We start from the raw sequence: 142,544 nt of genomic DNA, 5'->3' as shown, positions 1-142,544 counted from the left end.
GAGCATGTGTCTCCTCTGTGTTGCTTAAGTACCTGTTACACTGTGAAGTGATTTGAAGCAGGGAATTTCCACTGTCTAAATTTGGGAAGCAAGATTGAGTGTATTTTTCCATTTTCCTAATTTCTGATGTAATAATTAGATGTCCAAAAAAATTTCTCATCTATCTATGAGTTATGTGTGCATGGCATGAAATATTTTGATCATTATCACAGTATTTGCACAGTACTTCAATCAAAAGGTACTGCATTATTTTATGGATTACATTTTTATGCACAGCTGTCTGCTTTTAGAAGACCGACGTGGAGTTTAATGATCAGGTGAGTCGCTCCCTTGTCATTTCATGACAACTGAAACAGACAAAAGATGCTAAGAACCAAAAACAGGCAGCAAATGATGGTGACTTCAGTAAAGGCATGACAGAGCAACTCAAGGGACGAAACAGCATTTGATACAAGTAATGAAAATGGAATCCCTTGAAAAATGTATAACAATCTAAGTCCTAAATAGTCCAGTCCAATCTGAAGTATTTAAATTAATTTTCTACTTTGCTTTGGACAGGAAACACTGTCCAAAGCTGCATACTGACAAATGCATCTCCTTTGCATCTGCAGGTTAGTAACAGACAGATAAAAGTGTTACCGCCAAACCACAAATTTGTCCCTTTATAGTTTCCTGTTTCTGTAAATAGAGACCATTTTATGAGGTCTCAAATGCAACATACACACAGAGCAGTAAGCAGTGAGTCACGAGAAAATGCAGAACAACTACTGAAATTGTCTGTGACGTCTTTTCTTGTCTCTTTGAGTACAGAATTGCAACAAAGTTGTGGGGGGGGGAAGTTGTGGCAGTTAATAAAGAGGATGTTTTTAACATATATGACATGTATTATTAAGCAAATCCTGTTCTTAAGTAAGACTTTTCCACTGTGTGGCAGTAAAAGGACAAAAGGACAAAAAGCAGAGTTTCTGAATATTGTTTCCACTGTGCACCACAGAGGGTTCCCGAAAGCTTGTGTTTATTTCACATGAAACATGGTTTTGACTTGGCAGTATGAAAATTAAGTCTGACACCTTTCAATACGATGTCCTGGAGACAGTTTTTCTATTCACCTCCGATCTCTGACAGAAGCGGTGGAACAGCTGTAACTATGCTGTTTCTCTGACTTTTTTTAAAAACAGGATTTCTATTGAAAGATTTTTTCAGATTATTTATTGTCTCTAATTGTATCTTTTTAACTGGCTGTTATGCCAGGTAATGCTCTTGTTTATTTTATGCTTTTTGTGTGCAGCACTTTGTGACTGTTTGTCTGTGGAAAATGCTTAATAAATTAACTTTACTTACTTATTATAATACTAACAAACATTAATTGTCTAAAGTCCTTAACAGCAATGTTACAAAGTGCATAATGAAACACTGGGGGCTTTGTCTGTGAAGGTTCTCAGTCATCCAGGTCATCGTAGTCAAGGAGCTTGCAAAGAAAAGCGTCTGGACTTCTTCTTTTTTTTTTTTTTTTGCCTGTCCCGTTTGGCTCTTTTGCCATCAGAATTGTTGTCTAAAGGCAAAGAAAGATGCCCAACGGATTTACTTTACCAAATTGACCATCCCAGCCTTGCCGTAATGGTCCATTTGATTCACCTTTTATTGTTCATTTTATTTTCACTTACTGAATACGGGACAGACTTGACTGGGGGAAAGAAGGGGAGAGAGAAAGAGGGAAAGAGAAACAGCTGAGAAGAGGGACAGGGGAGAAGGGCAAAAAACAAAAACCAACAGAATGAGCAGGAAAAAAAAAAGAAAAAGAAAAAAAAATGCATATATCAATCACCTGGATCACCTGCTGAGAAAGAAAAAAGAAAACAAGCAGAAGAGAACAAGAGTAATAGAATAAACAACATCACAATGATATATGTATCTGAGGTTCGACTAACGGACGAACTCTCCTTTCCAGCACCCTGGCATAGACTTTCCCAGGGAGGCTGAGGAGTGTGATTCCCCTGTAGTTGGAACACACCCTCCGGTCCCCCTTCTTAAAGATGGGGACCACCACCCCGGTCTGCCAGTCCACAGGTACTGCCCCTGATCTCCACGCAACATTGCAGAGGCGTGTCAACCAGGACAGCCCTACAACGTCCAGAGCCTTCAGGAACTCGGGGCGGACCTCATCAACACCAGGGGCTCTGCCACCAAAGAGTGACCTCAGTGACCTCGCCCCCGGAAATTGGCGGGTCATTCCCCTCATCCCCAGACTCTGCTTCCTCCTCGGAAGACGTGTCAGTGGGATTAAGGAGGTCCTCGAAGTATTCCTTCCACCGCCTGACCATTTTCTCAGTCGACGTCAGCAGCGCTCCGCCAGCACTTCAGTATATGAATGCGGTTTTCGTCCTGGTCGCGGAACACTGGACCAGCTCTTTATCCTCTCCAGGATACTTGAGGATGCATGGGAGTTAGCCCAACCAGTCTACATGTGTTTTGTGGACTTGGAGAAGGCATTCGACCGTGTCCCTCGGGGTGTCCTGTGGGAGGTATTGCGGGAATATGGGGTGTCTGGCCCATTGCTACGGGCCATTCGATCCCTATACAACCGTTGCAGGAGCTTGGTTCGCATTGCCGGCAATAAGTCGGACTCGTTCCCGGTGGGTGATGGGCTCCGCCAGGGCTGCCCTTTGTCTCCGGTTCTGTTCATAATTTTTATGGACAGAATTTCTAGGCGCAGCCAAGTGGCGGAGGGCTTTCGCTTTGGTGGCCTCAGAATCTCATCTCTGATTTTTGCAGATGATGTGGTTCTGTTGGCTTCATCGGGTGAAGGCTTCCAGCTCGCACTGGAACGGTTCGCAGCCGAGTGTGAAGCAGCGGGAATGAGGATCAGCACCTCCAAATCTGAGGCCATGGTTCTCACCCGGAAAAGGGTGGAGTGCCCACTCCGGGTCGGGGATGAGTTCCTGCCCCAAGTGGAGGAGTTCAAGTATCTCGGGGTCTTGTTCGCGAGTGATGGGAGAAGGGAGCCGGAGATCGACAGACGGATTGGGGCTGCAGCTGCAGTAATGCGGACGCTGCACCGGTCCGTCGTGGTGAAGAGGGAGCTGAGTGTAAAAGCGAAGCTCTCAATTTACCGGTCGATCTACGTCCCTACCCTCACCTATGGCCACGAGCTGTGGGTAGTGACCGAAAGAACGAGATCGCGGATACAAGCGGCAGAAATGAGCTTCCTCCGAAGGGTGGCTGGCCTCTCCCTTAGAGATAGGGTGAGAAGTTCGGCCATCCGGGAGGGGCTCAGAGTAGAGCAGCTGCTGCTCCACATCGAAAGGAGCCAGCTGAGGTGGTTCGGGCATCTGACAAGGATGCCCCCTGGGCGCCTCCTGGGTGAGGTGTTCCAGGCATGTCCCACCGGGAGGAGGCCCCGGGGCAGACCCAGGATACGCTGGAGAGATTATATCTCTCGGCTGGCCTGGGAACGCCTTGGTATTCCCCCGGATAAGCTGGAGGAGGTGGCTGGGGAGAGGGAGGTCTGGGCCTCTTTGCTTAGGCTGCTGCCCCCGCGACCCAGCCCCGGATAAAGCGGATGAAGATGGATGGATGGATGGATGGATGGATGGATGGACAATGATATATGGGAATATGACAGTAAATACTAAATATTAAACATTATTGTGCAGCACATAAGATCAACAGAACACAGTGTGCTTTGAGGTAGGAGCCAAAAAGGGTGTAGTTTGTGGGTGTGGTCACCCGTGTGTACACCTGTGAGCATGGACGCGCTTGTTTTTTTTTTTTAAAGGTTCCTTCATGTAATGATCTGCTAGAGGGTGTGGGGGGGCCACAGCCCCGTCCTCCAGGGCATGAAGCAGGTATGGAGGAGCTCAAAACTCCAGACATCCAGAGGCCCCCAGAACACAAGAGACCAAGGAAGACCAACAGAGGGGCAGCCGCGCCACTGTCCCAGAAAGAGCTGAGGAGAGTCCCAGATGAGGGCTCACTCAGCAGCCGCGGAGCAGAAACCAGGGGGAGTTGCAGTGACGCGCCCGTGAGCTCCGCCGGCAGCCAGCCGTGCCTGAGTGACCGAGCCCCAGGCCGAGAGGCCGGGGACACCCCACCTCCGAAGTGGCCCGAGCGAGCCCCAGGCTCCAGGCCCCGATAAGCGGCCGCCAAGGAGTGAGCCGGTGTGTACCTGGACGCCCATCCCCGGACACAAAGAACCACCAACGCACCGATGTCTGAGGGAGTCCGCCACTGGCAGGGGAAGTGGTGGTGGGAAGATAGGCCTCCAAACCTTGGAGGGCCTGAGATGTCCCCAGAGAGGTGGCACCTGACACCCAACCTGACATATAGACACAGACATACAGGTACACACAGATACAAACATCCATTCCCACCCTCATGCTCTCATATGCACTCACTCCACACTCAACCAACGTGGAGACAGACATAAAGAGACGCTGTACACACGATCACACTCCTCAAGCGTACTCTACAAACCGGGTCTAGGTACCCTTGCCCCTGGAGGGGGGAACTGCACCCAGAGCCAGGTAGTGTTACCCTTTTCCCTGCGGTGGGGGGGGGGGGGGGGGGGGGGGGGGGGGAACATCTCCTGGGTCTAGGTGCAGTTTTCCCCACTGGGGGCAAGGGTACCTGAACCTGGGTATAGAGCATGTTTGGGGAGTGTGATTGTGTGTACAGGTCATAATGCTTGACATTTTATATTCATTTAAAAAGTGTTGGTATTAAAAGACAAAAGTCAAAATACAAAAGATTTCAGGGCTGCACAAAGACCCAAGTCAAAGGAGCTTGCAAAGAAAAGCGTCTGGACTTCTTTAAGTTGCTTGAAGACGTTTCACCTCTCATCTGAGAAGCTTCTTCAGTTCTAAGGTCAAATGGTGGGGAGTCCCAGATTTAAACTTAGTGGGAGTATCCACCCGCAGAGGGACAAAAGGACCCCCTGATGATCCTCTAATCGCCTGAGCCAAGGTGTGAAACCGGGTGTGGGTCCCAATCAGCCAGGGTGAGCTAATTTCAAGACTTTGAAAAGGATAAAATTATTGACCGCCTTACATATCACCGCCTTTACCCAGGGGATGCCATACCCTGCATTTACGGACTTCCTAAAATCCACAAAGAAGCTGTCCCACTCAGACCCATAGTCAGTAGCATAAACTCAGCCACTTATAACATTGCTAAACACCTTGCTACCATCCTTGCTCCTCTCATGGGGAACACCCCACACCACATCAAGAACTCCACCGACTTCACTGACAAGGTCCAGAAACTTACCCTGGATCCAGATGAAACCATGATGTCCTTCTATGTAGTCTCTCTTCACTTGCATACCCACCACGGAGACTGTGGAGACTGTCAGAAAACGACTACAAGAAGACAGCTCCTTGGAGGACAGGACCAACTTCACACCCGATCAGATTTGCACACTGTTAGACCTCTGCCTCACCACTACATATTTCAAGTACAACGAAGGCTTTTACAGACAAAAACATGGCTGTGCCATGGGCTCCCCCGTGTCACCTATTGTAGCCAACCTTTACATGGAGGAAGTGGAAAGGAAGGCTCTTGGCTCTTTCAAAGGAAGAGTACCCAGCCACTGGTACAGATATGTAGACGACACCTGGGTCAAAATCAAGACACAAGAAGTGGAATCCTTCACTGCGCACATTAACGCTGTGGATAAAAACATCAAGTTCACCAGGGAAGACACAAAGGACAACTGTTTGCCTTTCCTGGATTGCGCTGTGCACATTGAAGAGAACGGCAACCTCAACAACGAAGTTTACCGGAAGCCCACACACACGGACCAGTACCTCCTCTTTGACTCCCATCACCCTTTGGAACACAAACTTGGAGTAATTAGGACCCTACACCACCGGGCAGAACATGTTCCCTCTAAGCCTGAAGGAAAAAAGAAGGAACACACACATGTAAAGGAAGCACTCAAAACGTGCGGCTATCCTAAATGGGCGTTCTTAAAGTCAGCAAAGAGGCACAGAAAAGAAGACCAGACACCAGAGAGGGAGGATAAGAAGGACAGACGCAACAACATTGTCATCCCCTATGTAGCCGGTGTATCAGAAAAACTCAGGAGAGTTTTCTCCAAGCATGACATCCCAGTGTATTTCAGACCCAGCAACACGCTCAGACAGAAACTGGTTCACCCGAAAGACAAAACTCCAAAACACAGACTTAACAATGTGGTGTATGCTGTACAGTGCAGCGAGGAATGCTCAGACCTCTACATTGGAGAGACCAAACAGCCACTTCACAAGCGCATGGCACAACACAGAAGAGCCACCTCCACAGGACAAGACTCAGCAGTCCATCTGCATCTTAAGGATGAAGGACACTCTTTCGAGGATGCCAATGTTCACATTTTGGACAGAGAGGACAGGTGGTTTGAAAGAGGAGTGAAAGAAGCCATCTATGTCCACTGTGAGCGACCATCTTTGAACTAGGGCTGCCACAAACGATTATTTTGATAGTCGACTAGTCACCGATTATTTTTGCGATTAGTCGACTAATCAGATCATCATCCATTGAACGTAAAAGTACAGCTTATTGCACCAGCAGCATCTGCTCTTATATAACTATCATTAGCTTACAGCTTTAAGTGTTTAAGGTCTGTGCTAACTAAAAATAAAGACAAGATGATAGTTAATTGAATTCTAATTAAATGTGCAGATTGTTTCGGTGGAGTTTAATAAACTCAGCTGATTTACTCAGGAACAAATAAAATACTGAAAAAAGCCAAACAATAACATTTTTAAGTTATCTAAGTGACTTGTATATGTTTAACCTGAGTAGGGCGGTGGGTTTGAAAACGATCTGCCGGGAGTCCGGTGCTCTCATGGCCCCCGGCTAGCTATCGAGCTAGTGGGTAACAGACGTCTCCGAAAACGTCGGCGCGCTTTTGAAAATATGTGGTGTCTTGATAAACTGAGCAGATATTTGAGGTTTACACAGCTACATTCTCGCCTGAAAATATGTTAAACGTTTATTTTGTGACCCAGAAAGAATAATAAGAGTAATATTAAAACTAACTAGCTGCCGCCATTGTTGACAACTGCGCTGGGCCGCGCTATGAATTCTGGGACACAGTTTCTTCTTCTTCGGGGTTTAACGGCAGCTGGCATCCTTGTACATGCAGTGCTGCCATCTTCTGTTTCAGTCCGTTATTACACTCTTAAATCCTGCTACTTATTCCTGCTTTTGGGATCTTACAAAGCTTCAAATGACGCGTCGACTATTAAATCAGTCGTCGACGATTTTGATAGTCGACGTAATCGTGACTAGTCGACTAATCGTGGCAGCCCTACTTTGAACAGAGGCGGGGGTTTACGACACCAACTGTCTGCCATCTATAATCCAGTTTTGAGTTCCCTCCCCAGACGCCTTAACGCCCACTCACATCCTGGGCCATCTGACCTCGGGAATTCGCATGATAAGGTGGGGCCAGGTTTCACAATGAGCTCACCCGAAACCCTGGCTGATTGGGACCCACACCCAGTTTCACACCTTGGCTCAGGCGATTAGAGGATCATCAGGGGGTCCTTTTGTCCCTCTGTGGGGGGTTACTCCCACTAGGTTTATATCTGGGACTCTCCACCATTTGACCTTAGAACCGAAGAAGCTTCTCGGATGAGAGGTGAAACGTCTTCAAGCAACTTAAAGAAGTCCAGACGCTTTTCTTTGCAAGTTCCTTTGACTGGGGGCTTTGTGCAGCCCTGAAATCTTATGTATTTTGACTTTTGTCTTTTAATAACAACACTTTTTAAATGAATATAAAATGTCAAGCATTATGACCTGTACACACAATCACACTCCCCAAACATGCTCTATACCCAGGTTCAGGTACCCTTGCCCCCAGTGGGGAAAACTGCACCTAGACCCAGGAGATGTTACCCTTTTCCCTGGGGTGCAGACAAGCAGACCGCACCCGGCGCTGCAGCAGCAGGGAGGCCCAGACCCATCTGGATCGGTGCAGCAGCACCGCCCAGCCCCACAGATCCCGGGGTGGCCCACTCGACCCCACCTCAGAGAAAACTGCAACCATCCCATCATCCAATCATCTCCCAGACTACACAAGACAATAGACACCCAGGTTAAGTTCATTCTCCACCTCTCCTCGCAGTATTTTATTTTTTAATGATCACTCTCCCTTTACAGTGTTTTTGTCATTGCATTGTATTTATCTACAATGTAGATAAATACATTGTAAATACAATGTAGATTCTATGTAGATTCTACATTGTATTTATTTTACACTTCACAGAGTGGTTTTAGAATAGTAGTATCAAATGGAGCATAACAGAATACATTAACTTCTATTGTCTTCTTCATGGCATGCACCCAATGCCAGACATGCATATCTTTGAAAAGCACAACAAAACATGAACAGGGAAGTTACACCAAATGCAGTCAGGAGAAGGGTTCATTTTTCACTTCTGAAATAACATCAGTGACACAGTGCACATATTATTTCCTATGGAATGATGTCAGTGTTATTAAGTTTACAGCAGTAATATTTTTTTAACTAAGTTTCAGTATTTGAGCACAGCCTTGATTTTAGAGGGATATAATAACCTGAGATCTTTTACTGGGGATCATGAGTTTCAGACCGTCCCCTGTAACCATGGTTACTCACTGTCACACGTGCTCCTGTCACACAATTTGAGAGGAGAAAAGCAGCCTGATGTCACTCTGAGCAGCTGCACGATTTACACATTTGTGATCATTTCTTGTGTCTGTCTCATGCCCCGTGTCTGCTGCTACTGCAGCAGCATCCAAAAAAAGAACTAATAAAAAAGAATTCTTGAGTGAAAACAATGTGTAAAGCACACGTGAAATCACATGTTTGGTGTGTTGTGTTGATTGTTTGAAACCTGACCGAAAAAGCATGACTGATTAATAAAACCTTTAGTTTCAAAATGAAATTCTATTCATTATTTGATCAGAGTAACGGATGTGCATTTTGACAGTGAGCACTTAGTTCTGTCGCTGTTTTCTGACATTTTCTGCTCTGTGAAAATATTTTTAAGGGTTGCAGGTTCTGTTGACCTAAACCTACTTTGAGTCATACATTTGAACAAGATGGAAGAGACGGAAGCAACCAAATGTTGTTCATTTCAGTTTTGGAGAAGTGCAGAAAAAAACCTCCCTAAGTTTAAAACTAGAATCAAATGAAACCCAGTGTGCCCACCACCTCTCCCAGAAGACTAAGCAAGGTGAAAGTGGGTAAAATTAGGAGCAGAAACCACTACAACGGTCGTTCTCAGACTTAGGGGCAGGCCCCACTGGTGGGTAGGAAAGTACTACATGTGGGGTGTGGACAACAAAGGGAAATATATGAAGTGAAACTAAGTTGTATAAAGACTTTATGATTTTTTTCTTAGGGCAAATACATGTACATGAGCATTAGTGGGTGGGGAGTGGACTCTTTCGGTGTCACAAAAGTCCACTACTCTGCATTTTCTGCGTAGATGTGAAAAGCTTTTACAAACAGTCTGCTAAGTAACACGACTTGTCGCAAAGCTCATCAGCAGAGTTGACAGGTTAACTCTTCTTGAAGATGAACACCAGGGGGAGGTGGAGGCTTCACTAACAGGTGGGAACAGCAGAACTGCTCTCTGAGCATGTCCTAAACCTGTGACAAGAAGACAAGCTAATCCAAATGCCAACCCATGAAATGGGAGACATTGTTTACTGGCTTTGAATGTTCAAATTTTACAACTGCAAGAAATGTTACGTCTCTCATTACTTCAGTGTGAATAAAAGTAAGCTAATACCAAAGTTGTTAAAATGAATTAGGGGACACTAAAACAAAATATAACTGTTTTTTCCACCTTGGAAATATTCCCATCTTTTATTTATTGGAGATTATGTATCGGAATTTCAGGAGCAGGACCACGCCTCCAAACACGCTCCTTCCGGCTGCCATCTAGAGTCACAGCTACGACAGTGCGACTCTAGGAGCCTGTGGAAAGGACTGCGGACTATAACGGACTATAAACGACCAGCTTCTTCAATGATGAATGCCGATGCTTCACTGGCTGATGAGCTGAACACGTTTTATGCTCGCTTCGACGCCGCAGCAATTAAAACAACAAACGGCTGGCGCGCTCGGAGTGCACCAGTGAAGAAAATGCATTCGTCATCACAGAGCATGCCGTGAGGAACACCTTCAGGAGGGTGAACACCAGGAAGGCAGCAGGACCAGATGCAATCCCTGGCCGGGTCCTTAGAGCCTGCGCTGATCAACTAGCACCGGTGTTCACGGAGATCTTCAACCTCTCCCTGGCCCAAGCTGTGGTTCCCACGTGCTTCAAACGGTCCATTATTGTCCCTGTTCCAAAGAAACAACAGCCCGCTTGCCACAATGACTACCGTCCAGTAGCACTGACTTCAATTGTGATGAAGTGTTTTGAAAGACTGATGAGAGATCACATCACTTCTTCACTTCCTCCCACCATCGACTCACTTCAGTTTGCTTACCGGACTAATCGTTCCACAGACGATGCCATATCTCACCTGCTCCACACATCCCTGAGTCACCTGGACACTGGCAGAGGGAATTATGTTAGGATGCTGTTCGTGGACTACAGTTCAGCATTCAACACAATAATTCCCTCTAAGCTTTTCACCAAGTTGACGGATCTAGGACTCAGCTCATCACTGTGTCAGTGGATCCTCAACTTCCTCACAGACAGACCCCAATCAGTGAGGGTAGGAAAACAAGTCTCCCCCTCCATCTCACTCAGCACTGGAGTGCCTCAGGGCTGTGTTTTAAGCCCCCTGCTGTACTCACTGTACACTTATGACTGTGTAGCCACATCCGACACCACCTCCATTGTCAAGTTTGCTGACGACACTGCTGTTGTGGGCCTGATCTCCGACAACATCGAGACGGCCTACCTGGAGGAGATTAGGAACCTGGAGACCTGGTGCCAGGAGAACAACCTCCTCCTAAACGTCAGCAAGACTAAGGAGCTGATCGTGGACTTCACTACAAAGCAGGCGAGGAATTACAAACCCCTCATCATCAGTGGCACGCCAGTGGAGAGAGTGGACAGTTTCCGATACCTGGGTGTCCACATCACTCAGGACCTGTCATGGTCCTGTCACATCAACACCCTGGTTAAGAAAGCCCGTCAGCGTCTCTTCTTCCTTAGAAGACTTAGAGACTTCCATCTGCCACTGAAGGTGCTCAAGAACTTCTACTCCTGCACCATCGAGAGCGTCCTGACGTCAAACATCTGCACCTGGTTTGGGAACAGCACCAAGCAGGACAGACGAGATCTGCAAAGGGTGGTGCGCTCGGCAGAACGCATCATTCAATCAGAGCTCCCTGACCTGCTGTCCATCTACACCAAGCGGTGCAAGTCCAAAGCTAGGAAGATTATGATGGACCTCTCCCATCCCAACAATGGACTCTTCTCACTGTTGAGGTCTGGGAAGCGCTTCCGCTCCCTTAAGGCCAAAACAGAGAGAATGAGGAGGAGCTTCTTCCCCCAGGCTATTCGGGCCCTGAACCAGGTGTAGGACTGGACTCTCCCAAACACGTCACTATAAGACTGGACTCTCACACACGTCACCACACACACCACCACACATTTCCTATAATCCTATAATTCCTATAATTTATAATCCTTATCTTTATAATCTCTTCTGCTATTTGCACATTCTTTACTGTAAATTCCTAAGTTAATTTGTAAATTTTTGTAGTAAATTGTAAATATTGTAAAACTTTTCTTCTGTCATTTAATGGTCGGGCATTGTACAGCTACAAGCATTTCACCCCCATGTCATACTGTGTATGGTTGTGTGTGTGTGACAAATAAAATTTGAATTTGAATTTGAATTTGAATTTGATCTATATAGGTTCCCCTAGTTCTGCAAGCTGATCATTCTCGTTTACACGCCCCACCCTGCCTCCCTCCTTCTTCTCCATTCTTCAGCTTCTTCACTTCTATTCAGTACATGGGGATCTGCCAGGCCCGGGAGCCATCGCCAGTCCCCTTCGAGGCCTTCCCCAAACTGCAGCTCAATTCATGTCAGAGCATTCACTTTTTCCTACTAAAACGCTGTCAAACATAAATGAGGACGTGGGCCCAGCTAGTGAAATGAAATAAAGGATGAGACAGAGATGATATTCTGATTGATGAACGTTTAATAACATTTATCTAATTTTGTAACCTACAAGATGATTTTGAAATTCTGTCCCAAATCATTAAAACGAAAGTTAGAATTCAGTAAAAGGACTAGATGTTTCATTCCCTGACAATGCATAGCTTTAAATGGAGAAAATCTTGGGGGATGGCTGTTATGAGGAAAAGCAGCCCAGAAACTTTACTAGCGGCACACATCGTTGTGTGCCTCAACTTTTGTTCTTTTACCCAAGCTAATCTGCCCTTTTTCCTTGGTTAGGTTTAGAGATTAGAGATCTGATCTAAATTATCATGTTAAAATTTGGGACACATCGTCAGTAGTGAACCTTGGATTCATAGGGTGTTTCGGCCATTATCACTAGACACCCTCATCCAAGGAGGCCCTGCCAGGGTTGATCAGGCCCCAGAGTGTGTCAATGGTTTATGTTAAAATTGTTATTTTTCTTCTTCTTTTTGCTGTTTAGTTTTCTATAGTTTATCCTATCTATTCACTGCACCTGAGAAATACTTGCCTCTTTAACATTTATGGAGCCTCATTTCTTCAAAGGGACAGAAAAGGTGATAGTAAGACAAGTAAGTAAGATAAGATAGGAGAAAGCAGAGAGGAGATCTGGAAGGGGGGCGCCTGATCTGGCTTCCCACACCTCCTCGCTGGATCGGGCTGTACGCTCTACCTCCCCACTGCCTCCCAGAAAAGGGAAGAAGAGCAGAGGGGAGAAGAGCGGAACATTTTTCTTTCTTATTCTTTCATTGAGGTTTCATGAGGTTAGTTGCACAGTCCCCAGGAGGCCCCGAGACAGCTGTTTCAGTCAATCGGTAAAATTTCTAATGTTATGTTTTACCCTTTTGACGCCCCCTGTTGAGGCAGGCCCACCACGGGTCGATCAATCCTGGGCGTGTGTCTCGCGGTCAGCTGACTGCCTTAGCTGCCCAAGTGATGTCAGCCCTTTTTAGCCATAGCCAGTGACTGGTCCTCTCAGCAGTGTTAGCCAATTCTCTTATAGCTTGCCGTTGTGCCTGTTCTCTGATCCCAATCTCTCTAAGCAGTTTTGCTGTTGTACTGGCAACAAAGCCCCTGCACCCCACTTTCCGCACCTTGATCTTCCAGCCTCTGTCCTCTGCCCTCTGCCTCAGCTGCCAAGTTGGCAAAATACTGATATATGTGCGTTTATAAAGCTTGGCATCAAAGTGAGGAAACTTTACAGCTAAAAACCAATATTTCAGATTTAACTCCAGGCATTGATGGAGCGGAGCGTATGTACATCTATAATGTAGCTTCTCCTTAACAGGTGAGATAATGATAGAAAAAAAAGTGCTTGGGTTTTTTTTTTTTGGGGGGGGGGGGGGGGAGGGGGGGGAGGGGGGGGGGTCACACCAGAAAGTCACACCAGAGGACATTATGTCACACTAAGGGACAGAAATGGTGCTGATGGCCCAAATATGTGACATATTTATTTATTTAAACGTTGATAGAGAAAGTCATTCTTTGCATCAACAATACATCAATCAAATGTACTGATTGCAACAAATAAACTTTTACTTATTAAATGAGGCCTAATTTTCGGAAAGAACGTTGACTCTTCGTAGCTCATGCACTCAGTCTCTTGATTACATTCACGTCTTTGCAAAATGCATTTTAATTTTACTTTAAGAAATATGCAAAACATTAATGAATATAACTTTAGTTAAAAATGCACTTTTAGAGCTGTTATTAATTAAACAGTTAACACACTTTCCAGTTTCCTTCAGCCTTCTTTTCATGATATTTCTTTGGAAAATAGTAGACAATAGGTTAATGTCAATGTAATAAATTACCAAAGTGGATCCTAATTTGCTCTCTATCACTTCTTTATAGTCTCTTCTACTCATTTCTCCTTCAGTTCTTTCTTCTCCAAATAAGTTACGCACTCATCACACTTGTGCACTGTTTATAACCGTGGCACTAATAACTTAAGTGTCATTTACACAACGCTTTGTAATTATGTTGAGAAATATACATTTTAAACATAAGGTCAACAAAACTTAATCTGTGTGAGTGTCATGGGATTCACGTGGCCCCTCAGCTACATGACCTTGAATGGGGCCCTTTAGCTAAATATAGCTGTCCAATTGGAATTACCCAACTTAAAATTGTCACACCATTGACAGACATTTCTTAATTTGTTATTTTATTTTTACAAATAATATTACATTTCCAAATTTTTAGAATTATATGTATAGAAAGAAACTATTATCTTTTACTGGAATAATTCTCTGCCTGTTATTATAACAGACAGAGCTATTGAACTATGGCTGAGACAATCACACAACGGGGCGATTGTGAGATTTGGTACAAAGTTTTTAACAATTCAAAATGAAGTCAAGTCCATTTAGAGCAAATTGTTCATTTAAATTTTCAACATTTTATGGCATTTACAATGAGGAAAATTTGAACTACACATATTTTTGTCCTGCAAGACAGTGAAAATGCCCCATCAAAAACCTTATGTCCGGAATAGAAACAAGATTTCAAAAAAATGCTGTCACCTCCCTAAAATAAAGTTTTAAAAAGTTTTTCCCACCCTGAAGAGAAATTGATGTTGATATTTTTGCTGTTTTGAAATTCTTCCATTGATTTCAGCTCAACATTATTAGCACGTCTCCCATCTTATAATGTCTGCTTTAAGTTTTATCAACGCTGATCTGTGTGACGGATACACAGGTGGGTGAAAGGTTCAGCAGCCTTGGTGAGCAGCATGTGATAGGCCTGTCGAAACCTGCGATTCATGACAGCATAGAGCACGGGGTTGATGCAGCTGTTGAGCCAGGTGAGGTTGGAAAAGAACATGTATAGTACCTGAGGGGCATGGTTCTGTTTGTCGGCTGTGTTCAGCAGCACAAAGGGGACATAGCAGAACACAAAGCACAGAAAAACAGTTAAGCACATCCGTGTTATGTGCTTAATTTCCTTTTCATCCACTGCAATTGTCGAGTGTGATGCCAGCATTGCATTTGTGGGAGTAGGTGGTGCAAGGTCAGCTTCAGATGTGGGCTCAGTTTTTAAGGTCTTAAGTGAACTTTGAGCAGACTGGCAGGACTTTTCACCAGCTGCCTCTATACCCTGAGCAAGTTCTGCCTGGCCGTACGTGTTTGTTATGACAGAATTTACACTACTATCGTCAGTCTCTTGAGCTGGTGTTGGTTTCCTCCTGGATGACTGTTGGCTGAACCTGTAACGGAGCAGCGCTTGTGATGCAACCAGAACATGTTTGTAAATGAGCAGGTAGAATGCACCAACACAGCTCAGGCCAACAAGAAAGCTGAAAACTAGCAAGATGGTGGTGTAAGGACGACCCCGGGTACGATGGAAGCTGCATGTGCACACCTGTGGCACAAACACATAGACAGACCAGAGTGGACCAAAGCTGACCAGGCCGAGTGCCCACGCAAAGATGATGAGTAAAGTAAGACCGTGGTTAGAAAAAACACGGTCAAACACAGCTCTCTTTGCGACCAGGAGATATCTGCCCACTGCTACCAGGCAGAGGGTAATGATGGAGACAGAGTTGGAGAGGAAGAGGAGCAGGCCAAAGACTCTGCACCACAGCTCACTGCTGCGCCACCTGAGGTGTAGATAGGAGTCGACGGAGATGGGCTGCAGGATGGTGCAGTACAAGAGATCAGATGCAGCCAAGTTGACAATGAGCACGTTGAAGCGAGTCCTCAGACGTGGGTCAAAGGCAAAAGCCAGAACAGTCATCAGGTTCCCGACCGTACCTGTGATGGTTACAGCACATCCCAACAGCACAGCAAAGTACCGGTAGATTTCAACAGAAGGACTGTGGCAGGAGAGAAAGTCCTCGGTGTGGTTTGTTTGATTCCTCAGCATTTTGTCAACTAATATAAACAGAAGATAGGAATCAGAATATAAGTAAACAAAATCCTGTTGCCTGCCCTCACCTCAAAGATTTTCAATGTCAGCTAATCCTTGAGGTTTCAGGCAGTGCAGTGAAGTGAACAAATGTAATCATTTGGTTTTTGATGGTTAGTAAAGAAAAATAATTATGAACAATTGTAAACAAAACAGTTCAACTATCTGCAGTGAAACTGTTCTCAACTAAAACAAAACTTCTGTTTTTGCCAGAGGAAATGACTAGTTACCAGCTTATTCAGGAACAGATGGTTAAATATTGTAATAATACTTTATTTATTATTATTATTAATAATAGGCTATTAAAAGAATATCTCCCTCAACAAAATGCGGTAACAAAATAGACAAAACCAACAATCAGCGTTTACTTTTATTTTAACTTAACAGAAAGTTGATAAACTAATTGAGGTTTAGTTTCATAAGAACTCTAACCTAGGTGATATTTTCAAAATTCAGACTTTCAAACATTTCTAATGAAAAGCGTTTAAATTTTCTCACCGTGAAGTTGATGATGTCCACCTTTCTTTTCATATGATGATTGGGGTTGGGGGTGGGGGGTGTTATTCTCTTTAGTTTTCTTGCCTTCTCATAGTGAGATTTCCTGTTTATGTGCTGCAGGACACTTAAAATAACTGGAAAACAAAACACCAGTCACCACTCGTTACAACCATGAATTCAGTTTAATGATTTTTTTTAATATATATAATTTTACTTAGACTCAACATTTAGGAATCCCAGACTTGAACCATTTATTATTATTATTATTTTTTATTAATCTACGTTTACAGCAACGTTTCAGTATCCTAATCCTAAATAACATTTATCACATTTGAAGACATTTTTTATTGCAGTTGACAAGAAAAGTTAGCAGGAGTGCTTAAAGTATTGCTACAGTTTCCATTTCCTAAAGCTTCCCTCTAAAGTTTCGCAAGCCAACAGTTTTCACTGGGATACTTTGGGTGATGCAGATTGGAGCACACGAGGCAGAGCAGACAAACAAAACATTTTTATCCCAACACAAACCTGCAACACTGTCAAAAAGGTTTTTTTTGCATACAACTTCTCATCTGTGCATGTGGTCCTTTTTGCTTCAATGCTGGTGTCTTTCATCACACTGTTTCCACTTCATTCAGATAGTGGTGAAATGCAGTCTTTTTAATGTGCACAAACTGCAATAGAAGCCATGAGTCAACGACTGTCCTGCTGTGCTCGGCATGTGAAAGTCAGTCCATTAAGACACTGAAAAGTTTCTGTTTTGCACAGTGTTGTGTAGATGATAAAATAATGAAGACATTTTCACTTATATTTCTCACCGCTTGTGTGCTTTGTGAGACTTTTATATACACGATCTGTGATGACTTGGGGATAATCAGAGGATCATCAGAAAAACAGTTTAGGGGATTTAAGAGACTTAGCACGGGTATTTCCTCTTGTTCTCTGTTTCTTATAAAGTCTAAGCTTGTGTTTCCTCTTAAAACGCTAAGAATAAACACCAAGAGCTGCATAGTGCATCTGTAGCCAATGATCTATGATTACCATTACTTCATAATCACTTCTGCTTTAAGACTTCCTGTAAGAACTATGTATTTCCTGTTCTTCTTATCACTCCTTATTTCTGTAAACCTGACACAATACAGACAAAAGCCAGCTGTGAAAATGTTTGCCAGAAACTGCAGACATTGTATCAACACTGTGGGCACCTTTTTCTTTTCATAGGCTACAAAAGCAAAAAATTAAAATAGAAAAAATTACAGTGGTACAATCCACTATACCTTTACAGCTACAGTATGGATACCAACTAACATCAGAGGCAACTACTACACCTAACTGCAGCAGGCATGTTTGTTAACGTTTGGATATGTAATGAATCCTTGCAGATGAACCATAAACTTAAGAGAGGTAGGGTTTTCAGTCCAATGTAGTAGATCTTATGACAGATGCAGGTATTTAGTCAGCTGCAGACTGGAGGATGCTGAAAGAAGTCCATGCTTGATGGAAACTGGAGAGGATGGAAACATATATTTTGCTACACGATGCGCCATTAAGAGCCATGTTCATGTTTTTATCATCCTGAAAAACCAGCTGGAGAAACACCAGCTGGTTTGGCTCTTGATGGCACGTGGTTGCCGGCCTCCGATTCACAGTGTGCTTCTTCCTGATTTGTCCTCGCTCTTTCAGCATTAATAAGGAGTGAAGAGGATTGGCCCGTGTGTGGTGCGGATGGGTCCTGGGGCTGGCCTCAGCAGGCTGAGGGGTGTTCCCTGTAGGAGGTGGTGATGAGGGTGAGGATGGGAGGCTGGGCCGGGAGGACGTAGTGCCAGCTGATTTGAGGACGCTGCTGCTGCCATTGCTGCAGCAACAGCCAGAGGATTTGGTAAAAGTCCAGCCCCTAGGGTTTTTGGAAGTTCCTTTAAAAAACAAACAAATAGAAAAACGACTTGTTGATCCTTTTAAGATTAAACCTAAATGAGGATGAATTTATGAGGGAGAAGTGCTGCATGTAAATAAAAATGAGCATGTACCATAAAGTCTGTGCGCTTCTTGTGCCGACTGAGAAGAGGATTAGGTTTCCCTGCGACTCCATCGCGGTGCCTCCGGCTAGATATATGCTGGAACATTAAATAAAAAAAAAAAATCAGATATGGGATTTCTCGTCATATAATCCACTCAGGATCTATTTTGAGCTTTTCTTCCTCACCTGTTTAAGCTGCAGCTCAGAGTTGACTCTGACGTTGCAGATCTCACAGTGGAAAGTGCGTTCCTGAGTGTTAGGGTCTGAGGAGAGCTCCCCTCCCTGCTCAGGGCTGGGTTTAGGACCCAAGCGTGGGTAAGCTTTAATCGGTCCCAGTCCACTTCGAGCCTCCAGAATAGTTTTGTGTTTGGTACCTGGGAACAACAAAAAGAATACTAGAGTGAGCATCTTCCAGGATTTTTTCCCCTTCAATGTTTTTCTCTGTTGCCTCTTTGTTGTTGTTGTTTGTCTGATGTTTCCACAAGCAAGAGTCTCCCATATGGATAAGAAGTTGTTCAAGTGGTTGAAATAAATAATAAGCTTTTTAAACTTCCAGAGGATTATGTAACAAGACTAAAAGCTCCAGAACAGCCAGTAAATGGACTTTATGATAGAGAATTGAGTGAGAAAATATTAAGTGTAGGTGCTGTGTGTTAAGGTTTTTATCAATTGCCATTTACCATGTTTTAATATGACATTCTCACCACTAAGTGGCAGTAACGCAGCTGCTTCACGTCTTCAAACATAACACTCAGAACAAGTGAAGAATAACTTCTAAAGAGGCACGCTTCAGTGTTTCTGAAGACGCTTTGAAAGCTGCACAATTTGTCCACTTCCCCTGGGACTAACCTTTGTTGTGTGCCTCCAGTTGTGAGAGGGAATTAACAGCCACTTTGCAAAGGGAGCAGTAGAGAAGCTTTTTGGCTTTCTCTTCCTCCGACTCTCCTGAAGATGGGCTGGGTGCTGGGGACGGGGTGTCAAGAAGACCAGCTGCTGCTGGTGCTGCTGAATCTGCAGAGGGTGTACTGAGGGCTGCAGAAGGGGAAGGAGACAGTGGCAAAGGCGTGTTGACAGAAGGCAAGAGGGGGCACTCTGTATCTGCTGAGCTTGGTGTGGAAGTAGGAAGGCAGCTGGGGGTTGATGGTGACTCTTTAGAGTTGGGACAGGACTGATTGTCATCTGAAAACAGCACAAAGATCTCTTGTTAGTGAATAATTTAGGAAAAAACAAAATCAGCAATAAAATGAACCTTCTGACTCTCCTGATGCGAAAATATATTATTTTAGATAAACCAGTTTGCCAATACTTTCACTTTACATTTCATGACAGGTTCCTGTATTTGAGAGGCGATGCTCACCCTGTTTATTGTTGTTAGGATCAGGCTCAGGGCTGGATGGTAAAGGGCCTGGAGGTGAGGGTGAAGCAGGAGGGGGATGGTGTTGCTTGTCACCATCTTGGAGACGGGTTGTTTTGGAAGTCTCGATACCCTTCACCCTTCGAGCATGACGGTTCCCTTTATAGTGGGCTTCTGCCTGGCTCTGAAAAACAAGAATAAAGCACATGGCACTTTAACATGGCATGTTCATGTCCTTATTTCCAAATGCCCACCACCTTGGTTGTCTTTTCTCCATATTGAACCAAGCAGACTCTAATAGATCATCAAGTGAAGTGTCTACAAATAGTAACACACACATAATAAACCCTAATCAAACTGTCTGTTGAGCTGTTTTTTGTGACGGGTGATGGTGCACCACTGATGAGGCAGTCAGCAAAGATTAGTCTCCAGAATATTCTTGTCTTCCTTCAGCACTGCTGTAATCACAGCACTGGCCTGCTGAGCTGATGATGATTATTGAGCGGTGGGATAATCTGAAATGGGCTGGGGGGATGTGGGTGAGGTGTGACAGTTGACAGTCAGTTGCTGGGCAAAAAGTTTGCATCCACGAGTGTGCACTTAAGAGGATCAGTTCCAAGCTGATCCTCCAAGGGAGCCATTTAAAGATCTACTGTGGGGATGTCGGATTTTACATTTCAGTTTTCAAGATGCAACAGGAAACAAGTTATCTATTATAAGTCTGCCATTTCCTCACTTCCTCCCACCTACGAAGTGAAGGATTCCCTGGAAAACACACGGATTTAACGTGTAATGTGTGCACTTTCACAGCCATATCAGAGCTGCATTAAGGTTCCTTTTGCAGACATTTTATATGTCAGTTATATGGCTTCATCACTGAGGCTTTTATTGCTAGAAGGTCCCAGAAAAGACAATATTTCATGAGCTTTCCACTTTCTACATTAGCCGTACTTATTTTAGTTGTAACTGTTTATTTTTTAGAGCATTGAAGTCACAGCTTATTCTTTTGAGCTTTCAGTGTAACCGGCAGCTATTCAGACCATAGCTTCCTGTTCTGTCTTCCAACTGTACAAGTTCCTGTACTAGAAACCTCTCTACAGATTTTGCATATTCATAAACATTATCTTTTTTTTGTGGTAGAGGTTAAGGTTTGCGGTTACAATTATTACAAATATGTCCGCTGGGCACTAACCTCAATGCCCTTACTTTCTGCCTCATTACACAAAAGGTTTGTTGTGCTGGTATTTAACTTTGGCATTTGATGTAAATCATGTGGTGCAAGATTTACATCCGAAAATATTCCCCGCTGATACGGAAATCAGTGTAAGCCTCCAAGTTCAGATATTACTGTCCATGTCACCATCAAGTGAAATCAAAGGAAAGGGTGAGGTGTTAGGGTACAAATATAGTTCCTGTAAGCTCCTTATTAATATATGACACTGTGTGTGTGACTCTATGTGCATGTGTATGCTCATGCAAACACGTTCTGGAATTAGATCTGTTTCATTATGTCAATAGAAAGGCTGAGAAACCCACATGAGGCGTGTGCCAGGTACATGTTGGGGCTCTGAGGCAAAGGGTCGACTGGGACGTGTCCAGCGTGCCTCTGTAAGCCTGTGGTATTAACTGCCAATGATAGTTACCCATATAGCCCTCATCCTGATTGGTGATGACAGAAAGGCAGATATAGCTCTGCTTGTGTAACTCTACTCCCCCAGCTGGTGCTTCCCTGCAATTAGGCAGGAGATGAGGGGCCTACAACTCGACAAACAAAGGACAGTAGAGAGCTGAAATAGCCAGTGGCCTCTCTTGTTGTAACCCAGGCTCTGTGCTGCCGGCCTTCATGTTTTGTTTTGTTTTGTTTTGTTTTTTATCTTTTTATGCAACCCAATAGTTTTCTTGCTGCTTGTGCTTGGATACTTTCACTGTCCTAATGACCTTCAATTTCAAGAAATCAATGAAGGGCTGCCATCCATTCATGCATAAAAAAATCCTGACAGCATCAGAAGTGGGGGCACAGTACATTACAGGATCCAAAGCAATTGATGTCAATGAGGGGTTTTTATGTAAGAAGAAAGGTAAATAATATAGCATATGATAAAACAGAAACTATGTTTTAGCAGGTGAAATGGATGGAGAGAAGCTGAGTGAGAGCCAACGGAAAGGAGAATTTAGATGAATGAAGAAGTGGGAATGGGATTTAAGGAGAAAATGAGAGCAAGTGAATGTCCCTAAAATCCTTTTTCTCTCTAAGCAGGATGTGCTTTGATGTTTTATCTATAAACCGACAAAAGGCACTGAAAGCAGATAGAGCTGGTCTAGCAGCCAAATCTACTGAGGACAGACAGCAGTGACAGGAAGAGGGGGTGGAAAGAGGCTTGAGAGGTGGAGAGAAAGACACGGTATAGAGTATACCCCCACAGAGGGAGAAGTGGAAACATGAAAACCGATGAGGAAAAAGAAAAGACAAAAGTTGCCAGACGGATGGGGGACGGTAATGAAACATGATTTTGCATTTGCCCGAGGAGGACAAGGAGAGATGGGGAAAGGGAGAGAGGTGTCCAGCATGTTACAGCAGTGGTGACGATGGCTAATGCAGCATGGTGTGACGTCAACCTTGCAGCAGAGCAGAGCAGAACACACTGGCAGGCTAATTTGTCCTCTGTGGCCTTAAATGAATTGCGGCGTTATAATTACAGCATGTGGGACTACAGTGGAGCAGCAGTGATAGGCACCTGACTCCCAGTGACCACCATCAACAATTTGCTTTCGCTTCGTATTCCCTTAAGAGCCATGGCACAGACCAGACAGCATGAGTAAGCCAAGTACGGCACTGTAAGTAGAGTATTCCTTCATTATTAAAGAATGTCCACTATGCTTTAAGCTCCCAGACTCTCAGGTTACTCTGGAAAGTGTTGTAGAGCTGCAGCAGAGCAGATGCACGCTGCCAGCTCATGAGTAAAGCAGCAGGCTGGACAAACAGGTGGCTCAGAATTGGAAGTCCCGGGCACACGATAAGCCACGCACACACACCTGCACAAGCATTTTCATACATGCACATTTCAGTGGACGCACAGGTATGCAAATGAGAACATGGTGAAGAGAATCAAAACACTTCCCTATTACACGTACCCCACCCCCATAATACTAATGATAATGTTGACCATGTGAGAACACGCAAGGTTTGAGCAGGGGAGATATAATTAAGCCCCTCGCAGAGAGAACGGGGCAGTGTTACACAAGTTTCACATGACTCCCTCCTTGCCTGTGTCCTTTACACACCACTGCATTTAGAGTGAAAGTATTTAGCACTTGGTCCCTGCAATCCAATCATATTTTTAGCCAGGCTTGTATATCAGGCTTTTGTTTGATTTCTGCTCATGTTTTAGGTTAGAGGTTACAGCAGTAAGTCATAAAGACCAGGATTTTTCCATCCTTGAAAGCTCTGTCAGCGTCGAATGCATCGATCATTCAAATGCAGCCCCAGCGTTTTGTTGACAAGACAAGATATTTGCGTCTTCAACTGACGTGTTTTTTATTTCTGGGATTATTTCACTTTTTGCACATATATTGGTGTTAAATAAATACAGAAATGTAGAGATACAGCTTGAGAAGAAGTGTGCTCACCAAGAAATGGGCTGTCCAAATACATATTTTTTCATGCAAAGAAAGTCCTATATCATTAAAATGTATTCCCTGTGCTCACTCACTGTAACAGACCCAGCAGTAGACAGGCGCAGACTCGTCGGGCATGTCATCCAGTAGCTGCCCACATTATGAATGATTTGCTTTTCAACTTCAGTTAACACGACTGCCTCCTTAATGGGGGACACTCCAATATTTCCTCTAAAGTTTCATCACTTCAGGCCTCTTTTATTTCAGCCCCCCTTTCCTTGCGTTGGCATAGGCGCCAACTGTTAGTCATAATGTGCCACAAATGTGCCCCATCAGCAATACAGAAACTTCTAGGACTCCATCCTCCTGCTTTACTGTAACCAGCAAACACGTCGTACAAATGTCAGTTACAGCCTCGTCAGAGTGGGATAAAGAACAGTTATAGTCACAAGGTGGCCGTCAACAGCTAAGAAATGTTTTTCAGACTTCTGTTTGCACAAGTTAAAAAGACAAGTTTTTGGATAATCAGGAACTTATCTGAGACAACATTCCTTTGAAACTTTAATACTACCATGTGTGTGAGAATTCCAGCAGAAGTGAAGCAAGCAGGTATATCTCTCCCTTCCTCCCCCCCACACTTTTTGGTGGACAAGCTAAAAATGGAGCTGCTAAAGTGTGAACTAAGTTTTCACCTTCTCCAGCTGTGCAGTCAATCACCAACCAACTTCAAGTCCAGACTGCAGACTTTTTAGGTCATGTGCAGTGAATACAAGTTCAATTCTGGATTGAAGTAATTCAGATATTCATTATTTTAACATGATGTCTTTAACCAACTAAGTTTCTATTAACCCCATCCTTTTATTAACTGCTACACCCGCCAAACTTTAAAATCCTGCAGCAACACTACTCAAAATTCTTAAAGCAAACCTTCTGAAATACTGGGCTAACAAGCCTGGCACTCAAAACTTTCCCAAATCCAATAAAAACTAGAAGCAGAGGTGTTAACATAAGACTAAATTTTATTATAGAAGCATTCAGCACTGGTTTCCACAGTGTGGTAAAGCACTCTACAGTGGATGTGCCACCGCAGACTTAAGCTTTTAGCTATTTAATCTGAAGGTCTCTGCATAAAAGGACACACAGGTGCTGATGTAGCAGGTTGAGGAACTTGATTAATAATCCAGGTAAAACTAGGATGCTTTTGCGTTTGAGTGTCACTTTTTCCCCAGCATCCTACTCACCTAAGCTAAGCCGATAGAAAAAAAAAGCTGCTGTTTGTGTTGTGAATTTTGCAAGTGGTCAGTTAGTAGGATTTTTATGGCCATGAAAGCAACCCTGTTCTGGAACCGCTTAAGCTGCCATACCTCTGAGTTGAAGCGTATTTGACAGACGTTGCAGGAGATGATTGGCCGCTTTGTCTTCATCATAGGTGGCCCAAAGGTGTGCGTCATCACAGCCTTTTGGACAGGGTCCATCTGAGGAGAGACAGCCCAGAGGTCACATCAAAAATTCAGCACCACAGGAGAAATTCAGAGGCCAGTGCTTCTCCTAACTGCAGTGCACTCAAAGGTTCAGCCAAGTGAATGTGGATGAGAGAGAGAGAGAGAGGCGCTGAAGAAAAAGTGCAGGTGAATGACAGCCTCTGAAGGGGAAGAAAGGCTGGGAGATAAAATAGAGTTGGGGAAGAGGGAAGTGAAGAGGGAGCAGTGATTGATGCGGACAGGAAGGTGTGTGTTTTCTCTGCAGCAGCTGGTGCTGCTGTCTGTGCCTGAGTTCTTGGGTGCCGTTCAAACGCTTTAATTCATGTTAGGGTTAGAGGGGCCTAATTACAGACTCGCAATCTCCAAGAATTTTACACTGCTATGTGTGCAGAAAAAAAGCTCCTTTTTTTAAACCTACATACCAGTGTATTACAAGAAGCAGTAATTTCTCCATGCAGTACTCTGAAAAGATAGAAGCTTTTCTTTGGATTTTGCTGCATTTTAGATGATTGTTTTTTAAGCAAATAACAGCGGAGTAAAAGGGTTAAGAGGTTACCACAAGATGAGACATTAATATCATAGCTACAGGCAGACATGTGATGAGTTCCAAAATAATAAAAATATGACTCTTAACTTAAAAAAATATGAATATATATATATATATATACACAAAAGTTTATTCTGTTCATCTGGACGTAGCGTTTTCAGTGGGAGAAACGTTTTGTTACTCGTCCAAGTGACTTCTTCAGTCTCTATCTTTCGACCATTTCTCCAACTTTTGGAGATTTACTTACCTGGATGATTGAGCATGCATCAAGACGTGCATATATATATAATACCCATGTTTGTCATTTCCAGAACAAGGAAAAATATGCCATGTCATACTCTTTACTGCCTCATTTTTAGACAACTGCATTGGAGTCGTGTGAGCTCTCTGACCCTTTGGCAGGGTTTGGAAACCGCAGTGCTGGGTGTTGCCCTCATTAAGCAGCCAAAACTCCACTGTGGTTTTACTCCACCTCTCATCTCCTTCTCAGACTGGATGCATGCTGCCAAATGAGAGACTGTTTACACTGTGAAGCTGCAGGCACCAGGGGAAATGGTGTAATTGGTCTGAGGACTTAAACTGGGTGTAAATCTATTGTTAGAAATATTTACAGACTTAAACGTCTTTCCCCCTCTTGCCTGTGACGTCAGCTCTTCGGTTTATCTTTCGACTGTTTTGTGCTTTTCATGTGGAGACCTGCAGCACCTCCAAATTTGTTTTGTTTTCATCTGCTCAGTTGTCCGTGTGCCAGCGCTGCGTCTGGGTGAGCTCAGCGCTCAACCTGTCTGTTGTGCATATGGGTATGTATCTGGGGCCTTTTAATGTGTGCGTGTGTGTTGTGTCTTTCTCTGTAGTCTCCCATCACTGCGTGTCATTCGCTGCCTTTCTTTGACCACCTGTTCTCATCAGGATCTCTTTCTCTGTCCCAACTCTTATGACCTCATTAACCTATTACTCCACTTTTCATCTTCTCTTTCACTCTAACTCTCCTCATGTAGTCGAGCTTTTTCTGCACCAGTAATTCACACTTTATAGATGCTTCCCACATATCTGGCTGCATATAAACCTTTTCTTTGGATACACCACATAACCATATAGCTTAGCTGACAGAGAGCTTAAAGAATCTTTAATTGCAATCAACAGCAAATCGATTGGTAGAAGCATGCCCATTAAAGTTGATTTAGATAATATTTCATAATAAAAGGCTGGAAGCGTTTCATGATAGGATTGCAAAGCATCTTTGTTGAAAGAGGTGATGTTTTACATTATAGGACACAGAGTTCTATTCAAAAATTTATCTTCAGCATCTAATGGGAGCATCAAAAACACTTTAGGAAGCAACTTCACCAAAACTGGTTAAGTAGCCGTGCAAAGGTTTTTAGATTTTGTCTGTGGATCCCTGGTGTTTTGTTGCTTTAATCAAGAAATCTAAAGAAGACAGGTAGGTACATTCTTGTCCTCCAGATTGTGTCCTGCATTTCTGCTTTGCTCATCAGTGCAGCAAAAAATGTAATTTCTGCTACAGGGGCTTTTGCAAGTCATCATTGAGAGAAGATAACACTGAAATCATCAGCTGCCACAGCTTAATGTTGATGGAAATTGAGGAACAGATATGTCACCTGCTGTTGACTTCTTAGTGCAAACGAACGTCCCTTTCCAAACCGAACGCAGTTAAACAAGAACACGATGTCAGACTGAATTATGAAGTGAAACCAAATTTGCACTTGAAGTCTAATTATCGAGCTCCCGGCAGTCAACAAGGCTGTCTGACATGGGAATACTGAACTCCTGGCTGAAGGTTGTTTTCTACAGTATTAAACAAGCTTTTATAAAATATAAATACATTGCCTGGATGTGGCTCTTGTCCTCTACGTTGCATAACACAAAACTGGGTTTTCTGTTAACAAGTTATAAAATGTTTCTGAATGCAGCACTCTTCCTCCTATAACAACAGGAGGACTAAGGAGTTGGATCTAACTAAAGCCACTTTCACACGTGAACATTACAAAGACTCTGTTAGACATTTGTGTTCTCACATGCACCTGTGCAGGCTAATGTCTAGAGAAGTGTGAGGGTGCAGCGCATGTGTAAAAACAGCTTGATAGCTAGTGTATGTCAGCATCTGTTTTTATTTCTTGTGCAGAGCAGTGTAGCTCTTGACTCTCTTATGTACTGTAGTACAAATTTACTGAGAATTCATTTTCCCCAAAAAACTAAAAAAAAGCCAGCTGTGCCACCTCTTCAGAGCCTCAGCAACTCTGCTCTATTCACCCAGGCACCCAGATGAACAGTAGCATTTTTATGCCTAAATTAACTCTTTTTTTGTCATTGTTTGGACCCTATTATTACCATAATTATGTGAATTGAATGGGAACGGCAGATTGTTACCATGGAAATGTGTATTTTTTCCCCGCTGAAGTGTATAAAATAAGGCAGTCTTCATTTTTGTAAAACAGCCTGAATTGTTTTGGACTAATGACCTAGGACTGCGTGGCTCTAAAGAGCAGTTTAAAGAGCTCTTACCACACAGCGCAGTACTGTGCAGTCTCAGTGCAAGAAGGCTGGATCTACTGTAGGCTCTGCAGAATGTTAAGTATTTGGAAATTGCCTGTAAACCTGGTGAGGTTGACCTGACTCCAAACAGGACCATAACTCAGTTTGAAGCAATAATCACTGTAATCAACTGTTTTTGTCAGTTTGCCTTTCACTGTGTCCTTTAAGCTCCCGCAGCCTCTTATCTTATATGATGACAGTAGATGTTGAAGTGACTCACACAGAGTGTTTTAGTATTGTGGACTTGTATAAATTTTTACTGTGCAGACAGAGAATGATTTGCATGAAAGTGCTGTGGGATTAGTGGCCACACTCAATGCCCTTGATGATGAAGGATGAATCATAAACCTGCACAAGGGTCATTCTGCCCGAGTTGACTGATTGTGTGTGTGTGTGTGTGTGTCTGTGGGTGGCGCTTGCCCGTCCCCTTTTGTCACCACGATGACCTTCACATGAAACCCAATCTAGAAATGTGAGGGAGGTGGAGAAAATGCTGACTGTGGAGAACAGCCCGTGCCTCTTATACGATTGATTAGCTGTAACTCATTTTATTGCTGTAAACCACTCGCTTGGGCATTTTCTCAATTATACTGAAACTCACTGTGCTGAATAAAAAGCAAACAGCTGTCACCTTATTATTTTGTATTAGACACCATAAATCCCTTATCAGTTTATCACTTGTCTTCACTCGAGAGGCTCCGGAGCCACAACTGAATACCAACTCTGTCTCCTGTTAAGTGAAACAAACTGATAACAAATCCCAGGCGCTGCCTGTGCGCATATGCACAGGAATGTCTGTGAGCACTCACTGTGTTAAAGTTGTGGAAGAGGCCGATGCTGGCTGGGTGAGGCGATTCCAGGGGGAACTGGAGGAACGGCTTCATATCCAGTGGAGGTGGGATGACAGGTGGGCTCCTGAGGAAGGCAGGGACAGGCCCTGGGCGGTTTACACCTCCTGCGGTAGATATGCAAACAATGATATTAAAAAACCTATAAATAATTACATATTCTAGTAAAAGACGGCAACCATAAAGCGTTCTTCTTAAAGGAGCAGTTTGACCTTTTGGAAAACGAGCTTACACCAGGGATGTCAAACTAATTTCACATGATGGGCCAATAGTATGTCTCATTTTTTAATAAATGCTCTTGTGTAAAATAAAACTGTAAGTAGTACTCTTAAAGTGTAAGAAATAAATGTGCAGCTGATTGCCCACACTGTCCTTTTATTATAAAAGAAAGTTTTTGTTAATTCACAGAAAAAGCTCTTTGAAATTTCTTGATGCTTGCTCAAACGTCAAGGCATGAAAAAACAAAACAAAACAGGGACTCTTCAGTGGTCTGACGTCATCATCAATACCAGATCTGGGCCAAGAATGAATATTATGACACTTCATTAATGAGTTTTTGAAATGATATCATGTTGGACGGGTGCCGCCATTAAAATCAAAGCAAGGAATGAACTCTGTATATAACTCTGAACACTGAGCTGTTTTTTTCCAGAAGTGTCAAAACATATCCAACAATCTTACAACAAGTTCTAACACATCTTTTCTTTCACTGTATCAAAACAAAATCTGCTGCTTCCCTCATCCTCTGTGCCTTTTTTCACATTTGAACCCCACTCATCACCCAAACCTCTCCTCTCTTTGCTTTTGCTGCTCACTTTTCTCTCAGTAGTTGCTCAGCAGCACTGAATGCCTGCACTTGAAGACTTTTCTGTGATGGGCAGGAGAGCTAAGCTCCTTAAGCCTCGCAGCTCGGGTGCTGCAGATATCTGTCTTTTCTCCATTTCTCCCAGTGTCTCTGTCTCTCGCACCGAGCACAGTTTTCTATCCTTATTTCATGGTCTCTTATTCTGTTTGCCTGGCTCTCTATCCCTCATCTGTACTTCTTCTCACTCCAGCACCAGTTCTTCCATTCCTTCTTCTCATCATCATCCACTTTCTGTTTTCCACCTATGCTTCCACTACTTATTCTTCTCCAGTGTAAAACCAGCAGGACACTTCAGGCCCAATCTAGCTACCCAGAGAGAATTTGTATAATCTTTTCTCTTGAGATTATATGCAGTCATCTCCCTTTATTGCTGCCTCTTTGTGATGACTATAGGCTCCTTAACAGTTTTGTTAGTTTTGAAAAGAAAATTGGTCACTTGTCAAAACGAGGGGAAGAAAAGACTATTTTGGTATCAGAGGAGGCTCCCGTCTCTTACAACAGGGGAGACATAAATAATTTACTGTCAGGATCAGAAATAGATGGAGGGGAAAGTCTGTACTTTTGGCATTCCTCTTCAGGGTGTTTCAGTGTCCTTGGGAGGCTGTGACAGGTAAAGCTGAGCTGTAGCTGTTGTTAATCATGTGTGAATACTTTTACATGTGCTGCATGAGAAGGAGAGTGTTTGATATTATGGGAAAAAAATAGGTGTAAGGCTACAGGTTGTAGTTTAAATGTCCTTCAGACATAAAGCCCACAGTTCAAATGGTGGCCATTATCACCTCTTTAAAACAAACGCAGCAAGATTTGTGAAGGATAAAAAAAAAACTGGAGTGACACATCTAATTTCAGACGACATACCATCAGGAAGGCATGAGTGACTGCCCAACAACAGATACTGAGAGAAGGAATATAAACATCTATCTCTATATATATCTAGCTTGCTAGCTATATTCCTTCCTTTCCTCCTTCTTTCTTAACAACAATTCTCAGTAGGCTGTTTAAATGATGCTCAACTGGTACTGTGAGGCCCAAATATGCAAAAAGTTGCACAATTAGACGTTAACCAGGGCAGCGATGGATCCATGGTTTGAAGCCGATTATGTTAAATTGTGACGCTGCCATTTGAATATTGCAGCAGAGCTTTCAGACCAAACAATGATTCTCCAGTCTTCAATTTTACAATTTTGGTGAGCCTCAGTTTCCTGATAGGTGACAGGAAGCAGGACTCGGTGTGGTCTTCTGCTGCTATATCCCATCTTCTTCAAGATTTAACATGTGGTGCTCTTCTGCATAGCATATGTGCAAAGAGCGGTTATATCCGTTACTGTTTCCTTCCTAGGCTGCTCACTGGATCTGACACCAACAACCACGCCATGTTTAGAATTACTTATATCACCTTTCTTCCACATTGTCATTCGATTCACACTTCAGCAGGTCGTCTCGACCATGTCTCGACCCTGCGAATAGCTGATTAGATATGCTTTCATGAAGGTTACGTGTACCTAATGAAGTGGCTGGTGAGTGTAGATGGGACAGACCTGTCACTGTATTACGAGGTCATTACTGGTTGTGTGGCTGCACAGTAAAGAGACTGTCTGTGGCCATGAGTTCTCTCGGTTCTCATTCACTAGTTTGCAGCATGATTTTCCGTTTGTGAAATATTCCAATTTATTAGTCACATGGAAAATTAATCAGGGAATGCCTTGAGCCAAGGCTACTTGGTGATTGACCAGCTGCTGCTGTATGACCATGTGGTGTCTTTGGTTTCTCAGTGAGAATCCCCTTCCACTTGTAGTATCTGGTTTAATAAAAAGAGAAAAAAAAACAAAATGATGAACAAAAAAATCATCGAGTTGAAGCAAGAGCTCATAAACCAGTGGGAGGTGTCCAAGCGGCTGCACCCGAAGCAGTAGCATTAGTAGCGTTTTGAGAACTATTTTCAGACATGGATTAACATGAGGCAGCAGGATGTATTCACAGCCACAGGACTGTGTTTGTGTAAATGAGAAAAATGTTCATGAACATACCACCAAGCTATTTTAGTGGGCGGGTGCTAGGGTTAGGGTTACATGCAGCATACTGTAAATAATACTTATTTCAAGCATCAGTTCACCACTCTCCTTCTGCCTATTACACTTAAAATTCTGTTTGTTCTTTATTCGATCAAAAGGGTACATTTAAAAAAGTAGAAACTAAATTGAATGCAATTAAGCACAGTTTAATTCCCTGCCAAGCAAATAATAGGACAATAGTGTCTCAGCTGAGTGGAGCGATGGAGAGACATCATCACTGTGTTTCCTCTTGGGCTGGTGAAATGTATTCCCGGCACGTTTCTGGTAAATCCACAGCTCATTTTACGCTATATTACAATTTAAAGGTCAAAGAACGTCTTCTATAGTAAATCTGTATTTACAGTGCAGACACAGTAGAGTGCTACATTAAAACAATGCTGCTCATTGCTTTTAGTGCCACGTTCTGCACCAACCAATTCGGCGTGAGCGTAGCAGCATCGTCCCCTGACCTACCCAGCTCCTGAGTGATATACAGTGACATCAGATAAGAGAATGCCACGACCATGCAGGGAGAGAGAGCATTGATTGGACACATTCTGAGGAGCATTAAAGTGTTAAGATGCTGCCAAACTCCATAAATCCAGTTCTCACCATCTACAGCTCCTTTTCTCCACTGAAATGAACTGACAGCACCGTCATCTCACTGATTTACTTCGCCCCCCCCCCCCCCCCCCCATGCAAATGTGTGAGAAAGAGATCAATGTCTGTGTAATAGCTTATTGAATTTTTGTGTAGATTGTGCGAGAGAGGTAGTTGGACAGAAATGAAGAGAAGCAGAGGAGGGACAAAAAAAGAAAAGAAAAAGGAAAACAGACAACCAGAGATGGAATCTTATCTCCCCCGTTAGGTGCACACACAGGCGTGCGGTGCACACACCAGTATGCTGTGACTAAGGCTTCTCAAATTGGCAATTCATTTAGCCAATTTAGGTTTAATGATCATAGAGGTAATGTCAATGTCAGTGGCGTCGCAGGAGTCTCTCTGTATTCCCTGCTTGCTTCCATCTTCGTGCTCCATGATGGGACCGGGAGGGAAGGGGATGGGAGATTGTGTGACATGCTGTCTGCCAGAATGAAGTCTGATGAGAGGCAAAGACACTGCAGGCTCCCACCAAAGAAAGAAACCTTTATCCAGGCCCGTTAGCTCCACGCTCAAGAGGACCGGCACACGATGCCAGCCGCGTCACATCTGCATCTAAATGGCCTGCTGTGCACAGATAATTCTGAAATGAGCGTCTGTGGTGGATTAACCAGCCTGCCTCCTGACAAAAACCCCCTTGCTGTCACTGCAGCAGAGACAGAGGCAACCGTGTGGTGGAAGGGTGTCTAATAACCAGAAAACCACTGGGCTCACTGCATTTGGGTTTGGCTTTCACCCTCAGGTTGAAGTACAAAGGAATGCGAGACAGAGCTGATCCAACATTTGGTCGCAGATGACACCATTGGTGTGTCTGTGATTCACGACTAACATTTTCAGTTTTGTAGCTGAAATGCTGAGTTGGTAATTGCCACACTTTGGCAGAGCTGACATTAAAACCAATCCTAGAAAAAAAAGAAAGTCATGCAACTGTGTTTAAAGCTCCAACCTTTAAAGAACCACAGTGCTAACTTTGTCGTGAATGCAGAGGGAAGATGGGTCTGTCTTAGTGTCGCATACTGCTGCTGTGAAGGACTGAGCATGAAATCCAATTTACTGCGGCTCAGCTTACCCTCAAGTCAAAGGCAGCTATTTCAACCTAAGCGGGGGGACAGACGACGGTGCACACATTCACATTCGCACACAAACCTTTGTAGTCTGAATAGATGATGCTCTAAAAAAAAGGGTAATTTATGGGCTGGGTTCTGATTAATGTTGTGTTGGTCTGTGTGAGATCTGGAAAGGACACAGCGAAGAGGAGAGTCAAGTGGTTGAGAAGGAGAACACATTTGATTTCACTCTGCACTTTGTTTTAATGATAGATGCTTTGCGCCCCAGTGGCCAAGCTTAAATGCCGCCTCCTAGAGAACTCTCTGAAGTCCTCTTTCAGTGGAAACGTGTGTGTGTGTGTGTGCCTGTTATGCAGTGCTCTTGAGATTCCTTAGTCCTTCTGCAGCTCCAGTCTCTGATTTGATGCAGTGTTTGTAATTACCGAAGACTTTTTTTTCTTCCTCTGCAGATTTTTCACTGCTCTCATTAAAATTAAAAATTATTATGTAATGATGCAGGACATTGCTTTGTCTGGATATTTTCCTGTAAATAATTTCTCAAGTCTTTTCACAGTCTTTCCCCATGAAGAGGTTAAGAAAAAAAAGTGACTATCAAGGAACTGGAGATGATAAGCTGAGAACTAATGGCCTGAACTGAGTGGTTCAAGTCGAGTGAGCGAGAAAAGGAGGTCTGGACAAGGAGGCGAAAGGAAGGCATCAGAGGAGGGGGTGGGGGTTGTGGGGGGAAAGAGCCGCATGTTTTGAGGTGAGTCCAAGGTGACCAGAGGAGGTAAAGAGCCATGTCGACCTGCAGGTTAATGTACAGAACAAAGGCCATCTGCTACCTAAAGGAAGCAGTCGTACTCCATGCAGCTGAACCACAGCGTGGAACATGCTGGTTAAAAACATTGCTTTAAAAATACTGAAAGGAGTCAAGTCAAGTAGGCTACAGCTGTTGCAAAGGGTTAACCTCTGCAAGTCACATGCAAAGCGTACATGGATGAGCAATTTCATGCTATGCCTCTTCTAGTGGGTCAGCTACATGCCATGACTTGCTTTTGGTAGAAGTCAGTTTAACTGTGTATCAGAGTACAAAGTGTCTCCTGTGAGGTGTCTGCGCAATCTGCTTAAAGCTTACCCCAAAGAGTATACAGTAAATATGATGTAGGTCTGTGACATCACTCAATTCTTTGTTGACAACAGTTTTTGAAGCCTCAACAAGGACTGCATCCATATTGCATCCATATTGTTTTTCGGAATTTTATCTAAGAGCCAGAAGTGACACTATATGGAGAAAAAGGTGAGATGCTAATTTATCAGCTAATGCTGCAAGATCAGCTAATAGCAAAGATATCTGCTTAATACTATAATTTCATTCACTTAAACTGGAGCTCAGAACTCTTTGATGGTGAAATTAACCACACAGCGAGCCAATTATTTGCCATGTGACTATTAAAATTAGGGGCGATCGTGGCTCAAGAGTTAGGCGTTCACCTTGTAATCGAAAGGTTGCTGGTTCGAGCTGTCCCCAGCTTGGACAGTCTCAGGTTGTTGTTGTGTCCTTGGGCAAGACACTTCACCTGTTGCCTACTGGTGGTGGTCAGAGGGCCCGGTGGCGCCAGTGTACGGCAGCCTCGCCTCTTTCAGTGCGCCCCAGGGTGGCTGTGGCTACAATGTAGCTTTCCATCACCAGTGTGTGAATGGATGACTGGTTGTGTGAAGTGCTTTGGGGTCCTTTGGGACTAGTAAAACGCTATACAAATACAGGCCATTTACCATTAGAGGAGGGTGGATCAGTCCAAATATTGATCATTGATAGAAACGAATGCTGGCATGGGCATCTGATAGAAACTAGTGCGACAGGATCAATACAATTTTTGTGGTGGTGGAAACAAACTTCCACAGAAACCAACTCACCAAATACTAATAAATGAACCTTAAGAATATTAGTAATATATGTTCATTGTCTCACTTGCTACTGATTATGACAGGCTTTTCTTTTGCAGTCTTTTCACCAGAAGTGTTCGAGTTTGCTAGATGTCAGCCAAGAAACTCCTTGATGAACTCCTAGCCAAGGAGTGTCCAACACATTTGTGTCCATGTGTTTAGGAAATTCTCCCATTAAGCCTATTGTGGCCAGAATTGCAGCATTTCAAGGTTCTGTCTTTAAGAAAAACAACAGCATTATTAGTTTTATCTACTATACTTCCATTAAAGACACACAAAGAGTTATAATATTAATAAAGTAAAACCAAAGTCTACTTAACAAACTGGAAACAGAAGATGCATTACTATTTCTGTGTTGACATAAAAAACCATCCGTATGTCAGTTAGAAGGTCCACTTCTCCAATTAACAGCACCTTGACCTTTTCACAAGTTTCCCTTTTACCACCTACAAAGTTGACTGATACAGATATTTCCTTTTAAACTATAAGCTTTTAATGTTAAAACTGCATCTGTCTATTCAGTCTTTTGCATGGTTGTGTGGATGTCAACATGCTGCATCCTGAAGAGATTTGTTTCCTAAAAAGACTGTTGAACATCTGCCTGTTCTTCAGCTCGTGTCAGGCTTCAGCTCTTTGGGGAGTTGCTGGAAACAGCCCGAATCCAACTGCCAACTTTGTCTTTCATTGTGTCGCAGGCACCATTGAGGCTCTACCAGAGCTCTTTAGCACAAAGCTACACAGAGCAAAGTGAAGGCCATTAAGAGAACCACCAGGACAACATGAACAGCAGCCCTGCCCCACATTATTATCCCTTTTTTCCCTCAAATCATTTAAACACCTGCTGGGTGGTGGAATAATATACTACTGTAGATACAGACATACAGAAACCCGAGAACCAAAAGTACACAGAACACACAAGAGCATCCAAAGCAAACACGTTCAGTAAAAATGCACATACAAAACAATGGCATCAGACAAACAGCAGCCAGATGCATCATCGTTTTATAAAAAAGAAAACAGACAAAAGAAAGGAATACTTGATCTTCAATGCATAGAAAAGTCACAGAGAACAAAGAAGGATTGTGTGGTATACAGCTGAAATACATACAGCACAGGTTTTATTCCACAGAAGCAGAAATGACCAGTTGTATTTTGGGATTTGATTGCAGTCTAAAAGGGAGAGTGTGGTTTTATGCTATAGCATGGCCATAAAGCAACACGCAAGGGTAAGATTGAGGCGGGTGGCGCACATAGTGTGAATAACATCAGAACAATAAACAATAAACAACTGTATGATCAGCCTATGTTCTCATGCTACTTTTGGAGTCCTTAAATCAGTAAATGATAGACATTACTGTTTTGTGCTGTAGATTTCAGAGCATTTAACTGTATAATTATGGTCAACAAGGGCTCCAAACTTAATGACAAATGTGTTATTGCCTTCCAAAATGACATATGAGATTTCCTGATCTAACAGCAACATCACCTATCATTACTTTTGCTGCAGGTTTACAGACTTTAGGCATGAGAAGCGTCTTTGCAAAAATGAAAATTGGTCAATTTGGGGATTTTCAGTAACATTAATTACAGTTTATATACCAAACTGTGATCACGGTTTCTACCTCGTTTCCTGGGTCCACACTTCTGGTCCCCTCTCACAGTTCCACCATCACTCCTCTTTCATTTTGCAGTACTTACAGGTGGGTAAACAAGGCTATTGTGGCCCAGCATCACATGACACTATGTCAGACTCAGCGTGCAAAAAGCAGTGGTGATGAGCATTTTTGCTGTGACATCATACGATACCGCAGATGCTGGTGTCCCCCGAAATGACACACTCTGATTTCACTGTCCAGTGACCCATTTATGCCAGTTTGGACTAGCGTAAGGTTAGGAAGAGTTATGGGTCATTTGTGCGCAATCCTCCTCGAGCAGTTTATATAAACAAATAACAACGATACATTCAGAAACAATATGCCACTTACTGCAGCGGTTTTACTGTTATCTCACTGTAATTTAGATAAACAAAATGTAATTTCTGGACTGCATGAGCTCCTTGTGTGATAAAAGGTAGTTGTTGATGTCCTGTCTGAGCTCTGCTGCATTTACTGTCAGCATATAGCCCCGTATAGTCCTGCAGTTCTCAATCCGCTCTCTGCAAAAGTTTCAGGCTTCTTAAGCATATGAAATGTGTGTCAGGTTGTTGAACACAGAGTGGCAGCCCTCTGTCTCCATTTAAAATGCCAATACTTTTCACCCTTCATTGCATTGCCTGGATTTAAAGGTCATGTTGTTTATCGGGGTCAACGTGCACCTCTGATTCCTTTGGAGGCCACGGATGAGCGGGGAAAATTCGTCTATGTGTGTCTAGATGTGATGCAAGACGTGAACTTTTATATAGTGCTGACTGAGGTCTTTGCATCAGACTAGAGGAAGCCTTGGCTCACTTTTAAATAAATAAAAACCTCTGGGTCTGAAATATTCATCACAAAAATTACACAAGAGTTACTAAACTGTGTTCTCCACTGCTCTGCATCGAGGGAGATGAGCCAGGTTCGGCACAGTTCTTCTAGTCTGCGAGGCTCACTGTGTCAACATGTTTGATTTTCCTCCTTTCATCAAAAGACATTAAAACTAGGTGTAAATGTAGGGACAGAGCGAAGGGAGACACAGGACTGTAGATCGGTGGAGGCTTTCCCTGTTCATCCCCTCCATCTTTGCTGTTCCTGCCTTTGCCTTTCATGGTTGCTATTTCAGTATCTGGAGCTACTTCTGTCTCTCGAAAAGGAAACTAATACAGTTTATAAAATCCTATCAGCCCATGTTGTTGTGATCATGTGTCAGCGCGTTTAGTGTCTAATGCATGCAGAGTTAAAGCTTCTGCACTGGGAAAAGGATTACCACAAGCTCAAGCTCACACTCAGATCACAGGAAGACTCGAGCAGGGGTAAGAGCAAGCAAACAAAAATAAAGTAGTCAAATATTTAGTCAGCGCACACGTACATGGGACAAGGTCACAGTGGTTAATCAAATCTACTGTGAGGAAAGATGGATTAGTGTTGATAAACGGAACAAGATAAAAGGCTGGAACTGGAAAACATCATCTAAATTATATGTTTCTAAATTATACGCCTCTGCCTCACATGATCGTGTCTAAAGGATGGTTGTTTTAGCCTTTAAATAAAAGTGCGGTGCATGACATTATTGGACGGGGCATTGAAGAGCTACTGTAATATTCTGCAGATTGCAAAACATCAGCATAACTCAGCTGACTGCAGTAAATGCGTTTCACAAACGTAATCCAAACTCAATTTGTGTACAAGCATACAAAACAGCCTTTATATAGACTGAAGTTGGAGTTCATTATTCTGTTGCACAAAAAAAACCACTCTGTGGCTTTATGGCACTGCTTTCTTGACCTTTTTATACTTCTTCTTAATGCTGATTTGTCCCCTGACACCTTTGAGCATTATGTTGGAGTAATGTATGTACCGACCACAGGGAAGTGAGCCAGCATTGTTGTTGATCTTAAAAATTCTCCTTTAAAAACGGAATCTAAAAGCCAGATCTCCAGTTTCCAGAATCTGTTCCGTAATGAAGCTTGCTGGCGAGGCGGAGGATTAGACTGATTAATGACATGCAGTCTTGCACCCTGTCAGTGGTGAGTGCTTTTATGCCTTAGGCCAAGAGAAACTGAGATAATTGATCACATAATGCACTAAGTTCTTTTTTAATGAAGGACTACCTCAGCTTAGGGTCATGTTAGACTACTTAAAATGAACACATTTTCATAGGAATTTGGAATATTTCCTTAATCGCCTTAATGTGGTTAAAGGTCTCTTCTCTCATTCATTTTGCAATATTCATGTTTTTTGTGGGATACATATATTTTTTTAAGACAGCATGTCCTTATTTCCTCTGGAACTGACTAAAATCATCTAATGTACACGAGCTTGGTGAGCGTGAGAGTCAAGTTCTCACACAAAGTCAAATGAACTGGAGCAAAGCGAGCCTGCTCACAAGACCCTACAGATTTCTTTCACACAGGGTGACACATTGATCACGCATGTCAAAGAAAACATCGCATAAATGCATATCAAAAGTTTGCACCATACACAAGAGATCATCTCATCAGAACAGAAATCTAACTGTGTGGAAGAAAAACAAAATCAATCAGATCAATGAGAGCACGGAGGAGGAAAAAGCCCTCCAATGCTGTCTTACCCAAGATCATGCTGTATTCTCCCACTTCTCTTTCCCACGTTATCTTCCTGCTTGACTCCTCTCCTCTTTGATCAGCTACAAGGACGACTCAAATCTTAAGCGCCCCCCTCTCTGGTTCTCAAAACTCAATGTGGAAAAGACATCCAACATCACAACCTTCACTTTGGTTCTCTACACTGTGTCTTCCCTCCCGCTCAGTGTCCCTCATCCACATTAGATAGTTCTCCTTCTTCTTCTCCTTCAAGTCTCGGTACACGTCTCAGGCAGCTGTTGCCAGAGGAGAAACACAGCAGCCTTGACTGCAACACAGCATGCACTCAATCTACTGCAATGAAGCCTGTAATTTATTCACTGTTATATATTCACTCCAGCAGGAGGAACACCAGAGAGATGGAGGCTTGCCTCACAGGAGGAACCTCTGCACTACAGCATGCCTCTCTCTCTCTCGCTCTCTCTCTCTCTCGCTCTCTCTCTCTCTCTCTCGACCATATTTTTGGGGTTGGGTATAACCTAAAGGCACCTTGCATTTCTAAGCTGTGATTGGTTGGAGGTTTAGCCAATGAGAGCAGCTGGAACTGAACATTTTCTTGGGGTGTTTGAATCAGGACGCAGACTGATAATGCTGCTGTCGATTCTGCTCTCTCCTTCTCTCCGTCTCCCTTTGTCTCCTGTTTACTATTGACGACCCCCCCCCAGCCCAGCACACACACACACACACACACACACACACACACACACACACACACACACACACACACACACACACACACACCCCTCTCCTCGTCTCACTTTCACTCTCATCGACAACATCTGAGATCTGTAATATGTCTTTGTGCTCTGACAATTTCCTCCTGAGATTTTCCTCTGCTCTCTCCCTCTACCTGTCTGTTGTCTGTTAGCTGTATACACAAAAATCAGCAGTACATTTTGGAAAATGCTGACCGAGTTCACGGTGTTGTTGCAGACAAGTGTGCGAAGAGACAAAAAGAAGAGCAGGCGCAGAGGCGCAGTAGAGACTGACAGCTTGAGAGACTCGATGAAGCATTGTGGGGAGGGGAGGAGAAATTGAGGTTAATGCAGACTGACTCGGGGATGAAAGTGTAAGGTGAGGAAATGTGGAAGATATGGTGAAACAGCAGGATGAAGGAGGGAGCTGACAGCTGTTTGACAGGCAGTGGCAGAGAGTGCTGAATGAGCTTAAATACTAAGCTCACTGCACGCACTCCTATACCAACATTTACCAGAACAATGAGTTTAAGGTGTATGCTGTGCTAATGGATGTGCGAGCCTTCGTCAAACACTTTCTCACAAGATCGGGCTGTCACATGAACTCTTTTGTTCGGGCTTTAGGCAACACGATCTGGTCCATTTTTACATAATTAAACAGTCATCCTAAAGTAAGTCAAATAATGCTGCGTGTCAGTCTGTTTGTGTTTAAGTTTGCTTGAACCCAGGGTAGAGTTTGTGTGTGTGTGTGTGTGTGTGTGTGTGTGTGTGTGTGTGTGTGTGTGTGTGTGTGTGTGTGTGTGATAAGGTTTCCTCATTAGTAGAGTCAGCCTGAATAATGCAGGCAGGTGTAATGTTGTGGCCAATGGGCCAGGTGCTAATATGGCTGTCTGAGGGTGGAGGGTCAGACACAGCATGACTTTAATGGATGTCACCATGGGAAAATGAAATCGGACCTCAGAGCTCATGTGACGAACCATCCCATCTGTGTATGTGTGTGTCTGTGCGTGTGTGTGTCCTTGGGGATTTATGCTAAGTCTTTGCCTTGTCTACTTAATGAAGAGCCTTTCTGGTTTTCGGAGAACAAAAAGTTCTGTCAGTGTGAAAGAATATCTTTGCTGAATTGATCAATTATACAGTGGATTTAATGACAACTCAAATGGATTATTTAAAGTAATTTTTAATCATTATTCAAATATTTCTTGAACATTTATGAAGAAAGTTTTCACAGGAGTCACTCCATGATTCAGTAGCTTGTAGAACCACTTTTAGCAGCAATAACTTTGTTTTCTGTATAATTTTATCAGTCTGTCACGTCGTTGTGGAGGAATTCTGGCCCACTTTTCTTTACAGTGCTGCGTCATTTCAATGAAGTTTCCAGGCATTCATTTATGCACCTGTTGGACTCTAAGTCTGGCATATGACTGGACTGTTGCAGCTCCTTGATTTTTCTCTTTTTCAGCCTTTGTGTTGTAACATTTGTTGCTGTGCTTGGCATCATTCTTCTGTTGCATGAACCAGTTTCAGTGAAGGTTTAGCTTTAACCTGTAGAGTCTGAGGTGTGGCTCTTGGGTTTTGTGCTGTTTCTCTGAGCATAGCACAGTCTGACCATGGGGTGAGTTTCCTGGGATGTCCAATCCTGGGAAGATTGTGGGATTGTAGCATTGTGGCAAACCAGCAAACTGCCTTAGTACCAACTTGTATGGAGGTGCTCACACTTGCTGATGATCAGTTAATGAAGTTTGATCAGCTTCTACTTACCCTGTGAATTTCTATAGTAGCAGGAAGGGTGTACTTAGTCTTTTACACGACTCGTACGGCTCCCATTATGTTTAGAATAAAGTATTAAAGTTTTGATCAGTGTTTAGTTGCATACTGTTCATTCAGTAGTCCTGTGTACTGCATACTGTCCCGGGTGGCCATGACTGTATCGACTGATTTGTCAAAAAGTCCAATTTAGGTTTAATCTTTAGCGGTGAGGCCTGAAGTGTTGTGCTAGTCCACCTCAGATAACATTAGAATAGCCATAAGCATATACTTAACGTATACGTAACCCAATACAGGCTATTGTGCCAAACAGACGATGCAGATGAAGTAAATGCAAATTATGTCACACTCAGCATAAGTGTCTTTTTGTTTGTTTGTTTTTTTTGTTCTACATATGAACTACATACTAACTTGAGCTACGCTTAGTTATAAAGCTGTATAATGTAAAGTGTATTTCTGCACTGACGTGATGAGAGAAGATCTACTGAATTTACTGCACCGTGGAGGTTAAAATGGGCTTGAATTAACTAAATGACTAACATGCACTGTATATAAATACACACAAACAGGCACACACAAGGACACACACTGGACTAAACACAGGTCTGTGTAGAGTAAAGGGGTACAGGGCACTTCATCAGCACGTGTGTTGTACATTACAGTGCCCTCTGATGGGGAAGGGGCAAATTATATATGTTAATATTTTAGTGTTATTAAAGCATTTTTTATGTGATCATAAACAAATAATTTCATTTGCACTTACTACATTTTTAACCAGATTAAGACAAATACTTGGAATAACTATGATGGAAGGTAATGGGGATTCAACTAAGGATAATGTGAGCAGAGGCCAGATGTGCAATCAGTTCCCTCTATGTAAGCACCCAAAAACTGGTGTCTTATACTTCACATGCTATTAACCGAGACGCCAGAGTGCTTTAGATTCTGTTTATTACTACTGCTGTATATATGAGGAATCAGAATATGCTGACATTGGGCACACAAGAATTACCCCCACACAGCTCTAGCTGTGACTAGCCTTCACTTTAATAACAAACATTACTGATATCTTTTGTGTGTCCACAAGCTTTTCCGTTCTGCTTATCAATTTGTTTAAGGATGTCAGGGAAAACAAAAGTTCTGTTCTATCTATTCACGCCAAAGGTTGCTCTCTTTCTTTCTCCTCCTTCTATGCACCTTCCTTCTTCCATCATCCATTTCCTGCATCATATCAGTGAAGTGTGTAAAGGGTCACACCAAGTGTGAGTGCAAAGTCTTATCTGACCCTACGTGCTGATGTTTGCAGGAGACTGGCCTAACTTTCATCAAAGAGAGAAACCTTCAAAGCCTCGTGTAGCCACTGTCACTCGCTCTTTATTTCTGCTCAGAATATTGCAGTAATGAGGGGATCCCGGCTTACCCAGCCTCTCAGTTCTTCTTAAGCTGATCAAAGGAAGCAAACTCAGGCTGGTGGGTGTTTTTGCATTGCTCAGTAGTCTGTTATGATCTTACCTGAGCCCCACATTGGTTGCTTCTGCACTTCGCGATGCTCAATGCGATCCAGCTCCTTTGACCAGTAGAGAGTCCGGAGGTCAGTGTGTCAGCCAGCGTAAAGTACCACAGAGATGCCGTCCTCTTTGAGTGGAATAAAAAAAAGTATGCTCACATTATTGTAGAAATATAAATAAATAAACACTCAGCGTCGTGAGCGCAGAACTGGCAACAGTCAGCTGGGGAGTGAAGAGGGAAATGCTCGGTGCAGACAGCCACATGCCCACAGTGTGGCTGCATCAAACTACAAGCATCTTGATGTTCAGCTTCTTCATCTTCGGTTCTCTCGCTCTCTTTATCCTCTTCGTTTCAAAAAGCTTCTAATACTCTGTGTCTGTCTGTATTTTCTCTGTGTTTTCCTTTTATGCTGTCACCTCTTTGCCGGGAGTGAAGGAAACAAGTGCACAAGATTCCAGTGGCTAATTCTGCTTCTTAGGACTGGGGAACCTAATATGTGAGGACAACTGTGGAAGGAGGGAGATACAGGCAGAGAGGGAGTGTGTGTACGGAAAAGGAGGGGCAGGAGAGAGGAGGGGAGACCCAGCAACGGATGGCAGATCAGAGGGAATAAGGACTGTGTGTGTGTGTTTTGAAGATGGTGGAAAGTCACTGAAACTTGAAAGAAGTTGTTGACATGGTGAAGCAAAGGGAAGTGTAATTGGTGGATGAAACAGATGGCTTATGGACAGATAAACTGTGTATTCTTTTTGCTTGTTTGATCTTGAAACAGGTTCCCACACAAATGGCTCTGCCCCACAGGGTTCGTTCGCTCATTTGTTGAATGACCGGGTTGTTATAATGAGTTATGAGCAAAGCCTGAGTTATTTACACAATCGTCAAAACCCTTTGCTCAAATCCTGCTCTGTCCACATGTGCTTGATGATTCTGCTTATCGGTTCAGTCCCTGTTATCCACAAGCTGAAGAATTTCAGTTTGGCAAATGTGTCAGAAAGGCTTATTTATATATATTACAGATGGACAATATGTAAGAATTTAAGTTGCTAGAAACTTTATGAAGATTTACAACATTTTAGCTTCACATCATTATCTTTGAACAGCCCTCAATTTGGGCACTTTTGCAAAAGTGAGACCCCTATTAAATGCTTTAGATCAGTATATCGAATAATCTCGTTTTATATTTATTTCAGTCAGTAAGCAGGCATTTAAGTTGCCATTTTATAAAAGTTATATATATATATATAAAATATATATATAAATATATATAATATATATATATATATATATATAAACACCCAGCACGCCCCTGCGGGCGGTTTATCCTTCAAGCTTCAAGCTATAAAAAGTTTTATAAAAAAAGTTAACAATCAAGTTAAGTTTTCAAAAACATAATAAAAAACTATAGCAACTTCCATCTTTTATATATAGTGTATGACTGTGCGATACCACCATAAGCATTCATACATTCATTCATTTGGTTTCTCTTTTAATTCAGTTTAATTCAATTCAGCTCAGTTCAAGAGCCTACTATAGCAGAGAGAAAAACCCAAACAACCAGCCAACTCACTATGAGCAAGCACTTGGCGGCAGTGGGAAGGAAAAACGCCCTTTTAACAGGAAGAAATCAGGCTCAGGGAGGGGCAGCCATCTGCCGTTGGGGGTGAGGGGAGGGAGACAGCACAGAAGACACACTGTGGAAAAGCTCTGTTTTAGCTCTGCTTGTGTCCTTTGATTGTGCAGGAATTAATTGTAGCTGCCAGAGTATCAACTCTGAATTCATCAGAGCTGAAAACACCCATCAGTATCTGCTGGAAATAATCCAGTCAGAGCGGCAAGAAGTGAACAGAAACAGCTGCAAAATCAGGTTAAATCAACATTTTTATCAAAACATTAACTGGTGCAGCTTTAAATACTGCATAATGACCAGTTTAACTGGTGCACTTCAGTTTTAATGTTTCTTTTTTTCTCCCGTCTCCATCATTCCAAACTTTTAATCAGGATATTAAAAGTTCGGATTTGTCAGTAATCACTGAGGTATAGTGGGGATGACAAAGCACTGATTGTCTCCACTTGTGCAACTTCCTGAGGACATCAGCCTCCTGGTGCCACACTCTGTTTTTTCACTCACATCACGCACCGAACATCAGGAGGTAAATTTTACACTAGGTGGCCTTCTTTAAAATGCTGATCCACTGCAAATCCAAAACACTCTCAGCCTCTCTGCCACCCAGTTCCATTTCTCACCTACTGAAACATCTAAAGCGAAGCACTGGTATAGCTGAGATGGTGAAATTAAATGTGGATGGCTGCGAGATGAAGATAGTCACACAAAATTTACAAACATGATACTGTGGGACTCCTGTGCGCTACCATGTTGCTTCCTGCTTTCTGCCAGTTAAGGTGTAGATTCAGATCAGATGTCCTAAATGTGCTTGCGAGTGTCATTTTGGAGAGGTAGGGGAGTATTAGGTGGAGCAGAAGGAGGCAAGGGCTGAGGTGAGATTGACGCATGGCCCAATATCGAGTAAATGTCAGTCTAATTCTGATACACTAAACGGTCTGAGCTCTAGTCTGCCTTGTGCGCTCCAAGTAGTCACCTGAGGAATATGGGGAATAAATGCGTGGCTAACTACAGTCTATTAAAATGATGTGAACAGTTTAAAGACACTGAGTGTGTGAAGTGCTCTTGTGTAAATGAGACAGGCCATTTAAAAACACCAAGTGTTTAATGCAAGCTGTAAAAGCCTTAATGGTAGCGTCCAGTCAGTCTTGGCAGGGTCACTTTATAACTCTTCTAAGGATGTGCTCATGTAAACTTATATCCCAGTTTAATTTAAGGCAGACATATTCACTTTTATTTCATTTGCATGTTTATTACGGACAAAGCAACACACCAACAGCTTCTGGCACCATGCCAGATAAGGGGTTAGGTTGAGGGACAGTGAGGAAGGACGACAAACTGGAGCAGTAAGCACATTTCATCAGCGGATACAGTTACACACACACACACAACACACACACACATTTTCTGACTGCCCTGTCCTTTGCTCTTTAACTAATCTCTCTCTGTCATAAAACCTTTATAAGATGGCTCACCGTAACATCCTGCAGAGTAATGCAGTGCATTGCATTCCTCCCTCAGTGATCTATATATGGATTTTCAGTGTTTGCTCACGTCTCTGTTCTCCTTTCATGTGTGCAGCAGGTTAGTTTGACGCAACTTCTTCTTCAATCCACAAACTTTTACTTGAGCAGAAAGATGTGGTTTGGCTAACCTCTCTCCCACACCACTGACCACTGGAACTATACTGACACAAATTCATTTTAATTCGGCTTAAAAAATATTTATAAACTTAAATAAATACAGGAGACAGTAAAAATACTCAATTACAAGTAGAACTTATCCATTTAAGATTAATTAAAAAAAGATTCTTTCTTAGGTAAAAGTGCAAAATTATAATTAGTAAACTATACTTATACCTCAATTATAGTTTTATATGTAAACACAAATTAATGCCACAGATGCCCTAAATGAACAGATTTGGTAAATACCAAAATCAGCTTTTATGTTTCTGTAATGATAATTGCAGTAATGCAATTAAGTGTTTTAATTAAAATTATATTTTTGAATAACATAAAAACATAACCATAAAACTAACAACACAATGTTTAGTTTTAAATGAGTTTCAGATTTAAAAAATGTTTGTTTTCTTGTTTTTATGGCAGATGGTCTGACAAATTTGTACTGTATTTGTATCTGTACATATTTATTGTTAAACAAATATGAAGTATTTCTTGAAATTTTTATATATGACATGCAAAGGTAAATCTTTAAAAACTGGTTGAAAACACTTTATAATGTGTCCACCAGTCAGCTGTACAAGCTAACATTATCTTCTTAAACCTGCTCTGACCTGTGAGCCCTCATGGCGTCGTCCTATCAGGTCTGACACCAGGATGCTGGTAGTACGTTATACAGGTCCAGTGGGCTGTGGGTTGTAGGGCTCCAGTCTTATTCCACTGAGTCCTAAATATGCTTAATCATATCACATTCTCAGGAATTTGGAGACCAGCTCAGTGCTATAAGGCTCCCAGTGATGTTCCTTCTGGTGTTCCTGAGATTTTTCTTTGACGTGTGCATTGTCCTGCTAGGAGAGACTACTGCCATCTGGGAGTGCTTTAATTATCTAACTAATCAAATAGTGTGTTGTTTCTATATTTAGCTTCCACTTTCATCAGAAACAAAACACATTGTTTGCCTCATTAACTCTGAAAATCTTATCACATAAAATCAAAGGTAAGTTTACCAAAAAGCATTTTAAAAAGCATCAAAAAACACTTTTTCTTCAAATCGTGCCAGCTGTGTTGTTTTTCTAGCCATTTTTTTGTGTTTCTTTCCTCTCCTTTACTCAGTGTGCCAACAGTCCTGGAGAGCACTGTCTTTCTCTTTTTTTCTTTTTTTGATCATTCATTTCCCCCCCTCAAGGATAAAAGCCCCAACCACAACCTTCTTCCCTAATAGCCGATGCACTTCAGTGCTGGCTTTGAAGATTTAATCAGTCAGATTTCCTTGATTAATCCTTTTTCATGTCCTTTCACGGTAAATAATTAGACTCTGATATGATCACTTGCTGGATGGAGAGGACAGCATGCAGTTCTCTGATAGAGCAGAGTCCCCAGGTATCTTCATTAGCCTGATTATTCTCATCCAAACACACTCCATCAACCAGTTTACTTGTAAATAGGTTAATTCTATTCCCGCTCCCTGCTCACTCTGCTGGCTCACTGTGTTTAGCAGAGGAGTTCTCACCAAATGTCTCTTTTGTTATGTGTCTACCTTCACAGTCATCGCAAAGGAAGTATTTGAGAAATTATCTCATCTCCATCGTATTTAGTCTGAGGGGTTTTCATTGTAAACGAATGCCAGTCACTCGATGCCAAATGTGTCTTTGTCAAACAGTTGTTGTATTTTTATTAATACAGTATGCTTTACAGACTTCAGTCAAGACCAAGACTGTAGAAGTTGTGTAATGTTGACACCTAGTGGCCAAATGCTTATATCTCATGCAGCTGATACATATATTGCAGGAATGAACTTCTACCACTAGGTGGCAGTGAGATTCCTCCCTCCTTCATTATAGATTTTGTCCTGACCTCTTGTCATCTAACATAATAATAATTAATAAAACACAAATAACAATGAGCATATTCACAACAGAAGACTCATTTTTCTTCAAATTCTTCCAAAACAGGATCTGTTTAACCGTGCATTAGATGCTGAGCTGAGTAAGCGCTGCAGCTGCATACTGTTGCGCATCAAATGGAGAAGAGGAGCTGCTGCACTGACTGCCCCTCTCTCCTCTGGATTAACGAGTAAATGACACCATTCAGACACTGAGCTCTGATCAGCTGCTTAATACTGTTTCATCCCAAATAACACAGTTTGTGCGTCTCTCTCACAGACGCACAAATTGTGGATTCACATAAGTGAGCACGTATTCTTTAGATAATTTGGTACTTATATTCAGGCAGCAGGAAGCTACTGTTCCATATGATGTTAGAGTGACACAAATATATACACTTATTGTTCTTAAAACTTTATTGGTTTCATAAATATGACTGAAACCCTTTTCTAACTACTAAGACTTGATGGCGCTTGATTTAAACTGTGCTTGAATTGTTGCATTTGTCTAATTTTTTCATATAAATGTTGCCAAGCTGCAAGTTTCCTTTGGGAAAATTGACATAATTGGGAAATTATTCAAAACATCACATGTAAATGAGGCACTGTGAACAGTTTCTGCATTTATTCAATAAAAGGCATCGTTGATATTAAATGTCAGAGGGGTCAACGGTCAAAAGGTTAAGGGTGAATGCAGTCCTTTCTTTCTCCTGTGTGCAGAAGTGTCCTTTTTAAATCACAAAACTTTTTTTTTCTTTTTCTTTTTCAAGACGCTGGTCGATCAGCCGTCCATCATTTATCATGTAGGAACACTCCGCATGTTAATTGTCTGGGGATCGTCTGTGTCTCCAACAAGCAGAGAGATGTCCTGCTATTTGTTATTCATCCTGCCCCCTCAAAGTTAGTCCCTGGTTTTCCTGGTTAGTAGTGCAAATGCATTACAAATACACGCACAGGCTTATACTAATCCTTGTGAAAACAAAGCGATATATTTTTTCCCAGTGCAGGTCATGCGTGGGATGTTCATCAGCGTGTTTATCGGGATTAGGAGCATTTCAGCCAAAATATAACCTCTAACGTCATACTTAACGCTCGCTGCTCTGAATGAAAAGATGAAGGCAGGGCAGAAACACGCAGAAAGATGACCGGCAACGTGATGAAGAAACTGGTCACCAGTGTTCCTTCAGTGACCATTCCCACCACTGACCCATGACCTCTTGACCCCTCTCCCTGACCTCTCAGTGGGTGGCCCTTAAAGTGACCAGCAAGGACTATAAAGCAAGACTGGCTGCTGTCAAATCAGGTCTCTCTTGTTTTTGCTTTTATCTTCATCATTTTCTCACTCTGGCTGTTTATTTCCAGGCTTTTAAAATTTGATTCCAGCATTTCAAATGTTTTTTGAAATGTATTTATTAAATGTGTATAATACAAGTGTTAAGTTGCAGCCTGGGTGGATGTCAGGGCAGGATTATGCCAACGCAATGTCAGAGAAGTAGAAAGCCTAAGAAGGCGGGCAGCCATGTTAATCATAAATCTTTATCTTGCAATCCTGCCTCGCACATTCGTCCTTCATTAAAAGACGGCACCGGGGATTAGTGCCGCTAAACCACAGAGATCTGGAGAGAAAAATGAGAAACAAAGTAGCAAGTAAACAAGGCGTGTTAATGTTGGTAGTGTTTAAGCGATGGATTCTGATGAATATATATGCTTAAAAATAAAACATTTCATCAAGTAGTAAACAAAAGAAAAAACAGACTTAATTGAACTTTCAGTATTTTAATAACATCAATTGTCCCAAAGGAAACAAGACTGAAAAGAAAAACAGTCATATGTTGCAGTTTCTTTACAATTTTAACCTGAGAATTACAATTTTTGCTTCTCCGCGATCCCCTTTGCAAACCTCCACATTACAGAAAATTTAAAATAAAGACAAACAAACAAATATCTCTCTCTTCGGTCATTACTCACAGAAGATCAGCTTGATCCCCACAAATGAATGGTTTCAAGTGTGAAACTTGAATATAATGGAACAAAAAACTGGACACAAAACAAGGATAAGATATTAGATGGATGAGTCTAAGTGACAAAGAAAAGCTTGGACTACAAATATGTACAAATAAAAACAAAAAAAACAAAAACACACACATCAGAAAAAAATTAATTTACACCATCTTAAATTAACGAATAAATTAAAAATACTTTATGTGGAATAATATCTGGTGTTACCAAAGCTTAATTAGAAGTGCTTATTTTACAGTACCCGGGCAGCTGGACAGCAGCAGCCTGCTATGTCCTTATATCATTTGGTAAATGAGTTTTGGAAAACAATTTATTGGTTTAAGTCAAATATTTTCTAATACTAGCAATGCTGAGTAGTGCTACTCTACTGTGCAAATGTTCCACAAGTGTTAAAAAACAAACTATTCTACAGTGCTTGACTACCAGTCTGTCTACTGAGAGAGAGCCAGCTTCTTTAAATCAGCCTGAGTGTTTGTGAAGGACGGGACTCCATCCTTCAAGTCGTACTGAAGGCTGATGTGGAACCGATCCTCCTCAGTCTCTGTAGACAGATGTAATCTGTCGGGGAGGCATGTGCGGTGGATGATAGGAGTCATATGGCCCCTCTAAGTGTACATCATATCCGGTATGTGTATGATACAGCACCTGCTCCACAGGGGTGGGAGAGTAGCGGTGGGAAGGTGGGTAGTGAGGTGAAGGCTCCTGTTTGGCCACCAGGTTGCTACTGATGCTGAGAGGTGGTGTAGGCGGGCCGTCATATGGAGGGGTTCCCACGCCACCAGCATTGTACTCGTTTGGTGAGTGATTCTCATAGGGTCTTCCCTTCATCGCCCTCAAGTGAAGCAGGTGAGCTGAGTCAAATGTGCCATATGGGGGACTTGGCAGTCCTGGAGAGGAGTAGCTCACCATGCCACCAAGTGTAGGTGGTGGCCGACCTCCATGTCTGTCTTCAGGCCTCATCCCAGGACCCGGAGCTGGTCCCATCTGTAAGCAGCCGGCAACCAGGTTGGTCGTGGGCTGTGACAGTCCCTTACACAGCGTTTCCATGAAAGCCCTGCTTTCTGTGGACAGGCCCCCCTCCAGAGCCTCAGACAGAGCACAGATGTAGTTGCGGGCCAGCCGTAACGTCTCGATCTTGGACAGCTTCTGTGTTTTGGAGTGACAGGGCATGATGCTGCGCAGGTTTTCAAGTGCATCATTTAGGCCGTGCATACGCGAGCGCTCCCTGGCATTCGCTTTTATTCGCCTCGCACGGAAACGCTCCTGCCGGGCCTTGGTCATCCTCTTTCTCTTAGGCCCTCGTCGTTTTGATTCATCCTCTGGTCCTTCCTCTCTGTCCTCCTCATCTTCCTCTGCGTCCTCACTCCCCATCTCTCTGGCCTGTTGGATCATGTCACCTGTTCTGTAGTTGTGCGATGGGGCCGATGGATCCCCATCAGGTGAGCTCATGTCTCCGTCCATCCACTGCAGAGGGCTGACGACCTCCTCACCCTCCCCTTGTCTAACATATGGCTTTATCATCATAGCAATCTGCCAAAAAATAGAGAATAAAGAAGATCTTTGTGACACACATGCTGTAATAATAGCAGACAGTATTGTTTATTAGACCTCAGATTCATCATTGTCAAGTTCGTTGTTGTTGGTTTCCAGCTTCTTCTTTTATATAAAGCAATGCATTCAACATGAGTACTGTAATACATACAGTGACTGTACTTACACTAGGATTTGTTTTGAAATTCTATGAATGTTATCTGTTTTTCCTAAACATATGATAATACAAAATATTGGGGTTTTTTCCTAAAGTCATGTGCTGTTGAAAGTATTGCATTAAACTGGAATGTATATTTTAGGTTATTGGTCACTGAGGTCATCCTACATAAGTATTACCTAAATTCTGAATAATTTATAATGCACTGAAATATATTTATTTCTGTAATATTTTGATCAGAGCCTTTTCACATGTGAATTTGCTCCTTTTAACTTTTATTTTATTTATTTAATTTTTTTTTAGCACCACTAAAGAGGAATACTTAGCAGCTTTTGTTTGGACTGAACTTGGTGATTCTGGACCTGTCTCAGATTATAAGTGTTCCAGTGGATTAAACAGCTCTTCATAAATCAGCAGGTGATCAGCAGTTTATCTTTCCTGGCTTCATAATAAAGGTGTGTTAGCCATAATTAACAGCCCCACCTCCTACAAATGCTCATCAGTATTATCGTTTGTTTTTCAAGGAACATGTAATCTCTTCTGGATCATGTTTTTAATGCATCATAAAATAATTTTGTAATGACATTGCCACTAATGTTACTAATTTCTGACTGTTGTTTTAATCATGTATGACTACAAAATGTAGCAGGTGGTTAATATTGTTCAAGGATATTTTAGCATAATCTCCTAAACCTAACCAACACTATTTGGTTCCTAAACCTCACCAACGGAAGTGGAAATAAAAAATCAAAAGTTTGCAAATTAAATGAAAGAAATTAAGTATAAGACCAAGTATAAAAAATCTAGTGTATTTCTGTCACTGTTTGCTTCTCTTTGCTGTAAGATCTTTCGATTAGCGAAAAAATACTTTTCCTGTTCTTTTCATCTAGAAACATAACTTAACTTACTTCCCAGAAAGATTGTCTGTGAAGGTTCTCAGTCATCCAGGTCATCGTAGTCAAAGGAGCTTGCAAAGAAAAGCGTCTGGACTTCTTTAAGTTACTTGAAGACGTTTCACCTCTCATCCGAGAAGCTTCTTCAGTTCTAAGGTCAAATGGTGGCGATATCTGGGACTCTCCACCATTTGACCTTAGAACTGAAGAAGCTTCTCGGATGAGAGGTGAAACGTCTTCAAGTAACTTAAAGAAGTCCAGACGCTTTTCTTAGCAAGCTCCTTTGACTCCCAGAAAGATTATACGATGTTAAGGTTGGGGAAGGTTAAGGGGTGAATTAAGGGGTCTGATGGCCGTGGTAACCTGGGGTTAGTGAATACAAGTCTTAAGTCACAAGGAATAAACATCAATAACCTTTAAAACCATTATTTTTGCACAAATAAGTCCTCAAACGGGCCGACGGTTTCAGCACCGGACAGTTCCTGATGCGCGCTTCTCAGCCTCATGTACTTCTGATTGGCCAAACATTACAGCTGCAGAGAGAGGTGATGGCTTTTAATGCTTTTATAGCTACATGAATTTTCCCCTATATGTATTATCTGCTTTACCCGTCTTCTCCCCTTCCCTTGTTCTTTGGGTAATCCCGGTCAACTTGTGAACTGGTAATGCCCCAGCAAGTCACCGACAGGACTTTAATCTGGGCCATCACAGGATTTACTCCGTGGATGAAGCAACGACCATGGGATTAAATGAAAGATCGACATCCCGCAGATCAGTAGCCTGACAGAGGGCTCAGTCTGAATTCAAATAGACATTTTCAAAGGCAGAAATATTAATGTCTCCCCACAAATTGCGTGCCTAAGCAGTTATTGCTGAAGTATATTAAGATAAGCCTTTTGTACTTTTTTCATTAGATATATTAATTTCTTGTTGACTTTACGTGCACTTGCTTTAGTTCAAAATAAAATCCCTATGCCAAAAAAATCTGGTACTCTAAACTGAAAGCAAGTTGCCTGTAAGATACATTAAAATGTAAATTACGTGTAAACAGTGTGTCCACACTGACTCACTCACATGTGAGACCCGCAGAGCCTCTCTCGGCTGCGCTATGAAACATACCGGTGCTGATGTGTCCCGGGACCGCCTCAGGAAGTCTGTCAGATGATATTTGTCCTTTCTCCACGGATCACAGCTCGGTCACACCGTCCATCAAGCAGCGCTGAAGTTCAGTGGCGTCTCCTTGTGCGGAGCTGCTCAGCCTCTCAGTGCGGGTCACTCTGAGGGGGCTCCGGGTTTTAACCTTCACGTTAAAGCTCCTCCTCTTCCCACTCCCATCCAATTCCTGTTGACGCGCTTCGGCTCGCGCGTGGCCGGCCCGTGGCTGTAGCCCCTGGAGCTCAAAGACTTGCGCGCACGCGAGCGCGTGTGTGAGAGATGTGCATAAGCTCACTGAAATTGTCGAGACAAACAGGGGAGGCCGGGGCCTTTGTTGAGGCGCGAGGGCGGCCGCCAAATCCGCAGCACGGTGTCAGTGAACGGAGGGGAGACGCGCTCGGTCGCGTGAGCCTAACTGTATGTGACAGCTCGGAGTTGCGTGTGAGCAGGTGTTTGAGCCATTCCCCTCGTCCAGCATAGGCCCTTTGCGCTGTGGAGATGAGGCTGTTAAACAAGTTCACCTCAACTGAGAGGCCGCTCTGACCAGAAGGGGTAAGTTTGGTCTCCTGAGGTGTGCGCTTAAATGAGCAATGTGACTTCGAGACTCGCTCCAGCCCCCCTCGTCCTCTCTGCGGGACATGGGTGTCTGAATATTGAGGCTTAGCACCATAACCCACATTCACTGACAATGAATGAATGTCTTCGCTTATCAGAATTATTCAATAGCTGTAAGTTAACCTTGAATTTGAAAAGTCCAGTAATTTCTTTTATTGCATTGAACTTTTATGTCAGTAGTTTGAGCAAATTGCAACACAGTTTTCACTCTGATTTGCTCAAAAAACAAAAAATTATATGGATGCTACCTCTATTCAGTGTTGACCGCAGAACCTGCTGTATCGCTTCAGCCACGTCACTCTATTCAGTGATGGGGACCATGAAACGTGGCTGAAAGTCTTAAAGACAAGGGAATATGATGAGGTATACTAATGATTAGATTAATAATGATTAATAATTAATAATGATTATACAGATTACATTAACTTTTCAGCTGACTAAGAATTACAACTAAAACACTTGTGACTGTATATTTGACATTTTATTCGACTAATATACAGGTAACGTCAAGTAGGTGGCAAATTTCACACAATGATTTAAAGTCATATTATTTCAAGGAAAGAAAATGTTAGCAATCCAGATGTAAATAGACGCATGCTCATAACCATCCAAAGTTCTCCAAAAAGTGAGGATGACAAATTGTCTTGCTGATTGTTGTCATTTTTCTAAACTGGAGAAAAGAGAGAGCGTGAGATTGGGAATGCTGTACAGGGAGTGCAGAATTATTAGGCTAATGAGTATTTTGTCCACATCATCCTCTTCATGCATGTTGTCTTACTCCAAGCTGTATAGGCTGGAAAGCCTATTACCAATTAAGCATATTAGGTGATGTGCATCTCTGTAATGAGAAGGGGTGTGGTCTAATGACATCAACACCCTATATCGGGTGTGCATAACTATTAGGCAACGTCCTTTCCTTTGGCAAAATGGGTCAAAAGAAGGACTTGACAGGCACAGAAAAGTCAAAAATAGTGAGATAAAGTATTCTGATTCTGATATCTTGCAGAGGGATGCAGCAGTCTCAAAATTGCAAAGCTTCTGAAGCGTGATCATCGAACAATCAGGCGTTTCATTCAAAATAGTCAACAGGGTCACAAGAAGCGTGTGGAAAAACCAAGGAGCAAAATAACTGCCCATGAACTCAGAAAAGTCAAGAGTGCAGCTACCAAGATGCCACTTGCCACCAGTTTGGCCATATTTCAGAGCTGCAACATCACTGGAGTGCCCAAAAGCACAAGGTGTGCAATACTCAGAGACATGGCCAAGGTAAGAAAGGCTGAAAGACGACCACCACTGAACAAGACACACAAGCTGAAACGTCAAGACTGGGCCAAGAAATATCTCAAGACTGATTTTTCTAAGGTTTTATGGACTGATGCAATGAGAGTGAGTCTTGATGGGCCAGATGGATGGGCCCGTGGCTGGATTGGTAAAGGGCAGAGAGCTCCAGTCCGACTCAGACGCCAGCAAGGTGGAGGTGGAGTACTGGTTTGGGCTGGTATCATCAAAGATGAGCTTGTGGGGCCTTTTCGGGTTGAGGATGGAGTCAAGCTCAACTCCCAGTCCTACTGCCAGTTTCTGGAAGACACCTTCTTCAAGCAGTGGTACAGGAAGAAGTCTGCATCCTTCAAGAAAAACATGATTTTCATGCAGGACAATGCTCCATCACACGCGTCCAAGTACTCCACAGCGTGGCTGGCAAGAAAGGGTATAAAAGAAGAAAAACTAATGACATGGCCTCGTTGTTCACCTGATCTGAACCCCATTGAGAACCTGTGGTCCATCATCAAATGTGAGATTTACAAGGAGGGAAAACAGTACACCTCTCTGAACAGTGTCTGGGAGGCTGTGGTTGCTGCTGCACGCAATGTTGATGGTGAACAGATCAAAACACTGACAGAATCCATGGATGGCAGGCTTTTGAGTGTCCTTGCAAAGAAAGGTGGCTATATTGGTCGCTGATTTGTTTTTGTTTTGTTTTTGAATGTCAGAAATGTATATTTGTGAATGTGGAGATGTTATATTGGTGTCACTGGTAAAAATAAATGATTGAAATGGGTATATATTTGTTTTTTGTTAAGTTGCCTAATAATTATGCACAGTAATAGTCACCTGCACACACAGATATCCCCCTAAAATAGCTAAAACTAAAAACAAACTAAAAACTACTTCCAAAAACATTCAGCTTTGATATTAATGAGTTTTTTGGGTTCATTGAGAACATGGTTGTTGTTCAATAATAAAATTATTCCTCAAAAATACAACTTGCCTAATAATTCTGCACTCCCTGTATATGCAATTTAGGAAAAGAGCACCACATGCTCTAACAGAGGGGCTTAACATAGTTTACAGGGTAATCTGCAATTCCAAACTATGTGCTTTCACTTTATATTCATTCCCAAGTCGACCACCTTGCCCCATGCTCCTCCCCCCGCATCTTTTCCTGTCCTATTCCACACCTGCAGCCTGAGATGGGAATAGCAGAGCTGGGTCTCTTACATCCCCAGAGTGGAACCGGCAGGGGAATATGATAGCTGAGGCCTCGTGTCCCCGTTGCATATGCTTGTAAAACATTTTGTAACAACCTAGCAGAATAAATTTTATTCATTATTCTTCTAAGAGCTTTGATCCAAACTTGAAAAACTTCTCTCTCTTCTAGCCTGTTAATAATTCTATTTAAATGCAACCTACTTGCAGTTTTTATCCGATCTTTATGTTCGACAAGTGGTGCTCGTATGTATGCCATGATGTCCCCTGATCCCTGTGTGCTGGCCACACATGATGAAGTCCTGCTGCAGATGGTCTTTGCTTGAACATATATCATATTTTAACAGTCTGTGGCTCAGATGCTCATCTATTCTCCACTGGCTGCTCAGCCCACTCAGCATGTTCGCATGCTCAGAGGACTCCTCACCTTCTCTAGGTATGAGACGGGAATTTGTTTTAATAAAAAAAAGAAGGACAGATAAAACTTCACTTCAGTACACACACAGACATGACCTTCCTCTGAATCCCCAGTGTTTCTGTGTGTGACAGTGGGGAAAGTGGGTTTTGTCCATCTGTCATACTGGAATTCCATAGAGAGATGCCAGCGCCGCAGCATGAAGACAGTGTGTCTGTTTGTGTTTGTGCGCGTTCTCATGTTTGGGGATGAGGATAGAGCCCATGTGTAGCCTTTAAAAAGTTTTTTTTTTCTCCATATGAGAAATGTAATGTGAACATGTAATTTGATATGGCCGTAGGTTGTATCGGTGCACTGAGATTGTATCTCTCACTTTGCACATGTCAGTATCCATTTCAACATCTATACCAGCGGTAACAGCAATAACAATACGGTCTTCAAATTGTTTGGAAAACGTACAAAACAACACCAGAGAATGAATGTTGTTCTGTATTTCATGGTCCCCCATCAACTTTAGAAATGGCCAGTCTTCTAAGCCAAACTTGAACCTCCCTCCAGCCCAGGATCGACCCTGGGGAGACTGGGGTGATGGTGACCATGTGTCTTTCTACTAACCATCTCACTGATGGACCCCACCACTGGGTAAAATACACGCCCCTCCCCTCCTCCTCCTCTCCCTGTGGCTGAACCCTAAACCCCCTTAACCCTTTCCTAAACCCCCTGCTGGCCCCCTGTTGAGCGTGCTCATTGGCTGACCGCCTTCAGGCGTCCCTTTTCCACAGGCCCATTGTCTGGCCCCCATAAGCAGCTTTGTTTCTGCGTGTGCAGCTGGGCTAGCCCGCTCAGCCATTAGCCGCAACACGCGAAAGAGAGAGCGGGATAATATAATTACAAAACAAAAGTCAGGTGGCTCACGAGATGTGCCAGGAGAAGCCCATTTGAGGGAGATGCGAGGACACGCTGGCGGGTGGCCAGCTATAATTTGATTATGAAGTTGTGTGAGTGACAAAAGAAACAATTGAATCTTTTTTTTTCTCCCCCTTTTATTTGCCCCACTGTGATTTAATTTGATTCCACTGGGGCTTAAAAAAGAGGGCAGAGTGAAAAGAGAGGAGATTTACTCTTCTAATTTCCAGAGCCACCAGCAAAGAAAATGTAATATGGTCTGACAAAATAGCAAGAGAAATTCTTCCCTGGGCGAACTTTATTGTCATGTTGCTGCAGCACTTTGACTACATGTGAGGCCTAAATCAGATGAATTGCTGAAGGCTGAGTTTTCCTGCGGACTGACTGGTCTTGTGCTCTTGTTTTGCATGAATGCACACAGACTGGTGGACAATGGGATCAGTGGCAGATCCACCTCCTGTAATACTTTCTTTAAACAGGGCAGCAAGTGTGTCCCCCCTGTTCTGTCGGCAGACCAGAATTTATCCTGTTAGTCACCCTAGATGAGTGAAAGAGTAAAATCAACCCCCATACCAGCTGGACACACACATACACATCCATTTATAAAGGCAGAAACGCACAAGCACACACACACACACACACACACACACACACATTCTTAACCCCACACACTGGGGAGTTATACACACTGGCAGCTTTATGGACAGCTGATAAGAACAGGTTTAGCTGGTGGTTGCTGTTCAGAGCAGGTCAAGCAGAACAAGATCTGTTAATGTCTCTTTGTTTCTATAGTTCATACTGCAAAAGACTGCATTTTGTTTTCTGTTTTTTTGTTTTGCTCTTACATAAGACAATAAGCAATTGTGTCAAGTGTGCACACGCTCTTATGACTGAACGGTTAGTGTCAGCGTTGTGCCCGCTCACGGTGTGTAAACGCCCATTTTTTGCCCCATTAGGCACAGCTTGATCGTGCCCCTGGGAGATCGCCACATTCTCATGCTCCGAGAGACTTCTCTGAAAGGTTTCACTGCAGATTAATTGCTGGTTTACAGTTTTGTTTATGCAACTAGATAATCAGAAAGAAACCATCATTAGGAGATAAAGTATTTTTTAATTTATTGCTCTGTATTGTTTTAATACAGGAGGGAAGGTTGTGACAAATTTACATCACATTACATCTTTCAATTCGGGAACTTGAACTTAAATGCTACTATTGGGAAAATGATTTCAAAACAATTATATAATGAGTGCAATGAAACACTTGCAGGCAGCTCTGCAATTTGTTTATTGTTTAGGGGGAAATGTCAGTCCTTAAGGGGATGCGGGATAGGCCGAGCCAATGAACTTCTTCCCATCTCCATAGGAGGAATTATCCCAGGTGTAAGTCTGAATAATGAGCGTTTTCCCTCCCACACTTAGATGACACCTAAGGATGATGATAGACAGCAGAAATGAGAACAGATCCACGTTCAATAAGGCGTCACAGGATGTGAACATTTACTCACTGTTTTCCAGGACGAGTGATGTAGCAGAGGCTGTAAATGGCAAAGTCAAATTCCGGGCTGCAGCCAATGACCGCAGAGCCAACCTGCTTGTAGTAGCCGTCCCACATGAACTGCATCCCCAAGACATCAGGAAATGTAGTCCACTGAAGCAAGAAAGAAAAAAATGAATGCAGCGCCCTTTGTAAATTAAAAGAGTATTTTAGGATTTTTATCATCAGTGCTTACAGGCCCATTGAAGCTGTGGCTGTAGTAGTTTAGCTTTCCACTTTTTTCAAGAAGATAAAACCGGATCCAGTTGTGGAAACCGGAAACCTTTCCTCCCTTGATCTCTCCTGTTAGAGAATGTGGTTTTAAAATAGTACAAAAAAGAGAATATGTTTTCAAATAAATAAGATGTTCAAAAGAAATCTGCTCTGTCCAAACCTGCAAAGATGTGCTCAAAGCCGCTGGAGTCCAGCTGGTTGTTGTTGCGAGAGTACAGACCAAACCACATCATCTTTAGGTCCTGAATGAAGTCTTCCTCTGATTTGTAAATGCCTTAAGATATAAACACAGACATTGAAAACACACGAGGATAACCGTACCCGACCTTCAAGTATTGCTGAGGATGCGTGAAGGTGAAATATCATGCATAGAAATGTTTTACCCTTGTTGTAGAGAAAAGCAAACAGCTCCCGTCCCAGCTGAGTGTTGGACATAGTTTCCCTGACAAACTTGTCCTGCTCAGCCACCTGCTGAGAGCTGAAGTTCTCTGCCTGTCCAGTCATCCTGTTGTAGTTGTCCAGCACAGACAGCAGAGCAGCGTAGGTGGGCTTGGAGAAGAGCGCATTCTCATTCAGGTAGCTGAAGAAGCTGAAAGCAGAAAAAAAAAGATTTAGGACATAGAAAAACTGCTATGTAGCGAGAGATTGCTGTGCTGATAAAACGGCTTTTCTCACGGCTTTGAGGAGCGATCTGTCTCAGAGCTGGTCTGAGAGTCGGCCACCAGAGCCTGAGGGTCAATGACCAAGTCTGAGGCTGAAGCCTTGTTTGAGTCCAGAGAATAAAGTCTCTCAGAGATAGACTTGATCTCTGCATCAGTTACGGTACCACCCGCATCTACAAAATACATGCACATATGTGTGTTACTGGAGATGTCAGAGTACAGATAACAGGAATGTAAATAAGTCACGTTAAAAACAGTATGTGAAATAGTCCAACTTAACTCTGCTTGAGTCAGAGATCACATTTAAACCGCTGTTTAGATCACCACACAAACCATAAAACATCAACTTTCCACAATGAAAGCTGGAGTATCTTTATACTCTAGTATTGCTGCTTTCATGTATCAAAATACATCTTCCACCACTGGGTTATACTCAACATAGAGGCAACAGATGCAGTTAGGGAATGAACAAACTGAACCCTTTTAATCTCCGTTCATTATATGGACTAGCCCAACAATGACACCTGCTGGACATATACTAAAAAAAAAAAAGCTTTGCCCATGAGTTGCTGACACACAAGCCAATAAAAAGTGTTTAGATTATTGTAGGTAAGAAAAAGTAGCAAAAGCACAATATGGATCTGTGGCACAATATAAAAATACTACATTACAACTATAATACGTCAAAAGAAAGAAATTAAGAAAATTAGTTCTCATTATGCATCTAGATGATAAAAATCTTCATGACTCTGAATGTATTAATTTATAAAAGAAAATTTACTCTAAAATATAAGTGGTCAAAGCACAGTTACATTTAAGTAATTTACATGAAGTTTGTTGCTTAGTCCAGAGGTCCCCAACCTAAAGGCTGGACACTCCAAGATAAATAAAAGGGCGCTGAGATGAATTATGAGAGAGGTTCAGATATAAAATTAGCTATTTATTTATTTATCTATGACAGATAATGAATTAAATTAATTAATAAAAGTAGCAGAGTACCCACTTTTGGTTGAACTCATCAATTCAAAGAGCCCCACAAATTAAAATCATTTTGAAACACAGCTTTGATCTCAGTTCGTCGCATTAATTTGTTGTGTGTGTGTGTGTGTGTGTGTGTGTGTGTATATATATATATATATATATATATATAGTCATTTTAAACTAAAATCTAACTAGAAACTAAAACTCCCAAATTAATGAACCAAATTATCCCCTTAAATGCAATATACAAAATAAGGTTAATTGCCTAAAGCTGGAATTAGTGATTCAGCTATGATGTTACTGACATAGAGGACAGATTGAGAAATTCAGATTTTGGGACACAGGACCCCACAGCCCGCTGTCTTGCTGCTTGTTGGAACTCGTTAGCCGTGTGAAAGCAACCAGGGGGGGTGGTAGTGGAAGATTTTGTAGAACACAAACTAAACAGCTAGTAGTGTAGAGACACCATCTGGCACGTGAGGTGGGGTCAGCTACTCACGACACATATTTTGGTCTTACTGTAACAGAGTTCGGTGTAGTCATTGCAGCAGTTGTTGTACTGGGGGCACAGGGAGTTACAGTGACACTCGTTCTGAGAGTTGTAACTCTCACCACACCTGCCCTTACAAGAAAATAAATACTGATACTAATAGCTTACCACAAACTCTAATAATGGCAAATGCACATGTTTTTGGTATCAAATATCATCAAGATTGTACTTCTGTCACGTACCTTTACATAATGCAGCGTAGTCTGAGCAGCAGTCATTGTAGCGTTCACACGCTGGGTTGCACTGGCACGAGTAATTGCTATCTGTTCCATAACCACATCGTCCCTGACATGAGTCCAGCGTATCTGGAAACAAACCGGACAGACTGGTGTTATAAACACACTGACATCCTTGTTCTGCCTGTAATATGATCATAATAAAAATGCAAAGATGGGTTAAAAAATAAATGACTTACTGCTGAAACCCAGGGTCAAACAGAGTACAAGGACAGCAAGGAGCTTCATCTTTGCTTAGCAGCAGCCTGATATCTGGGTGTACTAACTGTTATGGCCTTTCCTTTATGTCAAAGTGGGGTGTGGTTTTTGCCCAACTACCATCAGAGAGGTAGGGCATACTGGTTCAGGGACCATTGGAGGTGGAGTTAAGTGACAGAGCACCTATGCACAGGTTACTCAGCTTTAATTCTCTCAAGTAGTCACTTGTTGGAACATGATGGCCACACATACATTTTGACCACACCAGCAGGCATCAACATGGCAGCAATTGCATCACGTTTTTAAAGAAGAGTCTGTGGTTATTGTTGTTTGGGTAATCCCAAGTGCTAAATACACCCAACCACAGTGAAGGGCACAGCTTTTAAAATGAGAAAACAATAGCATTGTTAACCTGATGATGGGAACCCACTAGTAGCAGCACACATATGTATGTCAGCAGCTGATGACACAGTCGGTAATGAACTGACAGCACCTTTAGAGGTGGTTGAGCTCCAAGGGGATATGGCAGGGGGGACTGTGGCACCCCCTAAACTAAAGTGCCCTCACCTCCCCACAGCTGGAGCTCCAGGCCTCCACTGGATTTTTGTTCTTATAGAGAAGTTCTCAAGGTGCTTGAAGGAAACTTCAGCATCATGTCCTGAACTTGAGAGGAAAACTGCATTCAATTCACATGAATGCTAACTACGCCATTAAAAAAGTGGGACTTATAGAAATTTAAACTAGGAGATTAAATGCTTCACGTTCACAATGGTGCAGAGTAGAGCCATTGCTTCTCCACATTGAAATTAGGCAGTTAAGATAACTCTTTATTGCCATTGCCCATTCATACCTAGTACAATAGTACAACAAAATTGGAAACTGTCCAACGTCAGCACCAAGCGCAACTAAAAGCAAGAAAACACAAAAAAACACAGTAACTTTTCATTTTTTTTAAAAGTGCAAGAAAAGTATGAGCAAAAAATAGGAATGGCTTAATAAATAAAAGAATGAGTGAATGTTTATTGCACATTAATATTATTATATTAAAAAATTAAAAAAAAAAAAACTGATTAGGGCTATTGCCCTGTTGTAAAAGCTGTCCTTGAGTCTCCTGCCAGATGGCAGCAGCTTAAACACCCAGTGTCCTGGCTGTGTACAGTCCCGTAGGATGCTGTGTGCCTTCCTGAGACAGCGAGTGCTGTACAGCTGCTTCAGGGAGGTAAGAGGATGGCCAATGATTTTTTGGCCCATATTAATGACCCGCTGAAGTGCCTTTTTGTGTGCCGTGGTGCAGCTGGAGAACCACACACAGATGCCGTATACCAGCACACTTTCAATCGAGACGATCAGCAGCTCCCTCTTCAGGTCCATTTTTCTGAAGATTTTCAGAAAATGGAGACGCTGTCGGAGCTTCTTCACTACTGCAGAGGTGTTTGAGCTTCATTGGAGGTCTGTGTCTATATGCACACCCAGGAACTTGAAGCTGGACACGTTTTCCACACACTTCGTGTTGATTCTGATGGGCTGCAGCATGGTGGTGGTTGAGGTGGTTTGAGCACCTGATTAGGATGGCTTTCTGTGGCACACCCATAAGTCGCTGGAGCAATTCTATCTTGGCTGGCTTGTGAACAACTTGGTGTGCCCCCATGTTAATTACTCTCTGTGCAACCTGCTCTCAGTTGTGAGCCCTGTGTACCAAACACCCAGGCAGTAGGAGAGCACACTCTCCACTGAGGAGGTGTAGAAGGCCAGCAGCAGCTTCTGGTCCAGATTGTTCTTTCTCAGGGCACGAAGGAAGTGCAGCCACTGCTGTGGCTTGGTGTTGTGGGTTTAGGTGAGATCGGTGGACATGTGGGTGCCCAGAAATCTGAAGTTGGAGACAGATTCCACCCGTTTTCAATTTATAATAATTGGGGAGTGGATCTTCCTGTGCCTCCTGAGCTCTTTTGTTTTAAGGATGTTCAGTTTCAGGTTATTTTCTGAGCACCAGTGGGACATGTTCTACCTCCGCCCTGTCACTGCCCCATCTCCATCAGAGATGAGCCAAACCACGGTGATGTAAAGAGCATTTGTTGGGTGGGTTGGTGTGCACTCATAAGTGTGCAGTAGATCTGGTACTGAGTATCAGGGGAGGGGAAAGGTGGGGACTGAGTAGGCCTGATTGAGGCTGGTTGGTGAAGAAGTCTTTGATCCAGGAGCAGGTGACAGGGGGAATATGAAGATGGTCCAGTTTTTTGGTGAGGATGTCTGGGATTATGGTGTTGAACACTGAGCTATAGTCCACAAAGACTGTCTCCACATAGCTCTCCCTGTTCTCGAGAAGGCTCAGCACTGTGTGAAGGGTGATGGTGATGGCATCCTCCGTGGACTGATTTGTTCTGTAAGCAAACTGGTAGGGGTCGAGGGGGTAGGGTAGATCGTCTCTGATGTGCTGACACTGACACTATCCGCTCAAAGCACTACATGACTGTAGACGTGAGGTTTATAGGTCTGTAGTCATCGAGGCTGTCTATACCAGTTTTTGGGGGGACGGGAATGATAGTGGAGGCCTTCAGGCTCTCCTGGGGTTAACCACTCGCAGTCTCCTCCTGACCTATTGTTCCTGATGGATGGATGGATGGATGGATAACATAAATGTATGCCTGCCAATCTGGTTGATGACCAATGTTCTGCAGTACTAGTATGCAGGATGAAAACTAGTACCACCCTCTGTTGAGACCATGTCAAACTGCAGTGACTTCACTGCATGAAGGAGTCCAGCCACTGGCTTCATGCTGGATCTAGCTTCACGGCTCTGTAGATTCATGTCAGTCCAAAAAAACGTGTCCTTTGGATTGAAACACCAACTGTTGCAACATTGGAACAAATTACCCTGTTAGCAAATGACGCTCAATAAAAATAAGAGTGAGAGATGGTGTTTTAAATGACAAATTAAGAGCTGATGCTTTCCACTTTATTGTCACTCAGTGATTACTTTTGTATCTGAAGAAAGCAAGAAAACTGCTTGGTTAATTTTTTTTAAAAATTGCCTTGGCTTGCCAACATTTCTTTGAAACATTTGTCCCGCATGTTGAAAAATGATGTGTAAAGAAGCGTCAGCATGTGATGAGTTGGAGCTCACTATCTCAAGTCACACTGTCACTACGACTGGTGCATTACACATTACACACCTTGTGAGTTTTGCTGTTATTTGAAGCTTGCAACTGCAACAACAAAACAGGCTGGTTCCCCAACCTAAGTCAGCCAGTGAGCCTGTGTGGTAGTGAGCTGTAGTTTTCCCTAGCTGCATAAAGAGAGGTGGCTGAGGGAGTTCAGAGAGCAGTGCCAGGTGGAGCTGGTTAGTACAGCTGCTGTGCATTGATTATTAAAGTTTTCTTCCCTTATGGAGTGTGGTGCTGGGACCAGTCCATGCCGGCATACACCGACACACCAGCCGTGAGACCTTGTTTGAAAGCAGTCTTTTGTGTTATTGTTGTGAGTTGTGTGCTATCAGGAATGCCAGGCATACCACAAAGGAGCACACAGCCTTTATGTTGTTCAAGTGTGTGTGCAGTTAAAAGAAAATAATAAATTACAAATTCACTCGAACAATCCGAAAGCAGCACTCACATTGCCCAGACCCATAAGTCATGTCACTTCATCACAATTGCACCTTTTATGCAAAACACACCAGTGTGCTTTTTGAGGTGTTATCTTAATTAATTATGTATTTATATGATTGAAGTTATATTTGAATCACATTTAAAAAAAAATATGTATCAATCTTTTTAAGGATAAACATCTCCAGTTTTTTTTCTCTTCAATGGAAACTACATTTGGTTATCACACAGAGCTTTAACACATAAAAAACATCAAAGCTCATAACATATATGTCATAAGCTGTTTTTGTATATGGAATTTGCCTTGAAAAATAATGTCATTTCCATCAAAGTAATCTGAAGTACATTTATGCATTATTATGGGACCCTCTCTGATTTTTCCACCTGAATGACCAGATGCTGTATTTCACAGGGTTTATGTGAGATAACCCAGAATAGCTCACACATTTCGGTATATCTCATCATGTGGAGATCACATGCTCAAATGCAACACTAACTGAGAGTGCAACCTTGATTTAAAGCCTGGAAAAATTGATGCCTTGAAATGAAGTTCACTTACAAATAAAACTACTTCTGCAACAAACACTGGTTTGGATTTTTCTTGGGATGCCTGATGACATATAAATGTTTGATTTTCCTACCCCAAAAGTACACATGAGGGTTCATGCCCCCCCCCCCAAAAAATAGAACTTATATTGCATAAGTGCATATTTTGTGCCCATATTATGTGCATATTTTCTCAACCAGATTTATTTTAATTTAAAATCTGGAAAGAACTACAAAATTGCTGTTTAGCCTTTGGGCTTTTAACCTTTGAGAAACACATAAAATATTGTAGTGTTATTGTTGTAGCCTGTGTTATAGCCTGCCCTGCAGTGTTATATTTGATCGACAAATTTTCAACACGATTTTGAACATTTATATTGAAAATGTTCAAAATGATGAAACAAGGAACAAAAAATTAGGCAGTTTTGAATTGCTTTAATACAATAATATTTTATAGTGGACAATTGGATTTAAATTCCTTTTGAAGCTAGCATATTTTGATTTGGCAAGCTAAAGGTCACCGAGTACACAATGCATACTCAAAATCAATAAGTTGCCCTAAATTAGCCGTCTTAAGTAAGCTTTACTCAATTTTTTCAAGGCAACGAGTTTGCATAGTTTTTTTTTAGTTCTGCAAACTAATTAGATTTTACAGTGACTACTGACCTGTCTGCTGTCTAGTGTCTAATGTGAACACCAGCATTATACTTGGCAGGAAGACAAATTCTGACCCTACTACCCAAATTTTACAGCAGGAAGACATGTCAGACAACGCAACACTTTTCAGTCTTCTACTGTCTAATTTTGCTGATCCCTTGGGAATTGTAGACTCAGCTGTCTGTTTTTAGCAGACACGAGTGGCACCCTCTGTGGTCTTGGTTATACCTTGTATACCTTGGTTGTAACAAGTGTATATAAGGTACTATTATGGTCCACTTGATAGTCATATTTCATTAGAGAATATGACTGAAAGGCTGAAAGAGGAGAAATGCTTCTGCACCTATTGAGAAAAAAAGAAAAAGAAAACAGCAGAGAAACCACAGCAAAAACCAACATATGCATAAATAACAGTGGCAATGTTACTGAACAGCTCACAGTACTGATAATACAAGATATTTTTAGAGGCAGCCCAAGATAGTGTGTGTACCTGTGTGCATGAGTTGTTAGGGTCCCTGGGTCGTTGACCCAGTGTTTTGTGTTTTTGGTTCTTTGATTTTGTTATTTCATTATATTCTAGCTTTGCTTTATGGGTTTTAGGATCATTCTTAGTTTAGGTTCTCTGGGTGGGGTTGGTTAGAGTTTTAGTGTTCTGGTTTTCTGTCTGTGTTCCTTAGTTGCTGTCTCCCCTGTCTGCTGTATCCCCACATCCAGTCAGTGTCTGTGTCTGTCCTGGTCCCACGTCTCTGTTCCCTCTGTTGTAGTGCTTGCATGTGAGTCTGTGTCTTTTGTTCAGTCTGTGTTTTGGGTTTCCTGTTTTACTTTGAAAGTCCATGTCTCATGTTAATGTGTTTGGTTTTGCTTCTCCTTTGTCTCGTTAGGCCTGATTTGCCCCAGCTGTGTTTCCCTCCTGTTGCCCATTCCCTGATTGCTCCCTCTATGTATTTAAGCCCTGTGTTTCAGTTTGTCAGTGTTGCGATCTACCGTTTATTTTGCTGTGTGTTTTGTCAGTCCACCAGTGTTAGTTTATTTGATTTTTTTCCAGTTATGTTATGTTTGAATTCAGCATTAAAGCTGTTTTGGTTTAAGTTTGTCTCTGGAGTCTGCACCTTGGGTCCTATTCCTGTCCGCACACAGCCGTCACACAACATGAGTGCACTTCACCTTGTATGTGAGGAGCAGGATTTTGAATCCAATTCTGGATTTAACAGAGAGCCAATGAAGGGAAGCCAACACAGGAGAAATATGCTCTCTCTTTCTAGTCCCTGTCAGTACGCTTGCTGCAGCATTTTGGATTAATTAAAGGCTTTTCAGGGAGTTTTAGGACTTCCCGATAATAATCATCTACAGTAGTCCAGCCTGGAAGTAATCAATGCAAAGCTAGTTTTTCAGCGTCACTCTGAGACAGGATATTTCTAATTTTAGAGATGGTTAGATACCATATTTCTAAGATTTTCAGGGCCAAGTACAATAACCTCAGTTTTATCTGAATTAAGAAGCAGAAAGTTTGCGGCCATCCAGGACAACACAGACAGCATCGTCAGAAAGAAAGTTGATAAAATAAATTTAAAAATGTTGTATTATTCGATACATATGCATAGCTGGACTGGCCATCGGGCATACCAGGCATTTGCCCGGTGGGCCGCTGGCGATTTTTTGTTTTTATGGGCCGATGGATTTTTTTTTTTTTTTTTTTTAGGGTGTATATATAATGAAAGGTGTTGGATTGGCCAATTGGTCATGATCGACTCTGGGCTGGACCAATTACAGCCGAGGAGGCCGAATGCACCCGCCCCCTTGTTTAGCAATCACGTGATTTTCGCGCATTGCATGCCGGGAACTCGTGGCAAAACAATTCAAGTACCGTATCAAATGCAAGCATTTGCGGCATCGCAAAACGTTCATTCCCCGGTTAGTGATGTGCGATACCACTGATTTTCTTTCCGATCCGATACCAAGTAATATTCAGGGTGGTATCGACGATACTGATCCGATACCGATACTCTGTACAAAAACTTATTTTATTTATTGTATCTCAAATTATAGCGTCATAATGATTACAGGACATCAGATTACTTGTTCTTATCACTTAATAGTGCAGAGTTCATCATATAGAAATGAAAAAAACTGAAGTGCCTATTTGAACACCTTGCCTGCCTGCATCACTAAAGGATTCCGTGAGAGACGTCTGTCTCGCCCTAGCAGCACCTGTCCCGGTCCTCCTCTTCAGTTCGCCTCAACATACGCTCGTCATATTCTGTGATATGATTTACTCTGAGGTGTTTGACAAGGTTAGTGATGTTGCCACAACCATACATGCCAACCCTCCTGATTTTTCCGGGAGAATCCCAAATTTCAGTGCCCCCCCCCCCCGAAAATCTCCCGGAGCCACCATTCTCCCGAATTTCTCCCGATTTTCCACCTCGACAACAAAATTGAAAAACCATATCGCAGAATTCAAAGCGCGGCCCAGCCAATTCCAGTTTCCAACAATGGCGGCAGCGACTTCGTTTTAATATTACTCTTACTTCTCTTTCTGGGTTGCAAAAAAACTTTTAAGATATTTTCAGGTGAGAATGTAGCTGTGTAAACTTCAAATATCTGAGCCAACCGACACATCGTTTTCAAACACCCGCGGTCTTTCACTACTCAGGTTAAACATGATATATAAGTCACTTTGATAACTTAAAAATGTTATTGTTTGGCTTTTTCAGTGTTTTATTTGTTGGTGAGTAAATTGGTTTGGCTGAGATTAAAGTTATTAGATTAGATTAGATTAAAGTAAATTAAATTTAACTTTATTAATCCCTCAGGAGGGTTCCTCCGGGGTTTTCACACAGCTGAATAAACATCAAACAGAAGACTAATTAAACAAAGTGTGAGACGGTCCAGAGTTTACGCCAGCGCCCGGTTATATTTTAGATAGCAAGGAGCAGACGGGAGAGTTTCACTCCACCGAGGGAGCTCGTGACATACTACCCGGCTTTCTTTAGACCGCGAAGGCTGGGTCCTCAGGTGGAAACAGCCTCTGAATTTGGACACCCCCGCTGTTTCCGGGCCCGCCAATAATAACGGTGACATTTAACGTATTTTATCCGATAAATAAACACTGCAAAATGTATTTATCACCCCCCAACAGCCCCTTTGAATGTCTCCCTAATTCTGAGGTCTCAAGGTTGGCAAGTATCCGGTTGTTCAGTGATGACGCGATGAATCCTACTTCCGGGTCTAAAGTAGTCTGCGTTTAATATGGCTTTTGTGTTGTTAACATGTTTAATGTTATGTATTTTCTTATATTTGATCTCAAAAAGCTCCTAAAACAGTCAGTGATCACTGCTGACCTCCCTCTGCTTTTATTACCGCTAATCATTTATTTAAGATGAGTTTTTAAAACCTTAGGATGTAACTACAGCCCAGCCCATGCAGCAGTATATGAATGACTAACCTCGTATTGTGGATGGATTATCTCAGTTGTTCTCCTGGCTGAAGTTTGGTCCTTTTACAGCACCCTGCCATGCGATTACATTTGTTCCTGACCACCGAGAACACTCACGTTAACTTTTATTGAGTGGAAAAAAAGTTAGCTTGTTCATATTATGCTAACATAGCTGTGTCGCTAGCGGTCACGTAGCACATCATTATATACCAGCTAGCCCAACTTCAGTGACCCTACAAAAGTCACTGCTGTTTCGTTTTCTGTCTTCATTTATGTTGGAAGTGATAACAGAGCTGTACGTTTTAATTTGTTTCCAAAACCCTGCAGTCAGGACATGCTATATTGTATTTAGATAGAAGCTACCGAGCTAACTTCCTGCTAACTTCCAACTCCGTTAAATGTCATAAATGTCCGTTTTCATGGATGCCTGGATGTTAAACTCAATTGTTACACCTGGTAGAGCAGAACGCTGATCATTTTATTAAAGATGAAAGACTTTAGACAGTTTTTCAACTCTCAGTAATGCCATAGTGATCGTTTGATATATGGACCTGCAGCGGAGTTTAGACCCAGACACTGCTAGTGACGTCAGACTGAACAACCGGATAGCCAAAACACCTCACTTTTTTGCCACATGTATCGCAAACCACATCTCAGCTGTTTGGAGGTAAAATACGTCCGCACAATTACGCATAGCCATTGTTGTGAGTGCGCGCGCCAAGGGGCTGCGAGGCATTTATACAGCCGTATTTCGCACATGACAATGAAAGGCGGAAGAGGAAGTAGTTCCTTTGAATGTAGACAATCCGAATGTTATAGTTTCTTTCCACTGTGTTCCTGTTAATGATAAACTACAAATTCACCCTATATTACTAAAACATCGATATTTTAACGTGAGAATCGATTCTAGAACATAAATGATTGGTATCGGAGGAATCGATATTTCAGGATCGATCCGCACATCACTATCCCCGGTTCCAATACCTTCTTGTTTTTTCTTTGCCGCACAAAAAAGGAATGTACAAAACAAAAGGAGAACAATGCCAGTCCGTACAAAGACAGACTTGACGAAAAGACAAAGAAAAGATACGAGGAAAAAATCAAAGGAGTGAATGGGTCAGACCCTTACGAGCACACAGAGTGGACAAAAGACCTTAGCGTGCTGCCCAACTTTCACCACGCGCAGATTTATAATTATACGGTTCTTGGAGTGAGTGCATACACTCATGAAGTTTAGTAACTTCAGGTCACAGCAACAAGACCAGGTACAGTTTACCAACGGATGGGTACAGGACCTTGAAATGCACCGTGTAGAACGAAAGACCATCGTACGAACAAAGGTAAGTTTACCAGTCTCACAAATCGTCGTCATAAATACACATTCGTTAACCGTTTATTAATATAACTTTTGAGCTCAACCGTAATTAATTAGTAGTGGAAATAATTTCTGGTAGCATTACAGAAATGTAGCAGTGACAATAATATTGTATGTTTTAATCGCACTGGACAATTAGTGATACAAAACAACTGTTTTATCCTGTGAATAAAAGTATATGTTTTTGTCAATGTACCATGGTAATAACAGAAGCGAAACACAATATTGTGTCAGGACAATTCACTATTTATGCACAATAAATAAAGGAGCATAGCGCGACAATTTCTGTTCAGCGCCAGACTTGCTTGTAACCTATATCACCAATTATGTTAAGAAAAATGACATATTAACTACTACAAAACTCTGACCTTTGTGGGAATGCTTGGAGCAGACTAACATGTGAGCTGGAGTGTTCTGAGACGTTATATTTGGTATATCCAGACCATCCGTTGGCTCTTACTTCGGAAACATGGCTTAAAAAATTTCTCTTCAATGACATAATCCGATAAAAAAAAAAAAGATCTCTTTACCCGTCGGCTTCCCATGGCTGTCATGCGACCGGCTATTGCAGTTAATAATACAACAGCTTCTTGCCATTTTTTGGGTTTCTTTTTATCGCTGTGTAACTGAGTTCAATTGAAAGCCTGCGTGTGCTAGTACCTCTTGCCACAAGTTCCCAGAATCCTTTGCGGTTTTACCCCTGAATGACGTCACATTTTCAATCTTTATCCTGGTGGGCCGGTCTCTAGTCAAAATGCCCGGGCCGATTTTTTGTCCCAGTCCAGCCTTGTACATATGCGTACCGAACCGAAAGCACTGTATCGAACGGTTCAATATCGATACGAGTATAGTTGCACCCCTAATATATAGATATATTCTCTATAGAGAATATAGAGAATTATATATTTTTCTTTAAAGACAGCGTTGTCAAGAGGAAGAGAATGACCTGCCCAGTAGTGATGGGTCGTTCGCGAACGAAATGGCTCTTAGAGCCGGCTCTTTGACGTGAACGACGCGAGCCGGCTCCTTATCGCGAGCCGTCACGTGGTTTGTTTGTTTTTTTCTTTCTCTCAGCCTCTCTCTCGCACTTTTTTTCCGCTTCACTCTGCACGCGAGCCTTGTGCTTTACGCTGGGCAGAGGGGGGAGGGGCGGTAGTTACACTCAGTAGCACAGGAACAGAGCCAGAGAGAGAGAAAGAGAGGCAGGGACAACATTAGAAAGGTATAGTAATCATCCACAACTATTTTCGGTTGCAGATGATAAAGGATTGAGAAAGTTTATTCATGCAGGTCCATATGACAGAGAATATGCATGTTCTTTTAGTTTTCATATTATAATTTATATTTAATTGTGTTGTGGTTTGCAGTGTTTTGTGTTCTTTTCACTTTAAATTTGTGAAAGGAAAAAGCTGAAAATTTAAATAGTTAAAACTTGAAATGTGAATAGTTGATTTTTGTATTATATGATTTATTTATTACATTTTATGTGGAGTGAATAAATAAAAGTATATTTACGGTGGCCCCTAGAGACAAAGCACATACAAACTTCAAATCACGTACGAACTCTGAAGCATGTACAAACTCCAAAACACGTAAAAACTCCAAAAACACGTAAAAACACGTACAAACTCCGAAGCACGTAAAAACTCAGAAGCATATAAAAACTCAGAAGCACATAAAAACTCAAAACACGTACAAAAGACAACAGAAGTGCTCCAGGATGCTGGGCGCAGTGTTGAGCCTTTGTTATCTTGTGGCTACACAAGCCAGCAAGTACCAACGACCGGATTTGGTGTGTGGTAATAACAGGTAAATGAACTTTTTTTTAAATTATTTGAATATATATATGAGTGCCTGTGTATAAATATACAAACAATACACACATGCTTTCAATTGTGTAATTTAAGTGATCTAGTAGCTCTGCTTTGGAAGTTCAGTTCATGCTAGAAATGTGTTTTGGAGTTTGTACGTGTTTTGTCTCTAGGGGCCACCGCATATATTTATATATAAACATATATAAATAAAACCACTTGTTTTTACGTTAGTAATTCCTTTTGTGCATAATTTTATATTATTGTTAATAATAAATTAATTAAAGCAACAAGACAACCTGAAGAGCCGGTTCGGAGCCGAAAGAGCCGGCTCTTTTTAGTGAGCCGAACCGAAAGAGCCGGATCTCTAAAAAGAGCCGGAAATCCCATCACTACTGCCCAGTTAATAGGAAATATACTTTACTATGATATATAATAAGCTCAAGTTATTCATGTACTTTATTATTAAATATTTAAACAATGAAATGAATGTTACACATGTAGTATATCTGCATATCTGTGTAAATAAAAAAGAATTATGTCAAGTATAGTAAAGTGGTTTTCATCAGGACAAAATAAAAGCCCTTGCTCTTTTTTTTATTTCAATACAAATTTCTTAAAGAAGGACAAAGAAAAGGAAATAAATAAATAAATACAAAAGATCACACTATTGCCCTTTAATTCGTTTTAAAAACCTGACATCTGTGCAGACCACAACTAGGAAGATAAGCACATCGGATTCAGATTTGATTTAAACTCACATCAGTCAGTCTCTAGAAGTCTAAAAAGTCTGTTTCTACCATTAAACATCCAATATACTCAACTTCCCAGTAGAGCAGGGCGATATGGCCAAAAATATTTATCACGATATATATTTGAAAATTTGCGATAACGATATAACTGACGATATAATTGATGCGAGACAAAATACAACTCCACAACATTACTAGCGCAAAAAGACAACCTTCCATTTATTTTCACTTAAGAAGCTGGTTTTTATGTACATTAAAGCTTTATAAAAATGTAACAGTGCAAATGCAAATTCCTTGCTGAAAGTTTAACCAAAAGGCATTTCCAGTAGAAATGGGCTGACATATACTGAGCATAACCATGTATAATATCCACTGAAGTTAAAAAGAGGTGCTTTGCAACATTAAACGGCAGTGTGCAGTACGTATTTTTCGGACCATAAGGTGCACGGGATTATAAGGCACATTAAGCGAAACAAAGCAGTCAGATAAATCAAACTTTATTAAACTCATTCTTCTTGCTTCCTCCACTTCTGTACCATTGATTCATTAATGTTGAATTCTCTGGCAGCTGCTCTATTCCCATGTTGTTGCAGTATATTAATGACTGACCTCATATTGTGGATTGATTATCTCAGTTGTTCTCCTGACTGAAGTTTGGTCCGTTTACAGCATCCTGCCATGCGACTGAATTTGTCTCCAACTATCAGGAACCTTAACGTTAACTTTTATAAGTGGGAAAGTGTTAGTGTTCGTCCTCCAGCTTCACTGTTTATGTTATGCTAACATAGCTGTGTCGCTAGCGATCACGTAGCACATCATTATATACCAGCTAGCCCAACTTCAGTAGCCCTACAAACGTCACTGCTGTTTAGTTTCCTGTCTTCATTTATGCTGTAAGTGATAGCAGAGCTGTACGTTTTAATTTTTTCAGAAATCTCTCAGTCAGAACATGCAATATCATGCTTAGGTAACTAGCGAAACTAGCGAGCTAACTTCCGCTAGCTTCCTGCTAACTTCTAACTCCGTTAAATGTAATAAATTTTGTTTTCATGGATGCCTGGAAGTTAAACTTCATAGTTACACCTGGTAAAGCAGCAATGCTGATCGTTTTATTAAAGATGAAAGAATTTAGACAGTTTTTAACTCTCAGTGATGCTGCAGTGTTGTTTGACCTGAAGCATACGGAGTTTAGGACCCAGATTACTCCCAGATTTAAGAGCATCTTAGTCCGACAAATACGACAATAACGACAGCCGCTTGCATGTTCTGCAAAAAATGTGCTTTGTTGTGTATCTGACGGACAAACACCAAACCAGTTCCACATCACGGAAGTTAAACCATTTTTACAAACCAATTCTGGTTCATCTGTTTCACTCAACAATCGGCCGTGTGCGTATGAAAACAAAGGCACTGCGCATGCGCGTTTTACTCATATTCTATCGCGATATTTCATTTTCCTATCGTTGCCTAACATTATACCGGTATTACCGTGAACGGTATAATATGGCCCAGCCCTACTTGCAAGCCTTCGTTGTGTTTCTCAATGTTCCTCAGCTTGCAATCCATTTCTTCCTGTTGTATTTTCTGTTGGTCTTTCTCGTGAAGCAACTCTTTATTTTTGAGCAGTGTTTCCTCAAGAGTTATTTGGAGCATTTTGCATTTTTCCTCCACGCCTTGGAGTTTTCTCTGCATGTCTCTCTGCTCTGTGGACTGTTGTTTCTTGTCTTGGAGGATCTCTTTATTTCTTTTCAGAGCTTCATCAAGAATTACTTGCAAGCCTTCGTTGTGTTTCTCAATGTTCCTCAGCTTGCAATCAATTTCTTCCTTTTGTATTTTCTGTTGGGCTTTCTAGTGAAGCAACTCTTTATTTTTCTGCTGTGTTTCCTCAGAGTTATTTGGAGCATTTTGTATTTTTCTTCCAAGACTTCAAGTTTGCAGTCCATTTCTTTCTTGAGCATTTCCTGTTGCTCTCTCTCTTGGATAAACAATTTCTTTCTGTGCACTGTTTTATCTAACCTTACTTGGAGCCCTCTGTGTTTTTCCTCCATCTCTTCAAGCTTGGAGTCCGTTGCTTTCTGTTTCATTTCCATTTGCTTCTTGTCTTGAAGCAACTGTTGATTTTTGTGCAGAGTTTTATCATGCTTCACCTGCAGCGCTTTGTATTTTTCCTCCATGCCTTGGAGTTTGCTCTGCAGGTCTCTCTGCTCTATGGGCTGTTGTTTCTTGTCTTGGTGAATTTCCTTAAGTTTCTCTAGAGCTTCGTCAAGCTTTTCTTGGAGCTCCTGATTCTTCTTGACCATATTTTCCTCTTTTATGCTCTCTTTTCTCTCCTTTTGGAGCAGATCTTTAATTTTTTCCAAAGCTTCATCAATCTTTTCTAGGAGCTCTTGATTCTTATCCTGGAGAGCCCATTGTTTGTCCTTAATAATACCCTCTTTTTCTTGAAGCTGGTAGGATAATTTTTCTACGTAATTCACCGCTCTTTCTCTCATTTTCTTCCGTCAGGATCTTAATCTTCTCTCTGTTCATGAGATTTTCATTTTGCATTTCTTCCAGTCGCTTTTCCTCTAATTCTACCTGTTAAACTGTTCTATGTGAAAATGTTGGGAAATGAAATATCACAGCTGGAAATCAATGAAAGTCTAAATTCAGAAGAAGTTTTGTCCTTTTCCTCATTAATGCACATCATAGATAACTATGTAATGTGTCTGTTGCACACTTTGTATGTCAGGAATAACCATAAATGTGTTGTCTTACAAACGGCTGCATCAGGTCTTTGCATCCAAAATAAGCGAGGATAACAGAACTCCTGGGAAGCAAAAAGAAAAATCTGGTTCTTGTTTTTAAGACAGTCACCTTTAGTTTCACACTGAGTAATGCTGGATTGTTGCAAACAAACCTTTCCCACTGGGTTTTATACTTCGGAGGCAACACAGAGTAAAGAGAAGCATTGTTATTCCAGTTTAACTTTAGTCTCAGTTTAGTTTTATCCCCTTGTAAATTTGATAAGAGCCAAATTCAGGAAACAAACTCAGTGTGTGGCCAGAAAATGCCATGGTGGCTTACAAACACATGTCACAACAAAATATGAAGCATAAGACATCACACGTTTAACGGAAACAGACGCAGAAGAATTCATCTCTTAAATTACTCACTTTGTTGAACTGGCGTTTGCCCGTGACCACCGGAATTGGTAGAATGGACACAAAGAAAATCAAAGGTAGACAAAAATCCGTCAGGAGGGATCAGAAGAGAGCAACGGTCTGCCAAGCCATTCCCTGTTTCAGAGTTTTGTAGTTTTGTACCTGCTGTCGCTTTAATATTAAACTAACGAGGTTGAAATAGACTCACAGTGGTTTCTGCTTCTTAATTGGACAGATGTATATCCATTAAGTATCCCAGTTCTCCATCACCGTGTCCGATGGGACAAATGAGGTGAATGGCAGAAGATTTTAACAATACCTGGTAGCTTAACACATTTTAAAATTTATTCATGAAGGAGGTCTTGATGCAGATATCTGCTGATTACAACAGAAGCTCTGAAATATTATTTGTCCTTCCTAAAGACTAATTGGGTTTTTAAAATAACTTTGTTCCCATTTTGGCCAAGAAATAAGTCAACAGTCCTTGTGGGTCCAAAGAGGGACCTTTAATCTCAAGTGCAGGGAACAACCTTAAATGGTGCAGAAAACAAGCTGTTGACAGGAATTAAGAAAGAAAAGTTTTCTGATCACTTAAATACTTAGCTTAATTTAAAAAAATTCTTAATGATGTCACTAAATTGAAAGATATGAAAGAAATGTGAAATCTAACAAACTCTACAGCTTTTATAACAGCAAAAAAGTGGCAGGTTCTCGTCCCGGTCACCTCATGCATAAATCTGCCTTGCTAATTCAAACTAATGAGGAGGGTGTGAGAAAGACCATCACTGAGTTTGAGCTGAAAGCCACTGATGCAGACACAGAGGTAACACACAGGCTACATACGTTTTCTGCAAATCTTTCACAGCTTTAATTACAGTATGTGCGTGACATCATGACAAGAATCAGGTGTCACCTTCTGTGGCGGGAACTACAACAGAGATGCTTTGAGCACTTCAGAAGGTCTTAAAGTAAAACAAAACAAAAAACTTTTCAAATGTGTAACTGAGGTCAAAATACAGCATTCGAGAACTGATTTCTTCAGCAAGCACACTCATACTTCTTTAATTAATGCGAAACTAAATGAAATGTTGCTCTCCATCCTCTGCTGCATATATTGTAGTGTTAATAATATGTATGAAGTAATTTAAATTAGCTTATTTGCCTTTTTCCTTCTTTAAGCATCTGATTCTCGTTATGAGCTGCACAATAGAAACAGATCATATCTTTGAAGCTTGGTATTTTTGTGAAGTAATTGGCATCATGTTTGGAAACATTCCAAAGTTACCAGTTTAGAAAAGAGCTGGACCTCTGAATGTTTATTTTGAGATCATTACCTAAGTTGGCTAAACTAAGCAGCCAGCTTAAAGGATAATCCAACACTGTTAATCCAATAAATCTGTAATTCTCAGTAAAAACTTGAAAATTAATTTTCTACAGCCTATTGTACAATTTTAGAGAATAAAACTCAAAAGTAATGTTAAGGTTCGCCACTATAGATATTTTGAAGCTGATTCCTGAATTTGAGTTCTCACTATTTTACTGGTTTGTTGGTTGTGCAGAACCAACACTGCTTCTTTATGTAGCTTCATCCTAGGGAGACATTGCAGGCGATATCATTGAGTCGTCCTTCCTTTCCCTGCATTTTCCCTCCTATTACACGACCTTCCTCCAGGCGGAATCCATCGTCTTCAGCGTCATCCAGGCTCCTCGACACGACACCATCGACCGCACCATCAACAGCCAACGCTACCGACAGATCAGCAGCTTCACCATGGATGACATCTACCAGAACCGCATCAGTTACAACCACGACGGCTCCAACTTGCTAAAAGACCGCTTCACCTTCCGTGACCGATAGCACCAACCTGCTCTTCATGGTGGAGGACAACGGAAAAGAGGGGTGTGTGTGTGTGTGTGTGTGTGGACAGTTTTATTACATTGGGATGATTGAAATGGCAGAGTGAGGGCATCTCTGCAAGAGTGTGCGTGCTCTGACCTTTTGTGAATTTGTGTATTCATGTGCTTCTGTCTTTGTGAGGATAGAAGCTGGGCACTTTTGCAAAGGGCGGGCACCTCCGGAAACAGAGATTGAAAATATTTTTGCAAAGGACATGTTTGGAAGGACAGGCTATTTCTGTAGCATGGAAGGAGCAGCTTTATGTTTGCCGCTCACCACAGGTTGAGCAAAAGAGTGGGTGAAGTTTTGCCTTTTCCCATCCTCCTGTAAGCTTTGATGTTTTTTGCTTTTCTTGCTTCAAATATTCATAAAAAATTAGGATAATTTTCCTTTTGTGTGTCATAGTGAATACTAATAAACCATGTACTACATGTGCATTTTAAAAACTCACATCAATTGGCTGATGGTGTATAATATTAAAAGGAAGTAAAGGCTACTTTTTTATAAGGTATGCAGAAAATGCTTATCTTATCAGGTTAGTGTGGGATCACCGCAGTCATGGTTGGGATATATGGTGTACAGCCGCAGTTAGTGCCAATTTATGTTTCCAAATCAAACCCTTATGACTCCTTAAAATGAAGCCATGGCTTTCTGACTCCCTTCAAGTTCAATCTTTTTTCACTTCTGAGATAGGACTTTTTAATGCCTGAGGATTAGCTATTCCTCAGAGCTGTTGGGACTCACAAATTGGAAACCGCTGCTCCTGAGCTTTCCTTCTAAACTCCCTCACTGGATGACATAAACCACAAAGACTTCTGTATCAGTGTATAAAGAGCCTGCTGTTTCCTTCACTGCATCCAGTTCAGTGTTGCATCGGTGCCCTCTTCTGTTCATCCTGCATCCTTCGTGCTGCTGCAGATAAAACTCTCTTACTGTTGGAAGGTAAAGGAGGGGGAAAAAAAGACTCCTTTACATTTTGCCTTCACAGTGAGAAGGAAAGCTTGACCCCACATTCTTCACTCTGATCATTTCTCCTGAATGACAATGCGTATCTGCTGTATTTTCTGTTGCACGTGTTTACTCAGCTAATTTGCAGTTTAAATCAGCAGTTCTCTCATTATGAGCCTGCTTATGTGCACCTCAACGTTGCAGATGAGGATCAGTGTCAGCCTGATGTTGTAAAATGTTGATCCTCCAGGCTGGAGGATCAACAAACAGCCACTTATTATTGTGGCAACAAGCACAGTAACTAGTTATGCCAAAATCAGGAACACGTTTATCATTACTGGGATTTAGATAGGGTCGTTATTGGTTACTTCTTGTGTTGCGTTCGACTTACCTCGGAAATCAGAACACGGACCTGGGAATGATGTCACACCCGAGTAAACGGCGTTCTGGTTAGGGGATTCCAATATGGCAACGCCCTTGAAAACGGTTATTTTGCTAGCCCTCTACAAAAACAAATTACCAATAAACACATATGCAGCTCATCTGCAGTCTGGGGTTACCTACATCTTCCTACTCGCAAGGCAGAATTTCCGAGTTCCGAGTACAAACGAAAGCACCACGACTGCAGTTTCTGTGTTGGACGTAAAAAGCGCACGTGACGCTGTGACGTAGGCTTAGACCACTGAAGCACTTAATCTACCATCATATTTTATTTATCTACATGGCCTGACTGGAGGAAATATTATTTTGGTTAAATATTGACTATTTATGAGGCTGAAAATACTTATTATTTATTTTATGTTTCTTTGTGAGGCTCAAAATACTTTAAAGTTTGCCCATCATTACTGAACATGATGTCTCCAGTTGGTGCAGTTCAGCTGTTTTCAGTTAAGTTTACGAAGAATGGACAAACCTCACTGTGTTTATGTTGGACCATTTTTGCACTGCATTTTTGCTCTATTTTGATACCTACAGCTCCTAAATGGTCTGAGGCACATTTAATGTTGGCACTGCTAGAAGTATACTTTCTACCCATTTCAATGGCAAAAATAAATATACTTTTCAAAAGTTTCAACACACTGTATGTCGTGTTTTGTCATCCACTGATTCTTCCTAGTGATACTACGTACAATGATTAGATTTATAACACTGCTGCATCAACTCCAAAATGATGTGTTTGCATTTATAGAGCTTTGAAAATACAGGGTGTGAGCTGTGATTGAAATTCAAATTTCCAAAAACTTTATTTATTTAATACAATTTCGTGCCATGCTATTTGAGATAACAGTGTTGTTATTATATTTGAGGCTTTTGCTTTGGACTGAAGTAACAGTACCTTTTATGGACATCTAAGTTCAGAGACGATTCACATTAGCAGTCACTGCATTGTTGCTCTTGCCCTTCATGCATTCATTAGATTGCAGGCTGTTGTGTGTTTTCAGGTGGTTTAATACGTTTACTGTGTCCGAACAAACTCGATCATGATCTGCTTCTAGAGACAAATTGTTTACCGTCTGCTGTGCCAGACATTTGAATTTTGCTTCGATGGTCTGTTATCTGTAGTTTATCACTGCAGTCAAGCACATTTGGGAAATTTCAAGTTGTGCAGTGCAGGAAGCAGCTGTGACTGACACAGGCAAGCACGTCATCAGGTAGTGACATAGGGAGCACTTCATGTTTGCTTTGTGTTCTGTTGACAGACCAGTATCGATCAATCGATAGTTTTCACGTGATGTGACAGCTACTGGGACATGCCTGCCCGTCCTTTCACTGTGCAGCCATTCTTTTAATCTCTTTCAGTTTAACTTGGCCTAAATGCTATCAAATGCATTAATCAATGTTAGAGCTGCTAGAACAGCGTAGATTATGACACCAACACGTAAGCACATCTCTCCTAACCCCACCTTACAGGTTCAAATCCCACCAATCCCTGCTTCTCAACAGCAACCACGCCTGTCAGTGGCGGCTCATTTAAACTGTAGGAATGATTTAGCTGACATTGGAAAAATACTCGGTTAACTTAATTGATATGGCACGTGTTGCGAAATCAGTTTCACCCCGGTTCTTTTATTCGTCGAGGCATCCAGAGACGGCACCGGAACTCAGTAGTTATTTCACAAAACCTTTGTTCATCTTTATTCATCTTCATTTAAGCATGCACTTCTAGAAGGGAAGACGAGGCTGGTGTGTCCCTCTGCAAAATCTTCACCCCTTTGTTAGTTACAGCCAACTTTATAGAGGCGTCCCCATCATAAAACCCCCCCACAGTGTGCTGCAAACTCTGTGTCTGTGTCTATGTGAGTGCTCGTGTGTGACTGTGTACGCATGTGTGAGTCCACATGAGTGAGTGTGCGTGTGGATGTGTGTACGTGACAGTTAAAACACTGTGGGTGTAGGTGACTCCCTAGAGGTCATAAAACCCATCTCCCTTCCAGACCACAGTTATCCAGTTACAAATGTTGAAACCTTTCACAGTTCAACTGGGGGAGGGGTCTCCTACAATTTACTCCTAAATTCAGTCAGGCCTTTATTACATTGAGGGCAGTGTCAGTGTCTCTAAAATAATTCTACATTCTATGTTAACACATTTCTAAACTCTAAAATAAGCTAAACATTCCTACACACGGCATTAATGTGACAAACTAAAATACCAGAACGTTTCTGATCCTACACTTTAAATGTCTCAGTCAACAAAACGTAACCTGTAGCACTTAATTTTGTTTTAACCATGAAAAATTTCTTGTTTCTTACATCCCACAGGGCAGCATTATTTACCCATTATTTACCCATCAGGATCAAAAACATACGTAGCTGTTCGCACTTTGAAAACTTTTATCCTGGCAGCAGTGTAAGGTGAGCGATTCTCTACAAAATACCACTAGATGTCACCAAATTGAAACTCTAGGAGACACATCGCCGCTTTCAGGAGTTTTAAATAAAGCTGCCAGGTCAGAAAAGAGATCACAAGTCCCCAAAATTTATAATTTCTCTTCATATCTTTGTTTTTCCTATGATGTTGTACCTGCCAGTGTAGCGAGTCAGTCACATGACTGAAAACTATTAAGAGAACTAGCTCTCTTATTGTGTGTATACAAAATGAAGTGAAATAGTTTGATAAAGATGTTAACAGACTTAAACCTTAATCTTTAAAGTTTTATCATTTTCACAGTCAGAGCTGGGGGGTCACGTTCATGCAAACTGTAAGTGTTAGATCACATCAAGCTCAAAAAAGAATTCATCCCTCTCAAAATAAAACAAACTGAGGTGTCACAGCAGCATACATGCAACATACAACAAAGCAATATATGAGTTATTAATCTTTAACATTAACTAATAATGTTGTTGGTTAAACAGAAGCATCAACTGAGTCTTGATTTCAGTATAGGTGTGGAAAGTTTAGGTGATGCTGACTGGAAACCACAGATATCATGGTTGATAACCGACTATTAGCTCTCTAATCAGTTAGTTTCTAATTCATTTAGTAAAAGTTGTCTGTCTTTACATTTACATTACTATGTGAAAAAGAACATTTAGGCCTGTGTTACATTCTATGGGACTCTTTTGCTCTGTTTGCACATTTCAGAAACAATAAAAATATTGAACCCGCTGGTTTATTTTAACTCTTTTCACCATACTAATATATAATACATATACATGCTAATATGTATAATGCATAAACAATTAAGCATGGACAATATGTAGTTAATAGTAGGACTAGCTGGGGACGGTGGCCCCAAAATCTGCCCAAGGCTCCGCAAAACCTTGGGCTGGCTGCCCTCCAGTACTCTAGGTGGCGCAGAAGTGCAAGCAAATCACTTAAACACTTTTGTCCCTGGACGGCTTCCTTCCACAGCGTGGACGTCAATGACATTCTGAGCTTTCATAAGATTGCTCACTTCTGCTGGATGCGAAGATGTCCTTAACCTTTTTGTTCAGAACATTAACAAGAGATGTCGCAAAGGTAAGGGCATGATTGACGTTTAACTTTAAACTCGTGTTGTTTGTCTCGCTGAGTTAGCCTCCTGCGTTTGTGGGACATCTTCAGTGACTTAACTTTGCTAATTCATTCGCATTTCGTGCATTTCATAGCCACTTGATATCACAGCAGAAGCAAAATTTACTATAAATTTGTATTTACTGTGACCAATGGCATAGAATGGGTCCTCAAATACATAAATGTGGCTGCTTTGTTGAAGTTGTGGTGTGTGCTCCTCTGTGTCTCTAAGGTCAGTGTTGGCCAGCATGTGCAGTCTTTACACACGGGATGTCAGCTGCTGGCAGCAGAGAAAGCCCTCCTCATGAAACTGCGGAAAAGCACCGGCTACACTTTTATTAACTGTAAGAAAGCCCTGGAGAAGTTTGATAATGACGTAGCACAGGTGAGGGCCTCTCGTAATCTGTCAGGTGCTGTTCGGCGTTATGTCTTTGACACTAATGAGCTGTGGGACTGTTTTCAATGTAATTTGGCAAATGTTCAGGCAGAGACATGGCTGCATGAGCAGGCCCAGAAGGAGGGCTGGAGCAAAGCAAACAAGCTCGAAGGTCGCAAAGCCAAAGAGGGCCTGATCGGCGTGTTTGTGGGGGACAAAGCTGCGGTAATGGTTGAGGTAAGCCCACTGGTGCGGGGATTCATTAGCCATCTCCTCCTAGTTCTTCTCCTTTTTTCTTTTTCTCAACAACTTGGTCTTTTGTCTCTCTGTTTGTTTGTTTGTTTGTTTGTTTGTTTTTGATGCAGGTGAACTGTGAGACAGACTTTGTGGCACGCAATGAGAAGTTCCAGCAGCTGGTTAAGGATGTGACATTTGCCACCTTGGCCCACTTCAGAAATAAAACTCAAAGTCAGTCGGGATATGTAAAGGTAAGGATGCATGCTGAGGCCTGGGAGTAGAAATAAATGTTTATTTTATTTTAATTTCATAAATGTTAATGGAAACAGATCATTATTGTGTCACAACTTCACCTACCTCTAAGGTGCATGGAAGTCTAAACTAAAACATGATTTAGCATGTGGCCTTCAGACAAAACATAATAGAGTAGGTATGAACCAGAAAGAATGCACAGCAGTACATCAGCAACAAGGTACATCAACATGCACACCAACCAATGGGGCACCTACAGGGACGAGCATCGCAATTGGTCCTGCAGCTTCAGGCAAACATGAGCTGTGTACAGCCATGACCAAACACTGCTAGTTGTTCATTTAAATTGAATCTGGTGTTTTGAACATCCTGTTATGCCACACCAGTACTTGAACTCTTAAAACTGATTTGTGCAGCAACTTTTTGATACACCAGAGTTTTTAATGTGTCAGTGCTGACAGAGTAACACTTATGACGCGTGCCAGATGAGAATATATTGCAGCTTCCTTCAAGAATGCTTCTGGGAACCTGGGAAACGATGATGATGTTACCCATCTCCTTTATTAGATAGTTCTGTTTCCTCTTGACCAGGTCAACCTGAAGCTGCATAACCATATGTCCCACCAAAGGTGAAATGAAACGCACAGATTACAGAAATTATGGCAGTGCATGCTTTAACAGTGTTATCAGTCGTTCATTGGGTTTGGTAGGTTAAAAGTGCATTACTACTTCAGTGTTTTGGTTTTTTGTTGTTCTTTTTGTTTTTTACTACTTCAGTGTTGCATACTTTTTCTGTGGTCCAACCTTAAATCTTCAATCTAATCAAAATATGAGCTAAAATGTTGTATTTTCTTTAAGAACAATTGTATTTAACAAAAAAAAAAAAAAGAAAATCAACCTCACAGGCCTTTGGCTATACATTTTTTATGCTACCCAGTTATATGCAAAGTATTAGGCTAATGGATGACCCACCTGCCACTGGGACACCAACTTCAATACAAGAGCAGTACATTTAAGTCAGAGTAATGAGTAGTATTGTAAAGTAACCACATCCCATTACCAGTTTAAATTCCCTTTTTGTATAAATACATTTTATATAAATAGGTAACTGTACATACTTGTGAGTAATTTCAAACTGAATTTGTGTCTGAATTTGTGTGGCCCACCTGCAGAACCTTCATAGCCCACCAGGGGGCTCCCGCCAACACTTTGGGAATCACTGCTCTAGTCACTTAGACACTCCTGAAGAAACGCAAAACTACACATTAGCCTTGTGTAGCAGTCCTTACACTAACAAACTGGCTTTTCTTTCCAGAGTGTCCTGTCAAGCGATGACTTAAGCAAACTCAGCGTGGGTGAAGGAACTTCACTAGCTGATCAGGTGGCTCTCACTATAGGTCAGTACTTTGCCTAAGGGACACTGCTCATTGTAAAGCACTTTTCACACATGGGACATATAACACTGCAGTCTGTTAAAATTATGGTTTTCTGTTATTCAGGCATTTCACTTTTATGCTCACAGCTTAATAGAAATATAAGATGGAGAGAAATGTGGTGCACACTTAAAGTAAACTGCTCAGAAAAATATGTTAAACACATCAGATCTCAATGGGGGGGGGAGAGGGGGGAGAGAGATCATGTTGGATATCTATGTATCTATAAGGATGCCAAATTCTTTGATGGAAAGGAAAATTAGCAGCCTGCAGAGGGCTGAATTTAAAGATGCCCTTGAAATCAAAGTGAAAACATTATGTGGCAGGCTAGTCTGTCTTACAAAGATTTTATTGCAGCAACTCAAAATGGTACTCACTAGTTTGAATGGCTCCCATGTGCTTGTATTGCATGCCTGATAACGTGGGGACATGCTCCTAATTAGGAGTCCTGGGGGATCTCCTCCCAGATCTGGACCACAGCATCACTGAGCACCTGGACAGTCTGAGGTGCAGACTGGTGAGGTTGGATGGACCGAAACATAATGTCCCAGATGTGTTCTATCGAATTTAGATCAGGCGAGTGTGGGGGACGGTCAACTGTATCAAATCTTTCATCCTTCAGGAACTGTCTGCTAACTCTCGCAACATGGCACCGGCCATTTACATACGCTAGGATGAACCCAGGATCCACTGCTCCAGTGTGGGGTCTGACAATGGGTCCAAGGATTTCAAGGATAGCTAATGGGAGTCGGGGTGGCATTCCTTAGCCATCACTGACCCACCACCAAACCAATCATGCTGAACAATGTTGCAGCCAGCATAACGTTCTCCATGGCTTCAACAGACCCTTTTGCATCCATCACACAAGTCTGTGCTCAGGGGGAACCGTTTCTAATCTTTGAAAAGTACAAGGTGCCAGTGGTGGACCTGCCAATTCTGGTATTGTTTGGCTAATGACAGTTGAGCTCCACAGTACTGGGCAGTGAGCATAGAGCCAGCTAGGGAACGTTGGGTTCTCAGGCCACCCTCATGAAGTCTGTCTCTGATTGCTCAGACACATTAACATTTACACCAGTGGCCCGCTGGAGGTCGTTTTGTAGCTCTGGCAGTGCTCAAGTTCCTTCTTGCACAAAGGAGTGGAGACCGGTCCTGCTGATGGGTTAAAGAACCTTCTGCGGCCCTAGCCAACTCTCCTAGAGTAACTGCTTGTCTCCTGGAATCTCCTCCATGCTCTTGAGGCTGTGCTGCCACGCGGCGGTCCTTCTGGCAATGACACATACGAGTGTACCATCATAGAGGAGCTAAACTACCTGTGTAACCTCTTAGGGTCCAGATATTGCCTCATATGACCATGTTAATTTAATGAACACCAATCAGCTGAAACCGATTAACAACCCCCTCTGCTACTTGACTGACCAGATCAATAATATACTCTGATTAAAAAGTGTAACTTTTTTTGAGCAGTGTATGAAATATTGTAACAATACATTCAGACTTTGGCTGTTAAACTGATGCAGTAGGCTGGATGTTATTAGGCAGTTAAAGTTTTACAGAAAAGTTGCTAGGCTAGGTTGTTCATTCAAGTGTAAAGCTGACATGTTTAGATGCTGTCAGATTGTCAGGAAGGAGTGCATGCTGTTTGGTTTGAAACAAAATGTAAATAAATAGAAATATAATCGGAACAAAATTTGAAATTGTCAAGTTTTTGAATTGTTGCTTAATAGCATGAAAATGAACAGTCTGTTGCAGCAGGCTTTGGTTTTATATCGGTGCCTCTTGCTCCTCAGGTCGCCTTGGTGAGAACATGTCTTTGAAGCGGGCAGTGACGGTGGGCATCCCTGCTGAGTGGAAAATTGGTTCATATGTACACGGCGGCATCAGCACCCAGACAGAGGTAGCCATGGGCCGTTATGGAGCCCTGGTCGTATTTCAGGGTGGAAAGGAAGGAGAGCAGGAAATGCTAGGTCGTAAACTGGGACAGCATATAGTGGGAGAGTCGCCTTTGTCTCTGGGTAACATGGATGACCTGCCCTGTGGCGAAAGTGAGACACGCCTGCTGCCTCAGACCTTCCTGGCAGACCCCAGCAGGACTGTGGCACAGTTCCTCAGAGGTCAGCAGGCTCGAGTGTTAGACTTTGTCCGATTTCAATGCGGCGAGACGACTGAAGACGCAGAATGAAGAGAGGGAAATTGTACATCCAGCTGAATTTGACATGTCTTCATTTCATGTGTGAATATAATTCAGGTTTTTGTGTACTCTGTAAGACTGAGGCATCACAGTCACACAGCATCATGAATTTGAAAGAGTGTGTGCCCGCAAACACTGGTACCTGATGAAATGACCAATCCAACATTAAAATCTTTTTCCTGAAAAACCTGTCTTAGTATTTCATTTTATACACTATTCTGCATTTTAACACATAAATATACTTTTTTTTTTTTTTTTTTAAATGAAAAGGTTTAGTGGTAATTATTTTCTTTCTTTATATATGACGAACCTCTTGCTTTGTAACCTAACTGAACTTACCATCCATCCATCTTCCGCTTATCTGGGGCCAGGTCGCGGGGGCAGCAGCCTAAGCAGAGAAGCCCAGACCTCTCTCTCTCCCCAGCCACCTCCTCCAGCTTGTCCTGGGGAACACCATGGCATTCCTAGACCAGCCAAGAGAGATTATCTCCAGCATGTCCTGGGTCTGCCCCAGGGCCTCCTCCTGATGGGACATGCCTGGAACACCTTACCCAGCAGCCATCCTTGTGAGATGCTCGAACCACCTCAAATGGCTCCTTTCAATGTGCAGGAGCAGTAGCTCTACTCTGAGCCCCTCCCGGATGGCTGAACTTGCTCTAAGGGAGAGGCCAGCCACCCTTCAGAGAAAGCTCATTTTCACCGCTTGTATCTGTGATCCCGTTCCTGACAAATTGCCCAACCTGTTATGCATCCTCATTGCAAAGAACAACATTTTTAGCAAAACCACTTTAAACCTTATCACTAAATTAGGTTAATTTATATAGTACCAAATCAAAACAACATTCATCTCAAGGTGCTTTATACTGCAAGTTAAAGCCAGTACAGTATTGTGGAGAAAACCCTAACAAACAACCCCCTTACGAGCAAGCACGTGAAGACGGTGGGAAGGAAGAACTCACTTTTGACAGGAATAAACACCTCAAGCAGAACCAGGCTGAGGGAGGGCAGCCAACTGCGACTGGTTGGGGATTGAGAGAAGAGAGAGTATCAGATGATGGGGCCAAACAGACTGAAGAAAATAAAAAAAAAAAAAATTTATGATATGCTTCAGTGAAGAAGTGCTCTGTGCACACAGTATATCAAATGCCTCATCAAAAACAAGCCTAGATCACCCTATAAATCATGTCAAAGTCATTTTATTGTGGTCCACATGCATCCCACAATGATCTTAAGTGGGTTGCACCAGTAAAACTACATGATGAATTTGCAAAACTGGGGGGAAAAGCTCTGGCAGTTCAAAATATAAAGTTTTTATTAATTTACAGAAACGTTTACAGAGGTTCCTGTTAATAGAAAAAGCTATACATTCGTTTAGTGCTGTTGCTTCAATAAAAATAGAACTGAGGAATTTCACCCATTTGATAACCTATTGTCAGGGTAAGCAGATGCAATGTAGGCACAAAGCTGTCAAGCTGCCTGATTATTGGCTCTTCACTGAGCCCGGGATTAAAAAGTAGGCGGTGTTAGGTTAAGTCTAAAGGACAGCGTCATCTGTCACAGGTTTATACCATTAATGTGTGGCGATAGCAGGACTCAACGATGGGAATTCCCCGTTAAAAATATTCGATATTACAGCGTTCATGCAGTAGCTGTGCTTTACATTTGTGTGTTAATGTGTCGCATCTTATTTTTTCAGAAAACCGGAAGGGGGTGTGTAGCACGCGTGCAGGTTATGGCTCTGCAGCACCGTGCTGCACCACAAACGAGCTGCAACCCTGCAACTATGCGAGAAATGCAGCTGTTAAATGGAGGCATGTGATTGGCTGTTGCTGCCAAAGCAACGGTGACATCACCGGGGATGTACCACGCAGGAGCCGTTTGAGTCCTCGGAGCTCAGAGGAGGTCCAGCAGCTTGAGCCATCTGTCATCTAAACCCTCTAAAAAAAAACATGGTAAGTCAAAGATTCCCGCAGAAAATTTTATGGAAATATCGGCATTTTGCTGTATTTATGGAAAATGATTTTACCATCTCATAATCCAGCCCAGGTAACGCTAAATGCGAATCTGCTAGCCTGCTTCACTCACTCGAGCCTTTAGCTCCGAGCCGTTTCTTGCCTGTAATTGATGGCATTGCGGGATTAAGTCATCTGTAAATCTCACTGAAGTCTCCGTCGTTTTGTCTCATCTAACTGTTTCTCCTCTCTCTCTCTGAACTGTGCCTCAACCAGTCCGACCTAACGGAGGACCAGATCATGGGTGAGTCTCATTATGAAAAGGTGTTAAAGGGGTTTATTATCCATAACATTCATCGGGTTAATGTAACCAGTACATATTTAGAAAAAAAAGAAGAAAGCTCTGACTTCTGGCCCTGTACTTGAGTAGGATCGCTGCAGGTAAATGAGAACTGCAATGTGAAAGTGAGCTAAATTTAACTCACCTCACTGAATGGCATTCACTGTGGGAAACCTGAAGGCGCCTCACGACTCAAACTGGACAAGCGTTTAACTCTGAGTTCATCACTAGTGCTAACCTGCAAAACAGGACTTGGGTGAAACATGTTGATTTGTTTGCATGCTTGAGCTTTTTAAATGTGTGATATGCTAGCAGACACAATAACGACTCACATTTTTGTGGTGTAGGTGTGTCAAACGGCACTGAAACACAGTTTACATTGTTTGCTATGGTACGTTTGCTTTGTAGTGGTTTTTTTTTTTTGGTTTTTTTTTGTTTGTTTTTTTAACAGAACAGAAATGCTTTTCATGCTTTTGTAATTTTGTGCTGCACACTGACCACTGACAGTGAGGAGAGGACTTGGTTTATGTGAAGCGTGTCAGTTTTTGATTCCAGTGGAAAAAACTACATTGTGTATTTTATAGTAATGAAATGCTGTGTATTATTTTTAAGAGCACCATTGATTGCGAACAAGTATTTACAGCCGTGAGAATTTTATTGGCCCACTTGCTAACCTCTTGCTTTTTTGAAATGAAATGCACAGAAGCTGCTAGCGTTTACTGTCAAAACAACGTATGAAAAATCACGTTTTCCTTCCTACATACAGGGTATCAATAAAGCTTTAGTGCACACGTCATTACCTGTGTCATGAAGGCCTGTCTGTAATTTTTGGGAACCTAACATGCTCTGCCGCTGAACTGGAGTTCTGCATTTGCTTTCCTTCTCACTAGAGTTTAAAGAGGCCTTCCTTTTGTTTGACCGGACGGGCGAGGGGAAGATCACCTACAGCCAGTGTGGCGATGTTATCAGAGCTCTGGGACAGAACCCAGTCAATGCTGAAGTACTCAAAGTCCTGGGAAACCCCAAGCTGGAAGGCTAGTGTCTGATTCACTACTCACAACAAAAGCAGATGACTATCACCGCAGCATTAGTTTGTTTTGGTTAAGAGTGTGGTCAGGTGTACAATTACAAGGTCTCGTTATAACCGCCGCAAAGTAGTACAGGTGATAAGTCACTGCTTAGTGGCTTACTTTGTCAGTGTAACTTGTAAGAGTCACACCTGAACTAAAACACATGTCTGACTAAATTTACTGCTGTGTGCAAACTGAGTTTTGATCATAATAACAATGTGCACAAAACATTATTTATCTGATGCTACTGTTGGCTGTTCCCTTGCCCAAAGGGTCACCACAGCAGGTCCAAAGAAAGTGGCAGCAGAAAAAACATAGCTCTGAATGCAGATGAACAGGTTATTTGTGTCAGCCTTAAATATCATCTCCCACATCCATGTGACTGAACTCTGAATCATCACCATGAATGGGCAAGAAACAAAAGCCTCACAGAAAAACATCACAAAATTCTACTAAATTCAACCCAAAAACTCACATTATCTCAAACGTATTCACTTATTCACCTTCACCATTGAAGGCTCACTGTTGTTTGTCCCCCTGCAGAGATGAACACCAAGATGCTGGATTTTGAGCAGTTCCTGCCCATGTATCAGGCCATTGCTAAGAACAAGGACCAGTGCTCCTTTGATGACATTGTTGAAGGCCTGCGCGTCTTTGACAAGGAGGGAAATGGCACAGTGATGGGAGCTGAGCTGCGTCATGTCCTCACCACATTAGGTAAGACCTGCAGAATACATGAAGTATTAGTCACGATCTATAAATCACAGTTGGCCTGCGTTCAAGTAGTTATCTGTGTAAAGGCTGTGCTTTCTGCTTCTTTCAAATGTCTATTTCTTAATTCTGTGCTTCAGTGCTAATATGTTCTTCTTTATCTTCTAGGTGAAAAGATGACAGAAGAAGAGGTGGAGACTCTTTTAGCGGGACATGAAGACGCCAATGGCTGCATTAACTACGAAGGTAGATCATTGTGCATAAAAACCTTCTTAACAACAAATAAGAATCTCCAAAAGTTTATTCTGTTCATCTGGCCGTAGCGTTTTCAGTGGGAGAAACGTTTCGTCACTCATCCAAGTGACTTAATCAGTGACAAATAACAAATAAGAACCAGTTTATATGAGGAAAAATAACACTACTGCCATTGATTTTTACCCCTGAGCTGTAAAAGGCTGATGGGGTATTGTCATTACCCCGCTGGGCAGGCAGGCGGCATGGACCAGTGGCGGAACTAGGGTGACACATCCCTCTTCAGTGAAGTATGTGAAAATCCCCTATGCATAAATGGAGTCAACAAAATGTCCACAAAAACACAATTATGGGGGGGCAGCTTTTAAGGACATAAAAGTTTCCCCCCTTGCGTGGACACCCAAGTTTGTGAATTCGGTAACGTAATAATAAGGCGACATAGAATTTTGAAATTATACCATAGGTTCATCAATTAAAAATCTTAGATGAAATCAAATCTCAAAGTCAAGTTCAAGTTTCAGTAGCTTTTGTAAATTTCTCACACGTAGCACAGGAGATCGTTTTACAGAGTGTTTGGTTTAGATGTGCTGTGGTGCCAGCTACACATATTTACCTGCTTTATTGTCACATAATCTTAGTGGGACTTTGCGCAGCCTTGTGTCGGGCTAAAAACTGTGTGATATTCATTTCATCAGAGTTGGACATTTGAGTTCTCAGTTGCAGCTTTGTTGGGTATTGCCTAAAATAGATTTCAGGCTGCATTGGATGAATGTAGGGCCGCTGTACACAGTGTTTTTCTGTCTACGGAGGCCCTGAGTCAAACACACTGCAACACTGAAATGCCAGCAGGCAGAATTGGGAAGAGGGGATGCACAAGTGAGAAGCTAGAAGTAAACGGCTAATGGTGTTATATGAATCATAAAAGACATTGCATATTCTGCATATTGTTAATGTCTCCCCAGACACAGTTCTGTCTTGTTTTGTGCACTTTTGCAGTGTTTTTCTGTTTGCTGGTGTTTTCTTAAGTTGCAGTGTTTGACCTCTGAGCCACCGTAGCTGTGCGACTGCCTCATGCTCACTGACTCCTGTCTCATCGCTTTTGTCCATCATATAATATCTGGTTGAACAGAGGGTAGTGAATTAACTTTTTTTTTTGTTTTTAATTTTTGTTTTAATGAATTGTGATGTTAGTCTGTAGATATTGAGCACTGATGGTGTTCTCTGACCTTTAACCTTTCTCTCCTGCGGTGCTCCTCAGCCCCACCTAAATGTGGCCTGCATGTAGCATCCTTGCACACCTTAAGGCTGCTCCCATGTTTAACGCTAACGATTTTGAGAGGGGGGAAAAGGATTTCAGGGTGAACCAAGTGTAAACATGAGCTAAAATGCGGCAAGCAGACACGAATTGTTTATTTAAATTTGTCTGCAGAACTCAAACATTTCTACCACACTTTTTTTTCCTTCCCTAGCTGTTTGCCTTTTTTCATAAATCTAATTATTCTAAATAAATTCAGGCTTTTGATCCTATTTGCTGATATGGCTGTTTAGGAAATGGCTTATACCCGACTTTATGTCTGTACTCTGAAATGCTGATTTTTCTCCATCACTCTCCACACAGAGCTCGTCCGGATGGTGCTGAGCGGTTGAGAACTTCCGAGGACCACTTCCAGATTATTTTCTCTGTTGTCTTGCCCTTCTATCCATGTCATCCCTTCCCCAATAAGTCTGTTTTGTTTCTGTGACATTTTTGTGCCTTTTCTGTCAAATGTGAAGAGACACTTTCACCTCAATTTCCAAACATTCACCTGCAGGCACAATCAGTAGTATTATCCCCCCCGGATTGTTTAACTTTTGTCATCTTTATCTGTCTTGTCAGTTTTCTTGTGAATGGAAATAATAATGGGATTTCTGAAAGTTTGAAATAAAAATGCTGTTTTACAAAGTGTCATCAGGCCTGTGAGTCTGGTTAAAGTCGCATTACAAGCATGATGAAAAATATTTCACAATCATTTAAGTGGATATCAGATGATTTGTGTGTCGTGTCCTGAACTATATGAATTAGTGATGTTAGGTTTACACATTGAGCAAAAATAAAAATCAGTTGGAGATAATTGTCTGATTAGCTAATTAGATACATCCAAATAAAGAGCATCAGCCAGGCGATGCCTCCTCGAGGTCCACCAGGATATACTGTGCAGTCGTTCATCATCAGATACTTTAAGTTAGTAAGTCAACAAACCACTCTGAACAATGTCTCCTCTTCACATCTTTATTTTTTCCCAAACATTTTGTAATTAAAACCAGTTTTGACATTTTTTTTAATACAAACTGCCAGAATAACTGTCAGCACTAATGTGATGATTTACAGAGGAAACTTTTCTACTGTATAATAATCAATGGAACTGCTGCTACCTTCGGCATAGTGAAAAACATATAGAAACTGAACGGACACTTATTTCATATCACAAAATCCACACAATGTAATAATAACACAGATAAAAGAAGTCCATTTATGCTCACAACTGTGGTGAGGACTGCAATACTGGCTTGACGGACATCGACTGTAAAGTTTCACCATCTGACTGGATTATATTTCATGATACTGACATGATGTGCAGAACAACACGTGTTTCTTCTCGTAAGTTCTTCAAACAACAGATGGCACTGGAAAAAATTGTAAAAAAACAAAAAATAAAACTGAACGGTAACATGGTTTACAGATCCTAATGGCATGCGTTCACATACACACATGCTCACAGTCACATCTCAGACAGATCTGGCAGTCCTGTCCAAATCACACACAACTATGGAGAGGGTAAATATCAGTTACAAAGGTAATATACAGTTACAATGTTGACATATCAAAGAAAGAAGATGGCAAAAAAGAGTAAAAAATATATAAATGTATAGGATACAAAGTGAGGATATTGTTGCAGATATTAAGGACACGATTCTCCATTGTCAGCTGTTTAAGGTGCTCCCTTGTGTTTTTACAGCGTCAGCATTTCTTACATCTTTAAAGCGAAATGCACCAAGCTGCTTAAAAACATCCTCCTCACTCACCAAGAAACCACAATGAAACTCACTGAATAAATGTATGATAAACATGATTAGAAAAAACATTTTGGCTTAGCAGTTTACACAAAGTCCAAATCCAAATAAACGCGTGTGTGGTCGCTAACGGTATTAATCCCAGACTTTCTTTTCAAACAGAATTACATTCCTCACAAAAACCACAGCCTGGATGCTTCAAGTTCATTTGCACTTGCAAAACACAAAGCGCCACGGTCACGTTTTTCTCTAAGTGCTGTTGAAATGTGGGAGGGAGTAACCTCCTATAACAAAAAGAGGCCTTTTCAAGACCTCAGGTTGTCATTACTTTCAAATAGTTCCCATATTATTATTAGAGTAACAAGAGAGGTGTTTGTAACAGAAAATCCAGTTTACAGTACACTTTTCCCAAACTGCATCCACTCTGCGTTAAATTTCAGTGTGGCATCTTTTGATTAGAATCGTCTTCATTCCTTTCAGACTTTATACGGGTTTTAGAAACATGACACAATTGAAAACAGAGAAAAAAAATCATTTTCCCAATTAGCTTTCCAAAACTGTATTTAAGACAAGAAAGAGATCATATAAGTGCTCAAGTTCAATTTCATGGTTGCTTCAAGTCTTTCAATGCGACCTACAGAAACATATTAAAAGTGCTTTTGTCTTACATATATTTTAATTAGTACCTACAGTACGAGAGGGGAGGGGGACGCTAGAGAGCGTAGGAAGTACGAGACTTCACTAGCTGTGACAAACTGTTGCAGGAAAATAAATGCAACAATTTCCAAAACACTGAAAACATGAGATGAGTCTTTTCTCTTCTTCTCACTGAGTGCCAGCATGTTGATAAGACCATCTAAGCTTACCAGATCTCCTGGTGTCAAGCTTAAAATTCCAAAGTGAGACGCAGTCGAACACGCAGGATGAAAATCTATTTTCTTCATTAGTCGGTTCAATTTGAAAAAGGACTTCTTTTCTAACAGAGAGTCAAAGGCGGATTGATATTGGCGTTTCTTTTTCTTTCTCAAATCAATTGTCCTCTTGAAAACACACAAGCAAACAAAAAAAGAAATAGAAAATGTAAAATGAGTTCTCTTCCTTCGGTTGATGACTTCTTCATTTTAGATAATACAGGCAGGATTCAAAGTGGTCAGAGTCATTCAGATTCTCAGGAAATTTGCTTTTTCTCACTGTGGAGGAGGGACCGGAGCTGAGGGGTGGAGTGTCTCTCCGGGGAGAGGGGCGGTGGGCTCTGTGAGGGGGCAAACAGGAGAAAAATGTTACGTACAATTTGTAACATAGTATCATTAATTTATTAAATTTAGTCATTTATATTCACAAAATGTGAATTATGCATAATATATTATAATCTATGATATAATCATGATATATTATAATAGTAGACTAGAGTCGTAGTCCAAACAATACTATAACACTGATGTGTACTTGTGAAATAAAAGAATGATTGATCTTCTCCGTGTCAACCTTAGATTCTTCAATTCAGAAATAACTCAAGACTGTGTTGTTTGAAAGCTAGGTTTCAGAACATTATAAGCCGTCCCAAGTCATGGTGGCATGAAATGTTTGGTATTGTTTGATCATTTGCATCATGCCAACAGTATCTCACAATCAAGACAGTGAGAAGTCCTGTTTTAATGAGTGAACTCCGTTTCAGCTTTTTGGTCTTAGTTAATAACTTGTTGACAAAGATAAGATAAACTGTGCAGCTTTTAACTGTCGTTACTGCACCACTGCACAATTTCATGTATTTCACACACATTCATATTATTGAGTTTGCTTCAAGAATAAACATGTCTGTGAACATGTCCACAACTAATGAATGTAATAATTATAAATAAATATTACAACTACGGTGTACGAGGAACTGACAGCAAACGTAAATGTATTAACTACTATTAAAGCTGCTACCTCACCATGGAGTACAGATGTAGTGTTGGAGCTGGAGTGAGCAGCTGGGGTCTGACCCGGGGGACAAGGTGGCGAGGTGTGAGCGCTTGGTGGTGGCTGGGACTCGGGAGCTGGGGCTGAAGCGGCTGGTGGTGCTGGGCTGGGGGCTGGCTGTGGCGCTGGTGTGCTGGGAGCTTGCTGATTTGCGGTCAGGGCTTGAGGTGCCGGGGCCGCGGTGGCCTGAGTGGAGTGAGGGCCCCCTGCCTGGCTATGTTGCTGGTGCTGAATCTGCTGGAAGTGCTGCTGGCGAGCCCTCATCTCAGCGTATTTCAGCTGCTCCATGTGGAAGGACTGACGGTCAGCCAGCAGTTGCTGCCGCTGGTACTCCAACTGCTCACAGAGACAGACAGACATGTCTATGATTTAGGAAAACAGCATACTATACGCACTGCATTGAATGTAACTTAAGAATTTTCTTATTTTAATGCTACATATCCTTAAATTCCCCACTCACAGCCTCCCGCTCTCTGTCCATGATGGTTTCCAGCTCCTCAAAGTGTCGCAGTTTAATCTCAAGCTTCTTCATTTGAGTTTCCACCAGCAGAGCCACCAGAGATTTGATCTTCCTCTCTTCCACTGCAGCCAAATGCTGTGAGGAGAAAGAAGAAGATTAGAGAAAATAAAAACAAAAAAAGCTGAAGATTGAAGATACGACAAGTATCACCTTGACTCAATGAATTTTACCTTGGCCTTGACAGCAGCAGCTGCTAGAGCGGAGGCAGCAGCAGTGGCCAGGTTCCCCTCTCCCACATCACGCTCCACCTTAGCTTTCCTTTCTCCTTCACTCTCCCCTTCCCTCTGTCCCTCCTCTGTTCCCTCTTTTCCATCCTTCTCCTTCTCCCCATCACCTATGAGAAACAAAAGTTTAATGTTTTTCACTGTTGACCAAAACCTTTATGTCTGCAACGTCTTATGAAGACAAAACCCTTTTGTACCCATCTCAGACTCTGTTTTGTCTGCCTCCCTCTCTCCTTCAGGTTCTCTTCCTCTTTCTTCTTCCTTCTTCCCATTCTCTGCCTGCTTTTCCTCTTCCTCATTCGCTCCATCTTTAGTCTCCTGTGTGGCAAAGTAAACAGCACAATATGATCCACAGAACTTTTACAGCAGATATATATATATATATATATGTTTATAAAATGACATTCTATTATGTTACAGTGAATTCTCATCATACCTTGGCCTCTCGTTTCTCCTCATTAGACTGGTTGTCACTCTTGCTTTCATCACTGCTTTCATCTGTAGAGAAGGCAAGCCACAACCTTTCAATTCACTTTTTCTGACTACTCAACTTATACAATCATTATTTTTAATTTTCTTTGTAGTGCAGCGTTCCAAAATTTATGCTGTGTGCATTTATCCTACCAGGCCTCTCTCCCTCCTCCAGACCGGTCCCTGCGATGCCACTGCCTTCCAGGCCATACAGAGGGTCCTGTCTGCCACTGACCCTCGCTGCTTCCTCCACCCGCCGCACATGAGCCTCCACAAGCGCAGCTGGAACCTCCTCCTTCATACGCGAAAACTCCTCTGAGCAGGGAGCGATAAATCACAATTAATGATGTGAAGCAAAAACAAGGACACTGATGGATTAGTCACCTCTAGTAGATTGAAAATGAACAAAATCGTTGCCTGAACAAAAGCGGTCTTATGAATGGCATGTACAGACATTTGGAGCTTCAATGATACAGGATTTGGTCAAGTGTTGGAAAGGTGTTGTTTAACATTTAATGGTCTCACTGTAGAAAATTAAAATGTATTTTGCTGTCTTCATTTTTATCCTATTGGATTATTTACTGGTTGATGTTTTCAGTGCCCTGTTGCTTCCTCTTTTTCCTCTTTAGCTCAAACTGTAACAACACAAAGAGACCATTTTTGTTTTCTACAGAGTTGGGTAATTTCAAATGGAGTTACTTCTCACCCAGAGCAGACTTGGCTGCGGCCGAGGCCACACGTGGGTCGACTACAGAGGCGAGGAAGGCCACGGTGCTCATGACAGGGTTTCCTGCTTGGCTGAAAGGTACCGGCTGGTAGGCAAGTGGGCCCAGGGAAGAAGAGCTGTCCTCCAAGTACGGGTCTTCAATGGGCAACCGCAGGAAGTGCAGGATACACTCATCCTGCGTACGGCTGCCCACGTGTTCGGACACTTTGTTCCAGTCGTCCTTATACATTTCCAAACCCTGAGGGAAGTAAAACCTACATTTAGCTCCATCTTTCCATGATGACATTTCCCAGTGTGGTATTACAGTGGCTGCTTTTACACTCTCTGATCATGTTTAAAACACTGAGTGTACCTCAAGTAGTAGTAGTGTTTCTTGCTCTGTCCACTCCCTCATGGAGCTGGCTGCACTCTTGCTCTGCACACAAAACATCACCATCACCTTGTTAACACAATTAAACCACCGATATTATGGTGAGTAAACAGAAACTATTCATTCTGTTATCCACCCTCCTGGACTTGTACCTTTGCAGAGCTTGTCTTCTTGCTGTACATGTCGGTCCGCAGCCCAAAGTTTTGCAGATCTGCTGGCTTGTCCTTCACTTTGTCAGGGAATGACATCATCTGCTGGGTGGCAGGGGTCTACAGGGTCAAAAAGGAACATATGTAAAACAACGTTGAAGATGTGTGCGCACGTGTCCATGCGTGTGTGTATACAAACCTGAGATGTCTTGGGCTGCAGGGGCACCAGGCTGGATGGAGTGTCTGCCAGGACGTGGAAGTGCGAGGTGGGAGGAGGACCCATGGGTGTGGGCCGGCTCTCAGAGTCCACCTGGTAGTTGATCAACCCCCACTGCTCCAGAAAGGCGTGGACTCTGTGGGGGGAGAAAATGTCTGGCGTATTTGTCGCAGGCAGTAAGTGATTTTGCAAACACTGGTTAGAAACACCTATCCTCCCCTTACCTCATGATTGCACACACATCTCCTGCCAGATTCCTACGGCAGGCAGTGGAGGTCAGGTACTCCTGAGGATTCAGTCTGTAGGTGTCAATCATGAAGTTCCTGTATGCTAGATAACTGAAACAAAGAGGCTTTTAAATATCTGACAGATAAACAAATTTAAATGATTGAGCACTGTGTTGTGCACTGATCAAACACTTACATCTCAGGCGTTTTGGATTTGTTCTTCCCATTGAAAAACTCTGGCAGGGCTCGGCGCTCAATGGCATGAACACTGGAAGAAAACCAGATGCAAGTATGCAACACAAATTTCCCTCACTCATGGACCCTTAAAACGTTCTAATACTACGTCGTGTGGCGCTGCTTTTCATTTCAACGAGTTCACTTTTCTTTTCCTCATTCTGTTCTCACATGGGAAAAAAGCATTTTTATTCTTACCTGTTATAGTCAAACCAGGCTGCGTAGCTCGGAATGATGATGTGATGGGTTTGCTCAGTCACATTGTCCTCGTGGAGGTCTGAGCCTTTCACTGGTTCGCCCTTCACACTCGGGGAGCCTTCCTCCTCTTCCTGTTGTTCATACAAACATACAGTTGGGCTCACCAACACAGAATTACAGCCATGATTTTGTCATATGTACTATTAATTGTTAAAGTACCTTTCCTGTTGTTTCCATGGACTCGTCTTCTTGCTCATCTGTTAAATCACACAAAAGAGACGCGTGCGTGAAAGGGTCAATAGATTAATCAGCGCTTTATTACTGGAAATTATTGATGAATAACAGCCGAACACAACAAGCCTTTGCCATTTTTGGTGAAGCATTTATTAAACTGGTTGGCGGTGGTTAAATATGATTGTGTAGGTGAAGCTCACCCAAATCTGTCCCTCCTTTAACTGGGGTGGAATCAGAGTCCTTCTTGGTGTTATCTGCAGGGAGACAGAATTGGCTTGATTATTATTTTAAAAGAGGACCCATTAATATCTATATATATCTATATATATGTCAATGTATATATATATATATATATGATGTGTTTTCAAAATATATGTAGACTTGTATACTTGTCTTTGCTGGGTTTCCCTCTTCAGATGCTGGAACAGGTGAAGCTTCATCCAAATCCTTGGACAGGTCCTCCTGTTCCTCCTCCCTCTGACCCCGTTTAGACTTGGTGTACGGGGTCGTTGGTCTGTTGACACGCACACAAAGGGAACATATGTGTATTGCATTATTTTTCATAACCCTCTGTTTTTTTTCTCCAACAGGGAGTCGAAGAACATCATCATGCATCAGGACATGACTCTTAACAAACCCTTTTTTGGTGTTCTTCTTCTTGCTCTCCTGAGGTGGTGGGGTTGGGGAGGGTGATGGCGAGCGCTTCCTCTTCTTGGCGCTGCCAGGTTTCTTGTCCCTCCGCTCGTCTGGTGTGGTCACCTCATCTGTCAGGGTCTTGGCGGAGATCCTCTTCCTCTTAGGACAGCCCTCTCCAACCTCATAGTCCTCCTCGTTCATCCACTCGTTATACTGGTCCAGATCTAAAATCCACTTTGCATGGACCTGTAAATAAATAATAAATAAATGATAAATAAATAAACCAATTATTATCTGCCCAGAAGTGAAATATTTTCAGCAATCGTGTCAACCACCAGGATGGTAGAGGAGGAGGTGAAAGGAGGAAGACCTAAACTGAGTTATAATAAAGTTGTAATAAAGTTATAATAAAAGTTATAATAAAAGACTGAAACTCATGATATTAACCTCTGTTATTAAAGACTTCATTTTGCAGAAAAAAACAAGGACAAATTAAAATTCAAGCTGAAATCAAAAAGGTTTCCAAAAACATACAGATGTATCTGTAACATTTAAGTGCTGCACAGTGGACAAATAAAAAAAAAGATCCTTGAATTTAAATACTGCAAGTATCATGTAGCATTAATAAAGCGGTCAAATACTTGATTAAACTCAGGGAGTATTAGAAAATCTGCTGTTTAAATTCATACAGACTGACACAGACAGAAAAAAAGCAACAACAAATACCTTCCTGGGCTTTTCTGGGGAGGGAGGATCTTCTACCGCAGCCTCAATTTCACTGGCTGCGATCCAGGTATCGTAACTAAACAGTGAAGGGAATGAGGTTAAAGCTCGCATTAGGTGGGAAAAGCACAAGTTTCGCCATGTAACACCACAGCAGGAGGGGTAATGTCAGCTTAACCTTCTAAAAACCAAAGATGTATTGAGAAAATAAGACAAGTAGATAAAAGTGAGCTGCACAATGCTCAGAACAAACCTGTCAGGAAAATATCCCCAGTGAAGCAGCACTTGCTTGTCTCTCTTCATCACAGGACGAACCCACTCCTCTGGACCAAGAAGATCGGACGATGTTAGCGCAAATCTGACTCGTGCAGTAAAACTTGTAACAATGCCTACCGAGACAAAACCTCACCTTCCTCCAGACTGGCAGGAATAGGCACAACAACGTGGGAGCTGGAGGCCTTGTCTTCGGTTACTGAGCCCTGCAACACAAGAAAACATGAGTAGAACCATTTGAATGTAAATTAAATCTGTCTGTAGTAAATGATCTGCCTGAAAGGCTCCTTTTAAAACACACCTGATGTCTTTTGATGATGTCTTTCAGTTTCCCCAGCAGCTTTGGCTCTATGTCAGGACTCAGGTAGATGACGGGCCTAGTCAGACAGTTGTTCTGGAAGAATTGGAGCAGATACATAACTTACACGACTACATTTGCGAGCACTGATTCAAATAATCAAGAAGAATCACAAAAAATACAATAATCTAAACTCAGTTCTGCCCAATATTAGTTTTGCTATAAGCTTATTGGTGCAGTCTTCCATAACAGTCCCAGTTTCTCATGTGCCCTCTTTGGAATATTAATTGCCCAGTACTTGATTAAAAGTAGAAATCACCATGCCACAGCAGATGAAGAAATCTAGATGATCTTGGAAAACCGCAGGACTGATTAAGTAGGATTTCTGTGGATGTCTTTCAGTACATCTATGTGTAATGATCAGGCAGCTTGATTCCCAGACTCTTTTGAAATTTAGCGTAACCAAAGGACACGGTGTTCACTTTGCTATCATTTAAATTTAATGCCTGCAGTAGGAAAAACCATCAAAAATTTACTCCTGTTAGATAAATTCATCAAAATATGGCCTGAAATTTTCTACTGTCCATTGACAACCATAAAAGCACTGCTGCAAAACTCACCTGCACTAAGGACTTCTCAATCGTCATGAACATCTCCACATTTCGGTCCATCCTCGACGGATTCTGGAAGTCAAACCTGCGCCTACCAGGAGTTTAGACTGGAGTTACACACGAAACGGCAACATAGCCAATATCCAACTGAGCACCGTAACTTAACAGCCACTAGCCCAGACGTCTAAACTCAGCTAGAAAGAAAGTCTTACCATCCTTGGTCACTTTTGAACTTGTAGGCTGCAGCCAGGATGTGGCAGAGAGCCCCTCCTGACTTAAAGTCCAAGAAGCATTTCATCTGCAGGGATACAACTCAACACATTCAGAATAACAGCAGTTTAAATTAGGTATCTATTTTTGAATGTAACAGATATACAGATGTTTAAGACACGTACCGGCAGCTTGGTGAGCGGAGGGTTACTGACATGTCGACCGAACACCTCCTCCTGGAACTGGAGCAGCTGGACCACCAGGCTGGACAGAGATTTGTTGGTGGGGGGCTCGGCCTGGATGTACTGTGCGCAAACACATGAAAATAAACTCAACAGTGCTGCTGGATGCCTTTATCAGATATCTCAAAGGAAGGAAATTTCCGTGAAAACTGCGACACGGATTGGTAAATGGGGAGGGGATGGAGTCACAAATATCGCTAACCTTTCATTTTTATCACTGTTTACTAAAAGTGTTGTTTTTTTTTATTCGATTATTGTGTTTAAACACCAGCGCAGCGCTCAGTGTTATTCAACACCGGACATTGCTTCAGTCAGCGCGGCGCGCCACAGAGCCAACATCTGGATCCGAGCTGCCTCACCGTTAGCCTATTAGCTTACTAGCTAGCTAGCGGGCTGGCCGGCTAAAGTCACCCTTCAACAAAAATCCATCCTCTGAGGTCAGACTGTGTGCTTGTTTTAGATCGGTTTAACTACAACAGTGCTCAGAGAAGCTGCCGTTAGTGGCTGCATCTGATGCAGCTGTTGGCTCAGCATCCTTTTGTATCCCGGCTCGAGTGAATCAAACAGCTGGACGCTCAGCAGCACCCTCCCTCCTCTCTTTGTCACTGCCTCTGCCCAATAGGTAAGTGGCCATATTTCAACGTGAAAAATGGAAGGTCTCTCTGTAGGATAGCAAAACATGCGGTCGGTACCTTTTTGTAATTCTTTCCCAGCCAGACACGGACATTATCAAACTGAGAAACGGTATCAGACGCTTCGAAATATTTTACATTCGGGCCGCCGTCTTTCTTCCGCACCGCCATCTTTGCCTGCAGACAACTAGTCGAAGTTGCCTGCCGCCCAGCGACCACAGCGCGAAACTGCAGCTCCCGGACAGCACAGAGACTGTAGTGACAACCAAAGTACAACAGGGGGCGCAGCGGTGTAGATAATGTTTTTTGTCCTTCAACAATACTATTATAAAAATGTTTATGCTACCCTCTCAGAACACACAGACAGACAGTCAGCAATTAAATTGAGACCAATTAATAAGGAGACTTTAAAAAAAAATGTCCGGTAATGGATCATTTCGCAATTCGGCTGTCAGTGTTTGAAGGGAGTCTTACATAAGAGAGTCAGGTGGATCCTTAGGTCATCAAAAGCAAACTTCAGCAGATCTTTAAGTTATACTGAAGCCAGTCTATGTTTTTTTGTGTGTGAGTAAAAGCTCAACAAATGTGGAACACACTAATGAACAAATCCCCAGGCGTATGTAAAATGTACAGGAGCTTGCAGAGTATTAATAAAAATCTTATTTAATAACCAGTATTAATAGTTTGATGCCTGTGCCTGTTTGTAAAATTCACCTTATGCATCCACTCTAGAAGGGATGAGGAGGCTCATTATGCCAAGGCCCTGAATGGGCTACAGGGTGAGTCTAAAATAAAGCACTTACCTGTAAATGTGTGTGGGGAAAAAATGATATGGCAGTGATTGGCCTCCTTAGCAGTTAAATAACCCCCTGCAACAGGATGTCAGTAAGAGTGCTCACGAGACACTCAAGAAAGAAGGCAGGCAAGTGGTATTTTTTTTTTTTAATCTTTTATTGAACTGTGAAAAATAAAAATGGAAAACGACAATTTCTGATTCAGTGCAACAAAAAGTGAGTAAATCCTGCTATTTGATGGTAATTCACATGAATCGGATATGTGTTTTATGCACTAAGTCAATGATTTTAACTTAAATCATGAAAGCACTTACATGTTTCCAGCAGGTGTCCGGTCTCTATTTAACCTCTAGTTTTCAGTGTCATCAGAATCAGAATTCTTTAATAGTCCCTAAAGAAATGATGTATATCATGTGTTATGTGATTGTGGACAAATTAAATCAATTCCCCGCCTCAGCCTGGCGATAACTACAGGAAATGCGTTTGGAGGTGTTATCTTAACTTGGGGGTTAGGATCTCTCAATGGATTTTCAATTATCTATAAAAATAAAATTAATTTAACTTTGTCTGTTTGTTGTCCTTTTTTTATCTTTATGTGTGTTTAGTAGGACTTTAAGTTTTTTCTTTCAATCCTCCAAAAACTACTCAAATGAACAATCTCATATAAACTCACTGTGTGGTAAAACCGAGCAGTATTTTGTATGTGCCGCATGAGGAGTCTGAACTGTGCAGTGCTTCATTTAAAAAGGTCATGTGGGGAAAAGGTGGTGAGCATTATCAGAATTTGAAAGTTCAAATTAGATTCCAGATTTGGTTCAGCTAAGTGCCAGAGTAGATATTTTTTTCTGCTATTCCCTATTATGTTGAACACTTTGATATTTTCCTCTGGTCACCTTTTATGTCTTCTTATAAAGTACTTGTTTTAAATCAAAAATACATATGTAAATATGGGTTCAGTTAAATTGCTGCAGTAAAAGAACTAAAAATTGCACACATGTCACAAGTTTAATGTTGTATGGATACAAGACTTTTAATCACAGCATATTCAGTATGTATGTGTGTGTGTATATATATATATATATATATATATATATATATATATATGTGTGTGTGTGTGTGTGTGTGTATAGATAGATAGATATATACATATTAGGGGTGCAACGATACACAAAATTCACAGTTCGGTTCGGTTCGATACTTTGGTGTCACGGTTTGATATTTTTTCGATACAAAAAAATGTTCATGCCTTTTTAATTTGTCATTTATTAAAATTATAAATATAGATTTCAACTCAAAAGTACAGTTTTTAAATTTAATGTTGCTGAAACAACAAACTAATAATAATAAAAATAAATCTATCTGATCGAGAAATCTTTGGAAAAGAGAGTTTATTACAGAGAAATGGCTCTTTCCAAAATAAAAGCTATACTATCCGCTTCTTCTGGGCTATATTCTCAGCAGCATATTAAACATATCAGGTCCCCATAAGGAGAATCATGTGCTAACGGCTGTCTAAATGACTCGAGTAAAGTTTGTAGCATGCCTACTTGTTGTTTTTGTCTGCTTCCATTTGTCTTTGCACTAGGATGATGTCGGGGTAAATGTGCAGTCATATTCGTTGTGTTCCCACTAGTGCTGTCAGCGTTAATCTCGTTAAAATGACGTTAACGCTACAACACGGCAAATCTCCGTTAACAAGTTACCGCAGATCGCCCCGTGCGTGGGGCTGAACGGTGTCAACACGTTAACAAGCTAACTGCGCTAACGCACTAGTTCCCATCAATAGCGTTGCGTGGCACATCCGACATACTGTTTTACTTTTGTCCATGACGCGCTTACCTTCAGGGTCATACTTCACATGAAAACCAAGATAGTTCCAAACGCCAGATCTGAATGAGGGTGGGGGAGGTTCAATTTGGGGTAGCATTGAGGCAGTTGCCATGTTGCAACGAGCTTAGCTTCTGCCTTGCTAGCTTGTGCTGCGCTCAGTGGATCTGCGCTTGACAGTGCAGCCTAGGCGGAGTAGCCGAACGCAGATCCACTGAGCGCTCAACACAGACAGCATCGTCAGAAGAAAAGTTGATAAAATAAATAAAAATGTTTGTATTGTTCGATACATATGCGTACCGAACCGAAAGCACTGTATAGAACGGTTCAATATCGATATGAGTATCGTTGCACCCCTAATATATATATATATATATATATAAACACACCCTGCGGGCGGTTTATCCTTCAAGCTCGGGTCCTCTACCAGAGGCCTGGGAGCTTGAGGGTCCTGCGCAGTATCTTAGCTGTTCCCAGGACTGCGCTCTTCTGGACAGAGATCTCCGATGTTATTCCCGGGATCTGCTGGAGCCACTCGCCTAGCTTGGGAGTCACCGCACCTAGTGCTCCGATTACCACGGGGACCACCATTACCTTCACCCTCCACATCCTCTCGAGCTCTTCTCTGAGCCCTTGGTATTTCTCCAGCTTCTCGTGTTCCTTCTTCCTGATATTGCTGTCATTCGGAACCGCTACATCAATCACTACGGCCGCCTTCTTCTATATATAAATATATATATATAGAAGAAGACGTATATATACACACACACACACACATATATATATATATATATGTGTGTGTGTGTGTGTATATATATATATATATATATATAGATATGTCAGACTGTTTTCATGTTCCTGACCTTTAAACTGGTCCTCGTTTAGTCAGAGGCTGAATTAACCTTCATTAACAAAGAATAGGTGTGTGTGTGTGTGTGCATGTGTGTGAATGTTGCCTGACCCAGACTAATTTGTGAAAGTCCACAGACACCACTGGGCAGAGTAGCGCTCCTTGAACTAATATTCCTCAGACTCTTGGTGTGTTTGTATTTGCTCAGGAGCGTGTGCGTGTGTGTGCATATCTTTGTAATGGTGCGTGTTTGTGTGTGTGAGTGTTGTACACAGGGCTGCCTGTGCTGAGGGAGAGAGAGTGAAGCCTATTGATTATTTTAATCCTCCTATTTGTGAGTCTGTGATCCTCTCGGCTCAGCCTTCCACAGGGGGATTGCTAATGGGGCTGAACGCTTCCCTCCTCAGCCCTCTCCTCTCCCTGTCCAATTAACTTAACGCTGGAATCTGCAAGGAGGGAGTGCTGGGACTCAGAGGGAGGGAGACACTGCTGAGATACATGCCCAACAACCCCCCGTGCAGCATTCCCCTTACCTACTGTCCACATTCAGCAAGAACCTCCTCGTTCTGAATAGTATAAGCGCTCACCTTTAATTAAAGATCCATCTCCTTGTTTTTATTCCAGGGAGGTGAGACTCTTTCATGTTTCAATGTTTCACTTTCAGTGGGTGGCTTCGGAAAGGGCCAGAAGCAGCAGCAGGTGAAGAAACAAGTCTGATAATGGGAAAGCTCTCTTCAAACAGGTTGCTGTAGCAGCAATTAAGACAAATCTTTGACATTTCAATAACTATTTGCAACACTAGTACGTTCAGCTCACTCATGAAGAATTTTAGGCATCAAGCTTTTTGATCATAAACCTGAAACAAAGGTATTCACCAGGCATTGTTTTATGCAATTCAATTTTATATGCAGGCTCCTCTGTCTACACTGGATGTTTGTAGGCAGTGCAAAAGCAACCATGTACAAACCACAGCGCATTTTTCTTATTTATATTATTTTTGATCAATAGTTGAATTTTGTGCTTAGTACAAAAAATGTTAGCATGCTAACATGGATGGAAAAACCTTCAAAACATCAACATGTTAGCATTCTAAGCCTGTTTGGATGTTAAAGTTAGCATTCAGGTCAAAGCAACACTTTAAAAAAATCAGAATATTGTAAAAAGAAACATGTCTACGTAAATACTGCCTGTTAAAGATATGCCTTTTTTTTTTTAACAGAACAAAATAGATCAGAATATCAAATATGCGCCCATTTGTCAACATTGTGTGGCTATGGATGCCTGTGGCTGACATGCTCCTGCTTAACCAACTCACTAAATTTGGAATAACTTATTTTTGTGTATGTTTTGTTTTGGGGATTTACTGCCACTAAAATCCTACAAAGAGAAACGCACAGCTAAAAATGTCCACAAATACATGTAGTTTACAGTAAAATCAATGTTTTTGCACACATACAACGTGTTGCAATTCCACCTTTACAGTGCTTATTATCCTGACCAATTTGCACATTGCCAGAAATGTAAATTCAGTTAAATTTAATTTTCCACATTTGCACGATAATTTGCAAAGCTCATAAACCCATAATTTATTCACAATAGAACACAGAGAACTTATTAGATGTAGTTTAGAATTGTCTTGCTGAAATATTATAGGCCTTCCCACCCTGGTGGGAGCACATGTTGTTCTAAAACCTATATATACATTTCTGCATTTTTGGGCCATTCCAGTTGTGCCAGCTGCCAATTCAATAGAAAATGATGCATCCCGTACCATCAAAGATGCAGAATGGTCCCTCTCTTCTTTAGACAAGACCTGTTCTCCATGTTTTCCAAAGAGATTTGTCTGTACACAGACCAGTTCTCCACTTTGTCTCAGTCCAGATCTCAGAGATGATGGTGGTGTTTGAGGATCCTGTTGAAGCTTTAATCTGCATTTGTGTATGGCACAGCAAACTGTGTTCACAGAAAATGATTTCTGGAACTGTTCCTCAGCTTGTGCAGTGATTTCTATGCCTGTATTTAATGCAGTGCTGCCACAGGGCCAGTGATTTCACACAGATTGCACAGAGAGATTTCTCCAGATTCTCTGAATTTTTTGACATTATGCAATGTAGATGATATTGAAGAGATATTCAGTCTTCAAACTTTTATGTTTAGGACCATTGTCCAAAAATTGTTCAGCAGTTTGTAGATACCGTTTTGGGTTTTTGTTGCAGATTGATGAACATTTGCCTATTTTTTCTTCTGAGAAACTGTGCCACTATAAAATGTTCTTTTTATACCCAATCATGTAACAGATGAACTAATAAGTTTTATTACTCCAATCTAATTAACTTTTTTTAATTACCACCTACTTTTCCAGCCTTTTGCTAATATGAGTTAATATTTTTCACTGGACAGATTTGCTAAACAGAGAAAGTTAAATAGTGCTCATAGGTGTAGTTAGTTTTACAGGTAATTTTAAAAAGTTGCAAAGCTGTATTTTAAACACAGGTGTAGACAGATTATTATTATTGATGCAAATACCAGTAAGCATTAGGAAACCAGTTTGCTTGTTTTAAAGATTCTCCTCTCTCTATTTTGTGCCTTGAGAAAGGAGCATATCAAGTTTTTTGGAGTTAGGGTTGTATATTTTTAAATATACAATATATATATATAGATAGATAGATAGATAGATAGATAGATAGATAGATAGATAGATAGATAGATAGATAGATAGATAGATAGATAGATAGATAGATAGATAGATAGATAGATAGATAGATAGATAGATAGATTTGCTGTTCTTCTTTTTCATATTTATATACAAAAAGTGCAAGACAGAAAGCCTCTGCATATAATGCAGTCAAGCAGGGACACACACACACACACACACACACACACACACACACACACACACACACACACACACACACACACACACACATTGTTGTTCAGGATTTTGAGAGAGTTGTGCATCTCAAGGCAACTGTTGCAATATTATGTGAGCAAATAACTGAACCTGAAGAATGTGTTAGACCTCAGTGCTGCAAAAAAAAAAAAGGATTTTTTTTTTTAACATATAAAAAACACCCTGAAAACTTCAAAGACACTTTATCATAACAGGTCTGCAACAGCTTCTTTGTTTTCCTGTGGAAAGAAGACAGAATAAAAGCAATAAAGAAAGCACTGGTTCCGCCTGACAGTAAAATCATCCTGAATCTTCTTTTTTTTAAATTGTATTTCATGGTCTCAGCTCGCAAAGAACAGTAAGAGCAATGCTCGGGAACAGAGGTAGCAGCGCCAGAAAACACACACAGTAGGATGCATTGTGGCGCAGAGGTTAAATGAAGCCACACATGGGGGATGTCTGTGTACAATATACGACATTAAGATGGGTTTTTTTTTTTCAATTTCACCACAAGACTAATAAGAGTAAGAATAATCCACATCCAAATATCTGGGTATGGTCATGCTACCTCAATAATACCGTCTCCTTCACACGTTTTAAAGTGAAGCCCTCTACTTGCACGGCACTAAACTCTAACAAATGTGTTAAAAAGAGTTTTACGTTCAAGGTATATTATTAAAAAATGTTAAAAAATTAAACGTGAAAATTCGGATCCATTGAAATATTACAATTTTTGTGGATGCAGAGTTTCAATTACACCGTGTCATGCTTCTGTTATTGATTCCCACCATACAGAATTCATCTTGGTCTTAGTTTTGTGGCCTTTTATTTACAAGGGTCAGTAACATCCAGTTACACACAAAGATTCGTAGTCACTATTTGCAACATAAACGTGTGCATTTCATTAAGTGAGTATGCACTAACATTGTAAAGACAATCCCTCTTATAAGTAGTGTGTCTGATTTCGATTTGCATGACGTGGACCATCTTCTTCACTTAGCTTAACAAGGGAAAACCATCTCATGCATAAAAAATAAAAATAAATTGATAGTATAAGGCACAGAGAACCTATAGGTATGGCACATGGCAGTAACATCAAGAGATTTTTCACATGGATACATTCACATTAAAATTAAAAAGAAAAAAGCTTCACATTTTGGGAACTAGACTGGGAAACTGTTTTTCTTGCAATCACACATTTACAACCGCTTCACTCTTGTGATTGGCCTGCTGTGAGGAGGTAGGGAGGCTCTCTCTTTTTTTAAATCCATTGCACAATTTCAGCAGAGCATTGGCTCAGGCAGGCCATGAAGTCAAGCTCAGCTGCAGTCCTGACACATCAGCTGATCTCGGTGCCGGTCAGCATCAACTGATAGTGTTGTAAAAGCTGCTTTAGCTTGCTCATCTGCAAGCCGCTTTGCCACCCACCTCTCATCCCGTCATGCATCAGTGTCCTATCTGTTGTTACTGATGCCTGCTCTGTTCTGTATGAGGGTCTTCCTGCTGCTCTCCCTGCTTTACGCTTTCCACATATGTGAGTTGAAGGGTGGAGACACTGATTTCTCGGCAGAGCCATGCCACGAAAAAAAACATTTCTGCAGATAGAAAAAACACAATCTATCGAATTTAGTGGCCATGACTGAAGAAGTGGGTAGAACATTATGGAAGCCTTCATGTGAGACTCTCTAAAAAGAAATAATATCAATTCTAAACCTCACTATGACAGCCGGCTTTTAACACAATCCATCAATCTCAACATTTAAGGTGGGCAGATAGCATGTCAAACTAACTACTTCAGCTATTCGACTGCATCCCATGATCTTCATATGGAAAAATCTTTCCCAAACTATCACTATTTAAAGAGGAAAGATTTGTGTGTCGCCCAACAGGTGAGGCTGTAGAAGAAGCCTCAGCTCATTAGCAGGATATGATGAGGTGGTGTCAAGCTAAATCTCAGTATTGACATATTGGGTTTGTTAAAGGTCTGTTATCAACATCTCAAAAGCCCTCCTCCTCCTCCCTCTTGCAGGAGTCAGAGACTGTGCAAGTCATACCATTAGTAACATGATGCTTTTACACCTCAGCACAAAATAAAGGGCAAGCACAGGCGTGTATGCGGCATCAACACAGACATACAACACACCGGTTTATGACCATAAAGTTGGCTCTAATATAAGCTCTGATCAATATATTCATGACTTTTCTTGTTTGACGTCTACGGCCGTATTGAAAATCCATCTCACGGTAAAGGCGAAAGGCCGCACACTTCGGTTGACAATCTACATTCAGATATCATTCCAGTTGATTTCAGAGCGGTGGCCGGGACGATCATCCTCTCTCAGAACGACAAGTAAATTTCACTTAACGCGTGGACACTCGCGTGTGTACAGGCAAACGTGTGCATATGAAAAAGATGTATTTAAATTGTGTTTTAGCCATGCTTACACATACTGTACATGGCACATAATAGTGATCACACAAGTGTATTATATTGAGTAAATGTTATCTGGTAATATGTACAATATTATACTCATTTTTACACAAATTCTCTTCAAGCTCTATCTATTAGCTGTGGTCATATTATTACAATGTTTCATTTACTGAAGGGCAGTTAAATGACAAATTACATTATGGCAGTGTTAGATGAAGAAAGGAGATGAAACTTTTTTGCTTGATTACAGAGGGGGAGTATAGGAATGTGAGGACATTGTCAGTCAGGGTAGATGAGGAAGCCGGAGAAAGTGCTGTATTTGTTGGTGTTTCCCCCGTGAACTTTGCCCCCGTCCAGCTGCACGCACACTTCATCCCCCACGTCCAGGTGCAGGATAACACTGTTGGAGGCATAGTCGTAGTTCTGATCTGCGTCTTGAGCGATTGCACTGGCCCTCACCTGCGAAAAAGCACAAGTAAGGAATTGATAGGCGGCCAAGATTGAAAAAAGACCATTAAAGAAGGAAATGCCACGTGGAAAGCAGACGTTTGATGTCACGAGTGTGTTTTGCAGACATATTGTTGTCTGCGGTGAGGCTGAATCATGTTTTCGTGGGCGACAATGGTCTGCACGCACTCTCAACAAGGCAGGAAACAGCAACTCTTCTTTCATGCTGACACAACCTGCTTTTTTCAGAGAAATTAAAGATCAGTATTAGCTAAAATGTAACTATGCTGCACATCCATTACCTGAACATTTGTGTAAATAAAAAAATTACTGTTAAAAATATTTTCTGTTTTTCTAACAGCTTTTATGTATATAATCATAAACCTACTTATAGACACCAAATGTGATTTTCAATGGCTATTTTTTAATATTTCATCTTCAGTATCCAGTTTCTACAAATCTCTCTTTTTAATTGGAGGTCTCCTCTTATAGCCTTCAAACACTAATTATCACCTGCAGAGGAGACATGTTCACCACTGCCATCTACATGTTAATTAACTAGTCAGCATGACAGAACTATGGACTTCACACTAGTCAAAAATGTGTTATACAGTCCAGTTATCTAATCCAACATGTTAAGAACGCATTTACTTTTATTTATATTTAAATTCGTTGTTGATAATAACTGAAATTCCTCTATTTTTTTTTACATTTTCCCTTTAACACTTTTATCTTTTTCACCACATTATCTCACCTGCAACCAGTTTGTTCACTACTGCTGTTTTATTTCCTGTTTCACTCTGTGATCGTGGTGTAATGTAATCAGTGCTGATGCCTTCCTGTCCACTGGGTAGATAAATGAGATGTGCAGTGATCTTTGGCCTCACACTTCCGTCTCAGACCACCAGCTTTTTTAGTCACCATCAATTTTTTATTTTTTTTTCCAGAGGATTGTTGCTGTCACACCTGATCCACCTGTTGCTGAGGACAGTTTGATGGGAGATTAGCAGAAAGGTGTCAAGGAACACATCAGTTCATTTTTTCACACAAACACAGAAAACACAATGAAGGTTCACACATTCTGATCACTGCTATATGTGTTTGCTATTGCTCATCCATGTCAGCATCATTAACTGAAAACAGCTTTCAGTTTTATTTACCTTTTTTTTGGCTTTGCTTGTCATGCATTGACAGTTTGTGTCAGAGGACAGTGCTGCTCTCATCACAAGAAAGTCTATTTACACATCCAGTAGCTATCTCCACTACCCACTAAAACTATTATTTGCTAAAAGCTCAACTCATCAATCCCTAATGCTGCTTGGTACTGCTAAAAAAACAAGCAAACAAAATAAATAACCCAGAGTCATCAGTGATGACAGTGTTGAGAGTTTACCAAAATATGTATTGCATGAGGCTTAAAGGTGCATGACAGGAGCTGTAACTTTAAATTTTTGTCCCATCTCTCTCACCCGTTATCTTTACCTTCGCCCTAATGCAATAGATAGCTTCTTGTCTCTGAGCCCGGTTCTGCTGAAGGTTTCTTCCTGTTGGGAGTTTTTCCTTCCCACTGTCACCAAGTGCTTGCTCATAGGGGGTGGCTTCATTGTTTGGGTTTTCACTCTATTATTTTAGGGTGTTTACCTTACTTGATTTGGGACTATAAAAATAAAATATAATCGAATTGAATGCACTGAAAGTAATTATCACTCGGCTTTAAGACACTAACTCAAGGAAACGCGATAAAACCATAATTTCAAGACAAGCGAGATGATGAAAATGTCCGATGTTTTGATGAAAACATTCAAAAGAAGAATGTCGTCCCTGTTTGGCGTCAGATATGAATAAAAGGCATAGCCAAGGACATTTGAATGTCAGCACACTGCAGCCTCAGAATCACTAAACAATCTTATCAACACTCCTGTAAGACAAAACTCTGCCACCCACTAACTGCTGGTATACAGAGCTAACACATTATCCGGTGTGAAGGCTGCAAACCATGGAGCCTTGCACAATTTTAAAAAGTAAATCTGCTCAGATGAGGCATTATTTACTCTTCTATCAACATCTGGACAGCTTTGTGATTGGAGAAGGAAATGCAATCCACATGATGCTCTGTCTGTAATGATATGACCAGTCATTTAGGAAGAAGTCATTACATCTAACGATACATATTTACATGCATACTAATATGCAACCACTTAGCACTGCCCTTATATTACACGATGGCAATGATCCCATACATGTTGCAGAAGGGAGCACAATTACCAGACTTAATGTTGTGTACCTAATTCTCGAAGACCAATCCAGTATCCCAGGATTTAGTTGAGCAGCTTTTCTGGTGACAAAGGAGCGTCTTTATTTATGATGTTGTTAAATGTGCCTGTTATTTCATCCGCTCTCGGTAAAATCTGAGTTGTTTTCGCACTCGGTAAGCAAATCTCCTTATAATAAATTGCACTATCACTGGCTGGGTAACAAACTATTCAAGCAGGCAATCCATTTAATAGTGGAAAATAAAGTGCACATGTGCATACATATTAATGAATGCAAATAGGACGCCCTAACTCTATCCTTGTCTCCTCCTGTGAGTCTGACTAAGGATATGGTCCATCATCTCCGCCAGTCATCAAACTTCACTGATCTCTTGTGATCACAAAGACAAATCAAATCAGACTAAACTTCCCCCTTTCTCCTCCTCCATCCAACATTTTTATTTTGCCCCTTTCATCAATTTTATCAAATACATTTCTCTGTGTGGGGTTTTCTTTCACATAAAGAAGGTGAACATTTTTACTCCCCTCCTTAGGACAGAAATGAATCAATATCTTTCCTTTGTTTTAATTCAACTCACATCACTCCATTAATTGTTGTCTCTCCCTCCACACCTCACGCCCCTTCCATCATCCCTCTCTCATTTGCCACCCCATTCCTTTCTCTTCATTCTGGACCCATCTATCCATCTTTTTGTGTCCGCATACTGGAATAAGATGCAGGTCACGCACACGCTTTCTCTCCCCTGCCATGGCAGTGTTGGCGGGGGCAGCGTCTAAGTGTGTCCCTGTCCAGTCTAAATCGGATTGATTAACGACGTGCTGCTGTGGCAGGTCTCCTGAGAACCCCTACCCAGCATCCCCAACCCCACTTATATCCTTCCCCCACAACCTCTTACAACATCCCCTACCCCTCTTTACCTCGGGGCAGGCTGTACATAGCTGCTGGCTAGTAATTGGTAGGCAGACAGCTATGGCAGCTCCTCGCCTAATAGGTCCAACTCCTCAATAACTCCATACAATCACAATAAGTGGGAGCACAAGATAGGCTAGAGTGGTCAAACGGGCCCACCAAATACTAGCATGAGGTCAGGATACAATATGGCACATTCACAAGCCACCCTGCCCTCTTTGTGCATCTTGATAACCTCACATCTCCTCCTTTTTTGTTTTGCGAATCTCAGGTGAACAGCTAAGGAAAGAACAAGAACAATGGAAGACATTTTGTTCCTTTACAGTGCTAGGCTGCTTTGCTCTGAAGGGACTGAATGTCTCCCCTGAGGAGAACAAGTAGGTTTAGGAGAAATATTACAGTAGAGGGATTGTTACATCTTGTACATCCAACATCTGTCTACATGGTTGAACAGCAAGATTCCCCTGACAGTATACTGTCAGCTGAGGTAGAGGCTGGCCGGCTGCTGTGAGGATTGCTGTATAGTACACCAGTGAGCAGAAAACATTATGACCACTCAAAAATGGAGGGAATAAGGATTGTCTCATAAAAACTGTGCATGTGAAGGTCAGTTTTCTTCAGTTTTTCACCACTGGATCAATGAGTAAAGACTGAAGCACCTTTACCTTGTTATGGCCGGAGGGCTGATCGGAGAAAATGTAAATGTACCTACATGTTCAATGGAGGAGCAGGGGATGTGCTGGAAAAGGTGCGGCCTGCTCCTGAAGTCTAGACCCTGTAGGAGCGTCTAGCCCTCTGAACTGTTTTTAGGGTAGTGACAGACCAATAGCACATCAAACAGGAGTGGGGAAACTGTTTTGCTGCGTAAAATTACAGCTAAAGTGAGTTTACCTCTGCATGTACATTGACAATATTATCGTAAGCAAACCTAAACCATGCTTGAAATAAAATAATGTTTACCTGAATCAGCATTTAAGGGTCACAACAAAAGTTGCAGCAGTGATATTCACACCACCTCATTGAATGGCCTTTTAAATGAACACCAGCTAATTATATTTGCTAACCAAAAGGACACACTGTTATTTATGGCTTTTTATGGTTGACTTCTTTATGAGGCACGTAGGTTTACTTAGCCTCTACTCAGACAGTGGAGATGCTGACATTTAATGTGCTACGTTTATGATTAATTCATGGCTCCCTTTCCCCTCCTATATACAGTAAACTAGTGGACAAGTTGCATCTTTGTACATTTTATCTACATATTTACAAGAGTGTGACCTTTTAAATATTATCAATATTAATACGATTGACAGTAGAAGTAATTCATGGATGAACATAAGCTGCTTCACGAATTATATGTTACATTCATAACAACAAACGAACAAATGTATCTGCGTGTAAGTTGAACTCTGACATCACACGATGAAATGTGTGACCTATTTTACTCTGTGACTTGTAAAACCTGAATTGCAAAAAAAATACTTTTTTTAAAAACTGGAGTTTATTGAATGTTTATTCTTCCACATTAAAAAAAAATTCTCACTCTCCATATATAAGTTTTAATTTTTAATTTTAGAATTTCTACTTAATTTAAACAAAAAAAATTATTTAAAACATTTATTTTTGTGTCAGGAACAAAATCTTTCAGGCACTAAAGTTGCATCTGTCCCCAACAGGGAAACAAAAGATAAAGTTTTGTAATGCCTGTAAAACACCAACTTATTAGACTTATTGGAGACATGAATGGGGTTCAGTAAAATACCCCAAAGACACTTTTAGAAGAAAAATGGTGAGGAAATGTCGACAAATACAACAGCTCACCAATTAAAGAAAAGCATTTCTTAATGGTTTTTTCTTATGTTGCATCATTAAAACATTCAGACAATTCAGAGAAATCTCTGTATGCAAAGAACAAGGTTAACTGGCACTGCATTAGAAATGCAGGATTATGTAGTGAAAAACTGGGTCTGTGCCATATCATGACATCCACAATAATTTACACAATTTAAAAGAAGTGTGATTTCTCCATATTAATGATATAGCAATGCAATGCATTTATGTTCCCTAGAAAAATCAATGAACATAAACCCAAACATGTCTGACAGCAAGAGTCGCGTGTTAGCATCCAGTGATGAATAAATACCTAAAAACAGAGTTAGTAGGAGCTGATCATGTTTTACCCAAAAGTAAACAAATGACTTCATCAAGGATTGTTGGAGTACTTGCTAGTTGTGCTCTATATTACAGGAAAAGCAGGCTGGAAAGTAGCAATGTGGTTACGTGGTTGTAAAGAAGAGCTATGAGGTGGTTAAAATGCTCAACATCAGATACAACATCCCAGGGGGAAATAAATTGTTCAATTTCAATTTATGTGACGATATCGTGCATTTCTTGAAAAGTTTCAGTCTTAAATTACTTTAGTTGGTGTTTTTCACTTCTGTTCTACATTTACTTAAAATTTTCAGGAAAAACTTTACCTGGGCTACCTTTGTGTGTCACTGCTATTTCACTAATGCTGTGTCATCACTGACTGTAAATCATTGGAAAAGAAAAGTAGGAATAAATCAAATTGATGTGAATTTAAAAACTGAACCTTCAAAATGTGAAATTCTAAACAGGAGAAGGATCACCCAGCTCGTTATAGATTAAAAGCCAGCATCAGTGATGGTATTGGGGTGCATTAATCCACACGGAACAGGTAATTTGTGCATCTTTCAAACAACTTATGTTGCAGATGATGTTTTTCCTGGCTTTTTTAATCATGCAATGCCAAACCACATGCATGTATTCCCAATATAACAACTAAGTATGAAGAAAACACTTCATCTAACCCACTGGTCTCCATACAGTCCATAGCCACATGCTTATATTGCCCTGTCCAAGCTTTGTAGATATGTGCTGCATTAATTGAATTGTTATTTTCCCTCCTCATTATGTGAATATTGAATTTTTATTCCACCACTAAAAGGGCTTTATTTTTCCCCCATCGGGCCATACTAAGATCGTATTGTGTTGTGACACTGAAACCGGCACAGATGAGTCTGCAGGTTCAGCTGTCAGTAACAATCACAGTGAAACCTTGTTTTCCTAAAGTGGGCAGGAGGCACTGGGGCTTTGGGAGTGAAAACAAGAAGCAAAGGCAGATCAGGATTATTGTCAACAGCGGCGGAGATTGATAGCGACAAGGGAGTGAATTTCTGTCTGTTGGCCCAACGCTGTTCTGACGTGATCTGCTGCTGTTGGGAAGAAGGAAGACCCAAGGGACAATAGAGAAGATTACACTGCCTACACTTTTCATTGGGGCCACATTAAATGTGGAAAGAGAGCCAGAGAGCGGTGGTAGGAGGAGAGAGAGTGAGGAAACTGACAGCATGGAAATAATTCACCGACAGTCCTAAATGCTCAATAAAATCTACATTTTCAGCTGTGTGCCACTCATTCATGTGACATTTTTTTAAGGGCTGACACATGTATTTCACATTTATTTAGCCATAACGCATTCACCATTTTTATAGAGGCGTTGATAAAATGTCTGAGAAAATTGATGCAAGGAGGGCATGGGGCAAAGAGAAGAGAAGTATGCGTAATGAAAAGGTGGGTGTGAGAGCAGAAATTTGGATTAGGTCGCACAGACGAGTAAGCAGCTGCGTGCGCTTTAGTAGTCCGAGCACAGGATGCGAGTAAAGGAAGCCAAAGTTGAGGGAGGCCTTGAGTGATGGAGAGGGAGGATGTTGGATAACAAACTGATCAAGCATGCCTGTTTTAGAGGAGAAGGGGGGCTATAAATGAGGTTTGGGAGGTGCGCTGTCCATGTAGTGTGTTATTTTTTTCTCGGTTTTGTTTTGTTTCGCAGTGGTGCCTTGATCCTTTGGTAATAAAACTGACAGGATTCATTCACTGTGATGTACAGACCTCTCAGAGCAGAGCGAGCGATTGAGACGGGGTCTCTTAAACTTACCTGAGGGACCTCTAAAGGTGAACAGGGAGAGAGAAGAAGGGCAATTGAATTGGCCTTTTTTTTTCATAAAAGCGTCTGTTTTCTCTCAACCTCCACCCATGTGTACCAGCCTGAGGTTTCTTGTTTCTATTATGCAGGTCGACGCGTAACCCCTCTCCTGCACTGCAGACTCAGACACTAATTGGCATACAAAATGCTAATATTTCGCCATGACACTCAGGACCCAAGGTGTCAAGATGTTGATTAGAAAGTCTCTAATTGGCTCTAGACTGAAACCTTTGACAGTAGAGGGGATAGCTTAATTGGATATAAATGTGTTCTCTTGATGGTCTACCTGAAGCACATCAGCTCCCTCAGCTCTGGCATTATTTAATGCCAGAGCTGAGGGAGCTGATGTTTTTTCTGTTTTTAAAACCAGTGTTTACTATCTTGCATTAACTGGAAAAAACTCTCTTATACTCAGAAATAGAAAACAACTAAACACTAATTCACCATGCAAACCCTGGATCACAGATTAGCCTATTCTGATAATTCTGCTCTAACCTCTAAAAATGATAATAACCCAGCGACATTTCAGAATTGTCCCTGTTAGTTATGAAAGCAGAAACACTGTAGCACACTGCTGCTTATGAAAGAGACAAAATACAGTTTCCTTGATGAGGAGGAATAATGATATAATGGGAGGCAAAAGGAAAGCACAACAAAGGCGCGGCCAAACACAGTAAGAACCAGCCATGTCCTTTTAGTCTTTGGAATATAATGGCCTCGGCCATTACAACAAGAAACATATAGTTAAATAATGGCCGTGCACACCGACAAGTGCATAAATAAATAGAAGACAAGACAAGAAGAAGAGAAAAAAAGCAAGAAAAGCTGCAGGGTATATAGGACAAATTCTTTAAGTTTGCTCTACAAGAAATCTGTCTGAAAAGATGGACTTTCATCCTTTATCGAAAAATGTTCCCCATTAAAATGTCGGGCCGTTGTGACACTAATGCAATTCAAAACACAGGAGAAAATGTTTATTAATGATTCTATCAAGACATGCACAACTGTTGGAGGAGGAAGAAAACAGCATGCCAGTGTGCCAAAATTAAATTAAATTAAAAGTGCTTAATGAAGTCCTACATGAGCCTCATATTGACACCTTGTCTGGCTCACTGTAATTAGCAGCTTCCTCTTCTCACAGCAGCCGCATCACACCTACCTACTGGAGGCGAATTCATCTTTCTCCTAATTGAGTCCAAGCTTGTCATAATCATGACTTTTAACTGTGTTATTTAATTAACAAGTTAGCTCACAGACCTCATTATAGACACACTTTAGCTGGGCGTTTCAAGAACATTTAAAAAAATAATAATTAAAAAAAGTATTGGGGGCATGCAATGTTTATGAGATTCAAACTGAAAAGCATTTGCAAAAATATCTTTGGTGCTTTACGCATAAGGAAAAACCTCGCTTTTATTGTTTTGTTTTTTTAAATCAAGACCTTTCTTTAAAACTTTTAATCAGTTTCTCAGCCTCACACTTCAGCTTTATAAGGGCCCAGTTTGTCCACCAGCCTCATAGATACAACCAGTGGCACTACCAAAGCGAGGTTGTCTGAGAAAGTGAAACGCAACAACTACACAGATGCAATCAGAACCACAGACTGACCAACTGACCAACCCTAATTCCACCATATTGGACCAGCTATAAATATTCATACTCCCACTCCATGCTCATCACTGAAAGGGCAAAGAACATATTGGTGGTGAATTATATATCCATTGAAAAGGTCATCTACCTCAACACCAATCTCTTGATGAGTTATGGGACGCAGCCAGGGAAGAAGATTCTTTGCACTGAGTGCTTAATCTCTGCAAACGTGGCGTAAGCTTATCAGCTACATAATTCATTAGCCATTGTTTGAGATGAAGAACCGGCCGCACGTCTGATATTTTTTTGTCATATACTGTCTGGCTGACTGCATTGCTTTGTGGTTAGTCTTCAGCTCATGTCTTAATTTAGAGAACCTCTGTCCATTCTCCTGCGAATATCCATCCATCTCTGTCTCTCTGTCAGCCCGCTCGTCTGTTCTGTCTCGCTCTGCAGTGATCTCTCCCCAGGATGTGTCTTGTTCTCTGCTCCCTTTGACAAGAAGTGGATCAACACTGTGCCCGTCAGTCTGACGATTGTCGTAGGCCCAGTGCGTGCACACATACACACACGCACGCACACAAGTCACCTCATGCTGTGAAATATGTTAAAGGCAGACTTTAAAGGAAATGCTTTTTCCCCCCTTCAGTACAGCAAGGATGCAGCTGGACCCAGCTGCCAGTGAGATCAGATTTTATCTGTTTTTTTAAAAGTGTTCAATTAGCACAGAGTAAAAACAAAAATCTGCAAAACATCTGAATAAAATGTATAAATGTCTACTTTAGCCAAATGTATTGTGCTCTGTAAACAATGACTAGAGACAAATTGCAAGTGCAGAGTGTCTATAGGACGCCTGATCCTAATGATGTTATAGCTTCATTATAGCTGAAGTTAGGGGGTTATAGCTGAAGCACACTTTAATAAAAATGGATAAGTATATTCATCAGTGATACATGGCCTTACCCACAAATGGGTTTTGATGGGCTTTAAAAATAGAGCCGAGCAAAGTAAAAACACTTCAGTCACTTTTTTGACTCATTACTCAGTAATAATGCTGGTTTAAAGAAAGTAGCCTCTGGAAAGTAAAGCTTAAATAAAAAGTCTTAACCTTATGTTCTTTTTAACTGACGAGGGGGGGACAGATTTTCAGGCTAAAAAACATGTCAGGCTGTATAGAAGTCAATACACTACTGTTTATTTGAATTATAACCTCAGTAAACACTTTCTTAATGAGTTTATGATCAATGATCATCTCATCTCTAGTTTCAGGTCTTTTTAACTATAGCATGAAAATACTGGTCCCATTTAGAGAACAACAGGTGACAAACCAGTGTATGATTTATGAATTGGACACCTTGTAGTGTAGTACAAGTCGCTACCGTGTGGATGTGCAATGTCTGTTAGTTTCTCAGCCCGAGCTACCCCTCGCGCCTCACTTTTTACTTCAAATACCTCCATCTTTTACTTACAGTCTGATTAGGTAATGAATCAGTTCAGTGGATTGAATGGATTCAAAGGTCTGGATCCAGTTCAAGTTTAACTAAAGATTTGGTTAATAAACACATGAGCTGCTAGTAACTGATTATTAAACCATTCTTGTTCAGTAACAGGAATTAAGTTCAACATTACACAAAGCATCTTCAGCAACCTCGAACTTTGTCTCCACCCCTCGTCCCCTCCCTCTGATGTACTTATTTCTACTCCTTCCATCGTGGTCACTCCCATTGAAAATCTTAGAATCCTCAGCTCTGCCACCTCCAGATGGCCTCCTGTCAGTTGCACAATCTCAAAACCATACATCAAAGTACATCTCATTACCATTTTCTAAACCTCCCCTTTCACTCTTGCTGCCATCCTTCAGTCACAAATCAGCCCTGACACTCATCTCCGAGCATCTCCACCCTGGCTGCACTCTCTTCCTCACCTCTCCTATGCACTGTACATTGCTTTGGATGGTTGACCATAGGTACTCATCTTCCCCTTACTATCTCTACTCCATGGTTCACCTTTCCACCTGTCTTCTGCTCATTCGCACACGTATTCTTTCTTCTATCTATCTGGAGACATACTAACATGGTCCACAGTAGCAGTAAACACCCTTTGTTGGTCATGCTTCCATTCAGTGTATGAAAGAGCGTCTGTATTTTATCTAATAGTGTCCTTGTTTATTTTGTTGCCATATTTTACTTATTTTACCCTGAATTGGCTTTAAATGCTGTTCTTTTAGTTTTCATTGGTTTTTAAAAGCACTTAGCCAACAGAAAACTGTTGAAAATCACCCATTTGGCTGAAACTGGCCTGACCTTGAAATGTGCTCTTAAGATTTGTAGTTTTGGGTAGAGTAATTTGTGATATGAAAATCTGTGTTTCAGGAAAGAGCGTACAGGAAAGAGACTGGTATCTATCTTTTCATCTAAAACAAACAAGGATATTTCTTCTTTTTGTGAATATTTTAATTGATCATTTATTTCTCATATAATAATACTGATGTCTTATAAGAAACAGAATTAAATCTTCCTTGAAGAACAACAAATTCACAATAGTTGTAGTGTAGTGTAGTGTAGTAGTGTCTTGGTTATCTCTCAAGAGAGAATTTCTGTATTAAAGTTTTCTCATTGACCTAGCAGCTTCACCAAGGTTCATGAGCACCTGTCTATTAGCAGAAGAATAGAAAAAAAAGGAAGGCGGGTGCAATGAAAAGGGCAAGATCAGCACTGAATTGGGTTTAATAATTTAGTTGTTGGAAAAGATAATTAATGGGGAAGGAGTCAATAGCTAGTGTGGACAGGAAAAGTGCAAGGTGCACGTGTGTATGTGTGTGTATGTGCGCGAGCACATGACTAAAGGAGGGGCACAGGTGAAGGGGAGAAGATCTCATCTAAAAGCTATGAAAGATTTAATAGCAGGAAAAGACAGGAATGACAATGTCTGTGAAGGCACGCTGCAACAAACCAGGTCCCCCCCAATTATATCTGGCATTAAGCTGTCTGTCCTTTTTACTCTGCACCTTAGGTACATGCTGTCAAATCAATAATACTGGGAAAAGCTTTCTTTATGGACTCGATCAGTCACATAATGTATATTCAATATACTACATGTCTGGAAGCAGCATGAAACAGACTAAACAGGTCTGAATTTGAAAGTAATGGTTAGCTCAAATGTACGTTTACACAGCATCAGCAAGTAAGATAAGATAAGATAAGATAAGACATTCATTTTAACTTACTGTTTTTATTATATGGGCAGACTATGTCGTTTTGGTGGAAAGTATGATAACTGGTTAGCAATATCAGTCGTTATGCAAGCCAATGAACCAAATATTGTTTTCCAACATTTCAACTTTAAATATTAGGTGCTTTTTTCCTGCAAACAATCATTTGGAAGATATACTATGCTGTTTCCAGGGCTGGGATAAGTTTTTTTTTTCAAAGTGCATCAATCTTTCACAGGCTGTGATGATCAATTTGTCACAATAAAATATAAAATGTAGGCATAATAATAAATAATCAAACTCGCTGTGGCACTAATTTATGACTATTATCTGTCCTCAGATCTGCAACACACACTGCAATAGAAAATCAGGGGATGCCACATATTTCATTCAAAATCAGTAAGAAAAAGAGAATGTTAGGCTACAACAAGCACATTTCCAGTAAAAAAAACTTTTTTGTGCGCCAATTTTTTATTTCTTGAACTACTTTGCACTACGTCTCAGAGCTTTGTGACACAACCCACTTACCAAAAAAGAAGCTGACATTGGGGAACATGGGCAACTTGTAAATATAGCTTTAGTCCACCACTGCAGTAACCCTGGGTTTGTTTCCTTGTAGCATCCTCCGTGATGTTGCTGCTGCTAAATTTCGGCCAATAGTGGAAAAGCTAGCAAGGTCAGATGTGTTTTCTTGCTGCTGGACAAGTGACTCCCAGTGGTTGACCTGGGGGTAGCTTCAGGTCATAAAAAAGCAACAGCAATCTGCCACAAGCACTTACAGTAGACTGGGCAAGGGCTGCTGACGAGGCCTACAGGGATGTCGGTGCTTCAGTATTGATGAAAACTAGAAATCATTTTGTCCTAATAGTTAAGACACATAATTCGTATGTGCAATGTTTGATTGAAGTAAGAATAAGATTTAACCCTTATGTTAAATCTGCATCTGTCTGTTTCCACAGTGGCGATTCTCAAATTAAAAACTAGCCCGTGTTCTTCTGGTAAATCCTTCTTAGCCTGCTGATTTAGATGTAGATTTAATAAAGCATACCAATGAACAGCAGCCCAGCACAGTGATGCTCTGCTCAGTAGCATATTGTTGTCAGTTCATGTACCGTGTAATCTGTGTGGACAAACTGTGTTACCATTAAACCTTTGCAACAATGCAAAGCATGCTCCCCCCCCCCCCCCCCCCCCTTCTTCTTCTTCTTCTCCAGTAATCCCCAGGACATCACTCTTCTGTTCTGTAGCACACATGTCAGAATCAGAGCGCCTCAACAGAGCGAGGGCTTAGTACTTCAAGCTTGTCACTGCTCTCCAGATGGAAGCATTCAAGGCTTTTTCCAGGCATTTTGTACTTGTTTATTTATTAGTGTTAAAGTCAGAGTTTCTCAGAGGACAGTAGCCAGCTGTTGCATTTTGGCTTTGCTCCACCGAGACGCAGAGGATTGTTATCCTCTTGATCGCTTGGCTGTCATTCTCTCTCCCTCTTTTTCTCTCTTTTTCCACATGCAAGTTGTGCAAATAACTACAATTTCTTCTAAACCATTTCTTACTCCCACCTCCTTTCCTCTTCTTTTTTGCGTCCTTGAAGTCTCTTACATTTTTAGTGTATTTCAGCTTAATTATCTCTCTCTATATTTGATTTGTCTAAAACTTCACTGTGATTTTCTCAGTGGAGTATTGTTTGGAATTCACTTTTGGGGGATTTCTTTTTAACCATGTTCAAAATCTGAGTGGCAGTCACCACCTGCATAGCACAATGAAGTCCACTTCAATAGTAAATAACACAGCATCTTCCTGCATTTAAACTATATGACAAAATGTTTCTTAAATTAGTGAATTGCATCTGTTACCTGAAGTTCTGATCTAAGCATGTTATTTAGTTATATACTTTTATATTTACTGCTCTTGTATTTGAACTCACTGATGCAAAAGATTCTTACTAATGTTTGTGTGTTGGTTTGATTGCAAGGGGAGGTCAGTCCAGTTCAGAAACACTGCAGCACAAACCCACCTAAACTCGCACTCACCTGTCCATTTTTCTTCAGGTCTGCCCACATGCTCGTCCCATCACCTCCTCTCATCAGGACATGGTAGGTGAAGTAGTAGATACCTGGCAGAGGGCAGGTGAACTTGCCGGTACGCGGCTCATAGTAGTTCCCTACATTGGTCACCACATCGTCAAATTTGAGTATTTCACGCTCTTCGTGTTGCTTCCGGAGGCCGGCGTAGAAGGCAATTTTGGGGCTGTAGAAGGAAGGGCCGTAACCACCAGGTCCAGGCCCTGGTGGGCCAGGTGGGCCGGGCTTACCGGGCTCTCCAGGGGGGCCTTTAGGACCTGGAGGACCAGGAAGTCCAGGGCTTCCTCTGAACCCCTGTTTGCCCCTGCGGTTTGAGAAGTCCGGGGGCTGAGGGGAGACAGCTGTCAGCTCTCCCTGTGGGGGGGTGAAAGTGTCACACACCATCTTGCAGCTACCCAGCATCTCATAGTGCGTGCCTCCTCCTCCGGACCCTCCCCCCTTGGTGGTGTGGACCAATAGGGGAATGGCTACCAGCAGGACCAGAACCATGGCCACGCCGACTCCAGCCCCAATGACACGTTTCTTTCGGCTGAGCCGTGAGGCTGCCAGTGTGAGGAAGTCCTCCTCCCCTTTAGCTGGAATGGTTGTGCCGGCCAGGCTGAACTCTGGGTAGAAAGCAACCACTGAATTGAGAAGGTGGAGCAGGGAAATATGTGATTGTGCGGGACGCACAAAAGAAAGTGCTATTCAAGGACTGGGAAAGACTGACGCATCACACAGGAGGAGAAAAAAATCAAAAGTCAGGGGGAGACTGGAATCTAGGGTTTTCCATTACTTGGCTTTCAGTACACGTGTATCCTTTTTATTTTTCACTTTCCCCTAGATCATTATGTCTTCAGGATTTTATCATCTTTAAAGGTATACATCATATAACACAACTATTCTAAATTACTTGGTTCAAAATGAGTGAAACCGCTGAGATGCTGGATTTTAGGCAAGCTGCTTTTTATACGAATCCACTTCTGTGGTTGTAGAAGCTCCAGTGAAAATCCTTCAGTTGCTCAGGCAGAGAGCTGTCAGGTGGGGTCTACAGTATTCCCACTGGAGTTCATCTCACCCACCACATAGAGGGAAGGGCGCTTTACTTGTCTGTCCAGGAATGAAAAGAGAAGAACAAGGAAACTGCTAAATTTCTGGTCTTTTTTTCTATCTCCCTTACTGCTGGTGCTCCATTATATTTATCGTAAAAACCCATTCCTCCACTCAAACAACAGATTTGTTGCAGCTCATAAGAATGGCTAAGAATCTAAGTTTTCTAGAGGTAAAGGTAAAGCAAAAATATATACCGGTATATATATATATATCACAGAAAATCAGCGAATCCATTGCACTCTAAAAGAAAAAGAACACACACATATAGCCTAATCATAACAGGACTAAGAAAATGTGATCTCCTTATAACACATATTTATAATTTAAATGTTAAATATGGAAGGCATTTAAGAAACATTTCATATTGCAGTAATTTCATATTTAAAGGTGTACTTGACAATTATAAAAAAATGGAACTAGTGTGACCCACACAGGTGGATTGTTTTTGTATTAATCACGTCCAGGTCCTCAAAATTCATGTTAAAACATTTTGTATTATTCATAAAAGCAAACAGGTTAACACTAGTTTAACACAACAGACACAAAAGCTACATGTTGATATTATTCCAGGCCTGCTGCATTGTTCACAAGCTCTTTGCTCACCTAACAGCATAAATGCATGAATTATTTTAGTATTTTCATTTAAATTAAAATTGAAGTGACCAAGCTTCAATATGGCCAGGGTGGGTAAAAACGATTCCGAAAGTTTTTTATAAACTAGTGCAAAAATAAAAGTACACTGCAATAATCAGCTCACCCAGATGTCTTCTTTCTTTGCTCCTTTTTTTTTTTAAACCCCGGTCTTCAGTGGGTTTTCATCCCACGGGTTCAGACAGAAACGCCGCAGGAAAGCTGGTCCAGGACCCGAGCGAAAGACTGAGGCGCGTCTACTGGCGCTTCGGCTGAAGTTGCGCTGCGGTCCAAACTCTGCTCGGCGGAAACAGAGTCATAGTAATACTACCAACTTACAACATGTCATCCTGGAGTCCTGCGTGCTGGCGGGACCGCACCGTCCGCCCGAAAAGAAAAAAAAAACATTTAATTAAAAAAGAAAAGAAAAGAAAAGAAAAGAAAAACGCTCAAGGCAGCGGGAGCAGTGGAAGCGATGCCGAAGTGGTCGATCGCACCTTCAAAGAGAAAACTACATATTCTGACTGCTTACTTTTGCAGACTTTCGCCGTGAATTAATCCGGCGCACGGCGACTTTATTTTCAGAGCAACAGTTCACTCACTTGTTGTTTTTTCCCATATCCTGCTTCTCTCTCTCTTCAGCATCTGCCCGCTACTGCGTCCCCCCCTCATCCTCCCTCCTTAACACCTCCAGCCACACACACAAACACACACCCAGCATCGTCCTATCCAGCATGTGACCTTTTCACAAATCAAATGACTACATCTGTTTAACGGTTTAATCAAAGGTTTTACAATATTACTTGGTAGATTTAAAGCATATTTGTTGGATATTCTGTGATAGTCTTTCTTTTTTCTGCCTGACTGTAACCTTACAGATTTTCAGGTGGCGTTAAGAGGTATAGACACTTGTGGAGTTGTGTTTACGGAGAACAGCAGGTGTGAAAAGACTAAAGTCTAAGTACAAAAACGTGGGCTACAGATGTGAGACTGAAACACAACAGGCAGGCAGGCGAAGTGAAAAGATAAAATGAAAGGAGGAGAGTGGTGTTCTCGGGGTCTGTTGTCAATGTCTGTGTTTTTGTAGCTTTCAGACCTTGTTAGAGATGAAAGATGTATCACTGCTGACAACTCCCCCACCTCCTCCATCTCGTCCTGGTCACTTTCTTTCCATTCTTCTCTGCTTTATTTTACAGTTTTCATCGGTTAATTAATTCTCAGATTGGACAGAATATTTAAACTCTAAATATTCTGGGATTCCCTGCTGACATGGTCTATCCTTGTGTCAGCTCTCATTCAGCTGCATGAGAAATACACCTGACATCTGAAATACATCCGTTATGCAGCTCATCATTATTTCTACACTTGCGTATCAAAAATGTTGGTTTGGGGGTATTTACACATAACACAGCCAAGTAAAGCCATTTAGGCACTCCCAGTCCTAGTGTACTTGTATGCACTGTCAGTTCTGCTCCTCATTAATTCATCTCCCAACTTTACTGAGCTGGAGAGTGTAGCAGATATTGAATATGGATCAATAGATCACTCCCCGGGATGCATACTGTCAGCTGACTGAGCCCTCAGGCAGATGCCAAGCCTCTGGTCACATTTGCATTTAGAGATAGAAAATAAGTACTGCTTGTCAGAAAGTGGGAAACTGTGTGGTCTCTGCATTTTATAAAACTGGTAAATCAGAAGTATAGAGGCTGAAGAAGTTTCTGTATTTTGGGGTGATGATAATTTACAGTCTTTAATTATTTCTACATCTATATAAGTAGACCTTGCTGGGCTACTCATGAGCCTTTATGGCAAGTGTGAACACCTGCAGGCACACATGTGTGAATACATCCACATGTAATTTAAATGTGGGCTCTGACACGCTGATTAAACACTAAAATAGCTCAGTGAATTTAAGTTAATATTGCAAAGAAGGAAAGAAAACTTTGAAAGAATGTTTTGTATAAAGCCACCTGACTCGATTTCCTTACGATACATGAATTCATGGTCTTGTCTGCACTGCACCATCCTCTGTTTGATTAAAACCAAAGAGTTTACAGGAATAACATGAATGTCATTTTCTGTTTTATGGTACAGGATTTTGGCTCATAAAATATTACTTCAAAGTTGTTCTTTAACCCGGTCCTGCATCACATCTTTCTTAGCCTTGACTCTGTAATACAGAGTTTTAGTTTCTGATCTTCAAAAGTCTGAAGCACAGAAAAGATATGAGCTCTATTTAAGGCCAGAAGACCAGACCGTAATAGGAAATAGTTTTAGGTTGGACATATTTTTGTTATTACATTGGGCCACTGATTCAAACCCATGAATAACTTAAACTGAGAAAGCTGGTACATGGTAGCTTCATGTAATCAAGGCATTTTATCATTTGAGGAGAAAAATTGTTTAAATGTCAATTTTTTTTTCAATTTTATTTATACAGCACCAATTCACAGTCCCCTACAGGTGCTTTAGATCAGGGGTCCCCAATCTCAGGCCACGAGGGCCGGTGTCCCTGCAGGTTTTAGATCTCACCCTGGGTCAGCACACCTCAATCACATGATTAGTTCATTACCAGGCCTTTGGAGAACTTCAAGGCATGTAGAGAAGGTAATTTATCCATTTAAATCATCTGTGATGGATCAAGGACACATCTAAAACCTGCAGGGACACCGGCCCTCGTGGACTGAGATTGGGGACCCTTGCTTTAGATTGTAAGACCACAATATTAGAAAGAAACAAACAATCCCCTATGAGCAAGCACCTGGCGACAGTGGGAAAGAAAAACTCCCTTTTCACAGCAAGAAACCTCTGGCAGAATTAAGCGTTATATACCTTTGTAACAATGTGTAAAACAGAAAAAAATGAAAGTAAGCTTAGGCAGAGCAACACAAGACATCTTCTATCACAGATCCACCCAACCATCCATGAAATAAGTAAATGGTAAGAACTTTGGTAAATAAATTGCTACCACATATGAAAATTATAATCACACAATTCATCAAGCAACTTACTTTTAATTGCTGTTTAACCCAAAACCCGATGATAGATAACACTTTTGTCCACACAAGAGGCACATTTGGAAAGATTCAAACAATTTAATGATTTTTAGATAGATTTTCACCACTTGCATTATCAATTAAAAGAAAAATCAAATATATACATTGTACATTTGTACACATGCATGCAGATATGCATGCACATGTATCTGCACAAAACATTTGTGTGCAACTGTTTTATATATGGGTGGGCCTTTAGAAAAATCTAATTTTTATTAGAGTATATACACATAGGAACAGATTGTGACATCTACATTGCTCTAATATCACCATTCCCAGAGGTGGTGGGAAAGCTGTGCTTCTGTGAAGTTTCCAATCATGACAATTTGAACCCATGCCTGTGCAGACCAGATGGCTTTTCCTCTGGATTTCAAAATTAAATAAATAAGTAAATAAAACAGGCTCAGTGTGTTGGAATGACTCATTCCGGTTGATACTTTCTGGTCTTCCAGGAAGTCGCACAGTGAGATAGATAAGCCTGGACAGAGGTAATTTACCAACAGGACAGTCACTCTGTCTGTTTAGAAGAATCAGTAAAAGCAATCAGGGCATGAGCAGAGAGTCACCATGTGATCAGAGAGGTTACCATGGCATTAACTGGCTCATTCAAGGTGGAGGTGCTATCAACGCTGTGAGACACACATATGAGCCAAGTAAGTAGCGGAGGAAAGGGCTTAACCTGACCTACAATCTCGCAGGTCAGGCAGTGAGCAAGAGAGCGAGAGTAAGAGGAGGGAGAATGTAGAGACAGCGGGGCTAATGGAAATGTAAGGGTCAAAGCATCACACTGGCAGTAACATGCAGTTGTTCAGCATCTCTGTTGTGTTTTTACAACCATGTTTTCAAAAAAAAAAAAAGCTGGGGCACAGTAAAAGTTTGAAAACAGATTGCAAATGATTGTCAAAATCATTGCATTCAAATGAAGGCATTTTAAAAGTTAACACTGAAATCACGGGCGTGTGACGGATCACTTCTTCTTTTGTTGTTTGGTGACTGAGAAGACCAGATCTGCAATTCTGAAGGTTTGCCATCCTTTGTTGCTGTTGGACTTTAGCTACTCATGTCACGGTGCGGCATGGCACACCGTGGAAGGAGTGGGGAAGGAGGACCCAGGCGCGGTGCTCTACGTATAGACAGTGTTTATTTACAGAGGGTGATATCAAACAACAATAAATCCCCGTGTTTCTCCCCAGACTCCCGTGTCGTGTCCTCCAAGTGCTCTCTGCTCCCGTGTCTGCACTCCCGGTGCTCGCTGCTCCTTAAGCCTTCCACGCTCCTCCTGCGGGAAACAATAGCGGCAGCAGTCAGGACACTGAACAATGGCAGGCATACACTACACGACCAAAACCTAAACTGGGTAACTAACGTGGAGTCCCAAGCAATGATCCCGCGTCGGTGGGAGCTCCAAGACTCTCTTAAGTAGCTCCCCCGACGAGGCCTGATCAGCAGCAGGTGTGTGGCTTCGGGTGTGGCCAGTCCCCTTGCAGGGCCACACCCTCCAGGCCTGACGCCGCCTATAAACAAGTGCTCAGCCACCCACACACACATATACACAAGCACAGGGAAGGGGGAGCAACACCAAAATACACAACAATAATAATAATAATAATATAATACATGACTGCTCAGGGATCCTGGGTCACCCAGTCCCAGGACCCTGACAACTCAACAGTTATGGTCATCTTTTATTGTAATTGTCATTTCATGAAGAGAAAAATGTTTATATCGGACGGCAGGGTTTGGACTCTTTCATGTTGTTGTATTCAAGGAGAACGTGGTTTGGCATTGTCTTGCTGAAATAAGCAAGGCCTTCTGTAATGGTTTCTGGGCCTTTGACCCAGGGTTTTAAGTTTTTTGGGTGTTTAGTATTTGTATTCTCGGGTCTCCTTGGTTTTGTTATCTAGGTTTTAGTCTGTTTGTATTCTGTCTCTTAGTTCTTTTATCTTGGCTCCCGTCTGTTCCCCACACCTTGTGATGAAGCCAGTCTTGTCTCTGTGTTTGGTTCCCTTTCAGTCTTTCATCAGTTCTACATTTCTGTTTTCATGTTCTGTTACTTCCTGTTTTATTTTGATAGTCTCTCATCTCATGTGCGTTACATTCAGTTTTGCTTTCCCTTTTCTCATCATCTAGATTCAATTCAGCTGTGTGTTCCCCAGGTGTCTCCACTCTGCTCTCCTCTTGTGTATTTAAACTTGTGTATTTAAAAAGTTTGCTTGTGTTCTTTGTTGTGGTCTTCCTTATGTGGTCTCCAGTAAGAGTCTGTCTGTCTGATTATTTCTTCCTCACCTATGTTCTTTTTATAAGCTTTCTTCTAAGTCCTGATCTTTGAGTTCTGCTCGCTACACAGTGAGCCTTGATACTTACACCAAAAAATGTAATCTGGATATCACCATATGTTCCTCAAAAGCCTGTATGTATATATATCTAATGTACTGCGTTAATGTATTACAATTATACTGAATCAATATGGCTGTGGCTCAGGGTGTAGACCAGGTCATCTACTAATCATGCAGACTGGAGCAGTCAGTCTGCATGCCAAAGTATCCTTGGGCAAGATACTAAACACTGAGCTGCTCCCAATGCACTCAATGCTAAATTTTAAAAAGTGATGTGTGAATGAGACATGTTGTATAAAGTGCTTTGAGTGCTCGAGTAGAAAAGCACTATATAAGAACCAATCCATTTACCTTTATAGATGAGCAAGTTAGAAGATCCCTGAAGGAGATCTCTTCCTGTATCCAATAGTTCTCATAGGGTCTGGATTCTCCCTCAAATATTGTAGGGTCTTTACTTTACAATGGATTTAAGCAATGTAAACACAATGAGAACTGTTATTGTTCTGAATTGATGCTTTCTGAATAAAACTGAATTGAAGTGAAAAAACTGTAAATGAATAACAACCACAAATCTTCCAGAGGCCTTTGTCACTGTTTGAGGAATTACAAGATCTAGTAATTTAGGTGTGTCAGGATACAGGACATGAATATTTACATTTCTGCACAGTTTTCAGCATTATACTGTTGAAATGTTTGCTTTGTGAATCCTACTAAAAAGTTTTTTAAAAAAAAGACAATCCTGTTTACTTGTACCCTTAAGTGGCCAGTTTAGTGGTAGGATAGTGACTCCAGCAAGGAACATAAGTATCCTAAAAATATGTGTACGTGCACGAACCACACGCCGGTGCATCTACCTCTGTGTGCAAATCTGATTATGGTCCTTGATTGCAAGTGACAGTGTGCAGATTGAGTTGCACAGCCTCTCTAATTCTCTCTATTAATGAGTTGCGCTCCACACTGCTGCCCCGGACCCCATCTATTAATCACAATTTGTCATCTGTCTTGCTCTCCAACCCCCCACCCCCATCCTTCTATCCTTTCCCCTCTCTACCTCTCCTCCTCCTGCCCGAAGCACATTTTGCTCCCTCTGTGTCATTCCTACAATCTTCGGCTTAAATCTCATCCCTCGGTCTCTTCCTGACTTACTTCTCCGTAGATTATCATCACAACATTCATTGCTTAAATCATTATTTTTTTGAAAGCATCTTCTCTCTTCTTCTTTTGGCACCTGTTCCCTTTCTTACCGTTACTACTTGCATTTCCAGCGTAAGTTCATGCGCTCCTTTTTTCCCCTCCCTTGCTCTCCTTCCATAGCATGGTCAAGCATACAGAGTGAGTTTTCCCCTGAAATCCACATTTTAATTCTGCCAGCACTCCAAGGTTAAGTAAGCCCTCTTACATCAGTAAATAATGATTTATCACTCCAATTCATATCCCTATATTGCTTCTTGGTAATTAGACATTTTTATAACACAACCTATGGACATTTGATAAAACTAATGATCAGCTCAGTTAAAGGTTAGCTTTTAACATTTTGAGATGCATTAGTGTCAAAAGTGTAAAAAAGTTTTTCTTTTAATAGATTATATTGGATTCGAAAGCATGGCTAACAATGTGATGTAACTGCTGTACTCTGTCTCTCTGTAACTGTACAGCTGCTGCATTACACATTGAGCAGTCACAACCCATGTGGGCATTGACTGGGATCTTCTGGGGGTGTTCTTAAGTGTCTTTGGATCTTGTGGATCAATCATGTTCTGGTGAGTCCCATGAATGTTCAATTGGAGAGGCATCTGGCAGTTATTTGAATGGTGTTTTTGCTGTGTGGATGGGGTGTGTGCTCAAAAAAGCTGCTGCCAATGGGGAGGGTTGTGTTTGGTTCATGCCAGAGGAACAGCCACAAACTCCCTGCAGATTGCTGCATTTTAACCAGATGGTCACTTTACCTCAGTGATTTCAATGTTGTGGTGAATTGGTGCACTTCCAGTGAGTCCAGTGACTTTCTCTGTGGATAGAAAAAGGAGATAAGAATACTATAAGAGCCAAGTTCATTACTTGAATCGACTGTAACTACTAAATCCCTACTGAGCAACTGTGTCAAATCCTCCCCCCTACACTGAACATTAATTAACGCTCTTGTCTGTCCCAACAACCTGCTGCTCCCACCAGGATATCTGTGTGAGAAACACAGAGTGAAACTACACCCGAGTCATGAAACACAGACACACAAGCCTGGAACAGATGTGAAGCAGTACTGTAAATGCTGTTAGTTAAATAAAATGCTGGCATTTTATATGAACAAAAGACTAGATGTGTAAGGGTTTCTGATTTCATGAGTTAAAAGAAAAAATGTCTGTCTGAAACCTTAAATTCTTAGTTTATACCTCTTTTTTTCTATTTCTTTATTCAAATACAAAATGAATGAAACAACAATTAGGGGAATCATCACTAAAACTGTGATATTTTCTTAGCTTTATGGCAGGGATTACTTCCTCCATTGATTAGGCTGATCACAATTAGAGAGACGACGCTGGTGATGTGCTGACATGTGAGCACAGTATGTGTTAGCAGGTTTCACACTTGTGTTTTTTACACTACTGCAAAAAGATGCCAGTGAAATAAAGGAGAAACACTGAGATCTGAATGCGGCATGCTAATGTGCTAAAATAACACTCCACATAAAAACATTGCTACTGGGGAAATGTTTCCAAGAAGTATTAGCATGTAGCCCAAAGCTTGTTGTTCCAACCTGTTTTCATCAAACAGCATCAGATACTGCCATGTTGCTCTTGTCAGCACTAGAACTGCTAGTTGGTTCAACTAAATATTTATGTTTTATTTCTGAATACAACACCAGTAATTTGTTGGATTGGAGATGCATCGCAGTCCCCTGCTACTAGATAAGGGTGTGACGTCTCTCTCTCCAAGATGGGAAGCAATAAGTGGAAACTATGACAGACGAAGGCAGCATAGTTTTGTACTATTTTGATCAAAAATAAATAAATAGTACTGAAACAGAGCCATTCATAAACACATTCTGCAAAGGACGTTTAAGGAAAGAAAACTGCTGGTGCTAGCCTCGTGAAGAGTGGCAACATTCAGCAAAATAAGCTGACAGTGTGTGAAGTGCTGCACAGCAACACATTTCAGTGTCATTTAAAATATGATGTGGTAACTTAAGAATTTGATTAAAAGTTTAATTGCATTTATTTGTTAGTTTGTTTTAGTACACATACAATATTTACACCCACCCTACAGGTTATATATAAGATCTGGTGCCTGTGGAGGCCATTTAAATGCAGAGAACTCATTGGTGTGTAAGAAAACCTGAGATGATCTGAGCTTTTCATGGTGCATTATACTGCTGGAAACAACCATCAGAAGATTGTACATTGTGATCATAAAGGGATGGACGTAATCGGCAACAATTCTCAGCTAGGCTGTGGGAGTTAAACAATGCTCAGCTCATATTAGTGGGTCCAAAGTGTGCTACCACTGAATTATTAAGGGCAGGGTAAATCGATGCTTTTATGTTGTTTATGAAATATAATTTGAAGCTTGCAGCAGAAATCAACAGTCAGCAGATGAGCGACACTTTCCAAATGTTCTATTGTCTCATTTTAGTGAGCCCTTTGTGAAATATAGCCCCGGTTTCCTGCTTTTAGTTGTCATCCTGTGTGGTCTTCTAGTGCTACAGCCCATCTGCTTCAACGTTTAGCATGTTGTGCTTTCAGAGGAGCAGCTTCTGCTTGGTTATTATGAGTGGTTACTTGAGTTACTGTTGCCTGATCAGCAGGAAGAAGCCTGGCTATTCTCCTCTGACGTGGGACACTTGCAAAATCAGGTGTATCTAACAAAGTGGCCAAGGAATGTATATAGACATTGGGCAAACCAGGGGTGACACAAGTGTTGTTATTGGGAGCTAAAAAGGATTCAAAGATTCAAGGATTCAAGGAGCTTTATTTGTCATTCGCATCACATGTTAACATGAGGTGGAACGAAATTATGTACACACGGTCCCGAAATGTGAAAAGAAACAAAAATAATGAAGAAACAGAATTTTTTTTTTGTTTTTTTTTAAGTTAAATAGTTAAGTTTGTTTGTTTGTTTGTTTTTAACAAACAGAAATGACAAGTAATAAGACAATACAATAAATAATACTATAACTAGCGTGCAATAACCTGAGTACCAGTATGGAGTATGGGTATAAATATATATAGGTGTAAATAAATACTTTAGCAGCAAAGGGCATGATGACCAGCATTGATAAAGTGACAGTGTCAGTAAATGTCAAGTAGTGGTTAAGGTGCTACAATAACAGTTCTTATCCATTTATGCACTGAGAAGTCTTCCTGCATCTGGAGGTGTATATGTCTGTGACGGTTGGGAGGCTGCCTCCGACAACTCTCTGTGCAGCCTTCACCACCCTCTGTAGCGCTTTCCTCTCTGCCGCAGTGCAGTTTCCGTGCCACACGTTGATGCCAGAGCACAGAACACTCTCCACCACACATCTGTAAAAGGAGATGAGGACTGAGCTCTCCATTCCTGCACGCTTCAACCTCCTCAGGAAGTAGAGCCTCTGGTGAGCCTTCCTGATCAGGCTGGAAGTGTTGTTTTTCCAGGTGAGGCTGCTATCCGGGTACGACTGCAGATCCTCCAACGTGCAGGGGTGTGTGTGTGTCTTCCCCTCCTGAAGTCCACAATCATCTCCTTAGTCTTCTTCTCATTGTTTTGCCTGCATCAGTCCTCCAAGTGTTCCACCTCCTTCCTGTAGCCGCTCTCATCATTGTTTGTGATGCAACCAACCACAGCTGTGTCGTCCGCAAACTTTACAATATGACAGCCCGGGAGGTTGGGTGAGCAGTCATATGTAAGCAGCGTGAACAGGAGGGGACTTAGCACACAGCCCTGAGGGGAGCCCGTGCTGAGGACTATGGAAGATGAGGAGAAGTTGTGGATCCTCACAGACTGCAGTCTGTTGGTCAGGAAGTCCAGGACCCAGTTACAAAGAGAGGAGCTCAGTCCCAGGGTCAGTAATTTGTCAACTAGTGTCTGCGGGATAATTGTATTGAAAGCGGATGAGAAGTCCACAAAAGCCAATTACTTCACATCACTAAATACATAAAAACACACTGGTGTGTCCCGCTCAGCAACTTTGAAATATTAGGTAAAGTATTAAGTAAAACAGAGGTGCTGTGAAAGTGAGAGTGGTTTGCTGTGCCCGAGTTTACAAACATTTGTAAGGTCACATTCATTTCAGTACATTGGCTTCCCATGTTATTTCAGATAAGCCAAATGCACACCCAATCCTCTGCTGCATAGTTGCAGTCACGGTATAAAGATGGAGATCTGTGTACTAAGATGACCAGAGGTGATATAGTGGAATTTATC

General features: G+C 41.6%; 8 protein-coding genes and 1 long non-coding RNA gene across 11 annotated transcripts; 2 read left to right on the top strand and 7 right to left on the bottom strand.

Annotated features, from left to right (window-relative positions):
• Nucleotides 1-14,832: 14,832 nt before the first annotated feature.
• On the bottom strand, nucleotides 14,833-16,029 carry LOC147330563 (G protein-coupled receptor 84-like). Its single transcript, XM_086293193.1, has one exon. The coding sequence runs from the start codon at nucleotides 16,027-16,029 to the stop codon at nucleotides 14,833-14,835; it is 1,197 nt and encodes a 398-aa protein (XP_086149319.1).
• Nucleotides 16,030-16,741: 712 nt separating this feature from the next.
• On the bottom strand, nucleotides 16,742-44,246 carry LOC147330562 (zinc finger protein 385A-like). 2 transcript variants are annotated; one of them, XM_086292227.1, is made up of 8 exons: nucleotides 43,780-44,246; nucleotides 28,943-29,088; nucleotides 24,917-25,027; nucleotides 19,941-20,121; nucleotides 19,433-19,762; nucleotides 18,770-18,957; nucleotides 18,594-18,680; nucleotides 16,742-18,479 (listed from the first exon to the last, which is right to left on the bottom strand). In XM_086292227.1, exons 1-8 carry the CDS (start codon nucleotides 43,790-43,792, stop codon nucleotides 18,252-18,254), a joined length of 1,284 nt encoding a protein of 427 aa, XP_086148353.1. In that variant the 5' UTR covers nucleotides 43,793-44,246; the 3' UTR covers nucleotides 16,742-18,251. The 2 variants fall into 2 exon arrangements, with proteins under 2 accessions (XP_086148353.1, XP_086148354.1); XM_086292228.1 differs by lacking the exon at nucleotides 43,780-44,246 and adding an exon at nucleotides 39,775-40,158.
• Nucleotides 44,247-50,718: 6,472 nt separating this feature from the next.
• On the bottom strand, nucleotides 50,719-54,907 carry LOC147330561 (neurogenic differentiation factor 4-like). Its single transcript, XM_086292226.1, has 2 exons — nucleotides 54,698-54,907; nucleotides 50,719-52,507 (listed from the first exon to the last, which is right to left on the bottom strand). Exon 2 carries the CDS (start codon nucleotides 52,499-52,501, stop codon nucleotides 51,512-51,514), a length of 990 nt encoding a protein of 329 aa, XP_086148352.1. The 5' UTR covers nucleotides 52,502-52,507; nucleotides 54,698-54,907; the 3' UTR covers nucleotides 50,719-51,511.
• A 5,347-nt stretch (nucleotides 54,908-60,254) lies between these two features.
• Nucleotides 60,255-63,667, bottom strand: endou (endonuclease, polyU-specific). The gene is made up of 8 exons (XM_086294211.1): nucleotides 63,533-63,667; nucleotides 63,300-63,422; nucleotides 61,600-61,759; nucleotides 61,308-61,513; nucleotides 61,085-61,198; nucleotides 60,887-60,993; nucleotides 60,662-60,804; nucleotides 60,255-60,582 (listed from the first exon to the last, which is right to left on the bottom strand). The coding sequence occupies exons 1-8, from the start codon at nucleotides 63,579-63,581 to the stop codon at nucleotides 60,468-60,470; spliced, it is 1,017 nt and encodes a 338-aa protein (XP_086150337.1). The 5' UTR covers nucleotides 63,582-63,667; the 3' UTR covers nucleotides 60,255-60,467.
• A 21,878-nt stretch (nucleotides 63,668-85,545) lies between these two features.
• tsfm (Ts translation elongation factor, mitochondrial) lies at nucleotides 85,546-90,398 on the top strand. The gene is made up of 6 exons (XM_086292224.1): nucleotides 85,546-85,676; nucleotides 85,942-86,094; nucleotides 86,194-86,322; nucleotides 86,451-86,573; nucleotides 87,890-87,971; nucleotides 89,795-90,398. Exons 1-6 carry the CDS (start codon nucleotides 85,629-85,631, stop codon nucleotides 90,184-90,186), a joined length of 927 nt encoding a protein of 308 aa, XP_086148350.1. The 5' UTR covers nucleotides 85,546-85,628; the 3' UTR covers nucleotides 90,187-90,398.
• A 1,612-nt stretch (nucleotides 90,399-92,010) lies between these two features.
• myl6 (myosin, light chain 6, alkali, smooth muscle and non-muscle) lies at nucleotides 92,011-96,468 on the top strand. The gene is made up of 6 exons (XM_086292225.1): nucleotides 92,011-92,147; nucleotides 92,424-92,451; nucleotides 93,378-93,521; nucleotides 94,101-94,274; nucleotides 94,437-94,514; nucleotides 96,139-96,468. The coding sequence occupies exons 1-6, from the start codon at nucleotides 92,145-92,147 to the stop codon at nucleotides 96,165-96,167; spliced, it is 456 nt and encodes a 151-aa protein (XP_086148351.1). The 5' UTR covers nucleotides 92,011-92,144; the 3' UTR covers nucleotides 96,168-96,468.
• A 313-nt stretch (nucleotides 96,469-96,781) lies between these two features.
• On the bottom strand, nucleotides 96,782-106,916 carry smarcc2 (SWI/SNF related BAF chromatin remodeling complex subunit C2). Of its 2 annotated transcripts, none has more exons than XM_086292222.1 (26): nucleotides 106,790-106,916; nucleotides 106,041-106,160; nucleotides 105,858-105,943; nucleotides 105,655-105,736; nucleotides 105,038-105,130; nucleotides 104,873-104,942; nucleotides 104,717-104,786; nucleotides 104,467-104,542; nucleotides 103,742-103,986; nucleotides 103,494-103,618; nucleotides 103,305-103,358; nucleotides 103,090-103,127; nucleotides 102,871-103,001; nucleotides 102,635-102,706; nucleotides 102,436-102,549; nucleotides 102,194-102,347; nucleotides 101,998-102,114; nucleotides 101,828-101,890; nucleotides 101,455-101,713; nucleotides 100,902-101,063; nucleotides 100,714-100,775; nucleotides 100,475-100,595; nucleotides 100,224-100,387; nucleotides 99,994-100,128; nucleotides 99,501-99,869; nucleotides 96,782-98,823 (listed from the first exon to the last, which is right to left on the bottom strand). In XM_086292222.1, the coding sequence occupies exons 1-26, from the start codon at nucleotides 106,898-106,900 to the stop codon at nucleotides 98,740-98,742; spliced, it is 3,177 nt and encodes a 1,058-aa protein (XP_086148348.1). In that variant the 5' UTR covers nucleotides 106,901-106,916; the 3' UTR covers nucleotides 96,782-98,739. The 2 variants fall into 2 exon arrangements, with proteins under 2 accessions (XP_086148348.1, XP_086148349.1); XM_086292223.1 differs by having other exon boundaries at nucleotides 105,655-105,730.
• A 6,405-nt stretch (nucleotides 106,917-113,321) lies between these two features.
• c1ql4b (complement component 1, q subcomponent-like 4b) lies at nucleotides 113,322-132,421 on the bottom strand. Its single transcript, XM_086292220.1, has 3 exons — nucleotides 131,889-132,421; nucleotides 129,989-131,128; nucleotides 113,322-115,980 (listed from the first exon to the last, which is right to left on the bottom strand). The coding sequence occupies exons 2-3, from the start codon at nucleotides 130,526-130,528 to the stop codon at nucleotides 115,801-115,803; spliced, it is 720 nt and encodes a 239-aa protein (XP_086148346.1). The 5' UTR covers nucleotides 130,529-131,128; nucleotides 131,889-132,421; the 3' UTR covers nucleotides 113,322-115,800.
• A 3,518-nt stretch (nucleotides 132,422-135,939) lies between these two features.
• Nucleotides 135,940-136,431, bottom strand: LOC147330555 (uncharacterized). The gene is made up of 2 exons (XR_015129242.1): nucleotides 136,184-136,431; nucleotides 135,940-136,096 (listed from the first exon to the last, which is right to left on the bottom strand). It is a non-coding gene; the product is annotated as an uncharacterized LOC147330555 (long non-coding RNA).
• Between the last annotated feature and the right edge of the window lie 6,113 nt (nucleotides 136,432-142,544).

This window comes from Aulonocara sp. 'chitande type north' Nkhata Bay, linkage group LG5 (assembly GCF_057382095.1).
Source record: "Aulonocara sp. 'chitande type north' Nkhata Bay isolate Kocher_YH1m ecotype deep benthic linkage group LG5, A_spYH_male_GT1.1, whole genome shotgun sequence".
Classification (NCBI taxonomy): Eukaryota; Metazoa; Chordata; class Actinopteri; order Cichliformes; family Cichlidae; genus Aulonocara; species Aulonocara sp. 'chitande type north' Nkhata Bay.
This window is presented reverse-complemented; position numbering and strand designations above follow the sequence as displayed.

Bases quoted from the DNA above. Each gene is read 5' to 3' on its own strand.
- LOC147330563 (XM_086293193.1), bottom strand. From the start codon at position 16,029: ATGCTGAGGAATCAAACAAACCACACCGAGGACTTTCTCTCCTGCCAC.
- LOC147330562 (XM_086292227.1), bottom strand. The intron at 18,681-18,769 runs GTGAGGAAGAAA...TTAATGTTCCAG, and splicing joins CTGAGCTGCAGCTTAAACAG to CATATATCTAGCCGGAGGCA. The intron at 18,480-18,593 runs GTACATGCTCAT...TGTTTTTTAAAG, and splicing joins AGAAGCGCACAGACTTTATG to GAACTTCCAAAAACCCTAGG.
- LOC147330561 (XM_086292226.1), bottom strand. From the start codon at position 52,501: ATGATGATAAAGCCATATGTTAGACAAGGGGAGGGTGAGGAGGTCGTC.
- endou (XM_086294211.1), bottom strand. From the start codon at position 63,581: ATGAAGCTCCTTGCTGTCCTTGTACTCTGTTTGACCCTGGGTTTCAGC. The intron at 61,514-61,599 runs GTGAGAAAAGCC...TTCTGCTTTCAG, and splicing joins ACAGATCGCTCCTCAAAGCC to CTTCTTCAGCTACCTGAATG. The intron at 61,199-61,307 runs GTAAAACATTTC...TTATATCTTAAG, and splicing joins TGCTTTTCTCTACAACAAGG to GCATTTACAAATCAGAGGAA.
- tsfm (XM_086292224.1), top strand. From the start codon at position 85,629: ATGTCCTTAACCTTTTTGTTCAGAACATTAACAAGAGATGTCGCAAAG. The intron at 85,677-85,941 runs GTAAGGGCATGA...TGTGTCTCTAAG, and splicing joins TAACAAGAGATGTCGCAAAG to GTCAGTGTTGGCCAGCATGT. The intron at 86,095-86,193 runs GTGAGGGCCTCT...GCAAATGTTCAG, and splicing joins TTGATAATGACGTAGCACAG to GCAGAGACATGGCTGCATGA.
- myl6 (XM_086292225.1), top strand. The intron at 94,275-94,436 runs GTAAGACCTGCA...TTTATCTTCTAG, and splicing joins TCATGTCCTCACCACATTAG to GTGAAAAGATGACAGAAGAA. The intron at 94,515-96,138 runs GTAGATCATTGT...CTCTCCACACAG, and splicing joins TGGCTGCATTAACTACGAAG to AGCTCGTCCGGATGGTGCTG.
- smarcc2 (XM_086292222.1), bottom strand. From the start codon at position 106,900: ATGGCGGTGCGGAAGAAAGACGGCGGCCCGAATGTAAAATATTTCGAA. The intron at 103,987-104,466 runs GTATTTGTTGTT...ATTTATTTACAG, and splicing joins CCCCAGAAAAGCCCAGGAAG to GTCCATGCAAAGTGGATTTT. The intron at 100,776-100,901 runs GTAGGATAAATG...CCTTCTCTACAG, and splicing joins GGAGGAGGGAGAGAGGCCTG to ATGAAAGCAGTGATGAAAGC.
- c1ql4b (XM_086292220.1), bottom strand. From the start codon at position 130,528: ATGGTTCTGGTCCTGCTGGTAGCCATTCCCCTATTGGTCCACACCACC. The intron at 115,981-129,988 runs GTGAGTGCGAGT...GCTTTTTCGCAG, and splicing joins ACCTGAAGAAAAATGGACAG to GTGAGGGCCAGTGCAATCGC.